Source organism: Lacerta agilis, chromosome 16, assembly GCF_009819535.1.
Source record: "Lacerta agilis isolate rLacAgi1 chromosome 16, rLacAgi1.pri, whole genome shotgun sequence".
Lineage (NCBI taxonomy): Eukaryota > Metazoa > Chordata > Lepidosauria > Squamata > Lacertidae > Lacerta > Lacerta agilis.
In genome coordinates, this window is record NC_046327.1 from 25,612,489 (window position 1) to 25,724,735 (window position 112,247).

The following is a 112,247-nucleotide window of genomic DNA, read 5'->3' on the forward strand; positions in this document are numbered from 1 at the left end:
CAAACTGTTGCTTGAGCAACACCAAAGTGACCTCCCCTGGGTGCAAGTCTGGGCAGTGTCGATGGAAGTCCTGGGCTGCCCCCCCTTCTTGGTCTCGCTGATGTGGTCCAAAGGAAAGCAGAGCAATACGTTTGGCACCAGCTTGGCTACAGGAGTTGCTGGAAGGAGGCTTAAAAGGCGCCATCCACTCTGGATTTGCGTATGGATTTGTCAGGAGTCCAGGTTCCCAGCTCGATAACACAGTAAGAGTAGGTAATTAAAAAGGGGAATTTATTGCAAAAACAAACAGATAGCTCCGGACGGCTCTGACAAAGCCTCCGGCATCATTACTCAAGATGACCCTTCTGAAAACTTTTTCCAGCCGCGACAGAAGAAATTGAACTTCCGACTCTTACGTCTCTTGTTTTGCTTCCTGTCTAACAGCCCTCCCATTCGCCGGCACTTAGGACTGAGTGGATCAGCTCCAACCTCTTCCTGGGAGCTTTGGCTATGTTCCCGCCTGCTCTCAGCTACTGCCTTAACAGCCGGTTCGTCAAGGTCAGGAAGAGCCGAAGTCTGCAGCTGCCGGCTCTCTCCTGTGTGACTAACATCTAAGCCTCTCTGTTCCTGGCTGCTTTCTGCAGTTGGCTGCAAATCTTCTCTTGGAGCTGGCTCATTCCTGACAGGTTTACTCCTTAGCCTTTTCTTCTCCTGAAGATGTCCTGCAAGGCAGCAGGGGTTTAGGATCAGAGCTTTCCTTCTCCTAGATGGGCTACCTTCCCAGGTGGATGAGCCCCACCTACCCCTCACTTCCCTCCGCAGCACATGCAGAAACCACCTTCTTGACCACTGGACCCACTATTGGTCTCATCTGCTCAATCCACCAGAACCTGTCTTTGCATGCAGGGGAAGTCCCTAACTCACCAGCTACCCTCACCTGGTTTAGCCAGCCAGTGAAAGCCATTCCTGGGATGTGGCTGCTGTCACATGCCGACAGCTTCTAGGAGCCACAGGTGAGAGCTGAGTGCAGGGTGGGGACCAAAGGTGGACAAACTGCCCCAGAAGGAGTGCATCATATCCCCCAGCAGAGGTACTACCCCACCCCAATACCCCACACACCTGTGGAGAGAGGGAAACATAATCACAGAGCAGAGACTTGTGGGGCCAAGCTATGGAAAATGGAGATTCAGCCACTTGGAAATGCAGCAAATACTCTGCCACCCACTCTGCATCCCAGGCTCTGTCCACACACCTTGACGTAGTCATAAGTGCAGTCCTCAGATGGCTCCAGATCGAACTGCCAGAAATTCAGCTTCACTCTGAAGCCCTTTGGCACAGAAATGTCCCAGGTACTGTCATTGTTGTTTGGGTACGGCTTGGGGTAATTGGGGGACCTGACCTCACCGAAGAGCTTCCTTGCGGTTGGCGTGGAACTGACAGCTCCAAAGATGAAAGCTCCTTGCAGAAGGAGGAGTCGGAGGAGTCGGGGGAGCCTGTAAACGCAACACACACATTTGAGAATGGAAGACATGACCAAAAAGAAAAGGAACTTGGTGCTGAAGACCCTCACATTCAGCACTATGAAAAATCTGCTTGTGTTGAAATGTTTTTGCATCTGCTTCTGATAGTCAGAGGATGGGCAAAGGAGCAAGGTTGTGATCTCAAATCATATTAAATATGTGAGTTAGCTACTATTCCTGATTTTGAGGTGTCACCAGGGATTCCCTGTGTAATTTTAAGCTTATTTGTGTAGCCTTAAGGGCTAAAAATTTGCTTTTAAAAAAATAGAATAAAAAATAGAAGCTTATATTTAGCAGTTCTGCACTTGTGCAGTAGTGATTATTGCACAATCACACTATAACACACCTCTTTATGTGAGCTAGAGATGGAACTGGGTCTTGAATCTTTGGGCACAATTATGGATGTGCTGGGAACTGATCAAATGCACTAAAAAGGGTCCTAATTTTTTTTCTAGATAAGGCATAAATCAGCACCCATTAAATGCGAGGTGGCTAGTCTTTGGCCAGTCTTTGGCCCTGCAGATGTTGTTGGTTTCCAGGTCCCATCAACCCTGGTCATTAACCACGCTGACTGGAGCACTATAGACCTGGATCCCTCAGAACTGGCATGACAGCAAGAGAGCATCATGAACTCGGTGGTCCTTGATGGCTACGCACATCTGTTCAGAGACCCTGCAACCAGTGAGGAATTGTTGCAGGCAGCGCTGAGGCCTAGCGAGGAGCCACAATCCTCTTGTGCAGTTCTTAGTTGTGCTTCCATTACTCCCAAGGCAGCAGCTTTTGATTTTGCTATTTCTCTGAGTATGTTCTAAGCACTGCTCTTTTAGACCTGAAGGCCTCAAACTTTCCAGAGAAGGGGCTGGGGGGGGGAGAGAATCACCAGCCATTCGCAAGAACTAAAGGCTTTGGGTCTATACACCCCTGCTTTGACTAGTGTAGTTGTGACTACAAAGGGTCTTGGAAGAAGCACCCTGTTGAGAGAAGAGAAGCATCTAAATGGAAGTGCCAGCCTCTTCAGGGGGCTGCTAGAGCAGACTGAGAAAATGTCAGGTTAGCTGTCAACCTTCCCTTTTTTGCGGGAAAAGCCAGTGTGGTGTAGTGGTTAAGAGTGGTAGACTTGTAATCTGGGGAACCGGGTTCGTGTCTCCGCTCCTCCACATGCAGCTGCTGGGTGAAAAGCGGGATATCAAATCCAAATCCAAACTCTATCAGTACTATAGTCTATAGTATAGTACTGATAGGGGAATTTCCCGCAAAAAAGGGGGAAGGTTGACAGCTATGGAGACATCTTTAGACTATACGTTGCACTCCCCTAAAGCTACCGGTAAATGCTGCTCTATAGGTCACTTCCCAGGGGGTTTCCAGTTGAGGTTAATACTGCAAATGGGCCATTCAGATATTGCAAAGGGGTTGTTGGCAATAGCTTGTTGTTGTTTCAAACCTTATTGAAATTTCTCCAGAAAGAGTAAATGGGGACTAAATGGGGACAAAATATAGGCTGGCATTTTGGTGCCAATGAAGTCGGGTGAACGCTGCAAAAAAATAATAATCTGCATGCACGAAGAGCACCCATCCCAGAACAAACACCCATCTGGCAGCAGCCCCAGACACCATACTTTGTCCATGCATTCAGCGTCATTTGATAATGGAGACACTGTAATATAGTCTTTGGGTGTTAGATTTGACCCCAGGCTTTGCCAGAGTAAAGCGATTCCTTTTGCTGCCGTTACCCATGCCACCCTCTCCCTTCGCGGCACAGTCAACACTCACATGCTTCCAGACTTGAGTTAAACTCTCTTCCTCCCTCCCGTTCTGGTGGTCTGTGCTTGGGAGCTGCAAACAGATTTCAACAAGCACTTAACCCTGTTAAACAGTGATTTGGGGAAGTTGGGGCAGACCTTGCTGAGAGGGAGGGAAGGGGGAGATAACTAGTTTCCAAAGTCAGTTGGGCAAGAGAGGTGGTTTCCTTTCTGCTGTATTCTGCTGCCCTCTGCTGTCCTCACAGAGGTGGAGTGATGGACAGAAGCTTTCACAATCAGAATCCAGAAGAGTAAAACACACAAACAGTTCAGTTGTGCATTAACTGCAAAGGTTGTGACCCTTGCAAAGCTCCAACCCACATCAGATGCAGGAGCAGACAGCCACAAGCAGCACTTCCAAAAAAACCAAAACACATCGCACATCCCCAGTGCCTTCTCCTCCAAAGGAAATCAAAGCATGGGGTGTGCTCCCCTGAAATGTCTCACTGCTTGGGGAAATGGGGAGCTTGGAAGAATAGAAGTAAGTAACATCCCTAGGACATGTCAACATGCAGTTTGCCAGTCCTTAGGTAAAAAAGGTAAAGGACCCCTGGACAGTTAAGTCCAGTCAAAGGCGACTATGGGGTTGTGGCGCTCATCTCACCTTTAGGCTGAGGGAGCCGGCGTTTGTCCACAGGCAGCTTTCCGGGTCATGTGGCCAGCATGACTAAACTGCTTCTGGCGCAACGGAACACCGTGACGGAAACCATAGTGCCATTTACCTTCCTGCCACAGCGGCACCTATTTATATACTTGCACTGGTGTGCTTTTGAACTGCTAGGTTGTCAGGAGCTGGGACAGAGCAACAGGAGCTCACCCTGTTACAGGGATTCGAACCGCTGACCTTCCAATCAGCAAGCCCAAGAGCCTCAGTCTTTTAGACCACAGCGCCACCCACGTCCCCAGTCCTTAACCCACTGCTCAAATACGAGGTGTACGAAGCTATCTTATACTGAGATAGGCTGCTGGCTCATCCTACCAAGAGTGAGAGCAGATCACCATACATTTAAAGCACACACACGACATACATCAAAAGCACATGACTACCCCCAAAGAATCCTGGGAACTGTAGTTTTTAAGGGTACTATGTATTGTAGGGGGAAACCATAGTTCCCTGTGTTCTTTGGGGGCCGTCATGCGCTTTGGATGCACTTTAAATATCTGCTGTGCGTCTGCCTTGATTCTAGTTGGCTGTGTCTCTTCAGAGGAAGCTTCCTTATATTGAGCCAGACCAGTGGCCCATGTGGTTCAGTGCAATCTACGCTGACTCGCAGTGTAGGATTCCAGACTATGGATAGTCCCAGTGATTGAACCTGGGGTATTCTGCATGCAAAGCAGATGCTCAGGGTGTGTAAACATGACAATTTAAATTATAAAATGTGCACTTACCTTTGCATAATTTATTTTATTTTGCCAAGTTTACTGTTTTGCTAGCCAACGGGAGGAAGGCAAGGAGTTACAGAAGGCACAAAACCCCCCACCCACCCACCCATCACAAATCACCAGACGTTCAGCCACTCCTCCTTCCTCTGACTTCTGAGGGTTCACCAAGAATTTTCCAGTATACTTTTCCAGCATACTGTATCTCCACAGACATTAAATCTAGCAACTTCCTTATTAACGGCTCCTCCAGTTCCTCTTTATTGCATATCCATCCTGATTACTTTGCACAAAGTTTACATGATGATTACATGGTCTCTGGTCTTTATTCAGCATTCAATCAGATTTGTTTGTGGGAAATTATATGACAATGAGCATGCGCACTTGATTTTCTTGCCAGGTGTCTATACTATCCACAGGGCCTCTTTTAAAGGACCCACCCTGTACACCTTCCTGTTTATCATTTGCTCATCACATGCATGCACATTTCCCTGTTACTTTCCTAACTGCAAAAAGTCAGTGGTCCTTTTTTTTTTTAGATTAGAATTGTTGCTTTGATCCACTTTAAAGTGCTTTAATCCACTTTAACTGAGCAACTCTATATTTCCAGTATGTGCACGAATCCCTTCCACTAAATAATGACAATCTGGAGGCACCCCCAGGATTTTGTACTGTTCCTGTTGCTAGAGGGGACTGGGGTGGGGAGGAACTAATCCTGCCTTACTAAACCCATAATTAATAAGACCACCTCCAGATTGTCACTCTTTTGCAGGGAGATTCCAGTTCCTACCAGAAATTAAAGTGGATTAAAGCACTCTGTCGCCCTAGCACAACAAATCCACTTTTAAAAAGAATCAGACTTAGGTCCCCTTCAGACAACCTGCAAAAAGTCTGTAGATATTTTTTAAGTGGATTTGTTGTGCTAGGGTGACAGAGCACTTTAATCCACTTTAATTGCACGGACCTAAAGTTCTGGTATGTGCTTGTATCTCTCCCACAAAACAGAGACAACCTGGAAGCATCCTAAAAATCAAAATGGAGATTCTCCAAAAGCTGAATTCTTTACTCAGGATAACCATGTTATCCTATTTTTTTCTGTGCTCTTGAAGAAGCCCGGCAAATGCACCATCTAGCTCAATCCACACTTTTTCTTGACCTGTATTTTGATTGTATTGTATTGTGTACCAATTAGTTTCCCCAGGTCTGAGAGCTTTTCCTGTTGCTCTGCAGCTCTGCCTTATGAAAACCTTACCCACTGAACTGAAGCTTGGCTAAGCAAAATCTCTCTGTGGGTTTTCTCTTTGTGGGGTTTCCATGAATCTTATCAGATCCAATTCAGCAGGTAAAATCAGATTTTTCACAAGGCACAGCCATAGAATGAGAAAAGCCCCTGTTCCCAAGGAAATTCACTGTTACACAACAATACCATATGATCAAAATATGGGTCAAGCCCTAAAAACCAGAACGTTGCTGTTATGTACTGAGTTGAATAGGATCCCAAATGCAGCAGTCTGATTGGTCCTAGAATATTAGGATCCAGAATGCAGCAGTCTGATTGGTCCGCAGGAGCCACCCAATCCAGCTCCAGGTGGAAGTGAATCCGCAGCCTGATTGGCATACAGGAGTATCCCGGAATTAGCCAATCACGTGGGGCCCATTGTGTAAATAATGTATATAAAGCAGATGTTTTTTGGGGGAACTTCTATTCCTCGCTACTATGAGCTGAATAAAGAACATGAAATCCACACTTGACTCCGAGTATATTTCAGTTGCTCCAGGGGTGTTCCTAGCCCCTTGCCTGCCTGGGGCGGGAAGCCAAGAGGCACCCCTGGGGGCGGGGGCATCGCGGCGCGTGCGTGCGTCATGACGTCATGATGCACGAACACGCTGCGACGCCCCGCCCCCGGGGGATGCTGGGCGGGGGCTTTGGGACTATCTGCAGCTCGCAGAGGCTCCCGAAGCGGCGGCCCGGCATCCCCGGGGGCGGGGCACCCCGACTCACTGGCAGCCCCTGCGGCTCCACCCCGGCAGTGCCGAAAATAGCCTAAAAAGAAGTTTTTTTAAAAAAAAAAAATTTAAGCCCAATGGGCGGGGCCACCACCCGATGTGTCACCCCCAGCAGGGGCGCTGCCCAGGGGCCCCCTCCCCCTTGACGCCCCTGAGTTGCTCTACTGGAAACCACAATGCTTAATTTTCTTCCTCTTTGTCCCTGCACCAGTCTCTGAGCTCTGAGTGTTCATCTGCATTAGGCTGAATTTTAGAGTTTCGTGGATAAAGTTAGTAACACTCAATATGGTTGCAGACGGTTCAATATCTATGCCCTCGCCCACGATACTATCAAGTTTATAACGCTTCTGAAAGGTAGGAGGGGTATGTGGGACTTGTGGGATGGAGAAGGGAAGAATGCGGGCAGGGGACCGGCTGGTGATATTTGGCAAACGGTGTGATCGAACATTTAGATCAAAATTGGGGGCAAAGGGGGAGGCAGAACTGCAGGAGTTTGGATGGGATGGCTAGAACGTCCCAAGCAGCTATTCAGACGAGAAACCATGGTAGGGTTAGTACCTCTTTTGCAAAGGGCCAACTTTAGAGCTGAAAAAGGAGTGCAGATCTGGAATGAAGCCCAATACATTCCCATTCATCACCAGCGCAATCTGCATGCAGATCAGCCTGCACACCTATAGTTGGGAAAGGCAGCAGGGGAGAGGAAATTTGCAAGAACTTGAACTGCTTCCAGACAGGAGCCACATATCACAACTACCGGTAGGTCACAAGGACCTGGTTTTCCTGTGCATACTTTTGGCCCATTAGCTCTCCCCACATTCCTGTTTCTTGGTTTCAGCCATGGATTTTCATTGTTACTTTTCTGCTTTGCCGCCCAAGCCGGTGAGCAGCGCTTAATGGTATGTATGGGGGAGGGGTTGCACCTCTCCCCATTCACTCCTCCTTTGCCATCAGGTGCCTTGGTCTGTTCTGGGCACGCACACAGGTATTTCTGTACCTGTGAACCTGCACTTTCAAAGAAAATCAAGCCAAGAAGTGCAGAAGAGAAAAGTTGCCATCCTTAACTATCATATTTCGCAGCATGCACCGTGGAGTCTTGTGTTTATTTGGAGGAAAGGGCTGCAATATCAGTTTTCATTAAATAATAACAAGAATATACCGAAGTATCGTGCAAGAGTGCCTAACTTGCATAAGACTTCGATAAAGAGGTCCTATGCAAAACTATTTTCTTTTTAAGCCCAGATGGCTCAGTTGGTTAGAGCATGGTGCTGATAACACCAAGGTTGCAGGTTTGATCCCCGTATGGGACAGCTGCATATTCCTGTGTTGAAGGAGGTTGGACTAGATCAGGGGTCAGCAAACTTTTTCAGCAGGGGGCCGGTCCACTGTCCTTCAGACCTTGTGGGGGGGCAGACTATATTTTGAAGAAAAAAATTAACGAATTCCTATGCCCCACAAATAACCCAGAGATGCATTTTAAATAAAAGCACACATTCTACTCATGTAAAAACACCAGACAGGCCACACAAATAACCCAGAGATGCATTTTAAATAAAAGGACACATTCTACTCATGTAAAAACACAGATTCCCGGACCGTCCGCGGGCTGGATTTAGAAGGCAGTTGGGCCGCATCCGGCCCCTGGGCCTTAGTTTGGGGACCCCTGGACTAGATGATCCCTAGGGTCCCTCCCAACTCTAAAAAAAATCATATGATTCGAAGCCCAATATATGTACCACCATTACAGTCTTAAAGATAATCCTTCATGTGTACAGCTTGGTGAGATGTTGAGAAAATAGTATCTCCCAGCTGAGTTGCTGGAATTCAAATGTGCCTTCTGCATGGGACAATCCTGGAAATAGGCACACGTATATTCAGGCCCTCGCAGAGCCAGGCAGAGGCCCAGGCCAGGTAGATAAAGTGTCCCCCCCTTTTTTTTACCCTGGGGATTTCAAGGCTTGAACCGTATCTGCATATAAAGACAAAATGGAAAATATAGATATACAATAGTGCTTTTTAAAAATACATAGGGAAAAGGATTGTTTTAAGTATTTACATTTAAATAATGGTGAGCGATTGTGTATATGCTGACCGAGGCCCCCTTTGGAGTCGGAGGCCCAGGCCAAGTGGCCCATATGACACCCCCCCCCCCTCTCTTTGGGCCTGCGTATATTGCACCTGATGAGGAGCAAATGGAAACAGTAGTGTGACAATAGAGACCCATCAAAACGTCACAGTGCATCACAATGCATGCAACAAACTGCACACATTCCACTTCCACCCCAAATTGCACAGACCAGTGTTTTTCAACCACTGTTCCACGGCACACTAGTGTGCCGCAAGATGTTGCCTGGTGTGCCGTGGGAAAAATTGAAAAATTACTTTATATATAGTCAATATAGGCACAGAGTTAATTTTTTTAACATTTTCTAATGGTGGTGTGCCTCGTGATTTTTTTCATGAAACAAGTGTGCCTTTGCCCAAAAAAGGTTGAAAAACACTGGCACAGACAATTGTCCTGTTATAAGAATTACCTGAAATGCCACTGCTTCATATGGAAGTCTGTGGCGATACGGAGACTCAATAGTTGATTCTAGGTTCAAAGCTCCGGTCGGGAAAAATGACAGAGACCAACAATGTTGATCAGGCAAAACAATACTGATCCTTTATTGAGACACAGAAAAAACTACAGCTGTAGGGTCCCTGCCTTCTAAGAAAAAGGAAAGGGCCCCGATAAATAGGAGACCCTAATATTTATACCCTCCTAATCCCATACAGTCCAATGGTGGCTGGAAGGTGTGAAAAACAAGGGTCTTACACGGAAATTGGATAGTTCATGGAAATAATGGGTGTCCTTTTCATGTGGAGGGGTGTCAAATGTTCTTCCCCTTATCTTCCTATGCGAGACAATAGCTGCTAGCTCATCAAAGGAGTAGATTGACAGCCCTGCTGAGAATTTCCTTCCTGAGGGGTGATAGGTGATATGAGGGGTGATAGGTGATAAATTCCTGAGGGGTGATTTGCAAATGGAATGAAGAGGAAGATGTTTGAAAGCTGTGCCAGTGGATCATGGCGTCGAAGAGGAGGATTCTGGGAACTGGTGAATCGGGCCTCATCTCCAGTCCAGTTACCCCTCTCTGTTCATGGCTAAAATGGTAAAACTGGACATGCCCTGGCATCGCCTTCCCCCCCTCGTAATTCTTATAACAGTGTCCCCTCTCTGAGGCAAGATTGTTGTGTAACAACCAATCATTGCCTCACACAATCCATGGTCACGTATTCTCCTTCCCCTAGGTGGTACATTGGAACAACTTCGGGAAGGGCGGGAGCTGGCTGGAGGGGCGCAAGGATAGGAGTGCGAGAGACGGGGTTGTGGAGCGCTGTCATGGAATGACTATTAACGCTATTTGCAAGCATAGCAGACATTGGATATTACGTAAAACAAACAAACAAAACACGTATTTTGTTACTAAATTACTCTGTGGTATTCTAGCACTTTGGGATAAATATTTTCTCAATAGTGGTCTTATGCTTACATTTAGTAGGAGGGTTCATTCAGTAACTGACAAATGAAGTTGTTTTGTTTTGTCTTTTTGTGTGTTCTCAGGTGTCATAGCTAACTGGTCTCCTTTGACCTTCAGCATTCCTCAGCAGCAACAATTCCTGGGGATCCCCGTAGGGCTTCCCTTTGACCATTTTTCGCCTTGCCATAGGTTTGGACAGGTTTGAACATGTCGTGAGGGAGATGTCCTTGCCATGACCTTTCTATGGGATGCATTATTATTATTTGGCATTGGTCTTGCACTCTAGGAGAGTTGCTCAGTTGTTGCAATGGAACCAGAAAGCTAATTGCAGCCTGAATACACTTGTCCAATGCAAGCGGAGTCCAATTAGAATTTACATATGCCCATGGTTCTCACTCTCCAAACCAATCTGTGAAAAACCATTCTAAAAAGGCAGTGGTCCAAATTAATAATTTAGCATATAAGGAACCATTCCTGCTAAATCAAAGCATAAACACCTTCATGTATCTGGGGTTTTGTTTTGATCTTGAAGTTTCTTCTTGACAAAATGACCTAAAACAATCTAAAATGTGTAGGGAAGGTTGGAATACCAGGTGGGACAAGGAAATGTGGTCATAAATTGGTCTAACGTAAATATTGGACTACGCAATAGCCTGATCTATTAGAAAACATAAAATGCATGAGAATCCTCCATTGGGGTGTAAGCAATATATACAAAGACACCATACAGTAAACATGACAACAATTACACACAAAAATTGGGTTTCCCCCTTTGTGGAATTTACATATACTGTCAGACATAATTCAATGTTTCTGCATAACATTACACAACATAAAACATAATAATTATATATCAGATGCATATCTTGTGCAATCGTGATCTTGAGACCATTCAGAGAGAAAATGTCCTTACAATTCAACTCCCCCCCCCTTCAGTCTTTTGGAGGTAGATAGCTGTTGCCATTCTGAAAACTCTGAAGTGTTTTGTTGTTGCAGGTAATAGTCTTGTGGTCCCAAGGAATTGGACTGAGGGGTTGCTTCTTTCTTGTCACCATTGGGTCTGTAGAAAGGATATCCTGTAAGTGGGCAGGGATTTTTTAGGACGTAAAGATACAGTTAGAAAAGGAAGGGGTAAAAGTCAAAAAAGAAAGGGAAATCTCCTTGAATCTTCTTGGGAAGCTGCAACCAATGAAATCTTAACACATTAAGCATTTTATTCATTTCAATATTATCATCACATTTCTATATAATTACTACTGTATTATCTGCTAAGTTTGTTTGGTTTTTTTCACTTAAGTTTATTATTATTATTACTATTATTTGTAAAAAATTACTCCACATGTTCAAAACAAAGGGTAGAAATGCAAAAAAGATAAAATCTAAAAGGGAACAAAATAAAAATTAGATTACCACTTAAACGGACTTGACACAAAGACATCAGATTTAGAAAAAAGAGTTATTATTAAATAATAGAAAGACATTATAAAGACCATACAGATTACTATAGTTAAGGATTCAAAGGTGAAGTAGATTAAGATGGAAAATGGTAAAATAATGGAAAAAGCTTAAAATTCGTCATCTGCTATCTGATAAGAGGGAACTTACACTCACAGATGGTACCTGACCCTGTTCAAATCAGTCAGAATAAATAAATATCAGCAATAAATTTTGGAGATGCAATAAATGAAGGAACCTTATTCCACATGTTATGGAGGAATCAAAATATATATAGGGGAAAAACCATGGACCTATGAGGAACCAAAAATAAATAAATGCTAAAATGCACAATTTCTAACAATGAGTATCTCAAATGGAACTAAAGAAAGTTATGCTTCACAGTCACAAAAATAGAGGGAAGTCAACTAATACCGCAGGGATTCAAACTATATAGCAGGGATTCAACTTCTCCTTATTTATTTTTTATTTTTTTTTGCTGTGGAAGAAAAGAGGGACAAAGAAAAGGGTTATACTGGATTAACATAGAGAGAATGCTTAGGGTGAAATGCAAAGAGATAAGTATTACATAGGAAGCATTTGACCAAAGGTGCAAATCAGTGGTAGACTGAAGAGAAGAGGTGCCCCCCATTCCTAAAATGCATTAATAAAAACTGTTATAGAATTCACTTAAATCCCCTCCTTTTCTCAAAAGAAAAGAAAAGAAAAGAAAAATAAGCTCCTGAGAGAGCACTCATTTTTACCTGTGAAAGAATTTGGCATGTTAGGATTTTAAAGCCCAATACTTACTTCTGTTCTTGTTCTTCAGGTGGCCCCTGGAGCAATCTCTCTGCAGGGCTAAGCTTTGTCAGTAGCCTCTGTGCATGTACAGAATTCATGATTTAGAAATCTATTGTACCATTTGAAGGAGTTGCATCCATTGGCTAAATACCTTGAATACAGGAAGGAAAGCGTGCGTAGATTTTTTTTTATTTTTTTTTTTAAAGAACAGGTTGGATTTTAAACAGAAACCCAGCAATTTCACACCCCTAACCAAACCCAGCAATGAATTGGTCAAATAAATTTTGGTTTTGTCAGTTCAAATCCATTTTCTAGGGTTTTGTTGTAAGACATTTTTCTGACAAATTTCCTGTTTCTCGCTGCTTAGGGAATGGGCTATATAATCTTAACCTTAAATATTTTGAACTTCAGCATTCAGACAAACCTAGTTAAGTTTGGTCAAATTAAATTCCTAATGAAGTCTCAGCACTAATCATGTTTACTGTACCAAATAAACATCTCATACCCCAGGCAAAATAAATTGGGAGCTATGCCTCCTTTATCTACAGGAAATTGGGGTGCAGGTTTCTATTCTCAATTGTACCATTTGCAGACAAAATTATTCTGCCCTTTATTTACAGGAGAAAATGGTCAAGGTTCATTGATTAGTCTACTTGAGTATGCGGGCTATCATTATTTTGTGTGCGCCCCCTCTGGTCATTTAGCAGAATACCTGCTCCCTTATATACGAGTAAAAATGGCCAGAGTCAGAATGAAAAATTCAAATATTCTCAGTGATTTTAGCCAAGGCAGACTAAATTCTCTGCCCCCTCATGTATGGGAAAATGGCTTTTCATTTACAGGGATGGTCAATGTTGTATGTGCTTAAACTTTAAATAATAGACAAAATGGTACAAACAAAAACAACAACAACACTCTATCCTGAACACTGAAAACCAATATTTCCAGCTTTCCTTGCCAGAAAGCAGACCTGGGCTGAATTTCAACCCATCACCACATCAGAATTAGAAAGTTACTCTCGAATGCTTGCAGACACATAGCCTTCCACATAGCTATAAAGTGGGAGTTTGAAAGGGACCCTGAGGTCATCTAGTCCAACCCCCTAAAATACAGGGTTCACAAGATTTGTATACCAGAGAGAGATGGTTTGAGTGAGGGTTTTTTCCTTAGACTAGAGATTGCAAGTTCTTAGAGAAATTTTTTAAGATACAACAGACGGTTTTCCTAAGATTTGATAGGGAGAGTCTTTTGCAGCAAATTAAGGATTAAAATAACCATACATAGGAAAGTGAGATGGGGGTACCTTTGGCAACCCCCCCTTTTTGCAGTCTCTTGTTAAAGGAAGCTTACTCAGGAGTAGATTTACCTGTTTGAGCACAGGAGAAGATGGGGAAGGAAAAGCTCAGACAGAACAAAGAGAACCTTTTTTTAAGGCTTAAGGCTGATGAAAATCAGACACTGCAATTTATCTTGTAAAATTTAAGACTTCTGCAGCAGGAAAAATTGTGTATTGAACACTGAGTTCACAAGTTCAAAGTTTTATATAAAAATTCAAAGTTACAAATCTCCCTTTTCTTCCTGCTCCTTTACTGCAGGAAAGGGGTAAGCTTACACACACACACACACACACACACCCCTTTTCCTCTGTGGAGAAAAATTGGCCTTCTGCAGCCTCTTTAAAAACAGCAAACATGCACACATAACTTCCTCTGACCCATTTCAATTCATCAGAATACCGGGTGGTGATTTTCACCATCTTTCGTGCAGAGCTTCACTAGTTTAGGCTTTTGGATTTCTTTTCCTTCCGAAAACGTCCAATTCTTGAGGACATATTTTAGCGGACTGTCAAGAGTTCAGACGAGAAATAAGCTCCTGTGGTGCTTCTTTCTCTCCTGAAGCCTGAAGTTTTGTCTCCTTAGACAAGGGTGCACCCATCTTAATTCACAAGGGGAACCTGTACAGTACTCTCAACTCTGGGGAACTGGGGTTTCCGGGGTTCTCTGGGGTTTCCGGGGTACCTGGGACAAGACCTTAAGGGAAGTGGACTGACTCCGACAAGGAAAGTGGACTGACTCCGATAGGAAAGTGGGTAGGAAAGATTTTCTACAAGTTTCTGCTACTGGGAAAATGGGGTTGGATAGCCTTTAGGGAAAGTGGACTGACTCCGACAAGGAAAGTGGACACACTCCGATGAGGACCTTTCTTTACCCTCCCCTCATTCACAATGTCACAGCAACCTCCCTGCCTCTTACAATCTAAGCTCAGTCTCTACTGAACGCTTGCAGTGCTGCAATGCCAGCTCGAGATGAGAGAATTTTAAAAGTAGGAAAGGAACGGGTGCCCTTGCGTTTCCGTTCTCATGGGTCATGCCCAATTAAGGTCTCCATGAGAAGGAGGGCGGCTGCACCCAAACAGATTTTGGGAAGAGGGTTCCCACAAGGCTCTCTTTCTGGGCAGACTCCGACGGAATTTGAGCCTTGGGGACAGATGGGGAAAAGTTTAAGAGAAAGGACCCTGCAAGCTCTCTATCTGGGCAGACTCCGACGGATTTCAAGCTTGCAGGTGGAAGAAGAAAGGAGAGAAGTGCGGTTGCTGTGACAGAAATTCCCACCCACGCAATCAGTTTCCCTCTGTACTCACTTCGCAGCGCGCTGTCTTCCTTTTCTCGTTTCCTGATGTAGGAACAAAGAGCTCAAAGGAGAAAAAGAAGACTACCAAAAATTCCCCAAGACGGCCGTTGGATCAAAATTGTTTTCCCTGGTTGGTCCCGCTAAGGATCCCAGTTAGGGCCAGGACTCCAGAGACAGTCCGGGAAGGAGAACCCCCTGCAAGAGGCTGGGTGCGCTTGGGCTCTCCAACCTCGGTGCCCTGAAAACCCCGGCTAACCGAGCCTCCTGGCTGGCAGAGCCAAATTGTTATAAGAATTACCTGAAATGCCACTGCTTCATATGGAAGTCTGTGGCGATACGGAGACTCAATAGTTGATTCTAGGTTCAAAGCTCCGGTCGGGAAAATGACAGAGACCAACAAGTTGATCAGGCAAAACAATACTGATCCTTTATTGAGACAAGAAAAAAAACTACAGCTGTAGGGTCCCTGCCTTCTAAGAAAAAGGAAAGGGCCCCGATAAATGGGAAACCCTAATATTTATACCCTCCTATTCCCATACAATCCAATGGTGGCTGGAAGGTGTGAAAAACAAGGGTCTTACACGGAAATTGGATAGTTCATGGAAATAATGGGTGTCCTTTTCATGTGGAGGGGTGTCAATGTTCTTCCCCTTATCTTCCTATGCGAGACAATAGCTGCTAGCTCATCAAAGGAGTAGATTGACAGCCCTGCTGAGAATTTCCTTCCTGAGGGGTGATAGGTGTGAGGGGTGATAGGTGATAAATTCCTGAGGGGTGATTTGCAAATGGAATGAAGAGGAAGATGTTTGAAAGCTGTGCCAGTGGATCATGGCGTCGAAGAGGAGGATTCTGGGAACTGGTGAATCGGGCCTCATCTCCAGTCCAGTTACCCCTCTCTGTTCATGGCAAAATGGTAAAACTGGACATGCCCTGGCATCGCCCCCCCTCGTAATTTATAACAGTGTTGTAATCTTATAACAGTCCAAACCAGCAGGGGTTATTTTTAGGGTTTTCCATGTTAAAGGGGAATCTGAATTAAATATGTTTTTTTTAAGTATTTCAATGATCATCAAGTGTGTGGGTGCTGTGAAACATGAACAATAAAAGCATCAGCTCCACAATCAACCCACCGGGGAGCCCCCTTGGTTCTTTCTCTGTAATACTACTCCTCGCAGGAATAAGAATTAAACATGCTGAGACGGCTTAACCCCCATTTCCGTAAACCATTCCCAATATTTCTGCTGCCACTCTGAGCGATGCTTTACAGGGCTGGGGGGGGGAACGGGACGCACCCTGCTTCACATTCTTAACTTGCTCTGCATCATCGCCATCCTGTGCTTTAAGATGAAAGAATGTCCTTGCTCCGTTTGAACTACACAGACATCGTTTTTTTGCTGAAGTTCTCCAGCAGAGCACTGTCCTTTGTTAACAATAGCTCCTCCCTTCTGCCTGGGATGCCAGAACTCTTATTCTGAAAAGGATCTCATTGCAACTTGAAGCTTCAGTCCCCCCCCCTTCCTATCCCCAACTCACTCACTGGCTAGGTCCTAGGCGCTAGGACATCCTCAAACAGAGTGTGGTTTTGGCAGGCAGAATCTGTCCGCATGACTTTCTGGTTTTTCCCCTGCAAAGAGATACAGTAACTAGACTTTCCTTCCTGAGCTTGTTCCTGCACTAACCATGGAGCAGAGCTGCCTCAACCAGGAATCTGTGGCCCTCAAGATGCTTTTGGGACGCATCGACCATCATCACCCACCCCTGCTGGTTGAGGCTGATGGCAGTTGGGGGGGGGTGTCCAACAACCTCAGAGAAGGCCACAGACTTTCTCATCCTTGTTTTAGGCTCATAAACTATAGCCATAGATAGCTCCCTTCCCAAGCCTTTTCCCCAGCTCAGCCATGAAGGGGACAGGGCGACTTTGGGTTACTTACATGTTTACGATTCTGGGGTTGCAGCGCTCATCTCACTTTATTGGCTGAGGGAGCCGGCGCACAACTTCCGGGTCATGTGGCCGGCATGACTAAGCCGCTTCTGGCAAACCAGAGCATGCACGGAAACGCCTTTTACCTTCCCACCGGAGCGGTACCTATTTATCTACTTGCACTTGACGTGCTTTCAAACTGCTAGGTTGGCAGGAGCAGGGACCGAGTAAAGGAGCTCACCCGTGGGGATTCGAACCGCCGACCTTCTGATCGGCAAGCCCTAGGCTCTGTGGTTTAACCCACAGCGCCACCCACCCTTCCTTACATGCTCCCTGGTAGCCTTGTCTATTTCATAGGGATGTTGGTGTGAGGATGGAGGGGAGGAAGGAAAATGCACATTGTTTCGCCATTTTGAGCTCCTTAGCAGGAAGACATTAATCATAAATTTGGTTTTGGCAAAGCTATGAAAAGATTTCTTTTTTTTAAAAAGAAACAAGTGTAGCAAATTATTGCGCTTGAACACTTCCTCTTTGATCTGAATACATCTGCTAAATTTAGATACCTACTTACTGCCGCAATACATCAGGGTGGGGAGTCACATTCCCTTCCGGGCAACATTTCAAGGCCCAAATGCCAGCATTGGGCAGGGCCAAGGCAACAAAGGTGAATTTTGCTTTTGTACCAGTGCTTGTTTTTCTAGAAAAAGAGGTGCTGGAGCTCACCATGAACTTCTCCCTTGTTCTGCAAGAATGGAAATGGAGTCTACCTGAAAGGTGCCGGAACTGAGCTCTGGTGAGCTGGCTGAAAAAAGCCTCACTTTGTAATCATCATCATCATCATTTCTTATTTTACCTCGCCCATCTGGCTGGGTTTCCCAGCCACTCTGGGCGGCTCCCAACAGATATTAAAAACATGATAAAACATCAAACATTAAAAACTTCCCTAAACAGGGCTGCCTTCAGATGTCTTCTAAAAGTCAGATAGTTGTTTATTTCCTTGACATCTGAAGGGAGCACTTCCACAAGGAGGGTGCCACTACTGAGAAGGCCCTCTGCCTGGTTCCCTGTAACCACACTCGCAGTGAGGGAACCGCCAGAAGGCCCTTGGAGCTGGACCTCAGTGTCCGGGCTGAACGATGGGGGTGGAGACGCTCCTTCAGGTATACTGGTCCAAGGCCGTTAGGTCTTTAAAGCAGTAGGCTAGCTTCTACACAGACTCACAGTAGGCCTGGGTGATGTATCGATACATCGTCCAGACCAGTTTGAGGGCCAGAGTGTGATGGTGTCTTCACCTGGGAATATATCACAGGTGGGGCTTGTCTGTGCCTTACCTTCCTTCTCCAGTTGCTGCCAGCTTCCTCCCTGTGCCAGGTACTGGCGGCAGGGGGAACAGTGGCAGTTTTACCCCAGGGCCTTGTGAGGCCAGGGCCGATGCTCCTTCCTTTTCATCATCGCGATGTATCACTATATCACGATGTTTAGGTGATGATACATCGCAATGTTGAAAAGCTTTATCACTGAGCCCTGCTCTGTCCATTGGCTTGGCAGGCGAGAGGCAATATCAGAGTTCAAAGCCAGCCAAAACGCTCAGAGACTTTTCCCCGAGGGCAAAGTCGGTCAGTGCAGGATGTGAACCCAAGGTATGGAGAGGACAGACTGGAAGGGGGAAGACGAACCTGCCTACGTATCTAAGTTATTCAGTAACAAAAGCCAGTGCAGGCAGCAGTTAACAAAAACACATGAACGCCAAGCCGTTGGTCATCTGTTATTTTAATCCAAAAGAGAAGGTTCAGGACAAGGAATGAAAAAATGATGGCTCGATTCTGGTCCCAGTTTGAGGCTCTAATGCCTGTTGCATCCAGAAGTTAGCGCTTGCTGCTAAGAATCATTTCACTTTCTGAAAAACCTGGACACAAACCACATCCTCTGCTGTCAAGCGCTAGGAGGAGAGAGAGAGAGAGAAAAGAAAAGGAAAAAAGAGTGAGGGAAGAGACACTCTAAGGCTGAGACCTTTGGAGCATTTTTCATTTGTGAAGCTTAAAACAGCTCATAACAGTAATGGAAAAACCCATTTCGGCTACCTGCACGTCCAATTTCTTTTGTGTTTTTTGTCCTGGATTGACAGCACTCAAGTCAAACATGACGCAAGCAGCGTGAGACAGCAAATTTAAATGTCGGACCACTGCTTGGGAGTGGGGAAGAAGAATAGCAAGGTTCCAGGGCCTGCTTCTGAAATTAAAATACAGCGATTACTTGCAGTTTAAGAGCAATTGTTGTGCTGACTTTTGAATACTTTAATGTCTGAAACAATAATCACATGCATCTTGGCATGCAGGAGGGGGAGAGAGGCTGCTCAAATGGAGCGTCTGCTTTAAGCATCTTTTGCGCAAACTCCGAGTGATAATCCATTGCTTGACCAGTGTTCTCTGTGTGGACATAGAAACATATCCTCTGGCAAAGGAGGGCCAATCTACCTCCTTTATGACACGATCCACAGGAAGCTCTCCTGCACAGAAGTACTGAAAGAAACTGAAATCCCTCACTGCACAGTAGTGGCAGCTCACATTCGTTTTTTTAATGGCATATATTCAAGAGAATCTCCTACAAGTTTACTTGTACACAACCCCCCCCTCTAATCAGTTCTGTATCCCACCCTTAATGGCAACTCATGAGCTACATGTTCCTAAGAACAGGAAGTTTTACTGCCTCGAATATATGGTTGCAAATTTTTCTGTAGTATAGGAAGAGCCCATTCAGAAGCACTTTAACAGCCTAGTGAAATTCGACCACCCCTTTTACTTGGAAGATGGGCAATTTGCTCTGCTTGGATCGCATTAATAGTTAATAGTTGCATGTCACCAAGGAAGATCAGCAAGCCAAAGTAAATCTGGCAATTGGAGGCTTTTTTGTAGAAAGCATTTCGGCGGATAAAATTGTAGACATGCAGTTCAAGCCATACATGTTGTGAGCGAATGAACACGCACTTCCATCATTAGTGCTGTGGCTTCGTTCTCCAAAGTTAATGTTATTCAGCTTATTTTTTAAAAAAACACTCTATTTAGCTTACATGCAATAATAAGCTAACAGCAACAAGAAAAGTGCTTTATGCCAGAACTGGCATTTTTTTATTTTATTATTATTGCATTGCATTGCACCATATCGTATGTATGCATCGTATCGTATCATATGTAGGCTTTAAGGTGCCACAACCCTTTTTGTATTTAGCAGATGTCTTCTGATTTCAAGCATCTCTCTGAACACTTTGAATAAATTCATTTTGTAGCCTAACTCTTGAGAACAAGGCAGATGTTTTTACTCCCTGTTAAATAATTTCACCTGTGCAACCTCTGGACCTGCGAGACACTCTCCATGATACAACAGGCATCTGCAGCTGAGCTTCCCCCCCCAAGCCTCTGGTACAGTTATCCAGCACAGATGGCGGCCGTCCCTTCATACTTGACATAGCAGAGGGTGATGGCAGTGGGAGATGCCGTGAATTAATGGACGGCACAGAATGACACGCCATGGACACCTTCTGTGAATCACTGCTTCACCCTCCCCTTAAAACAGCTTACCAGCATTGTTGCATGGGCGATTGTGTGGAGATCCTGCGCTGGCCATGCACAGAGCTTGTGAAAAACACTAAAGCCTTTTTTTTTTAAAAGAGTGTCATGCACAGAGGTGTGTTTTTGATTTAATCATTTCCCCTCCCTTACAGAAAGCCGCAGGAGCTGCGGTCAAATTTCAAGGAAGATGCAGGACAATGGGTGGCTCCCACTGAGCTCAGCCAAGTCAACTTTTGAACTCTTGGGAAAGGATGTTTTGTCAAGGGGCCGTTGCCTCCATAGATGACAGGCATAACTCATGGGGCCTCGCTTTGGCTTTTCAGGACCGGAGCTATAGAGAGAGAGAGAGAGGGCTGGCCCATGCAAGCTGCAGAAAACACCCAATTCCCTCCTCGCCTAAAGGCTTCCTCTGTGCTTGGGGCAAGCAAGCTTCCTCAGCAGGCTGCCCTTCCTCACCAGATGCAGCTGGTCCCCTTCTAGCCAGTGTCTCCAGCCTCGATTTTGTTTCTCTCCTCGCTGTTCACACACCAACTGATCTCCATCCCAGAAGACGGTTGTCTGAAAGGGAAGGGGGGGGCGAGAGAAAGAGGAGACAGCAATATCGTTAGCTAATAGAATACGCCTTCAGCTCTAGGGTGGTGTAGAGGAGGGGTAGGCAACCTGAGGCCCATGGGCACAAGTGGCCCACGGGGGTCATTTAACCGGCCCACAAGCTGCACCCGAACCGAGTCGCCCGCTCGGCAAGTCCCCGCGCTCTGCACTAGACCGGCACAGCACGGCGTGGGGACTCGGTTCTACGGTGCTGAAAATCGAGTCTGCGCATGCTCAGACGCTGAAAATCACATCTGCACAGATGCCAGAAATTGTGTCTGCGCAGACGCAGATGCCGGAAATTGCGGCCACCATGCGCACGTGCGATCCAGCCTACGGAGTGATCTCCGCTGGAGTGAACCGGCCCAGGTGAGGTAAACCTTGCTGAACGCTGGTGTACAGTATGTGACAGATCCACTTTACTATAAAAAACAACAACAGAGCCAGACAAATTAGATAGAAGTACAGCCGTACCTTGGTTCTTGAATGTAATCCATTCTGGGAGTCCGTTCAACTCCCAAAACGGTTTGAAAGCCAAGGCACAGCTTCCGATGGGCTGCAGCAGCTTCCTGCAGCCAATCAGAAGCCGCGGAAGCCCTGTTGGCCATTCCGTTTCCAAAAAACGTTTGCAAACTGGGACACTCACTTCGGGTTGTGATGTTCGGGAGCCGATTTGTTCAACAACTAAGGCATTCGACTACCAAGGTACAACTGATTGATTTGCAGACCAAAAGATCCCTGCAATGTCTCCTTCTGTCTGAACTCACTAGGGAGCCCCCAGTCTGCAGTGTGGGGATAATACTGAGATACCTTACAAGGTTGCTGTAAATTCAATAACAAAGGGATCTCAACACTCAAGAGCACTATAAATGTATGCTCAAATCTTACCAATGCCTATGGATTTTGCTTTCTGGAAAGGCCATTTGATCAAACAGGACACACACAAAAACAAAACAGGGTTGCTGTGGTCCTGAAATTGTGTAGAACCTACTGGAGAAAACAATATGTTCCACTTTTAAATCCTGATAGCTAGATTATAGGCACAGCTTCTAGACAGCCAGGAGTCTGGTGCTTTTATGGCCCAACTTGGAATCATTTCAGAATAAGTTCCTAAAGGCTATTTCAAGCATCCCAGGGTACCTTTGGTTTTTTTTTTATTATGAACTGAAATGGGAGATGGGAATCCAGTGGAGAGGAGACTACGCTAGCCTGTCTTTTGCTTTAAACCACCCTGGGAACTATTTCGACTGAATGATGGTATACAAATAGCCCCAAAGCAAACAAACAAACCACCATCCCTCTGATTACTGGTTAAAACTTATGCGTACGGCAGAAATAAACTTCCAAGGATATGACTTCCCAAAACCTTTGCATTTTTTTTTTTTTAAACCCAAGGCTGACCACTTGGTCTACGGCAATAATTCAGTTGCTTTAATTTTATGGCTTTTTCTAGATTGTTTTCCTGAATTTGATGTGTCGATTGTTAAAATGGAATTTAAGAAGAGGATCAGAGTTTCTCTGTTCAGTGTAATGTCTCTAACAGCAAATGTTAATGCGGCTCCCGGTACAAAATGATTAGGTTTCACCAGGGAGTTGAAATTTTATTACTTTAAATATACGGTAAGTTTATTGTTGTACCCAAACCTGCAGCAACAGTACCAATAAAACAATACGGGTCAAACATCCATCATTCAAGCGCAACATCCATGGTGTAAGAGAGAGGTTGCCAAAGACACCAACAAACTCAAATCCAGCTTGACTTCAAATTAAACTCCGAGTCACCACAACAATTTACAACAATTTTATCTAACTCCTTCTTCCTTCCCCGCTCCTTTTTTTTGCAGCCAGTACTTAGAGAGTCCGTGTGTTATGAAGCTATCATCGTCACTCAAAGAAAACCAGACAATTTCTGCCAGGGTGTGCCTGCTTGCTTGTGTGAACAAAGGTTTCAGAAAGTGATCTCTTGGGTCACAATATAAGCGGCAGGCTAACAGATTATGATGTCTTCCACCAGAGGATGACCACAAGTACAAAGTTTGTCCATGTACGGGGGACCTTGTTGTAGCAGCCACCCAAGACTGCAGTGGGCATCACTTGGAAACACAGCTCAATAAAGGCATTTCTTAAGGAAGCCGGTGAGTGTTTGGTCAGATAACTAGGTCTAAAATGCTCTGTTCTCAAGTGTGGATACCAAGGGGAAAATATGGTGTTTCTAATTAGTTTCAGGTCCCCTCTTGATTCGATTCAGAAGAGCCAATCCCTTAGTTGACATTCAAGGTCAAAGCATAGCTCATTTCTGGAAAATAACAATAATCTAAAACATCTTGACAAGTTCAAAAAGCTTTGTAAATGCTATTGTTACACTATGTGTTGCTTTCTGCTGTATTCTCTGTTTTATTGAACTTGTATGTAGCTATTTTACTGCATTTTGAATTAAAAGTAAAAAAAAAAATTTGACAAGCTGCTTTCCAGTGTTGCTTATCTCCTAATTCCATATAGCACAGAGCAGGAAAATGCTCAAAAGGCAGAGCAGCAATTTTTAAAATATACTTTAACTTTAACTTTTTCCTGACAGTGAGAGCTGTTTGGCAGTGGAATTTGCTACCAAGGAGTGTGGTGGAGTCTCCTTCTTTGGAGGTCTTTAAGCAGAGGCTTGACAGCCATCTGTCAGGAATGCTTTGATGGTGTTTCCTGCTTGGCAGGGGGTTGGACTGGATGGCCCTTGTGGTCTCTTCCAACTCTATGATTCTATGATTCTATGAGTGAGTTCGCTCTTGCCTTAATTATTGGCCACCCAGATTCTGTATGAAGAAGAGTTACTGATCCAAAACTTTAATGGAATTCAAACCAGAGCCCCAGATTTCAATGTCATAGAGTATTTGAGTAAGAAGTTTGCTACCAAATATCTTTCGGGCAGTTTCAATCAGCTTTCCACCCTTATCGTAACAGAACTTCATCAACGCCCCAATGCTTTTCTGTGCTTTGACTTTCACTGCCTCCATACGGCACTTCCAAGAGAGGATTTCAATAGAGTACACCCAAGTATCTGAATGAGCGAGTTTCAACACAATGGTGCTGATTCAACACCATCTATACCTTAGGACTGTGTCTGCCAAAGAAACACAACCCTACTGCTCACCTGAAAGGACCCAGCTATTGATTACAGGAAGTTCCACAAGGAGGGAGCTACTTTTGAGAAAGACTGTCCAGATGTGCACTACAGAAGTCTTCTCACATTGCTAAGATTTCAGTTAATGCCCTCTCTTTTGCGCTGGGTGGGCTGCATTGCAACTTTCTTCCTGTATAATTTTGCGGCAAGGAAGCAGTAAAAGACAGGAGAACTAAATAAATGTTGGCTATTCCAGGACAGTGACCATTGCTTGAAGTGTAAGAAAAAGAAGAGAGTTTGGATTTGATATCCCGCTTTATCACTACCCGAAGGAATCTCAAAGCGGCCAACATTCTCCTTTCCCTTCCTCCCCCACAACAAACACTCTGTGAGGTGAGTGGGGCTGAGAGACTTCAGAGAAGTGTGACTAGCCCAAGGTCACCCAGCAGCTGCATGTGGAGGAGTGGAGACGCGAACCCGGTTCACCAGATTACGAGTCTACCGCTCTTAACCACTACACCACACTGGCTCTCAAGTCAGCAATAAAAAAAATAAAATAGAAGCCAACAATTATTATTTTTCTTGCCAAGCTTTAAAAAAAATCAAAGTAAAATTGTAGTAAGGGGCTAGCCTTACTGGGGGGGGGGAATCAGACCATTGCTTCAGGCAGCAGCTTCTGGTGGAGGGAACTTTTGCTACCCCCAATATCAACCACATGCCTCCCTTTAAAAAAAAAATAGTTCTTAATCTATAGCAGTGGGGTGACTTTTAAAAAAACAACCACCACAAATCATCCCAACCCACAATGACAATACAGTGGTACCTTGGTTGTCGAACTTAATCCGTTCTGGGACTCCTGAAACCGTTTGAAAACCAAGGAGCGGCTTCTGATTGGCTGTAGGAGGTTCCTGCACTCAAGTGGAAGCTGCGTCGGAAGTTTGGCTTCCGAAAAACATTCGCAAACCGGAACACTCACTTCCAGGTTTGCGGCATTTGGGAGCCGATTTGTTTGGGAGTCAAGCCATTCGACAACCAAGGTACCACTGTATTCAGTCAGGGGACGGGCAATACATGATGATCTCCAGAAATGGAAGCGGTGACTGTGAGACGACCTGAAGCTGAGATATAACTGGTAGAGCGCTACCCCAGTAACTGATTCCAGAATGTATTATTGTTTTATTCAGGTGTGAAAACAACCAAGGCTGGTCTTAGGCAAAGAACTCTTGATATGAAATTCTCCCATTAACCCCACAGGTATCAAATGCCGTTTTTAGCCACTATTCCAAGGTCTGGAGGCAGTATACATTTAGTAATAAAAGCAAATTAATACAAAGTTCATTGACTGGCTTTGTCATAACCTCGTTAGACAAGCCACTCACTCTCAGACCCCCATCTGAGGATAACGTGGGCCTAGCTTCCAATGCCATTAAAATTACCAAAAAGAAAGCCAGCAACTCTGAATGCTTGACAAACCTTTCATTAGCATTCAAAAATTATTTCTACTATTATTACTACTACTTCCTCTGCCCATGGCCTTTATTTCCAAAACCTTTATTTGAGGCTGTGCGTTCATTTTATTTGCTGCGCTTAGCCATTGATGGAGTGTTTGTCTATCCCTCATTTGTAAAACGGAGTTCTCCTAAAAGGGTCTGAATGCTGAGCTCCTAATAAAAGCCACCTCGGAAAGAGAGGGAGACACTGAAAGATGTTTTTGTTCCAAACACATCCTTTTCCCAAAACCAGGCTGCTGGTGTATCAGAAGCACAGCCCCAGTGAAACCATGACTCACAAAGCTGAGAAGTGCCCACAAGAGGTCAACAAGTTTGTTTTGCTGCGTGTATGCAGAAGAGACAGGCCCCGTCAAGCATATGAGAGTGAACGAGAGGCCGCCGTTGTGCTACAAGTCGTGCAGGCTTAACATGGAGCCTAGTTTGGGCAAAAAATAAGTTTCAGTTGGCATAAGCAACTCACGTGAGTTCGGTTGTCTCCTTGCGTGAACAGTGCAACATGGGAGGAGACGTTACAAGTAGGCATTTCTGCACCCCCAACGCATGGAGATGAATATTACACCTTCTAATAATAACAACAACAACAACAACAACAACAACAACAACAACAACAACAACTCCCTTCTGTGTGAGTAGGCTGCTCTACTGACTAGTTTTTATTTGCACAAATGTGCTTCTTTCTGCTTGTCAGGTGAACAGAAAGTTTCACAACACTGCTGAGCAAGGCCGTCTTAAGCATATGCGGCGCTGTGGTGCAAAGATCCCTCAGCCTCCCCCCCCCCCTTTCCCAGAGTTGTCGACCTTTTCCCAAGCCTCTGTGGGGATTGCTCTCCTCCCGCAGAGGCTTGGGAAGGAAGCTGCATGCCCGCCAGCCATATAGTTGGCGGGGCGCAGCTTTCATCCTAAGCCTCTGCAGGGATCGCTCTCCTCCCGCGGAGGCTTGGGAAGCAAGCTGCACGCCCAACAGCCATATGGTTGACAGGGCACATTTGGCGGGCGGGCAGGGAAAGGGGAGGCCGCCGGCAAAGCCGCGCAGCTCCCCCACTCGCCGGGGCGCCCCTGAGAGGCCAGCGCCCTGGCACAACACGACAGAAAGCCCAATAGGAAAGACGGCTCTGCTGCTGAGCCAGTACAACCAGCAGCAGAGCAAGCCGGTTGGGCACCTGGGGCGGCACGTGTGTCCCAGGCCCAGGGACAGCCACCTGCAGGGTGGGGCAAGCTGGGGCAGGATGCTCCGCCAGGTGGACCATCTGGGGCAGCGTGGAGTCTGCGGGCGCCCACGCCACCGCATCACTCCCAGGAGAGATGCATGAATCATAGAATCATAGAATCATAGAGTTGGAAGAGACCACAAGGGCCATCCAGTCCAACCCCCGGGCGTGCTGCAGGCCCTGCAGTGAGTGCCGCCTGGCATTTTGTCACCCCCTCAGTGGTGACACCTGGGGTGGCCTGAACCCACCGCACCCCACTTCCTCCACCCCTGAGCACAACTCAAGGCCAAGAATCAATGTGTGTGAACCCATGTCGACATAACTCTCCTTTTGCAATCTCTCTCATGGATGGCCACCGAACGGGTCTGTTCCCGCAGTCCAACGGCTGGCAAGCTTCCGCTTCTTACCTGGCACTTGCGCCCATCCACTGGTCCCAAGTCCTCTTCAAACTCAACCCCAAGGTCAAAGTCCATGATATAATTCCGAAGCGAAGTCAACGTGCGGATGGTCATGTGGTCTCCGTTGTGGACGATCTCCTTATCCGGCTTCAGGAGGCAAACCAGTTTCCTTAGAGCGACATTGATGTCTAACATATGACAGTGTGAGAAAATAAGTTGGATAGGTCAGGGCAGTGCGTGAGCACATGCAACTGTGCATGTGGCAGGATAAGTACAGTCATACCTTGGTTCTTGAACAGAATGCATTCCAGGAGTCTGTTCGAAAACTAAGGTGCGGCTCCTGATTAATTTGGAAGCTGCGGAAGCTGTGCTGGATGTTCAGTTTCCGAAAGTGGTTGAAAAACCGGAACACTCACTTCCAGGTTTTGATCGTTCAGGAGCTGATTTGTTTGGGAGCCAAGGCATTTGAGATCCGAGAAACGACTGTAACAGCTTAGTATGCAGAAACGGCAATGGCCTTTCTTGTTACTTAGCCCTTGCTCTAGATAGTTCTCTAGTGTTTAAGCCACCTTGCCCAACCCTTAGTAAGGAAAGAATCATAGAATCATAGAACTGTAAAGTTGGAAGGGACCATGAGGGTCATCTAGTCCAACCCCCTGCAATGCAGGGATCTTTCGCCCAACGTGGGGCTTGAACCCATGACCCTGAGATTAAGAGTCTCATGCTCTACCGACTGAGCTATCAGGATAGACCCAAGAACACATCTGTCTCAGGCATTTATTTTGAAACTTACACCCTCGTCTTCTCTCCCCAGATGTAGCCAACGTAGTAAAATCAAGTAAAAGGCAATTAAATATAGCACTTTAAAAACCAATTATTTTAATATCTATGCATTCTTTCCCTCGCCAGCTTGCCTAGAAAATTGGACCCTGGCTAAGAAATTGAGCTACATCTCAGGAAGTCCTTATTTGAATCTCATTCATGCCATGAATGCACCCCCCTCATTTGCAATACAGTGGTTAATAATACAGACCTACCTTACAGACCTGTGGTAAGGATTGCCAAGTTGGTAGCCAACGCTAGACCCTTCAAAATTACCATATAAATCAGTGTTTTTCAACCTTTTTTGCGCAAAGGCACACTTGTTTCATGAAAAAAATCACGAGACACACCACCATTAGAAAATGTTAAAAAAAATTAACTCTGTGCCTATATTGACTATATATAAAGTAATTTTTCAATTTTTCCCACGGCACACCAGGCAACATCTCGCGGCACACTAGTGTGCCGTGGAACAGTGGTTGAAAAACACTGTTATAAATGCTAAGTTGCTTTGGTCTCAAATGCCAATATCTTGAAAAAGCATCACTGAAGCATAGTGGAAGAAGGGACCCCTGTCCTAACTCCAGAATGTGTGGCCCCAGCTGCAGGATCCCATGTGCAGCCACAAAGGCACTCTGCATATGCTCCAAGTTAATGTTTTTATATATGTTCCATATCTTCAAGTTAGGTGCTCATGGGGGTTTGGGAGGGAATATTAAGCACTGTATCAAATTCATTCTCAGAGTTTGTGGGGTTGGTGTGAAAGGGGGAATGAGTGTGTGAGAGAGAATAACAGAATCCCGGAATTATAGAGCTGGAAGGGACAACCCACGCACCCCCCGATCATCTAGTCCAACCGCTTACAATGCAAGGAGAGAGAGAGAGAGAGAGAGAGAGAGAGAGAGAGACTGGCGGAGGGTGAGAGGGACGCTTACCTAAGGCACGAAGGTAGTTGTCCATGTTGTCCTGGGAGACGAATCGGTAGTAGCCGGTGAGATTGGGAGGCATCAGAAGGCAGGAGCAGGAACGGAAGAGAGAAAGAACAACCGAGGGGGAAAGAGAGAGAAGAGCTCCAAGCGGCACGTGTGAACACGACAAGAGAGCAGACCCGGAGGAAAGAAAAGACTCTGCTTTTCGCCCCACGGAGCCGCCTGCTTACTTTGCCGGGTGATTTAAGCCGCCGGGTCTGTCTCTCTGCCTTCCTCGCTCGCTGGCCCTTTTCTGCCTCGGCTTATATAGCGCCGCTGTGCTCCCAAATCTCGCCGCCGTAAGAGTCGCTTCGCCCCGGCCCTCGGTAGGTGGGGGACGCAGCGGGGGAGGAGCCGGGAAGACGGCCTCCCTCCCACCCACTTTCTTCTTCTTCTTCTTCTTCTTCTTCTTCTTCTGATTAAGACTTTAAAAAAAAAAAACCAAAAAAAAAAAAAAACCACACAAAGCGCGGAAAGAAAAGAGAAAAAACTTTAAAGGGACAGCTTGTAACCTTGCGCTGCTCCAGTAATGATGGCCAATGACTATCAAGTTTCCAATGGCTTAAAACAGCCCTATAAAGAGGGCCAGCATCCTCGGGATCATCTCTCACCCACAGCCCTGCGGATCGGAGATCCTGCAAACTCCAGGAATCTGGTTTGCCCTAAAACAACTTATTTCTCTCCGGGCCACACTTTCAGAATACAAATTGGCTGGCGCCGTACCAACTTTTTATTGATAAAAAATACATTTGGAAACAAAAAGGAACAACTCCTAGCAATGCTTGATTCATGACCTAGAATGCAACTACTTTGTACTATGATCACAGGTTCATAAAGCAATGCAGCTACATAAGAACATGAACCGGTCTTAAAATATAATGATAAGCAAGCCTCTTAGATATGTAGCCTACATGAGAGGTGTGAGCTTACTTTTGCCAGGTGATCTCATTTATGCGAGGTCTGATTTGAAACAAACTCTCATTTCCTCATTGACACAAAGAAGCCTTTCCCTTTTCTGATGTTTCATATTTGTCAGAGTTGAAAATCCCTGGTCACAGCAATAAGTCGCGGAGAATATTGTAGAAGAATAGCTAATGCTTTTGAAGAGAGAGGGGTGTGGATACTGTTTTTTTTTTTTTTTTTAAACAAAACATTTTGATACTATACAATACTATACTGAAATGTTTAAATGTTTCTTTGATTGCCCTTGACTGGGCCCTAATGGTCAGGGGTACCTTTACCTTTACCTTAATATGTACACAGAGCATGGATTGCCTTTGTAACTTCTTCCTTTTGCCTCCTATGCCATGGAGAGTTCTCTCCCACCCAGCCCCCATTTGTCAGTCTGGCATGTTCTTCAGGCTCATTCACACATGCAAATTCAGTTGACTTGATGGCTGTATGTGTGAATGAGTCAGAATGCAGACTGTAACACCGCCATTTTCAATATTATGCAGTGACTTGGGGCTCATCTTGTACTTCCATTAATTCTCTGTTATCCATAGGACATTTTCCTTCAAATCATGGCCTGGGCATAGCCAGGATTTTTGTTGGGGGGGCAGGACTTTGTTAGGGGAGGCAGAACCGACATGATTGGTCAGTTAGTTAAGTATTTCTATAGTTTTACTTGATGGGGGGCTGCCCCCCTGGCTACGCCCATGTTCCCCACACTTCTCGTTAAATCTCAGTCCGAATTTTATCATGCCTCTGAAAAGGAGAGGGTTTGAGAGAATCTGGATTGTGAGAGGGGAAAGTGTGGGAAGGCAGTGATTTGGAGGAGACTGTCGCATGGAAAATGGAGAATTAATGGAGATGCAGGAAGCTCACTATCCACATTAAATGTCAGTGAGCCCTTGCTCACTCACTGTCATTCAAAACAAAATAAAAAAATAAAAAATTCCTTCCAGTAGCACCTTAGAGACCAACTAAGTTTGTTCTTGGTATGAGCTACCAAGAACAAACTTAGTTGGTCTCTAAGGTGCTACATCACCTTGCCGACAAAGGTCCGTATAGTTAAAGCTATGGTTTTCCCAGTAGTAATGTACAGAAGTGAGAACTGGACCATCAAGAAGGCTGATCGCCGAAGAATTGATGCTTTTGAATTATGGTGCTGGAGGAGACTCTTGAGAGTCCCATGGACTGCAAGAAGATCAAACCTATCCATTCTCAAAGAAATCAGCCCTGAGTGCTCACTAGAAGGACAGATCCTGAAGTTGAGGCTCCAGTACTTTGGCCACCTCATGAGAAGAGAAGACTCCCTAGAAAAGACCCTGATGTTGGGAAAGATGGAGGGCACAAGGAGAAGGGGACGACAGAGGATGAGATGGTTGGACAGTGTTCTCGAAGCGACTAACATGAGTTTGGCCAAACTACGAGAGGCAGTGAGGGATAGGCGTGCCTGGCGTGCTCTGGTCCATGGGGTCACGAAGAGTCGGACACGACTGAACGACTGAACAACAACAACAACAACAAGGTGCTACTGGAAGGAATTTTTTATTTTGTTTTGACTATGGCAGACCAACACATCTACCTACCTGTAACTGGAACTGTCATTCAAGTTATCATACATTGCAGGTGTATGAGCTGCTGTTCATCAGTGTTGAACTTTGGGCTCTCAAATTTCAGCAGCATCCTGTGCAATGCTAAAATTTGGCACCTCCTACTTCTCACACTCCATTCTACATCATTTTTGCGGCACCTCCTGGTGCAGTGCCGGCACCCAGTGTGGCTGAACCAGTTATGCTACCCTAAAACTGCCTCTACCTCAGAACACTATGCAATGTCTATGGTCTGATTCACACATATGTCCATCACTTTGTGATGGCAGATATCATAGGTGACCCTCATGGTCCGTTCCAACTCTACAATTCTGTGATCATATGTGGCAACTTTCATGTGTGAATGATCCACCAGAGATCAAATGCCAGGTAGGGGTTTACCGGTACATCTCACCTGATGACGTGGGTGGCACTGTGGTCTAAACCACTGAGCTTCTTGGGCTTGCCGATCAGAAGGTCGGCGGTTTGAATCCCTGCGATGGGGTGAGCTCCCATTGCTCCTGTCAACCTAGCAGTTCGAAAGCATGCCAGTGCAAGTAGATAAATAGGTATCGCTGTGGCGGGAAGGTAAATGGCATTTCTGTGCACTCTGGTTTCCGTCACGGTGTTCTGTTGCACCAGAAGTGGTTTAGTCATGCTGGCCACATGACCCGGAAAGCTGTCTGCGGACAAACGCTGGCTCCCTTGGCCTGAAAGCGAGATGAGCACCGCAACCCCATAATTGCCTTAGACTAGACTTAACTGTCCAGGGGTCCTTTACCTTTACCTTTTTATCTGATGGCACACCAGTGGCAGACCTACATTTTGGGGGGCCCTAAAGCTTGATTTGTTATGGGGGGTGCTTTGCAACAAGCAACGAGTTCTGGGTAACCACTGTTATCTTCTTCAATTGGGTTGCTCCATGACAGATCACCACATTTATTATAATTATTATTATTAACAACAACAACTATATCTCAGATTTTGATTAAAATTGCTGTACTGGATTATCTCACCTATCAAAGTTATTGGTGTGAACAAAAATTTGCTATGCCTTATAGTTTTTGAGTCGTGCAACTTGTATTGGGTCTACTAGCAGAGCCGTCTCATCCATTGAGGCTGGTGGCGCGGCGCACCAGGGCGCAATGGCCTGGAGGGCGCCTCCGCCCTCCAGCCCCGCTGGCAGCGCCTGCCGGCAGCGCCCTCTGACTCCCGGCAAGGGAGCTGGCCGGCCACGCCACGCCCTCTGGCTGCCCAGCAGAGCACAGGAGCTCTGCGCGCCCTTCCAGCGCTTCCGGGACGGGAGGCGAGGGCAGCCGGCTTGTGCTCCCGCGCGCAGCCGGGCAGCTCGCGTTCCGCGCGCAGCCGGCCGCCCGCCCGATGCAGCGCGAGCTGCCCAGCCGCGCCGCGCCGTCCAGCTGCGCGGGGAGCGCGAGCCGGCCGCCCTCGCCTCCCATCCCGGAAGCGCTGGAAGGGCGCGCAGAGCCCCGCGCCGCTCCAGCGCCACGCCCCTCATCCCCCGCTCGCCCACCCCCTTCCAAGGGGCGGCAAGCACGGGAGGGAGGCGGCGGAGAGGCGGCATGGGGGGGCGCCGGAGGGATAGCCGCGCCAGGGCGGCAGATCCCCTTAAGACGGCTCTGTCTACTAGACCCAATATTTTAAACCAATGTAGACTAAAGTAGTCACCCCTCTGAGATTAGGGTCCCTGAAGCTTAAGCTTCATCAGTTTCACAGTAGATCAGACCCTTTGCGTCACACGAAGCCAAAGAAGGTTTCTCTGGAGGCAGCTCATAATGTCACCCTACAGAAATCAAGTGCTATGTGACATTAAACTGTTTCAATACGCAGTGACTGCAGCTAGGATTTTGCTAGCACAAAGGTGGAAACAAGAAGAAATACCGACAAAAGAAGACTGGACAGTAAAACTGATGAAATATGCAGAACTGGATAAAATGACGGGAAGAATCCGGGAACAGCGGGACCAGAAATTCATCAAAGACTGGTTAAAGTTTACGAACTATTTGAAAAACAATTTACAGTTGAATACGCTAATAGGACTTCAAGAAGCTTTGTAGTTAATGTGTAGAAATATTATTGTAAGTATGGTAGTTAGAGTATGTATGAGATTTATGATAATGTAAGCAATGGTAGATTAAAGAAGTATAATATTAAGATATAATTCTGAAAGCCATGTGGAAGGTCTGAGGGAAGTCATGGCTATGTTAGCCAAAATTGGAAAATGTATGCGAATGTATATTTTATTTTTTGTAGTAATTTAGTATAAAACAATAAAAAATTATTTATATATATATAAAAAAAGAAATCAAGTGCTATGTGTTGGGCTGGTGAAAGATTGTACATGTGAACCAGCCCTGTATTCTATACAGCACCAAGCACATTTGCCAGCACTGAATGAATACAGTGCAGCCAATTTGCCTTTCAGGATGCCAAGATGCTCTGCCCCTACCCTAAATAAGTGTGGCAGAAACACAAGCAACTGTGTGAACCTCATCACGGGAAGACCAGGTGCTCTCCAGCCCAGGAATTGCCCTCCTTCTAATAGTGCCATGCCTCTGGCATACAGCTATAAGACTAACATCCTATATCAGTGGTTCTCAAACTTTTCATTCTGGGCCACACTTTCAGAATAAAAATTTGCTTGTGCCATACTAAATGCTTTTTAAAATAAGAAACATGTTGGTAAAGAAAAGAAACAACTTCTAGCAGTGCTTGATTTATAACATAGAACACAACTACTTTATAATATGATCATGGGACATTCAGAAAGTAAAAGCAATGCAGCTACGTAAGGACTTGAGTCATCCCCAAAATATAATTATGAACAAGGCTTTTCCATATGTAGCCTACTTTGAGTGTGTATACAGGTGAAACTCGAAAAATTAAAATATCGTGGAAAGTTTCATTTCTTTCAGTAATTCAACTTAAAAGGTGAAACTAATATGTGAGATAGACTCATGACATGCAAAGCGAGATATGTCAAGCCTTTATTTGTTTTAATTGTGAACCCCAAATTAACAATTTCAACTTTGGGGTTTTCATCAGCTGTACGCCATAATCATCACAATTATAACAAACAAAAGCTTGACATATCTCGCTTTGCATGTCATGAGTCTATCTCATATATATACTCCAGTAGCTAATGAAAATAATTGCTTACATAAATGGACTTTTCCAAGATATTCTAATTTTTCGAGTTTCACCTGTACAAACTCCATGAGAGGTGTGAGCTTGCTTTTGCCAGGTAATCTCATGTATATGAGATTCCCAGTAGCACCTTAGAGACCAACTGAGTTTGTTCTTGGTATGAGCTTTCGTGTGCATGCACACTTCTTCAGATACACTGAAACAGAAGTGCATGCACACGAAAGCTCATACCAAGAACAAACTCAGTTGGTCTCTAAGGTGCTACTGGAAAGAATTTTTTATTTTGTTTTGACTATGGCAGACCAACACGGCTACCCACCTGTATCATGTATATGAGGTCTGACCTGAGACAAACTCTCATCCTCATTCACACCAAGAAGTCTTTCCTTTTTCTGATGTTTCATATTTGTCAGGTTTTTAAAAAAAATATTTTTATTAAAGATTTTCTTGATTTACAACGGTAATGCAATGTCTCTCTCGTATTTTTCCATATAACATTTTTACAAATCGGTTGTTGTTATTTGTCAGAGTTGAAAATCCCTTTTTACAGCAATATGTTGTGGAGAACTGTAGAAGAATAGCCAGAGCACTTGAAGAGAGGTGTGGATGATGTTTCTGGTTGTAGGTCCAAGAAAAATTATTTTGGATGCTATTCTATACTACACAGAAATGTTTAAATGTTTCCTTGATTGTCCTTGCCACATTTGTCATTCTTTGAGAACCACTATCCTATATTCTTTTAAATGTCTTTGTGGTAGGAGGGGGTAATTGGTTTATTTTGTTCTTGTTTCTTGTCTTTATTATGCACTCGGTGTTTCTATCTAGTATTTTCAAGTTGTGAACCGCCCTGAGCTCTACAGATGAAGGGCGGCATACAAATTTAATAAATAACACAAGCTATTTGTAGGCCGCTTTCTCTCTCCGCAGCTCCTCCTCCATACCAACTATGTTGCGGAGAAACCGGGGAGAATGAGCTACGCTAAGACGCCCCAACTCGGCCAAAGTCCCCTCTAAAGTTCCCAGCCCAGCAGCCTCGACGGCCCACGGCGCGCGCGTGGGAACCCGCCTCCCTCATTCCCCAGAGGAGAAAAAAAAAAAAACCCCGGGAACCCTCGCCCCCCGCCCAACCTTGGTCCCCTCCCTCTCCTGCAGCACCTGGCTCCGGCGCCCCTCGCATTGGCTGCTAGCGCCCATCAATCAGCGTCGGGCGCTGCTGACATCATGCTGCAGTACAGGGGCTGGGCTGGCTGGGCTGGGCTGGGGCAGTGAAGGCAGCGCGAAGCAGCGGACGGGAGCTGCCCTTGTGTCTCCAGCCTGCGCTCGGTCCCCCGCGAAGCGAGCGCCTCCCCGACAGCCCGCGCCTGGAGCCGGGGCGGGGTGAGGTGGGGTGGGAGCAGACGCGAGGGCGAGGCGACCGCGAAGCCACCTCTGCGAGAGGCCGGAGCGCGCGTCCCGCTGGGGTCGTCGTCCAAGATGGGCAGGGGGCAGCCCCTCGCCGCGCTCAGCCTCGTCCTGCTCGTCCTCGCCTGCGCCCTCGGCAACAAAGGTGAGCGCGCGAGAGGGCGTGGGAGCGGGGAAGCTTCCTCGACGGCGGGCGAGCAAGTCCCAGGGCTCCCCAAGGAGGAGGAGAAGGAAGAGGGCAGGCAGGCAGGCAGGCGGGTGGGTGGGTGGGTGGTTTGCGCTCTCCGCCCGCGCCTCCCCGATTCCTAGACAGCCATCTGGTCCGTACCGGGGCGCGCAGCTGTTACACTGGCCTCCACTTTCCTCCGTCCATCCCGGGGGCTGCGGTGTGTGTGTGTGTGTGCAGGGAACAGAGCTGGGCACCAACTCCAGAGGCCTCCCACGCCGCCCTCTCGGGGCCCAGCCCAGCCAGCCATCGCCCCTTTGCCGCTGCTCGGCTCTCCGTCTTCCCACTGCTCGCTCCCCCTCGGCGGCTTCAAGTCCTTTCCTGCTGCACCCATTGTGTGCTCTCCTGGTTTATCTGCCACGCCACCCACCCACCTCCCTCCCTGCACTGTCCATTGGCACACGCCCAGCCCAATGTTTTCGAGCCCATCTCGATTCAAACGCGATGGGCTTCTTCTGTGGCTGTTTGCCCATCTCCCCGATGGATGCGCTCCTTCTTCTGCTTCTCTGTACGGCCCCCAAGCCAGCCTCCCATCTCTCTCCCGGGTCGCCTCTTCACAGCCTAGGTCCCTAGTTTGTTTCGCATGTCTGTCGGATTAATTATGGACGAAATCTATATCTATCTGAGGAGGGTTGGGGAGAGGGGGGAAGCTGCAAGAGCTAAACGGGGAGCTGCAGAACACGGTGCAACAGCTGCAGCATTCGAGGCACGGACCTTGGAAACACGCACACACACGCATCAGTGTGTGTGTGAGAAAGAGGGGAGAGGGTTACAAGATCCGTGGTCGTGGTGGCACCAGACAACACAAGAGAAAGTCTCCTTGGGGGGTAGAAAGGTGCGCAAAACTCAGGAAAGGGGAAAGGCAGAACCTACAACATTTGCGGGGTGGGATGAAGGAGATTCTTTGCCATCGCATGCAGCAGAGGAAGGATGGAGAGTGCGAAGGAGTCTTGGTTTCTGTTGGCCACTGCTCTCCTGCCTCAACCGTCTGTGTGTGGTGTGTGTGTGTGTGTGTGAAAGAGGAAGGTGGGGAGGGGGAGCTCTGCAGCAGCATTGGGATTCAGCGATGCCTGGTTGTTTTGCAGATCAAGTGGAATAGATATTCTTGCTCTCCCTGATACCCAATTCTGAGCACACGGATGCAGCCAATGGTGCCTGGCTTGGCCTCTTCATTGGAATTTCTCAGGGAGGTTCAGAATCTGCCCAAGTCCCCAATTGAAAAGGGGAAAGGGGGGGGGAAGCCTCTTCTGAAGAAATCACCACAGGCCTCTTCAAGTGGCAGACGGGAAAAGTAAGGATTTAATTCCTCTGCTAGCTTGCTGGTTACCCCAGCAACAGGGGTTCTTGCACAGCAGCAAATTCCTGTTTCCATTGGTGGGGTGGGCGGCAAGGGGCAATATGTGGGGACTCAGAATAGGGTGTGAGATTGGGAATGGGGTGTTTGCATTATAGGGTTTGCAGGATTGTGGCAAGTCACACAAGCAAGAAATAGCAGCATACTCAAGAAGGGGAAATAGTAGATGTTCTGCTGGGTCTTTTTTTTAATATGACAACCTTGAAATCAATTTGGTGAGATGAATATCCTACCTTGCAGACCCCCTGTGGCTTCCTTCCCCATTCTCCAAACCCCCAGTCATCTCTCCCCCCCCCCCCCGTATTCCATCCCAGGTTTTGCACATCTATTCTTCCTCAGAGTTTCAGGCTGCTGTTCCACTGGGGGACGAGAACAATAACCACCAATGCTCCATAGTCCCCAAAGGCAGCTTTTCTAGGCATTTTTTTCCAGTAGTGCCTTCTGGTATTGAATGTTAGACATGCATGAGAATATAAGTGCAAAAAACTGCCTTGCTGGATCAAGACCATCCAAGTCCAGCAATGGCGAACAGGATGCCTCTAGAGTCTATATTTATTTTCCACTGTTGGGAGTAGAGCCTAGTCAGCAACTCCCAAGCAGAGCATAGTGATGGCCTCTCTCTCCTCTCTCTCATGTTTTTTGCCCTCAGCATCTGGTACTCAAAGGCACACTCAAAGCTACTATCACCAGTGATGTGATAGACCTAACCTTAGCCTGCTGAATTTGTCCAATGCCATATGTACCAGCTCCTAGGGGCTGAGGCAGTCCCCTCCATGGTTGCTGTTTTTTGTTTGTATTTTGAGGCCAAGGCCCCCCCTCAGTGTTCAGAGGGTGTCCTTGTAATGTCCTGCACACGCAACATCAGGACATCGTGCCTGGCCCCCTCAATCAACTTGAGGAGATGGGACCTCTTTCCCAGGCTGTTGAAAAGCTGTCAAACATTGCTGTCCCAATACATTTTGCTGCCTGAGGCAGAGGACTATGTGGCTCTCCCCTCCTTTGGTTCCATGTAACAAAACTGGACAGGCAACTGAATCTTGTTTCAACACCGGTGATGCGGCAGCAGCATCTGCCATACCTGAGGGCAGCAGGCTGGCTTACTAGGTCTCTGGCACATAGAGATCTATCGTCCCAACACTTTGCTGGCATCCACCTCACCCCCTGCATCTGCTGCCTCTCTCTGCCTTACGGTAGGGCCGATCCTGTCATCAAAGCTAACGGCTGTTACCACACCACATCTTGTAACGAATTCTGTAAGGAAGGGTGTTCTTTTCTTGAACACACGGCAAATCGTGTTCACTAGAGCTCTCCAGTTCTGGTGTTATTATGACAGAGTGGATTTTCTTCTATCTATTTTTCTCTCCACCCTGCTCAGCATCCCTGGAATTGGCATGGATCCATAGGCTGGTTTTCACTTGCAGGCAGTGCCCCGTGGGAGACCCTCAGGAGATACGGAGCCATCAGTGGACTTGCATCTGGGCCACACTCAGGTCCTGGCTCCATTTGCATGGACTGCTTGCTCCACATGGCAGCTGTGTACATGTCTGCATCCCTTTTTGCGACTCTGGTGGTGCTTTTTTTGAGGTGCTGTTGGTCATTGCTCAAATGGTAACAGCTGTAGATACAGTGCCTGGCTTGGAGGTCACACAGATAGTTCTCTCACTAAGGATGGCCTTGATGCCTGGCATGAGGACTGGCCTAAGACGTTTTTGTTGGAAATCCGAATGGCATTCTCTTTCTTTCTTGATAAATTTTATTAGGGTTTATGAAGAAAAATGCAAAACTTAATATCAAATATGTATATATTTTTGTCCAAAACTAATATTGATCTAAATACAGGAGAAACACGTGAGAAAGAGAGAGAAAGAAAAGCAGGAAGAAGAGAGAGAAAGAGAGAGGAGAGAGAGAGATAAGAACAAGAAATAGACGAGATTAAAATAAAGAGAGAGAAATAAAGCTCCCCTAATAGCACCCGACTCCACTCTGCCAAGGGAAGTTCACCTTCATAAGTTTCTGCTTAGGCTGCAACACTCTTCATTTCAGGGAGTTTAACGCGAGAACGTATCACTGGATTGTTCCAACGGGTCAGGCATATCAGCCTCCCACTCTAGAAAAGAGGCAAAATTCTTTTTTTCCGGAATCAATGTCTCAAAATGGCATCCTTCTGAGGCACCCTTGTGGAAATCCTCAGCAAGCATCAATGGACTTAGGGCTGACCCGTGACCTTTCGCTGCCTGAGGCGAAGGACAAGACGATGCCCCTCCCTAGTCCAAATACAGAACCCAAGTGTCAGAGCAGCTGAATCTCATTTCAACACTGGCAAGAGAACTGTATTTTTCCACCACACCTTGGGGCAGTAGGCTAGCTTAGGGATGTGCTGGCCCTCCAGCATCTGCAGCCTGAGGTGGTTGCCACATTTTGTCTAATGGCAGGGCTGGCCCTGAATAAAAACCCAGAGTATTAGGGTCACCACTAATGCCAGTTTCACACCATAAGGATATGGGGTGGTTCACTGCAAGAACTGGGGAAATTCCCTAAGGGTAGATGCTTTTGAGACGTTGAGCTTGTCCATACTGGAAACAAAATGTGCACCCCTTCCCTTGTGTGTTCTGGACATTTCCACCTTTAATTCAGGTTTTTCCAATTGGGACTTTCAGGGATTGAAAAACACCCTGCATCAAATAGGGAAATGTCTGGACAACACTGGGATAGGAAGATATGTGTAGATGCCCCCACATCAGTGGAGAGACAGGCTGATGCAAATCCACAATTTTGCTCCGGTGTGAATCTGAATATTCTGAATATCTTCCTAAGGGCTTTAGCGTTGCTCAGTTGTGATGGACAGAGCCCTGTTGCCTCTGTGAGTGAGGGATGAGCTCAGTGAGCTGGGGTCGCAAACTAGGCCAATTGTGATCTAATCCCAGAGACCCAATTTTATCAGGGATTGGTTGGTGGGGAGGGAAGCGTGTAATTTATAGCAACTCTCCCTTTCTTTGCATTCTCTCTTCAACCCCCCCCCCAACCTCCCTCTTGTTTTCCCCTGCCCTGAGGTTGGTGTGATAAGATTATTTGCTATTTCTGGCCTGGTGACATTTTTCAGAGCCTCCTGCCGGCTGCTGCCTCAATGTCGAGTCTGGACCGGATCCAGCCAACAGGATTAGCGCTTTGGGCAACAAGGAGGGGCCAAGGGGAATATGGCACATGCCAGGGCAGAACAAGGGAATTGGGACGGGGTGGATGATGCATGGAGAAAGCTGAGCTGAGGCTATTTCAGGGGAGTGTCTTAAGGCCTCAGAGGCTCAGACGTGAATGATGAAAACCTGCTTTTCCTCCCTTGGGGTCTTAGGCATAACCCTTTAGTCCCAATTTCCATCGAAACAAGCTAAGGGCGACTGCATTTGCTCTCACCACCCTTCCCTCAATGTTACTCTCAACTTTCTTCTATCCTGTTGGTCTGCTGTTGAAACACAGGAGTTGTAAGCTCCTTGCGGGCAGGGACCTGACGGTCTGCGTATGAAATTATTGGTTGCATGTGAAATGTATTGATGGCACTGCTAGAATGACGGCGATGATTTGCGCCTGTTAGAGAGTTGTCGAAGGTTCTATTTTTAAGCTTCTTATTGTGTCAAAGCAAACAGATGGGTTTCGGGGTTTTTTTATAGATAGCTTTCCGTCGTTCCGCAGTCATTTTCTCTGAATTCAGGGCTAAAATTCCCAAGCTTCCACATCCTCAACCCATCAAATAAATGTCAAACCACGAGATTACGAGATTTCAGGATACTTTATTATTATTATTATTATTATTATATTATTATTATTACTATGTTACATCGTGAGATGCTTTGAGTAATGATCTTTCTGGGCAGAATGTTGTTGGTATTGCTGGTTTGTGTGCCTATATAGAAATAAAAGGATTAAACAAACAAAAAACATTGTCTATCTGCTGTGAAAGCTGGAGGAGATGCCTGGTCAAATATTGACAAATCATGATCAACTACCTCTAAAGCTTTTGACATTATGAGAACAATATAGAACCACCAGTAGGTTTGATACTGACATTAATAATCACTTTAACAAAAATTCCAAAAACGGAACCCTGCTTTTGTAAATAATGTTAACGTAAAAAATATCTATGCCGTGAATTATTTATTTTCATTGCATATTTTATTTTACCCTTGGCGCAAGGAACTCAGGGCAACATGCATAACTCTCCCCCAAGGTTTATCCTCACAACAACCCTGCGAAGTAGGTCAGGCCGAGAGTTCGTGATTGGCTCAGCTTCATCCTAGGGAGCTTCAAGGCCACTCAGCCCCTTCGGCAGTGGCCTTTATTATCCATCCATCTATCTATCTATCTATCTATCTATCATCACATTTATCTCCCACCTTTTCCCTCTAAGGAGCTCGAGGTACTGCACCTGGTTCTCCCCACAACAACCCTGTAAGTTAGGCTGAGAGGCAGTGACTGCCCCAAGATCACTCAATGATCTTCACGGCCGAGTGGGGATTTGAACCCTGGACTCCTAGGTCCTAGTTTGGCACTCTAGCCATTGATGAAATGTGTTCCCTGTTTGGAGAGACCCGCAGGCATGGCAGGCAGCCATTGGGGGAAGCTGTGCTATGCCTCTCAAGTTTGCCTCTGACTGCTGCAGGGCGAGGGGAACCTTGCTAACACATAGAATCATAGATTTGTAGAGTTGGAAGGGACCCTGAGGAACATCTAGTCCAACCCCCTGCATTGCAGGAATATGCAGCTATCCCCTAGGACTGAGGGTCAAACCTGCAACCTTTGGCATTATCAGCATCATGCTCTAACCATCTGAGCTATCTGTGCACTTGACACTATGATAAAATAAAAACAGCAAGGATCCAGACAGTGGCATTCTTGGAACATTTACCGGTAGCAATATTTGATCAGCCAACTGCTGGACGTGCCGACCTTAATCCAGAGTCCCTAAATCCAATTAAAGCTAGTTATATCTTCATTTGCAATTAATTTACACCCCGTTGCTTTTGGCGGAATGCTCATCCCAATCCCATCCTTGTTTCTCAGAAGTAAGTCGAACTGTTTCAGTGGAAACGTATACATTTAATATAGATGGGACTGCACTCATAGCCATTAATAACCTAAGCAGATTTTTTTATTTCTTTTTGTGGGGGGGGGGTATTGGGTTCCCCTCAATTCTTTTCTCTGTTCTTGTGAAAAGTAGAACTGTATCCTGAGGAAAAGGTACAAGGACTTGGGAAAATCTTTATTGGAAAAAATCCTGCATTAAGCTAGAAGTGTCCAGGGGACAAATTGATCGAGATAGCTTCTCTGCCATTTGGTCTCATCTTATTTTATATACAAAAGCTGTGGCTCAGGAACGGAGGGTATTACTACTACTACTACTACTACTAATAATAATAATATTGATTATTTGTACCCCGCCTATCTGGCTGGATTTCCCCAGGGGTATGTGACTGTCTGGATTTACTATAGTCCAGGGTTATTTTTTTATCTTTTTGAGATAAAAATTTGCAGTTGTTCTGATTTAGACTATGGAGACCTTTGTAATTATAGAGCACACATCCTGCTTTCCTGGTGCGTTTTATTGTAGACTCAGTAAATCATATAGCCAGTGCTTTTTTCTGCAGGGACGCAGGGATACACATACCCCTAAACATTTTGTGAATCTTTGTACTTTTGTCCATTTACTGTATTTATTTCCCCCGATTTGAACTATAAAAAGGTGGTGTTCTTGAGTCAAAATGAGAGTACCCCTAAACATTCTTTAAAAAAAAAAAAACACTGCATATAGCTGTATCCTATACTTGGCAATTGTGACAACTTGACCTTTTCTTAAAGAAAAAAAAAACACCACCTTCCTTTATTTCTTAAACCTGTTTGTTCTTATTAAAATTCAATAAAAAAAATTCGTTGGCAAAAATATAAATAAAAGAAAGGTACAAAGAGGATGCAAGGCTGCCAGCAAGGTGTGTGGGAAAACATGAACATGAACTCGTGCATATACCTGAATGGTTTTATTCCTGCTTACCACCCTTTTTACACTCCCGAATTTCCCCAGCCAACAAGCACAAGCCATGGATCGAGGCTGAATATCAGGGCATCGTCATGGAGAATGACAACACGGTCCTGCTGAACCCCCCACTCTTTGCTCTGGACAAAGATGCTCCGTTGCGCTACGCAGGTATGTGGTTGAGAGGAAGAAGTGTGGGAGGAAGGTACAAAAGGAGAATCATGGCATTCTTAGATAATGTTTCTGTGCAGCCTTAGCTGTAGTGAGAGACTTTGTGGTGGTAGTGCTGACTACACTGCATGAAGGCATCATAACTTGTAAGTCACTAGCATATGTTTGCTTTGAATTTATTTAATTGTAGTACTTTTTTTTAAGTGGATGTCAGTTATCCAAGTGTTTTTGTATTCACTGGTTGGATGGCGGAGGCAGGTTTATGAGAAACTGGATGTTAGGCTGCCAGTATATTTTTCATTAAATTTGTATAGAGCCAGACTGGGTGTGACTTTAAGATGGAGAGTCACCCTTACGTGGTTTCTTGTTTGTTTGTTAACTAAATAGCAGCTGCTGGAGGACCAGTTCCAGACTGGTATTGCACCTTGGGGAGAGAGGAGATTTAACCCTTTGTCCCCACTTAATAGCCTCATCTGGATTCCACTGCCTTTCCCCCACTCTGGTGGCTGTTAGTTAGTTTACCCAAACCTTACATGCATGCAAGAGCCAGTCATGTGTTTAACACAATGTCTGTCTTGACCCTAAAAGATCCAAACTGAAGGCTGGATCCAGACTAATTCTCTTTGTGCAGCAATTTATGCTCTCTCAATGCTTTCAAAGAGCTCGACTTTTGCGTGCAGAAGGAGTGCCCGAAGGGTAGCAGGAGAATCCTGCATATGGAGCAGCAAGTAGGGTGGTGAAAGGCAAATGAAGACAGGGATTTTGCCACCCATGTTTGCCAGACCTCAGGGTTTGATCCAAGGTTTCGTTTCAGGGGTTTAGCTTCATCTGCAAAATCTCTTGCAGAATGACCGACTCCGGGCTTTACTGCCTCCTCGGGCAGGCATTGCTTCTGAAATCTTAAGGTCCACCCACTAAGCCCACATTCACATCATGCATTTAAACCAGGCATAGGCAACCTCGGCCTCCAGATGTTTTGAGACTACAATTTACATCATCCCTGACCACTGGTCCTGTTAGCTAGGGATGATGGGAGTTGTAGTCCCAAAACATCTGGAGGGCCAAGTTTGCCTATGCCTGATTTAAACTGATATGATACCACTTCGAACAGTCGTGACTTCCCCCAAAGAGTGCTGGGAGCTCTTGGTGAGAATTGTTAGCATGACCATACAGTCTTCAGCAGGCTTCCTCAACCTCGGGCCTGCAGGTGTTTTTGGCCTACAACTCCCGTGATCCCTAGCTAGCAGGACCAGTGGTCAGGGATGGTGGGAATCGTAGTCTCAAAACATCTGGAGGGCCAAGGTTGAGGAAGCCTGGTCTTCAGGGTTGCTGTGAAGAGGGATTGGTTACTAAACCACTCTGAGATTTGTAGCTCAGGGGTTGGGGGAATAAGGGTCTCCCAACATAGAATTAGGGACGCGGGTGGCGCTGTGGGTTAAACCACTGAGCCTCGGGCTTGCCGATCGGAAAGTTGGTGGTTCTAATCCCCACGATGGGGTGAGCTCCCATTGCTCAGTCCCAGCTTCTGCCCACCTAGCAGTTCAAAAGCACGCAGTGCAAGTAGATAAATAGGTACCGCTCTGGTGGGAAGGTAAACGGCGTTTCCGTGCGCTGCTCTGGTTCACCAGAAGCGACTTAGTCATGCTGGCCACATGACCCAGAATCTGTAGGCCAGTAAAACAAGATGAGCGCCGCAACCCCAGAGTCGTCCGCGACTGGACCTAATGGTCAGGGGTCCCTTTACCTTTACCTAACATAGAATTGCAGAGTTGGAAGGGATCACAGTGTCTTTCAACCATTGCTACTGTGACCTTTCTTCTAGCAGATCAAGTTAAGCAGGTGACAGCAAAAACTCCAAAAATTTCATCAGGGGCAATTAGAATAAGATCTATTATTTGATTATTGTTGTAAAATTCAAGAATATATTTTTTGTATAGTTAAGTTTATCCCTCTATCTTCAGTTATTTTATTTTATTTTATTTTATTTTATTTTATTTTATTATTTTATTGTTATGGCTAGTGGCTAGTGTTAGAGGCAAATAAACATTCTTCTGATGATGTCCAACCCCCTGCCAGGAATCTTTTGCCCAATGTGGGGCTCAAACCCACGACCCTGAGATTAAGAATCTCCTGCTCTACCAACTGAACAGTCCCTGAGAGTTAAATGGTATATAAATTGTTTAGTTAAAATAATAATAAAATCAAAATTAAATTACACACATGGATAAGCATTGCGCATAATAGGTTTTCCGGCTATTACCAGCAAGAGCTTCTCTGCTGAGGAGCTTCTGTCCTCAGAGGAGCTGCTTCCCATGTGTCAGGCTGAGAAGGATCTGCAGTCCCAGCTGAGGCTAGACTGCAGGACCTGGCAGGAATTAGACAGAGTGTGCAGTGGAAGTCCAAAGCCAGAATCTCAGACGGTGCACTGTGGAAGCCAGAGACAAAAGTTTGATTAGCCAGCAGAACCTCAGTCAGATAAGCAGTCACCTGGGGTGTTGGATTGACAAGTGATCTGCATCCCACTGAGGGCTGAAACAGACTTCCAGGGAGAGGGAGGGAGTATGTTTCAGGTCCTATCTCCCCAGGACAGATATCTTCTCAGTCTGCACTGAGTTCCTGAGGAATGCCCTCTGGTAGGGCTGTGATCCTGCTGCCTTTGGAACAGATAAAGGCAGGATCCGCAGAAATGAGGGAGTTTCTGAGGAGGGATAAGTGGTGGATCTTGGTCACATATTTCAGTGCGACACCAAATTTTGGCACACACCGCCCAGTGTGACGGTGCTCTCCTAAATCCGCCTCTGCAGGGATTGTCAGGGTTAGGCAAAGAAACCTCTCTGGCAGTGGGAAATGGAGGGCACCCAGTGCCTTGGGGCTTCTTTCACTTTCTCATAGGTGAAGGTCTCTGGTAGAGGGACTGTGTCCTGTTATGATCCTGGCAGAGGGCCATAACCACAGTCCAGGAACAGTTCGGGCACATGGCAACCCAATCTGGGTAGGGAGCAGTGCCAGAATTATGGGAATGTGGGTGGTTCCTCCTCACAGGACGCCAAGTGGAGGGGGGGTCCAAAATGATGGTGGTGATAGTAATAATACCTACATTTATATGGGTAGATATATGGGTAAACTGTACTAAACAGAATGACTGTGAAAATAAATATTTAAAGGGGCACCAAATTTTGTCCTCGCTCAGGGCATCATATTACCAGAGTCCGCCCCTGTAGATACATGGCTTTCCAGTCTAGCCTACCAACGAATGAAACACCAACAGAAAAAAATTTCTTAGTGGTGTTGGGAGAAATGATGGCAATTGACTCCATACATTGCTAGATGTAGCAGCAGCTGCCCCATGGATGCCGTTTCAGATGGTTCCTGTTCGGCAGCCATTTTGTGTGAGGTGGGTCTTCGTGGCAGAATTCTGGAATGTGTTGAGTGACAGGTCTGGCCTAAGACGTTGTGATTGTCTGAGGCAGAAAAACCTGAGTGGTACTCTCCCAGCTCCACCGAGGGGAACCCCACAAAAAAAGCACTTCCCTTTATTTCAGTGGGTCTTGAATAGTAGAACTTCCTTTTAGATTCAGATCTCTTAGTTGTCCACTTGGCTGACCTTAATGGCATCCAGAACTTTCTGCTGTGGCAGCTGCCTCATGCCCATGTGGGGAGCATGTGCGGTGCAATGGAATGGTGGATGGTTGGCCACAGGAAAACAGAAATATTTGCCTCTGAGATAAGCTCTTTCTTCACATTCCCTTTGTCCTATTTCTGATTCATACTTCTGGCAAACCAGGTGAGATCTGTGGATTCCGGATCCATGGGGCAGGGGTGCCTTTTGAAGCCGTGATCCTGGACAAAGCAACAGGCGAAGGATTGATCCGGGCCAAAGAGCCGGTGGACTGCGAAGCTCACAAGGAGCACACCTTCACCATCCAGGCTTATGACTGTGGAGAAGGACCTGATGGCGCCAACACCAAGAAGTCCCACAAGTAAGACTGATTATTTGTTCGTTTTCCTTTTCATCTGGCAAGGTTTTTAGGCAGCTGTCGTATGGCATAGTGTCCTTAACTGAGCCCCTGCCCCACAGAAATACTGTTCATTTTTTGGAAATGTGAAATAATCTACGTCAGATGGCTGTGGGATGTTTGAAAGTATATAGTAGAGGCGATGTTTTTTGTTTTTGTTTTGAAAATAAATAAATAAATCTGGCATTACTTTGGTGGTCCTTTTGCTGAGTACCTTGGTATTCGAACAAATCGGCTCCCGAATGCTGCAAACCTGGAAGTGAGTGTTCCGATTTGCAAATGTTTTTTGAATGCCGAATGTCCTCCACAGCTTCCGCTTGAGTGCAGGAAGCTCCTGCAGCCAATCGGAAGGTGCGCCTTGGTTTTCGAATGGTTTTGGGAGTCAAACGGACTCCTGGAACAGATTAAGTTTGAGAACCAAGGTACCACTGTACATTTCATAAATACAGACACTGTAGGACACACCACGCAAGCTCTTGCAGGTTTCTTTGGGATTTTAACCACTGCCACTTTTTCTTGCCTTCTGCCTGGCAGCTACTGCCCAAGAGTCCTCTACCGAAAGGGGCAGTTTTAGAATTCCCTCTCTTTCCCATACTTTTATTTTTGTGGTCCATAGGAAGTCTCATATCTTCATTCTGAAGTGTAGTCTGTACTGTTGGGGACGCTCCTTGTCAGCAGCACCGAACTGTCCCAGGATTTAAATTGGAGCCACATATTACCACTAAAGCTGGGCTGTTACTGCCATCCCAGACCCTTTGCCAGGACCAATTAGCTGGTGAAGGCAGTCCAGCAGCCACTTGAAGTGAGGGAAGGGTGTTTATTTCTGTCAGAGAAAGACAGAAAAAGAAAGACGGCCATCCATTTCATGCCTACAGAGAAAACATCCCTTCTGTTGAAAATTCTTAGAACTGGACAACTTTTTGAAGCAGGATTTTTTTGGGGGTGGCAGTTTTAACGTTAAAGATGAGGGGGGCCCCGCCCCCCAAAAAGTCTTGCCATCACTTCAGAGTCAGGTCGCATTCTTGCAACAGAATGTCCTGTGGGGGAAAGGCTAATGGTCTTAATTCATTGTCATTCCTGTGGGTCATTCTGTCCCTGCAACACGGCTAGATAGTTGAGGGTAGCCAAGCTATTACTTTGAAGCAGCGGCAACACTTTTCTAAGAAGACTTTTCATCTTTAAAGGTTAGACTACCAACTTGGACATTCATAGATTTTTCCCTCATCCCAAAAGATTAATCCTCATAGAGGGAGTTCACCTCTGTGAAACCATTCAGCAGCAACTATCGCAACTCAGTCCTGGAAATAGCCATCATTGAGGTATATTGCCCAAAAAGAATGCCCCTGAGCAGTGCTTTTTTTCCTGGGAGGGGGGGACACACGCAGGGGTATGCATACCCCTAAACATTTTGTGAATCTTTGTACTTTCGTCCATTTACTGTATTTATTTCCCCCGATTTGAACTATAAAATGGTGGTTTCCTTGAGTCAAAATGAGAGTGCCCCTAAACATTTTTTTTTAGAAAAAAGCACTGCCCCTGAGCATATGAAGAGTACATTCACCTCACACTGAGCAACTACAGCCAGGTCTTCCATTTCCGAATGGAGGGGTTCAGCCTAAGACAGGCAGGTTTAAGGCCCAACATTTCTCTTCCTTAGAAAGGATCCCCTGACCTTTCTTCTTTGTTCAGGGCCACAGTGCACGTGCGGGTGAATGATGTCAACGAGTTCGCTCCCGTCTTTGTGGAGAACCTTTACCGTGTGGCGGTGACAGAAGGGAAGCTCTATGATCGCATCCTGCGCGTGGAAGCCATTGATGGCGATTGCTCCCCTCAGTACAGCCAGATCTGCTACTATGAGATCCTGACTCCCAACGTCCCCTTCCTGATTGACAATGATGGTGAGAACCTAAACAGGCCTCTGGTTGCTGAATTGCACCGGAAACTATGGAGCAATGCTGGTGCAGACTTCAAAACTGTACCACTGATAATTGTTTTGTGGGCAAACTAGATGATACTTGGAAACATGTAAAATGTTCCTCTGGGTGTGTCTGGATGATATATATATTTTTACTGAAAAGCAGCTGGGGGGGACTGCCAGTTTCAGGGGAGGAATGGCAAGGAGTATATATCCCACCCCCCACAAATTTGAAAACAACCTGGAGGTGGCAGTTATGTGAGGGAAAATGGCATGAACAATAAAGGTTAAACAGCCCTACCTCTGCTGCAGTTCTCACTTCTGAACACAACCTTTGATGCTGCTTTGCAGTTTAAAACAAATGGAGGTGACAGTTCAATATCTCCAGTGTATTGTCAAGTTTGGCACTTGCTTTTTTGCGAGATGGCAAATACAACTTCGTATCACCACGCTTTGAACAGCTATAGCTTGCCCCCAAAGAATCCTGGGAACCACAGTTTGTAAAGTTTGTGAGATTTAGGAGACCCCCTATTCCCCTCCCAGAACAATTTACAGAGTGGCTTAAAAATCAGTCCCTCTTCCCAGTGAATTCTGGGAATTTTAGCTCTGTAAGGGAAATAGAAGAGAAGACTCCCTAGAAAAGACCCTGATGTTGGGAAAGATGGAGGGCACAAGGAGAAGGGGACGACAGAGGATGAGATGGTTGGACAGTGTTCTCGAAGCGACTAGCATGAGCTTGGCCAAACTGCGGGAGGCAGTGAAGGATAGGCGTGCCTGGCGTGCTCTGGTCCATGGGGTCACGAAGAGTCGGACACGACTGAACGACTGAACAACAACAAGGGAAATAGGGGTCCTCTTACATTTTTACAAACTAGAGTTCCCAGGATTCTTTGGTGGAAGCAAGGCCTCTTTAAAGCGGTATGATACTGGTATACTATGATACTATGTATAGTGCTTAGGCACGTATGAATGCATCCACACATGCTTCAAGATCAACAAATACTATATTACAGGAACCAGATTGCCAGGTTGTGTGTGCGAATGTTAGCAGAGATTGCGCCTAGCTAGCTTAGCTCTTGCCACTTGTTCAGAAAGGCAAGTCATATCTGTGAGGATTGACGCTGATTCTAATACTTGCTTGCTACAGCCTAGCAATGGGAACAAAGGGATGTTTGGACCGTGTGTGTGCGTATTTGTTGTTCTTTGCTTCTCTAACTTCGAGGCCTTTCTATTTCTGGCAGGGAACATTGAGAACACTGAGAAACTGCAGTACAGTGGAGAGCGCCTCTATAAGTTCACAGTGACAGCCTACGACTGTGGCAAGAAACGCGCCTCTGATGATGCAGAGGTAGAAATCCAGGTGAAGCCCACCTGTAAACCCAGCTGGCAAGGTATGAAGCCTTTATTTCCATGGTGGCATATTTCTCCTCCTTCCTTCTGGTGACTCCACCAAGAGCAGCGTTCGAAACTCCCATTGTTCTAGGCACATTTTGTGATGGGGAATTTCATTAATGCGAGCAGTTTCTGAGCTCTGGGAGCAGTACTGCGCCTAAGATTTCAGATTAAGACCGCCACTGCTGGAATGAAAGGATGGCCTCTTTCTGCCTCCCCAGTTCCAGCCACTCTCTGAGGACTGGAGAAGGGACCCTCATAAGAATATTGGGGAGCAAGCAGGGGAAGTATGGCTTTGTTTTTTGCAGTCTTCAGATGAGGACTAGACCATGTGAAAAAATGAATATAAGATTCTAGCTGCAGTTTATTCATTTTCAGCTTTGTATTATTGTTGTAAAAAAGCACTTAGACATTCCATTGTGGTGCCCATAACCTAGGTTTAAGGCATAGCTGTTAACTTTCCCTTTTTTACGGGAAATTCCTTTATTCCAGCGCCGTTTCCCATTGCAAAAAAAGGGAAAGTTGACAGCTATGGCCGTTTCCCAATGCAAAAAAAACTACTTACAGAAAGAATATATATGTGAGATAGATACTGTAGATAGATAGAAAGTGTTGTAACATGGGGATCGTGATTCAGCAAGTGATTTCAGCTCTGACAGAGCAGGCAGGAGACAGCTTCTTCATGTAACACTCTTTATTCAGACAAACAAGACTGGGGAACTGAGGAGAGGGGTGCTACATTTATAGGGACAGTAGAGGATACATTTTGGAGGGAACAATCTCAAGCAATCACAAAGCTGCCTTTTGGTGGGAACCAATAAGACTGAGGATCCAAATGCAGCAACTTAAATGAACCAATAGTAACTGTTCCTTCTGGAACAGGAAGGCAGTTACTTTCCCCTAATGTGAATACAGACACTAATAATACAGATATGATAACCCTTGAATCAATACACAACAAAAAGATAGAGATAGATATTCAGGCTTTAGTCAGCCTAAGACAAGATCTGTTATTATGCTTGGGGAGCCTGTGTACTGTAATTGACAGTGTTGTTTCTTTATTTAAAATGTCCTTTAAAAGAATATTTCCTTAAAGGCAGGTTGGGATAGTAATACATTCCATAATTAAAATAGTTGGTGGATTGGTTTTCCATGTGGCTAGACCTCAGTAGCTGTCAGGGAGGCTGGGAGGTTTATCAAGTCTGTGCCAGTTACACCAGCCTGGCAATATTCTATATCCTGGTCCTGGCAATGTTTGGAGGGTGTTAATAAAGGCACAGTGTGTGGGGGGGGACACATACAGATCTGACCCATGGAGCATAATCTGTTGGGAAATGTATGGTCTTGATATTGATGACTGTACTTACTTTCTGTGTTGTAATCAGCCCATGGGCGGAATGCGAAGTGTAAACATAAAACAACACGATTTGCCCATTTAAAAACCTCCCCACAGGTTGGAATAAGAGGATAGAGTACACCCCGGGCACAGGCAGCCTTGCTCTTTTCCCTAACATCCACCTGGAGACCTGCGACGAGCCCCTGTGGAACATCCAGGCCACGGTGGAGCTGCAGACAAACCACGTGGCCAAAGGCTGCGATCGTGACAATTACTCCGAGAAGTCGCTGCGCAAACTCTGTGGTGCGTATTCCCTTATCGCAGTCGGTGGTGCTTGCAGGAGGAAGCAAACTAGGTTGTGTGTGGGTACAGATGGGTGGGAACTCCAAAGACCATGGGTCAGTTGCCTCACAATATTTTCTTCCAGCAAAACTGGGCGAGGAGTAGCTTTAGGAGCCCTTAGTCAGAAGCATTCGTACCATATAGCAAAATTAGGTGGCAGATTTTGGGCATCGTTAGGGCACATAGATCTGACCGTTGGGGCATAGATCGTGAGGTTGTCCTCCTCAAGGCCCATTGAGATCGACAGGAGCTGCACCAGAGCACTGTAGGGTTTGCATTGTGCCGTTCCTCAACATTTCATTGGAAATATTTCTAGTATATTGTGTCCCCTGCTTAATTAGCAGAAGCGGGGAGAGAGGCGCCTCGTGGATTTTCCATTATCAGGCAACAAAGTGTTTTTGGTCTAGCCTTGCCCTTAGCGAAGAACACCAGTCACCCGTTTTCAGATGGGCCTCCTCTGTTCTTATTTTCCTCTCTTGCCCCTGACAGGTGCTGCCACAGGTGAGGTAGACCTGCTCCCTGTTCCTGGACCCATGGCCAACTGGACGGCACGGCTCTCAGTCCATTACAGCCAGGACAGCAGCCTCATCTATTGGTTCAATGGCAGCCAGGCAACCCAGGTGCCCATGGGGAGTGGGACCGGTGCCCTTGAAGGCCTGAGCGACCATTTCACCTTGTCCCTGTGGATGAAACACGGTGTGACGCCAAGCAAGGGCAAGAGGGAGGAGGAGACGGTGATCTGCAGCACCATGCAAAGTGGTAAGAGCCGTTTCCTTCCCCGTGGCAAATATCGGAATAGTTGGGGAGGGAGCATCTCCTTTGCACGCAGAAGGTCCCAGGTTCATTTCATGGCAAGAAATCTCTGAAATATTGGAGAGCTGCTACCAGTCAATGCAGGCAATACTGAAGTGGATGGACCGGTGGCCTGACTCAGTATAAGGCAGCTTCCTATGTTCCTGTGAAATTCCCGTTTCCCGAGCCACTCATGTAGAGCTTAAGAAGAAAGGAGAGATTCCACTGAAAACAGTAGTTTCTGAGTTTATGTTCTTGCTGTAATGCTATAAGGCTGCAGTCCTCTTGCCTTTTGCTGCAGGGAGCCTTTTTGTTAATGTTATTTTTTTAAAAAAATAATATTAAAAAATGGTATACTGGAATTGTGCTGCAGTGGAATAGCACAGTTAACTATTAACAATAGTTTAAAAAAAAAAAAACCTGTAAAGTAAGGTATACCTTTGTCTATTTGTATTGGAGCTCAGTGAAAGATGCAAATTGTCTCCTGCCTAGACTCTTGGTTTGCTGAAAACGTTTTTTTTTCTTAAGAATATGTGAGACAGAGGTGGAGCTGAGGAATACTTCTAGAGACTTAGGGTAAAGGGCAAGTGCATATCAACACATTTTATTTTATTTTTTTAAAAACAACAACACCCTAAAGAAATCTAACCCCTGAGGGCCAGATCAGGACAAAATAGGGGCAGTGTTGTTGTTGTTTTTTTGCCAAGGACGGGTACCAGAACTGTCCCCAGTAACCAGGGCAGTTGGAGCATCTGAGAGAGCAGAATGATCTTAGGTGGATCAGGACAGACTGGCCATAACTGCTGATTCTGATGCCTCCTTCCCTATCCGCAGAGGATGGATACTCCCATTATTCCCTCGGTGTGCATGGCTGCCGCATAGCTTTCCTCTACTGGCCCCTGCTGGAGAGTGCAAGGCCTGTCAAGTTCCTCTGGAAACTGGAGCAGGTGAGGAAACAACCGCCATTTTTGTCGTTCTTCTCCAAACACAAACACACAGACAGACACTTGACGCTGTATGTCCCGATCTCTCCTTTTCCCTGCTCGCAGGTCTGCGATGACGAGTGGCACCACTATGCCCTTAACCTTGAGTTCCCTACCGTGACGCTTTACGTAGACGGCGTCTCCTACGACCCTGCGCTGATCCACGACAACGGCCTCATCCATCCCCCACGGCGTGAATCTTCCCTCATGATTGGAGCCTGCTGGGCCGGTGAGCACTTCCGAGTGACTGGAAAATAGGCAGAAGAAGTGGAGACTCAGTATTCTCGGGTTACTCAGAGAGGGATGCAAATTTTCAAAAACGTCGAAGTTTAAAATGGTTTGGGGGCAGGGAGCAGTCCACCCAGCTCCTCTGAGGAAAACCTAAAATAATGTGCCGTACTGACTTAGGCTGCAATGCTAAACTCCCAATGAAATGGCCTTCAAGTTTCTAGAAAGTGAGCTGGGAAGCCTTGGAAAGGCTTCATGGTTCCCTTTTCCAAATCTGCAGTTCCATCCCCTTCCTTTGATTGCGACAAGTCTCATATCCTATATTCCCCGAACTACAGATGGCGCCTCTGAGGTGTGACAATTTGGTTGCCTCATTCGCCAATGCAGGGCCAGCCCTGTCATGAGGCAAAGTGAGGCAGCAGCCTCAGGCAGGTGGTTTTGGATGTCATGAAAGGGCAGCAAAGAATTCATTTGCTTATTCACGTTTACTGGTAGAGAGAGTTCCAAGAAGCACTCAAGGGGCGACTCTTGTTCAACATTTTGAATTTCACTTCTGTTTTGCAGAGGAAAGAAACAAAGAAAAGGCCAAAGTGAATGAGAACTCCACGGATCTGGGGCAAGGTAGTTGACTTTCTCTGTCACCACGCATGGCTCTCCCCTCTCTTCATGCATGCCATTCCCTGTCCATGGACATTTCCGTTTTCCTCACCCCTCTGGGAAGAAAGTCTTGGCGCCTGGGTGACTTTGCCAACGTAGCTTCTTCTGGGCAAGATGATGTTTTAATCTCTGTGGTTTGTGAGAGGGCCTGAAGGTGGAACAAAACTGGCCTGCGAGAGGCTTTTTCTTTCCTTTTCCTAATTGTTATTATTTTTAACAAATGCAGTTCAAACAAACCAAACAATCTTAACTGATAAGTTGCATCAACGTGGTTAAATTTTTTTGGAGCAGAGGTCCAGCTCTGAGGGCCTTCTGGCGGTTCCCTCACTGTGAGAAGTGAAGCTACAGGGAACCAGGCAGAGGGCCTTCTCGGTAGTGGCGCCCTCCCTGTGGAACACCCTCCCATCAGATGTAAAGGAAATAAACAACTATCTGACTTTTAGAAGACATTTGTTTAGGGAAGTTTTTAATCTTTGATGTTCTTTTCGTATTTTTAATATTCTGTTGTGAGCCACCCAGAGTGGCTGGGGAAACCCAGCCAGATGGGTATGTATGTATATATGTATGTATAAATAAATAAATATTATTATTATTATTAGTGTGGGAAATTTCTCGTTCGAGGATCCCACTTTTTTGCCTTTTGCTACCACATTTCCTCAAACGGTCTTCGGGGCAATTTTTTCTCCTCACAAACTCTCTGAAACCACAAAGAGGAAACAAGGTCTGTCCCCTTTCCTCGCCACCCCCAACTCCTGCGCTGCAGTGTCCCTGTTTCTCAGCTGGCTGCGCATCCAAGACACTCACCCCCCCCACTCGCCTTCCTCCTCCTTTTGCCTCTCCTCCCACCTGCATCTTCCACCTCCTCCTCCTCCTCTGTGGTCCGTGTTCTCTTTCTCCCCCTTTCTCTCCATCTGTCTCTCACACCATCCCTCCTCCTGTATCCCCCTTAGGAGACCCTCTGCTGATTCACCACTACTTCCACGGTTACCTGGCTGGCTTCACTGCGCGCCCTGGCAGCCTTGAGAGCCGGGAGGTGATAGAGTGTCTCTATGCCTGTCGCGAAGGGCTAGACTACAGCGACTTTGACAGCCTTGGCAAAGGGATGAAGGTACACCCGGAAGCCGCCCCCCTTGCCCTCTGGTGGCATGACCTCCCTCCCTTCCTTCCCTCTGCTAGCACCTTGGCTTGGCTTCCTGCCTGCTCCTGCCTCCTGCAGAATCTCCTCGTGTTCTCCTGCGTCTGTGTGTCTCGGCCCACCAACCCGAGCCCTTGCCTCAAAGCCCAATGGCTTCCTCCTTCCCCTGCAGGTTCACGTCAACCCCTCCCAGTCTCTCCTCACCCTGGAGGGCGACGACGTGGAAACCTTCAACCATGCCATCCAGCACGTCGCCTACATGAACTCCCTGCGCTTCGCTACGCCAGGAGTCCGACCCCTGAAGCTCACCACGACTGTCAAGTGAGTGTCAAATCTTCAGCGGCATTATAACCTGCATCCTTCTGGGCCTGAGGAGTGAGCAGAGCCTTACTTTTTTTAGTTGTGGGCAGAAAGGTTCTGTTGCTCAGATTATTACAGCTTTACTTCTTTCTCCAGCTTCACCATTGTATATACAGTGGTTCCTTGGTTCTCTCTCTCTTTTTTTAATAGTAGTCTTTATTGGTTTTATTTACAGACATTAAAAAATATTTACAGTCTCATCAATACAAATAAAAAAAATAAGAAAAAGAAAAAGAAAACAAAGAAAAAGAAAAAGAAAAACACGAAAAGAAGGTTAAAATTGGTTTACATAACCACACTTTCCATTCACCAAAAGTTTTCTGCATCATTTCTCCTCTAACGCCTCCTGTCAATTTCGCCAGCTGCAAATAATCTAACATAAGCATCTGCCACTCTAAGATTGTTGGTACTGATTCATTTTTCCACTTTCTAGCCACAAGAATTCTAGCTGCTGTGACAGCATACATAAATAGCGTTCTCATTTCTTTTTTAATTTCTGGGGGTAAAATTCCTAACAGGAAAATCTCTGGGTTTTTTTTAAATGTAATTTTAAACAATTTCTTCAGTTCATTGTATATGTTATCCCAAAATTCCCCGATAATTACACACGTCCACCACATATGGTAGTAAGACCCCACAGCTTTTTGGCATCTCCAGCAATTTGGTGACCCTCCTTTATACATTTTTGATAGTTTCGAGGGGGTGTGGTACCACCTGTAAAGCATTTTCATGGTGTTTTTCCTTAGGGTATAACAGGCTGTAAATTTGACATCAGTCTTTCCCATTGATCCATATATATGTTATACCCGAAATCCTGGGCCCTTGGTTCTCAAAAGGCTTAGTGGTCGAACAAATCGGCTCCCGAACGTCGCAAACCCGGAAATAAGTGTTCCGGTTTGCAAACATTTTTCGGAAGCCAAACATCTGACGTGGCTTCCGCTAGAGAACAGGAAGGTCCTGCGGCCAATTGGAAGCAGCACCTTGGTTTTTGAATGGTTTTGGGATTCAAACGGACTCCCGGAACGGATTAAGTTGAAGAACCAAGGTACAGGGCCGGATTTAGGTTTGATGAGGCCCTAAGCTACTGAAGGTAATGGGGCTACTTATATGTCCAGCTGTCCGTTGTCAACAACAAATTGTCACTGTTTTTTGTGTTGAATGTATGCTACATGGTAGTTTATGGACCTAATAGGTATCTAAAGCCATTTGCACATATCAAATAGGAGCCTACACAATGCAAAACACTGTTGCTGTATGTAAAGGTAAAGGGACCCCTAACCATTAGGTCCAGTTGTGTCTGACTCTGGGGTTGCGGTGCTCATCTCGTATTACTGGCCGAGGGAGCTGGCGTACATGTGGCCAGCATGACAACGCCGCTTCTGGCGAACCAGAGCAGCGCACGGAAACGCCGTTTACCTTCCCGCTGGAGCTGTACCTATTTATCTACTTGCACTTTGACAACCCATCGCGGGGATTTGAACCGTTGACCTTCTGATCAGCAAGCCCTAGGCTCTGTGGTTTAACCCACAGCACCACCTGCATCCCTGTTGCTGTATGTATGTATTTATGTAGGTTTTATTTTATTAGTTTTTAATCTTATATTTTGGAAATGTACATCCAGGTTTTTTTCCCTTTAAATTTTTTTGGGGCCCCCAAGAGAGTGGGCCCTAAGCTATAGCTTTTTTAGCTTATATGTAAATCCGGCACTGCCAAGGTACCAAGTATTGGATTAGAGATGCAGAAGCAACTTCAGGTGGCGACAGGGTGCACAAGCTTTGAAGTTCCACAGACCCAGCAGAAGCGATGTGGCTTCGTTAAGGGTCTCATCTTACCTGTTTGGTATGTGTCGTTCCCCTTGCTGCTGCTTTTGCTTTTAACTCTGGATTGGTAGTTTGAGTGTTTATAAGAATCCTGCTTTGCTCTGCAGAAAAAGAGCAGGGAGGAATGGCACTTACTGGTTCATGTGAGCATGCTTTGTGGAAATGGGTAGCTCGCATTTAATTCCCCTGAAAGATAATGGTGGGATTTCCACAATAGGCTTGGATAGCTAGCAACATAATCAGAGGGTCTACCACGAAGGAGAGGTAGCTAGCCCCTTGTTCTCAAGCTGCTTTTATTTTCTGCACTTGTGTTTTTTACTCTTATTTGAGAGCCAGTGTGGTGTAGTGGTTAAGAGTGGTGGACTTGTAATCTGGGGAACCGGGTTCGTGTCTCCGCTCCTCCACATGCAGCTGCTGGGTGACCTTGGGCTAGTCACACTTCTCTGAAGTCTCTCAGCCCCACTCACCTCACAGAGTGTTTGTTGTGGGGGAGGAAGAGAAAGGAGAATGTTAGCCGCTTTGAGACTCGTCTTCGGGTAGTGAAAAGTGGGATATCAAATCCAAACTCTTCTTCTTCTTCTTCTTCTTCTTCTTCTTCTTCTTCTTCTTCTTCTTCTTCTTCTTATTTTACAACTATTTACAGTGGTTACCTCGGGTTATGTACTTAATTGGTTCCGGGTCACTGTACGTAACCCGAAAAGTACGTAACCCGAAAAATTCACTTCTACGCATGCGCAGACTGCGAAAACACATCTGCGCATGCGCAAATCGTGCACGCTTCGGGTTGCGCTTCCGGGTTAGCAGAGTTCGTAACCCGAAAAGTACGCAACCCGAAGCGTACGTAACCCGAGGTACGACTGTAATGGTATTGCTTTAAATACAAGCTGACCAGGACACTGATTACATGGAAGGATAGGTTATCCATTTTAAAATAAAAATAAAAATGTTTTCTTAGAAACAAAGGTGTCCCTTGGTGCTGAGGAACAAAAGGGAATCCTGCCTTCTTGCAGGCTGGGATCAAGGGGTGTTGCTTTCTCCTGTCTTCTATTAGATGCTTCAGCGAGGAATCCTGCGTCTCCATCCCGGATGTGGAGGGCTACGTGGTTGTGCTTCAGCCTGACGCTCCTCAGATCTCACTGAGCGGCAGTTCTCATTTTGCCCGGCCTGTCTCCGACTTCGAAGGTCCCGAGGGAGTCCCTCTCTTCCCTGACCTCCAAATTTCCTGCTCCATTTCACACCAGGTAGAGCCCAAGAAAGATGAGAGCTGGCATGGCACAGGTGAGCTGAGCGCTTCGGGAGAGATACTATAGCAGCGCAGGGGTGTTTGTGTGACAACCCAGGCAACAGAAGCAGAAAAAGCAGGCAGTTTTGCTAGAAGCAGAAAGTGCCATTAAAAAAAAACAAAAAAAACCAATCATCCTGGAAGGACATGGACTTCCCAGCCCAAGTAATATGAACAAAACCCTCTTGAGACCATTTAACATACTCTTTTTTTCCATTTATAATAATTATACTTCTCCAGCGTCTGAAATGCTAAACGCTATATAGAAAGAACACACACACACACACACACACACACAGAGTCATATAGCATAATTGTCATGTTGGTTCCTGGAAACTGTAGTTTGCATAGGCTGCTCGGAGATCCTTAAACTCATTCACAGAACTACAGTTCCCAGTGTTCCCTGGATATAGGAAATGGGGATTGCTATGGCATGGAAGGCCAGAAACAAAAAGAGGAGGCTGAGAAGGGGTAGGGAAGGGATGGAGAAGGGAGGAAAGATGAGGAGTAGGAGCACTTAGGATCTTCGGAAAAGAGGCATAGCTTTTGCGGGAAACTCCCTTATTCCAAGCCATTTCCCGCTGCTATCCCTTATTGTTGATATCCCTTAAATTTCCCTTATTTCCGGGAAGGAGAGTTGGAGTCCGGGGACTCCTTGGGTCCCTGCCTTTCTCAGCCCTGCCTGCCTGCCTGCCTGCCTACCTCACAGGACTGTTGTGGGGATTAAATGAGGACTAGGACCAGGGAGCTCCTTGGAGAAAAAGGTGGAATATAAATACCTAATAACAAATAGACAGACAGACAGATATATATAAAAAGAAGCTAAAATAGACGAATGTTTCTCGGCAACAGGTGCTCAGATTAAGCATTGCTTCCCCTAACTGGAGGCAGAGCAGAGCCAACCTGGCCAGAAGCCATCAGTGGTCCTCTCCTCCTGCATGAATTTGCCTAATCCTTTTCCAAAGCCATCCAAGTTGGTGGCCATCGCTGCTCCCTGTGGCAGGGAGTTCCAGAGGTTAACCATGTGCTGCGTGAATAAGTGCTTTCTTTTCTCTGCCCTGATTTCTCTTTCCTGGGAGCTCTTTCCTGGTGTAAATTTATTTGTAGCCTGTGGGGATTACCGCGGCGTGGATTGTCCCTGAGAACCGTAGACTGTCCCCGGGACAGGTGAGGGTGCTGATCCCTTATTTTCAAATCCGAAACTTGACAGCTATGAAAAGAGGTGAGGCGAAGTGCTAGTGTATTCCAAAAGCAGTAAGGACAAAGACAGAGGTAATTATTTCGGAGCACTTCTACTGTCTTTTGTCCAGACATATTTGTTCTACTCCAGGGTCGAGCCCTGAAAAAAGTGATTCTGCAAATGTGAAGTAGAACCAGGCTGTGCACAGTGCTGATTGGCGGCCCCCTGTGATGTCACCAAACTGCCCTCCTCCATTCCTGGGAGTTGTTTGGCACTTTTAATTTTTTTAAATGTCCTTTTATGTATGTGTGTCTATGCAAAGCTTTTAAACTTGGGAAGCCCACCTGAAGCATGGGCAGAGGGGGCTAGACCAGCAGCTAAGCAAGACCAACTGTACGGTTTCCTATTGCACATGTCTGCCATTTCATTTCTGAATCCAGGCTCCCCGTGGCAGAGAGACATGCTGTGAGGATAACTCTTTTTGCATTACATCTGCCTTTCCCCTAAAGAGCAAAGAGAGAGAAATGGAGCTGGGAGCAAGAGAATAGGAAGGAATCAAAGCTTCATCAGCTGCTTTAATGAGGTTGGGAGGCCTGTAAGGAGATGGAAGAGGAAAGAGAGAGGTAGATGGCAAAGATTGTGAAGAGATTTAAAATTAGGAGGTAATCAAGGGCAAAATAGGGAAGGGAAGCCACTGAGGACAGTGAAGGAGCAAGAAACTCGAATGGAGATTAAGCCAGACAGGGGAGAAAAAAATAATCAGTTTTGTATTTTTAAATTGCTTAGGTCAATTTGTTTTTATATCTCATTTCATCAGTATTTTTAATTTATATTTTATGCAAACAGCTTAGAGGTTTTGTTGATTAAGTGGTAACAGAAATGCAATGCAATGCAATGCAATGCAATGCAATGCAAAGAATAAAATATGCAGGCCGACTCTCTGTTCCCCTTTCTATACTGAATGGGTGCAAGCTGTTTGTTTTCAAGAAAGGTTAGAGAAGCAGAAAGGTAAGATGAGAAGCAGAGGGCCAGGCAGGAGAATGAGACCCTTTTTGTTTCTAGTGAGTGAAAGAAAATTATCCTATTCTCCCCAGTTCTTATCAGGATGGTAACTGGGGATGAGGGTGCAGAGAAAGGGGCGTGGTGTGAGGGCTCCCAGAGGGCATCTTCCTTGCCCCCCCTCCCGAAACCTATCAGCACCTCTGACCACTGCACGTGCTCATCTTTGCAATACAATTCTCCTGACCGAACCTATATTTTGATACAATCCGCTTAGCAGAGCCGCTTAAATGCATCTCTGGAGGCTCCTTGGGAGGAAAGGTGGAGTGTGGATGCAACAAATAAATGCAGTTCCCTCCCTTCTTTCGTAAGTCCAGAAGAGGGCAACCAAAATGGTCAAAGGCCTGGAAACAATGCCTTATGAGGAACGGCTTAGGGAGCTGGGTATGTTTAGCCTGGAGAAGAGAGGGTTAAGGAGTGATATGATAGCCATGTTCAAATATATAAAAGGATGTCATATAGAGGAGGGAGAAAGGTTGTTTTCTGCTGCTCCAGAGAAGCGGACACGGAGCAATGGATTCAAACTACAAGAAAGAAGATTCCACCTAAACATTAGGAAGAACTTCCTGACAGTGAGAGCTGTTCGGCAGTGGAATTTGCTACCAAGGAGTGTGGTGGAGTCTCCTTCTTTGGAGGTCTTTAAGCAGAGGCTTGACAGCCATCTGTCAGGAATGCTTTGATGGTGTTTCCTGCTTGGCAGGGGGTTGGACTGGATGGCCCTTGTGGTCTCTTCCAACTCTATGATTCTATGATTCTAAGTCTTCCCTGCCTTCTCTCTCTCTCGCAGTGGCAGATACGCGGATGTCGGACGAGATTGTTCACAATCTGGATGGTTGCGAGATATCCCTGGTCGGAGAAGACCTGGACCCTGAGAGAGAGTACCTGCTCTTAGATGGAGCCTCCCTGCAGCAGCGAGGCCTGGAGCTCATCAACACCTCTGCCTACCTCACCGTCACAGGTGTGCATCTTCCTTCTCTGGCCTCCACCATCTCCATCACAACACAGTCTGGAAATGCTGATGAGTCCCTGGGATGATAAAGCCCTGGTTACCCAATGGATAGCTTTCATATATCCCATATGCTGGGATAGCTCAGACGGTAGAGCATGGGACTCTTAATCTCAGGATCATGGGTTCGAGACCCGTGTTGGGCAAAATATTCCTATATTGCAGGGGGGTTGGACTGGATGACCCTCGTGGTCCATTCCAGCTCTACAAATCTATGATTCTGTTATTCATGTCCTCACAGCCAAACTACTGGTAGTGGTGTCAGTTCCGTTTGTTAAAGCCAGATCTGCCCCATTCATCTATAACATCCCCATCTTGCTGGCTGTGGATGATGGGACTTGTAGTCCAAAAAACAGCCGGAGACCCAAGTTTGGGAAACACTTATCTATAAAGAGGGTAGGTGTGTGTGTGTGTGTTGGATTTTAACGACAAATGAGTTGTGCAGTGGCATATGTGCACAGACCCCTCCTCCCACCTTTGCTCTATATCTCTATCCAGGTATTTCCGTCTCTTATCTAAGCCCCAGTACTGGAAGTGAGTTTGCTTATGGGGGGGAAGCAAGAAAAGCAGACTTCAGGGAAGTAAACTGCAACAGGGGTTGGGAGAGGGTTTAAACATGAAATTTATTAACCTCATGATTATATATATTTTAAAACTTCAAAGCAGCTTACAAAAAGATTCGAGCAATAAAATTATTAGTAAAAAAAAACAAACCCCACTAAAATTTAATAATATAAAATAAAACCAGCGGTAAACTAGAAACACATCCACATTCTCGGTATCTGGGTAGGCTAGAAGCCTGATAGGCTCTATCTTATTGGCAGCGGTGTGTGAAATGGAAGATTTAAATTGAAGAAGCAGTGGGGGGCAATGCTTAATCCTTCCCCACCCGTTATCTCCCCCAACTTCCGTGCTAAGGCTTTTTTTCCTGACCCTGAATTCCAGATGCTTATTTATGAGGTAAAGATGTATGGAACTGTGCAATGAGGAAAGGTGGAATGAAGGAGCAGACTGGAAAGGTAACTTGCGAGGAAGAATTTAAGCACTGTATATGCCCCCTTCTGCACTTTCGGCCACCCCTGTTTTGCAGTGATAAAGCAGGCCACTGGGTTTTGCATGGGAACTTCAGTTTATATTGCAAAGCCTGAGCTCAGTCAGCTTGGAATCTTTAACGCTCCCCTCCCACCCCTGACCTCTCCGCCTGGGTATCTCTCCCCATTTCTAGGTGTGGAGAGCATTGCTGTTTACGAGGAGATCCTTCGCCAAGTCTCCTATTGCATCCACCACGGCGCCGCCCTTTATGAGAGGAAGTTCCGCCTCTCTTGCACCGAGATGAACGGCCGTTACTCCAGCAACGAGTTCACCGTTGAGGTAAGCGCACCGCAAGGAAGTGCGCGGAATTCAAAACATCTGTGAATTGGGCTGCGGCTGAGGTGGGTGGCTACAGCCTGGAACCAAGAATCCCGACCGCGGGTTTCTCATTGCAGGTCAACGTCCTTCACAACATGAACAGAGCCGTTCACCCCAACCACATTATGAGCGCCCAGCAGTTCATGCATCGGGGACACCACCTGCCTCCAGAACTCTCCGGCCACAGCCTGGCTAGCCCCCACCGCAACTCCAGTACGTACCGATTGATGCGCTACTGTGAAGTGGCAGATTGACTGAGAAAACGGGAGTGAGAGAGGGTGGGACACTCAATTTCGGGGTCAAAGTTGATGAGGTCTGTGACTGGATCCCCCAGTGTATTTTACTTTAGTCCAGGTGTCAGGCTTCAGAGAATCCTATCCCTCCCACGGTGGGATGCCAAGAAGCAGATAAAGAAGAAGAGTTCTTACCAAGTAGTTTATTCAGTATTCACAGGAATGCGGTCTCTCTTAGATAGTCGCATTGCTCCAAGTAAAGTCCCACCCCCTCAGCCCCTCCTATTCTACGTCATCCCTGCGCCGGCTGGTCTGTGCTTTCTGCCTCTGAGCTGTTACTACTACTACTCTCAAGGCACACCTGGTCTTGGGAGAGTGGAGGTCAGGAATGCTTTTTAGAGACACTGAGTCTGCTAGCTGTCTCTCTTCCTGCTGCTCTCCCAGTATTTCCCAGCTTCTCCCCTCTGCAGCCTCTGAACTATGACCTTCTGCAAACCACTGTTCTAAATCTATACTGTTCTCCTCTTCTTTGGAAGGTGCACCATTCCTCCTCAGTCCAGCCCCTGACACCAGGTTTATTGAGTGGTGGGAAATGACAGCTGAATTGATCAGGGCTATTCTCTCATCTGAGAAAGGGCTAGAGAGGAGGAGATTCTTGTTCTCACTGTGAGGAAGAAGGGGAAGGATGCCAAAGAGCACAGCTGTTGCCAGAGAGCTCTTAGTTTCACCTTTCCATTACACTGATTTGGGTCAGTCCTAAGGAGAATACATTTCACGGACCTGGAGAGAGGTTGGGAGACCAGGCTTGCCCTGTAAAGTTGGGTTGCTCTGGTGCCAGGAGATTATTTTCACCAAAATCACCTGGTAAAGAGGCTCAGCTGTGAGCTTTCTTTTCCTGGTTGGAGCATGGCAGTTCTTGCTTATGCCTTCATAACCTCCAGGATTTAATTATTGCAATGCTGACTGACGTGCCCTTGAAGACTGGAGTTTGTGCAGAATCACAAGCAGGTAGAGGGCTGCTGCTGCAATCGGGTCGTTCTTCAGGACTTCCCAAAGGTATCTGGTTGGCCACTGTGAGAGCAGGACTCTGGACTGAATGATCTATCAGAATCCAGATAGATGTGACATTTGTAATTCATCAAGGCCACTCTAGAACTGCCCTCAACAGTGTTCAGTCCAATCACCTAAGTAATAAGACACATTTCAAAATTATGTTGCTTTAAAATACAGCAGTTAACCTACCTGGAAAAATGAGGGGGGCTGGGAAGGAGGTAGGCTAAATGCCATTATCTTAAGGTAGATTCTAGCACCAAGATGATGAATGGGCAGATACACACACAGTGGACAATTTAGATGAAAATCATACCTATCAATGAATCAAATACTGAGGCCACAAGGAAACTAAGCTCACCATGTGGCTGAAGGGACTGCCGCCATCCCTCTTTTGACAATACCTTGTTACTTCTCCCTTTGACTTGGGACAGCCAGATAGTCATTTTCTCAAGTGATGAGGCTGTAAGCTCAGTGCTGTCAGTGAGGTATCCAGGCACACTACCCAGGGCAGGGACTCCCAATATTCAAGACTTTTTACCTGTAAAGCCCTAAACGGCTTGTGTGCCTTTTCCTAAGCAGCTGATCTGTATTAAATAAGCTTGAGCTTCCAGGAAAGGGCAGGACACCAATGTATATTAAGTAGTACATGAAAGGAGAAATTGGAATACTAGCTGAAAAGAGCCAAGGCAAAGGCCTGGGGTGATAATAGGAATCTGTGGCAGGATATCTGTAGGCAGCAACTCTTGATGAGCGAAATGGAAGAACTGCCTTCCTGGGGCTCACATGGCCCAGCATTATGTCACCAGCAACAGCCACCCAGATGTTTCTTATAAGCAGGGCATTCAAAAGCAATAGCCCTCTCTTCACCCTTTGCCTCCCTGCAACCTCTATGCAGATATAATGTCTCTGAACCTGGAAGCTCCATTTACATAGAATCCTCTTAATGTGCTACTTTTCGACAGGCCTCTAAACCACTGGCCATCTCCACATCTTGGGAGAGGCAGGTTCTAGGGAGGGTCTCCCGTTGAAGTGTGGCGTATGCAGCTTCTGCAACGAAAAGCCTGCCCTCTGGAACCACATCCTACCTCCTCAGTGGGCAGCCACGAAACAAGCTGGCTTTATCCTCCCCCCTTCCTCTTTTCCCGCAGTGGTCCCCAGCGCTGCCACCATCATCATTGTGGTCTGCGTGGGCTTCCTGGCGCTCATGGTGATCCTGGGCGTCCTACGCATCCACTCCTTGCACAGGCGAGGGGGCGAGCGCGAGGGCACGGGCGAGTCTGCGGGGAGCCACGGAGGTGCCCAGGCCAAGGAGAGCGAGATGTTCTGGGACGACTCTGCCCTCACCATCATCGTCAACCCCATGGAGGTGAGTGGAGGGAAGGGAGATTGGGGAGGGAGCAGGGCAGGAAAGAGACTCCACTTCTGACACCAGTGTTGCAAGCTACACCAATCAGTGCCGAGCCGTGCACAAGATCCTAGGGGTCTGTGCTCCTTTGGAGAATTGAAGACGTGACAGAGGCTGTTGTAGCTTTAAGAAACATGATTTATTCATACATTTACACCTGAATCTAGATGGAGAGCAGGGACATAGTGTTGGGTGTAGCAGTGGTGCCGTGGCCCCGGGTGCACAATTTTTGAGGGGGCACAAACCAGGTGCACCCATGCAGATGACCGCAGAGAAGCCCATCCCAGTGCTCCTCTGCATCAGCCAAGGGCCACATTGGCCAGCCAGGCTCCCCCCTTGGTTCAATGGGGTCACTGCAGCGGGGAGGGCTGGGCTGGGCTGGGACCCCCCCCCCATGCCCAGCACATGCGCCTGCCCCAGGCAGTGACAACCAACACTACACCGTTGGGAGTCCAGATCTTACAGCACAGTCACCTCAAGAAGGTCTTGTTCCCCACAGCAGTGGAGTCCAAGGTGGGGCAAAACTAGGCTTTATTTCACCCGGGTCAAAGACCCAGTTTGGCATACACACCCCTCACATGCATTTGTGTACACACACACACAAACATAGGCTGGGAGTCTCAAGGGTGCCCCTCTGGAGGCTTCAACCAGGGCAAAAAAAAAAACCTGACTATCCTCCCCATTGCTATGGCTCTGCCCCAAAAAACAAAAAGAAGTATGTTTGTATCAGTTAAATGGGTTCCGGACACGCCTTAGATATAAATGACCCTATTGCTTTAAGAAACCACCCTCAGTCATGTATATAAACCATGAACCAGGAATTACCAGTAGCAGTCTTGATCATGTATCTGTAGATGCTTGTTGTAGGAGCCTTTGTGGCTTCATTCTTTCAAATGAATGAGTTTTGTTAGTTTTTTCCACACTGTTTAGGTTAGCTAACCTGAGTTCAATTTATATTAATGTTTTTGCAACCTTGAAAGCCTTTTTCATTTTCCTATAGTCTCTAGAATTAATTTCCCTCTGAGGAAACAGACTACATCCAGTGAAAAGGGGAAAAGAGCCGGCATCTCGTTAGGGTTCTCAGTTTGATTTATAAGTTATATATATTCTTGTTTAACTCGTCACATAGCTATTTAAGGGTACTCACCCTGAATTTTTTGAATTTGAGTCTAGTTTATTTATATCCTTATAGTATCTCCATCTCGTTTCAGGGATTGTCATGGCTGAGTTCTTTATACTTTTATGGCTCTGCCCAAGGCATCTCCCAGCCTGCCTTCAGCTAGCCAGCCAAAATCGTTCTGGCCTTTTCCCTGGCTATTCCAAGCCTTTTGCTCGATTGTCACGTCCTCCTCCTCTTTAGGGACACGGGTGGCGTGTGGTCTAAACCACTGAGCCTCTTGGGCTCGCTGATCAGAAGGTCGGCGGTTTGAGCTTCCGTTGCTTTGTCCCAGCTCCTGCTAACCTAGCAGCTCGAAAGCATGCCAGTGCAAGTAGATAAATAGGTACCGCTGCGACGGGAAGGTAAACGGTGTTTCTGTGTGCTCTGGTTTCTGTCACTGTATTTCATTGCGCCAGAAGCATGCTGGCCACATGACCCGGAAAGCTGCCTGTGGACAAACGCCGGCTGCCTCGGCCTCAAGCAAGATTGAGCGCCGCATCCCATAGTCGCCTTTGACTGGACTTAACCGTCCAGAGGTCCTTTACCCTTTTACCTTCTCTTTCTAGTCATACCAGAGCTGCCAGGAGAGGGCAGCAGAGGCTTCTGGGTCGACCATCCGAGAAGTAGCCGAAGAGGAGGAAGAGGAAAGCAGTGACTCTGAATCACCGGACAGCCCAGGCAGTGACGCGGCCAATGACCAGCGCATTGTGGGCAAGCATGATGCCCCTTGCCGCTACTAGAGGCATGTGATGGATGGGGGAGAGGAACGCCAGCGAGAGAGGGAGGTCCTGCTTATGTTTAGTAATTGGGGAGGGGGGGGCATGTGTCTGGCCTCGCCCTCCCTTTTCTCTTCCCGCCCCCCCGCCCCGCCCTGCATTCTCCAGACCTCTTGTATTTGCACAGCGGAGGCTGGCCCCCCAAGACATGACATTTTGGAGCATGAGGCAGAGAATCCAAGTGGCACCTTCCCTTCCCACGAATTAACACAGCACAATCCACCGGGAAGTTCTCCTGCGCAAGTGTCTTGAAAATGGAACAGAAGCTGTGCAAGAGAATCACGGTGGATTAATGGTGCCTCGTGCCTCAGATTCCGCCCCCCCCCATAAAATCTGGCTCTCGAGATGTCCGCTTGACCTTGCCCCAGCATAGGCCCACTGTTCTGCCTGCCGCCTTTCGATAGCAGCGCCCAGGGGGAGGAGCCTCTCTTCGACCAGGTCCTTGGCTCCTCCCACCTCTCCAGCCGCTTGCTTCAGCTCAAGTGGGGCAGAGCCCCCTAACTCTTGGGTCTCCAGCAGAGGACCCCCTTCACTCCAGAGAAGGGTAAACTGGATTGGCATGATAAAAGGGAGAGGAGCAGGAAGTGGGGACGCGGTAGCAAACCCAGGGGTACAACAGGACGCCCCAAGCTACTATATATATATATATATTGTATATTTTTTCAATGTTGTTGTTTGAGGTTCAATCTTGTTTTCTTGTTTGATGCAAAGAAACAAACAAACAAAAAAAGACCTGCAGCTTGTGTCGCTTTGTAAAATTGTCAATAATATTCCAATAACAAGTGAAGGAAAAATACATGATGTGAAGAAGAAAAATGGAGCAGATTTTGAAATAAAAAAGGATTTAAAAATGTGAGGTCTGGAATAATGCAAGTTCTTCCTTCAGTGAGATACGGCTTTCTTCTCTTAATAACTTCTCCGCCCCATGCAGGAATAACAAGAATAGAAAAGGGATAAAAGGCTGAGGGTCTTCCAATATCTCATTAGTAGAAAAGGATTTGGTTGCCCCAATGGTTGCTTCCTGCAATGGTTCAATAAGAGGGTCTCCCCATCCTCTGGGCTCCTAGACGAGTCTTAAGAATGTAGAAGAGTCTGGCACCAGATCCTAGTAAAGAGCAATCAGAGAATTGTGGCGTTGGGAGGGACCACCAGAGCCATCTAGTCCAACCCCCTGCAGTGCAGGAATCTTTTGCTTAGCTTGGTGCTCGAACCCACAACCCTGAAATTAAGAGAGTCTCATACTCTACCGAATGAACTGTGTTAACATTGGTTTTTTATTAATAAAATACTTTATTAAAAAACACAAAGAAACGTTAAATTAAAACATATAATAATTTCGGTTTGTCTGAGAATGTGTTGCATCCTTACTCCTATGCAACAAATGGAGTCAGAAGTCAATGAACCCCCCCATAAAGCTACGCACAGGAGGACACCAAATTCCACTTTCAGGCTGCTCTTCACCCCATCACAGCACAGCAGCCTCCTGCCCCCTTGAAAGATGCCCCATCCTAGATGCCTATGTTCTCTCCGTGACCCTCCTGTTAGGGAGGCAAGCTCTACAGTGGAATACATATGCAAGCAAGGCAATAGAGAGTAAGCCTGCCAGTGGTCCACAGCGAACCATTTCTCTTTACAGCAGGGACCACAACCCCCAGGGCTGTTTGACTATGTTGCTTACGTGAGCAGGGGGCGAGGAGCTGACCACGAACTTCCAAGGGCACAGCTGTCCTGCCTGCCTTCAAGAGCCAGCAAGTTGCCAGCAGCAAACTCAAAAGGGAGCCAACGTCAAAAGGGAAGGAAGGAAACATCAATGTCTTCGGCAAGAGTTGGAGGCTCAATGCAGGGCGTCACTGCCAGGGGAGTCCTCCCTTTGAGACTAACCGCTGATGCACCGCCCTGCTTCCTGGAGAGAATTCCCTGCTGCTTTTCTTTCATTTTACATGGCTTCCATACAAAACCCTCTGCCTTCCCGGCCAACTGGCAAGCCGGACTCGGGCCGCAGGGGAAGTAGAGCAGAACGCTTCCTCTGCACTGAATTGTACAACCAGCACACTGGAGCCTGTCCAGGCAGGGGCACTGGGGAAAAGCGTTTGCCAACCGAGCCGTCATACATTTCTGCATCGTTTCTCCCGCATGTAAAAATCTTGCACCTGTCCAACTGCATCTTCCGAGTGGTCCCTTGCCAGGCACCAGACGAGAGGCCCAGCACAGTTGAAGGCATCCTTCGGTTACCGAGGCTCGCAAACAAAAGATTACAGGCAGGCTACTAGCTTTCAAGCCTTTTCCCACGGCATTAAACCATGGAATGGGGAAATGTGATCGTTATCACGGTTTCACATTCCTAAAAGGCACTTGCCAACAATAGCCAATTCGCAGGGAGGGGAAGGCATCACATTTTTGTTGCCAAATGAATGATTAGTTCATAGGTGACCATGACGATCGCCGCGTTGGGGATCTGGCGGGTCAGGTGAGTCAGGAGCCCACGGTAAAGAGCGCCGGGGCCCTCTTCTCTGACCACAAGCTGCAGAGTTTGCACAAGGGAGCGGTAACGCGAGCCCTCTTCTCTCAGCCGCGTCCGGATGACCTCTGCAGGGAGCAGAAAGGAAAGAGAAGAGAGATTTGTTACCCAGTAGTCCTCTGGAGAAAGCTCCTCCAGTTCTGGCCAGACAGGTTTGGGGGGGGTGGGGGAGCCTGGAACACAGATCAGCTCACCGTGTGGGTAGGCAATACACGATGCACACGTTTTGGAAACTGCGGCTGCCGCCATCAGCCCAAGGAAGTCCTGGCTGCTTGGTGAGAAGATAGGAGTCGGAGTCAGGAACGACCGATGCTCTCTGATTTGCTGCTTCAGTGCCTCGTAAATAACAAAATGGATGATGGTTTCAGAGACCCCAGCGTAGGAGGCAGTGATCCCGCGGTAAAAGCCTCGCAGGCCCTCCGTGTGATAAATGCGCATGGCACATTGGAAGCCGCTGGTGCGTCGCTCGTCTTTGGCCCTGCAGAGAACAAAAAACAGTCGGGAACTGCTCAGCTCTACTCATTTAAAGCTCTAAACTGCATTAAAAATGAAATGTTGTGCCATGGCAGCTTGAATTCTGTGCCCAGAGAAACTGAATTCCGCAACCTGTACAAATCGCATAAATCAAGAGACGCTGTGCATGATTGTTGTTTTTTTATTTTGCATGCTTGATTTGGCTTCTAGTCACTGAGGGGGCAGGAGGATTATTACCCCACCTTCTAACCATGTGAAATCTGATCCAGAACTCGTTTGGCTACTGAGATGCACCCGGCATTGGGCATGCTTTTGCATATTCATTTGCAACGTCAAAGAGAGTAATGGGGGGGGGGAGACTCAGGTTCTTAGGCAGCGGAATTCTGTGCTCCGTGCCAGATTCTGAGCTTTGGTGGAATTGCAGCATACACCCAATCACCCTCCTGCCGTTATGTGCAAGTGGCTTGTCTTGTCTTGTCTTGTCTACCAGTCTTCCATTACAGTGGTGTCTCGCAAGACGAAATTAATTCGTTCCGCGAGTACTGTCGTATAGCGGAAATTTCGACTTGCGAAGCACGGTCAGAGGAAGCGCGGTTTGACCGGGGGGGGGGGGAAATCATGGCCATAGGAAACTTCGTCTTGCGAGTCACCCTTTCGTTAGCAAATGCCTTTCGTCTAGCGAGTTTTTCATCTAGCGAGGCATTTGTCTTGTGAGGTACCACTGTATGTCCGGAATCAAATTCTGCCAGGCCCGGTGCCTCAAAACAATGTTATGAACTGGTACACAGCCAGGATTTCCTTACCTGGCTTCCAGCTGCATTCTGGTCTTCACCAGCCAGATGGGGTTTGTCAAAGTGGAGGAAGTAACTCCTGGAGGAAGGAGAAGTCAAAGGTACCAAGGTGAAACTTGTGCTTTGTGGAAGACATTTGCAATTTGTAGGGACCTGTTCTGAGGTTCTCTGGCGTCTAATCCAAAGTTTTCATACCCAGCTGATCTCAATGGGATAAAATTGCAAGCTTAACTGTTTCATAGATGTCAGTGGCAGTTGTGCAAGAGCATAACTCAGACTGTGAGTTCTACCCATGGGTTTTAGCTTTAGCCCTGCCTTCCCCTTTGTCACTCGCCACCTCTGCCTGACCTCATTTCTTAGCATTTAAAGCAGAAAGAAGGAGGCAATGGGCTGCTTCAAACCTGAAACGTCCCCTTCACAGATGCAAGGAAGAAAATGCATTCACCCATACAGTGGTACCTCGGTTTTCGAGGTTCCGGAAGACCGTTTGAGTTCCGAAACGTCTGAAAACCAAAAACTCAGTACGGAAGCCTCAAAGCAGAAAACTCAATATGGAAGCTGCATTTCCGGTTCGACTTCTGAGGCACATTTGAAAACTGAAGCATTTACTTTTGGGTTTATGGCATTCGTAAACCAAAATGTTCGTCAATGGAGACGTTCGGAAACCGTGGTGCCACTGTGTTAGCAGGCATATATGAAGACTGTACGCATCCCTGCTTTGCCGCATATATACAACTGCTGCCAGCTGCAGCTTCCCAAAATGTGTAACCCCAGAATTTGAAGGTGTGCAGTTATGCCATGCATCTGAACTCCAGCTGGACACAGGCCTGTAACCTTTGGCTGAATGTTCATCTTAATCCTCAGGGCCTTGCCCCATGGTTATTAAAAGATAAACATCGCTCCTCTTGGAGCAAAGCCATAGAAAACAAGATGACGAGCATAGGTTTACATCCAGCTTACCTGTGTTCACATAGTTACAACACAGCAAGGGCATTAGTCAAGCAGAGGCTAATGGCTATCGAGAGGCAAAATGACTTAAGTAAAGTCCCTCTTTTTTTAACCCCAGAGGAGCGGAGATACAACTCCCAGCTAGGTATTTTACTCAGCTCGAGGTCCCATCCCACAGGAGGGCGTTCACACTGGCCCGAAATCATGTCCTGCCATCTGCCGTATTGGATGGGAGGTATAGGGGGGTTCCTTTGGGAGACAGACTCTGTCCATACGACTCCGGAGAAGTAGAGACTACAGACCACGTACTTCTCCGTTGCCGCTTTTATAGGGCTTTACGGAATGAACTTATCTCTCCGCTATTATGTGAGTCTCCTGGATGTCCCGAAGAACACTACGCCCATTGGCTCCTCTTGGATGCCAGCCCTAAGGTCACAGCTGCGGTGGCAAAGTTCTAAGCTTCGGTCCGCACAATTAGGTGGCTCCTGATCCTTCTTTTGATTTAAGTATTATAATAATCTGAATTGTTGATTTTTTAATTAATTTCTAAATTTATTCTTTTAAAGCAATAATTATTAATTTTAATGTACTTTAATTTTAATACGGCCAACCCCTTTTAGATCAAATCTCAGATCAATTTTAAATTGCATTTATTATTGATTCTGTATGTGTCTTTTTGTGTGTGTGTGTGTGCTGGTCGTTGACCGTAATAAAGGAATCTATCTCCAGCTGAAGTCGCTGCAGCACACCGGGTGGAGAAGGGTGCAGCAGTGGCAAGGTCGGCCACACTGCAAATGCGCCAGCAGTGTTGGATCTACCATGCCAACCATGCTGCTGCCACGCTCCTCTCCATCCAGCTGTGCTTGCAGTGATGTAACCAGGACGTCAGGTAAGCAGTGCAGCTCCGCCACGCTGTCTGCTGCTGCGTAGCACGCATGCACAAATGTGTATCTAGGAGCCTTTCTTTACTCCTTGCTGTGGTAAATCTTTTTCTTTCTTTTTAAAAGAACATTCTCTTCACTTTTCTTCAAAGCTCGGAACAGGTGAAACGACCCAAGGACCCTTGAACAGATGTGCATTTTACCTGCACAGGCTGCCGAAAGCATGTGAACCTTCTTAGACTCTGGCGCAAACACCGTGTTGAGCTTCTCCTTGGCGCCCGAATATGCAGCAAAATAAATGGCCCTGGAAAAGGAGAGGGGAAAGAATTGGGTCTTTTAAAGCTACTTAACCAACAGAAGCAACGACAAGCAATCTGCTCTAGATTCGCCCCGATAAGCTTGTGCTCTTGCCCAGATTCAGGGGGTTTAAAGGCTGAAAGCAGCTCTCGATTCCTTCTCATGTGAGTGTGACGTCTGTGGTGGCCAGAAATGCTCATTTGCATGCTTACCGTCTCTCCTCCGGTTTCTGCTCTGTACGAACAATGATCTGCTGTTTACAGGGAGAGCATCAAAAAGCCTCCAAATAATATTAAAAAACTAGGCAAATGCATGACTCAAGTACCCCATTGTTTGGTCACCCACCAGCAGACTGCACAACCCAAGGTCATGGGTCTCAGATGTGTCCCCCTTTAGCCCATATCGTGATATCAGTTTCATATTTTTTGACCTGGCAAGATAGACAGATTTATTGTTACGGTTCTCAACCAGCATGCACATATCCATAAAAAACAATCCAAAATACATGCTAAAATATGAACTATAAATATAAACCATAAGCTTTAAAATTTTTAGATTAAAAAAAAGATATCACTACTTTAAAAGGTGGGCTACAGCCGGTTATAGCACTGGTTCGTCTTTAGCTCTGTCCTGAAGCTGTGTGGCAATATATCGTGAATCATATATTGTGTGTGTGTGTGTTATGCAAAAATCACAATGCCGTAAAAACCGCGAAGCCACTCAATGCCTCTACATAGCTCCATCCTTGTTTCAGACATCGCAATATATCACGATGTTTAGCTGGTGCTCTTATCACGATGTTGAAAACCAGGTATCACCCAACCCTAGGAGGAGATTTCTGGACCCTTTTGAGGGTTGATTTCAACGAGAATCCCGGAGAAAATGCTGCCCTTGTAAACACAATTTTACCTGGAAGGCGCAACTCCGACTAGATTGGGCCCCAGGCCTCGGAAGAGGGAGCGGATTCCTTCTTTCTCTAGGATGGTTCTGTGAAAGGAGAGAACGAACAAGCAGGTCAGTTTCTGCCCTCTGCCTTGGGGGGTGGGGAGGAAAAGTTGTCGCTGCCACTGCAAGCGGAGGTACAAAACAAGGGAATCCCACCCAGGGGAACGTCACAAGGATCCCCCACAGCTATTCCTGCCTCGGCTACTCACCTCAAGAGCTGAAGAGCCCCTATGGAGGGCAGTCCGGGGCGGATCAATGCTCCGTTCACCCCTTGCACCTGCACTGCAGGAAGGCAAAGTGGCTTCACGGCCAGCGAGGAAGACTGCAGGCGGGTCTTCACCACCTCCAAAGGGCAGGTCAAGATGGCTCCAGCCGTGCCACTAAATCTGGGAAGAGGGAAGAGGAAATGCAGTGTCAGGGCAAGGTTCAGAGGCAGTGTTCAAAATTAGCCAGGCGCATTTTGCACCCGACCATCGGCCACTTGCAACCAAGTGAAGATGCCTGGGAATTCGGGAAAAGGGCAACAGAGATTTTAAGAAAGACGGGGAACCATTTATGTTATACCTACAGAAACAATGTAAAGATATGGACTCACTAGCAGGTTTTGACTAAACATTTACAATTAAAACAACAACAACAACAACAACAATTATAATGATGATGTGAAAATGAGAAGAGTATAATAATTTAAAGATCTTAAAATTAAAATATATCAAAACAAGCAGGAGAAGTTCATATGTACAGTATAAGAAAAACCAGAAGAGGAAGTTGAGGGAAGTCTTGGAGGGGAGGGGGAAATTTTGGAACTGTAATTTTGTTGTTATTTGATATGATATTTTGATGATTAAAATGTAAAACTTAATAAAAATTATTATTATTATTAAAGATGCCTGGGTGCCAGGATGGTGCATGACGTCTCCACCATGTGGAGGGCGCATGTCTGGTGATCATTGTATCTTGACTGTTTTCACGCACTTAATCCTGTAGAATTCTGCCCGTTTTAATCATTTATCTACACAATCAGAATGAATTTCAGGAACCAAATTGCTTTTTCTGCGCAGCCTGAGCAGGAGCAGCGAATGACATTATAGTTAATTGTTGCAGCTTGTCTTCAATTTACCCCACCCCACTTGCCCTGCTCACAGTCATGAAGACCATCCCTACATTATGAATGGTCTGTGTCGCCATGAAGAAAAAGAGGCAGAAATAGAAATATATATATGTGTGTGTGTGTGTGTGTGTGTGTGTGTGTGGACTGTCCCCGGATCCAGTGACTTCTCTTCTTTAAGCTCTCAATGTTCTTAACCTACCTCAAGGTTGTCATCTGAACTAAAACACCAAACCGGAACAATTTTACTCAATTAAACACACTAAAGTGCAGCGTGTATGTCAAAGCCTGGAGATACTTATGAACTAGTGGCACAACTAGTGGCACAACTCTGCCAATAATAGTGTCGTAGCGCCGTGCAAATACGCAAAAAGTGCTGCAGATAGTTCTCAACTGGACGCGCAAAGTCATATAAGAAGGAACGGTGGCAATAGCCATATGTAGAGGCAGGGGTCATACATGGTGGTTGTCTCAGACAGGCACCTCCTCACCGAAAATGGATCAGAAGACCTGTATTCCGGATGTTAATCAGGTTTTGCTACAGTTTTCTTCAGTTCATAATACTTTATACTCAACACGATACATCAACAATGTAAGTTCTTCACAGGCACAGGCTTTGGAGCAATCTTGCCCAAACGTTTTAACTGCAACCCTGGTTGAAGGAGCCCTTTGGCACCTAGCTTACACACCTGAGTTTCTAACTGTTCGGAGGCAAACAACAACAACAACAACACCCCTTGCCTACATGAAGAGGTCATTCTGCAGTCCTTCAAAGGCTCTTCGCAGCAGCAGTGTCCCCAAAGACTCATGAGAAGGCGCTTCATTTGTCTATTTATTAAGGTTTTCTTAACCTGCCCACGGACATCAGTGGCTGCATAAGCAAATTATGATTCAGGCATGCAGTCCAAATTCTAAATGCTATCCACAAGAATCACCAACGCTGTTTGAAATTTCGTTATCAGCGTGAAGAATCTGTGCCTCTCTAGTTAATGTACATTTTAAACTAGATCAGGAGCCCGGCAGATGAAAAGTGGGGACAATGTATGATCAGATAAAAACTGAAAAGCCCTCAGATAGGAATACTGGGAATCTAGATATTTTCAAATTGAGTTTGAAACGCTGCCTCTTTTGAAAGTCTTGCGCTCTCGAAGAAGGCCTTTGCTCTTTGAGTCATTGCCTTAAAGCTGTTTTGAGGCTTCGTGGGATATTATGGGAAGTTCTGTTTCTTTACCGGGGGAGGGGGGGGGAATCTCATATTTAGAAAATGAAAAAAAGAAATATCAGAGTGGAAGACAGATCTCATTATTAGAATGAAATTAACTGTAGATTTTGAGCCAACAGTTCTGATGCCCAACTAAGAGGATGGCAAGGCCTATGAGGATGTGGTGGTGTTTTCTAAAGCCCTGAGGAAAGCAGAAAATCTTCTGGGGAGAGGGGGTCATCATCCTAGCTCTGAGTTGCATCAAAATGGGCTGTATATTCACAGTAGAGTATAAATGCTTATAGTATTCTCTCAGTGCAGGAATATAACATATATGGTTGTACACTATAATTCTGTAATGAGGATCCAGAGGGGGCGGGGAGACATTTTCCAATCGATTTGCATGTTTGGGGAATGATTTGAGATTTTCCATTTCAAAGATAAGAGAGAGTTGGGACATATCAGGGATTATTATTATTATTATTATTATTATTATTATTATTATTATACCACCCTATACCCGCAGATAAGGACGCGGGTGGCACTGTGGTCTAAACCACTGAGCCTCTTGGGCTTGCCGATCAGAAGGTCGGCGGTTCAAATCCCCGTGACGGGGTGAGCTCCCGTTGTTCAGTCCCAGCTCCTGCCTACCTAGCAGTTTGAAAGCACGTCAAAGTGAAAGTAGATAAATAGGTACCACTCCGGCGGGAAGGTAAACGGCGTTTCCCTGCGCTGCTCTGGTTCGCCAGAAGCGGCTTACTCATGCTGGCCACATGACCCGGAAGCTGTCTGCGGACAAACGCCGGCTCCCTCGGCCTATAGAGCAAGATGGGCGCCGCAACCCCCGAGTCATCCGCGACTGGACCTAATGGTCAGGGGTACCTTTACTTTTATACCCGCAGATCTCAGGATGGTTCACAACATAAAATCACAATATAAAATTGCAAAATGCATAATAAACTGGAAACAAGAACAACCCAATAACCTCCTCCTCCCCCCCCACACACATTTTAAAAGGGCATTTGTCAGTAGGAATAGGCATCCTTTTTCCTCTTGAAGGCTGCGTTCCATTGGGGGTTAATCTATAGGGAGCAGTGGGGCTGCTGTGCTAGCTGTGTGCAGAGCCAGAGCCACAGAAACCGGCTCTGGATTAATTCATCCGGAATAAAGAAAGCTCGGCTTCCATTTCCACTGCAGCCACCTGAGATGAGAATTCCCAGCGTGAGGCTGGATTGCTCAGAAGCAATCTCTACTACGCTGGACGAGGTTACTCAAGCATACAAAAGGATCTGTTTCTTTTGCCGGGCTCCAAAGATCGCCCCGTGCCCCGTTGGCTGTGGCGACATGGGGAAGCCTCGCAGCGGAACAAAGCGTGTTGGGCAAGAAGCCGTGACGTTTGGGCCACCTCCTCCCCTGTGGACTTTGGAGCCCTGGGCAACCTCCGCTCACAGCAGGCGGGAGCCCAGATGTCAGTTTGCTAATCATTGGCAAATCTGAAGAGACTTCAGTGTGCTAATCATTGGCAAATCTGAAGGGTCTTTGTGTGACGCACTGCCAGAGCGTGGGGAGGAGAGGGAGAGTTGGAGGTGGCGGCGGGCAGCTGCCCCAATTTGGCCAGGACGTGCTTTACACTTTACGCAACCGGCCACCTTGCTAGCACAGCCCTTAACTGACAGCAGCAGCCTGTGGTTTTGGTTTGACATTAGCTGAGTGAGCGAATCCTGGCAAGGTGAGGGGTTCTCGATTTACTGCTCCACATCCATCAAGGGCATTCGCCTTGGCGAAGTTTGCACTGGGAAGCACAGCGAGCCCCCAAGTAGAATCATAGAGTTGGAAGGGACCACAAGGGCCATCCAGTCCAACCCCCTGCCAAGCAGGAAACACCATCAAAGCATTCCTGACAGATGGCTGCCAAGCCTCCGCTTAAAGACCTCCAAAGAAGGAGACTCCACCACACTCCTTGGCAGCAAATTCCACCGATGCAACGGAGTGATGCAACGGAGCGGCTGTGGGTGTGTTCAAAGCCATTGCACACATTTTTGACCCTGAACACAGGCTCCGCAGGGACCCCGTGGAACAATCCAGTTCTCCCACCTGGGTGCTTTTAACCTGATGGCCACACCTCACTCTTCACATGCTCAGGGGCTTGCTTTAAAATGTCGTTGTCGTGAAGAGTTTTTTGAAGCACTGCGGAATGACCTCTTTGTGTGGGCAAGGGCTGTTGTTGTTTGCCTCTGAATAACCGTCCTGAGGATAGCCTCCGAACAGTTAGAAACTGGGAGTCAGTGGCTGAGGTGAGATCACTAACCAGTAGCTGGATACCTTGAAACATCTGCCTATACATTCACGTTCTCACTAGCAGCAGAGAAGCTTGTTTCTGGCCTGCATCACTTCAGGCAGCAAGCAGGCGGAGCTGACACGACTGGATGCTCTTCCATACAAAAGCAACAATCCCTCTGCGCCAATAATTAGATTATCGGGATGATACATTTTCCCTGACATGCTTGCTTTCTGCTTGCGGGGATATTATTTTATTTTTAAAAAATCAAGGAGATCTCAACCTTGTGAACTCCCTACCTGCTTCTGGGCACAACCTGTCCAGAAACAGGTTTGCTATTTTGCTTGATTTTCGTGAGAACCAGGACTAGCACGTGTCCCCAATGCCGGAAACTCCAATCACCTCTTCCCCTCCCTCCTTTCTTTTATTTGCAAACCACCTGGAAACTCTGCTGAATATACAAATCTTTTAACTATAAGTACAGCATGTACACCACTTACAGTTCTTGCAAATAAATAAACGATAGCACAGCGAGGAAACGGTTGCCTCCAAAAGCAGGAAAATAACTAAGTACATTTTTTAAATGCACCATGGAAACTGTTTCCAATGGATACAGCAATTCCTGCAACAAGGCTGGCAGAAAGAAACCAATTATTTCTCCTTCCGTTCAGAGGGCTTATTTGCTGAGAGAAGACGAAACGTCTTTAGATGGCCTTTCCTGGCCCAACCCTGAGCCTCCCGTTCGCAGAATAGACAGATGATGATGATGAGAGAGACCTGGCCGCGAACCAAAGACCTAACCAACTGTGTCTGTCTTCTGCTCGGCTTACAGAGATGCTTCTCGCAAGCAAAGCCCCCTCTGCCGTCTCAAGGGATGTGTGCGTGCGCAGCTTGGGTTAGCAGAAGGGTAGCAGGTCAGAAAGGCTGGGTGTGAACAGCTGTTGGGCAGTTGGAAGGCTGGGCTAGGAATAACCTTCTGGAGTTGTTCTGAGGATGCCTTATGAAGGACAACTGTGTGTTCAGAGTAAGCAGCACAGCTGGTAGAGAAAAAGGAGTAGCCCAAACCCACTTGCTCCTGCTGTCCCTATTTGCCAGGCAGAACCCATTTTCTTGTACCTGGCTCCGGTAAGATGTTGTTCCCATTCCGCTTCAGAGGGATATTTTGGATATACTGTCAGGGTCTCGTTCCCTTTGTAGTGTGTTGCTCATGAATAACCACCGATACCTGCATTAACTATAACTATTTATTGTGCCTTAGCTATTTACAGCAAGAGCTCTGCAAAACATGGCTGCTCAGTCGGTATCAGTTTCCGGAACTGGGAGGCGTCTGTTCGCCCGCCAACACCACAGCCTTGGCGTTCTATTATGATGTCTGCGTCGCCTTCTTCCCCCTCTCTGCTGGTCCTCCTCCGGAACTGGCATCTCACCCTCCGCCCGTCTGTGGCTGACGGTGCTGGGTCTCTGTCCTTCCCTCTCAAGCCCTGGCACCTCCCTTTCCTCAGGAGATATCTCATGAAGGGGGCTAGGTGAGGATGAAGTGTCCATGGAGATTATTGGCTGCGGTTCCCTATAACACAGTGAACCCTCTTCCCTTGATGAGTCACTTTCTCTCCCCCCATCTCTGGGCTGTTGCCCTCTCTCCCCCTCCTCCTCATGAGGAGGCACTCTTTCCCTGACATATACCATTTAGAAGGTTGTGATAGTGTGTAGGGTCTGTGGAGACAAAGGGCCTGTGCTTTTCCTGAAGATATACCAGCTTCGAGTCTGCAGATTTCAACAGAAGTTCCACTACATTGGAAGAACGTGAGCTATGGCACTACACTACCTTGGCACTACCTTGGCAAAATTACCAAGGGTGCAGTTGTGGCACACAGGGTTTGAAATCAGCCAGGCGCATTTCAACCACTTGCAACCAAGTGAAGATGCCTGGGTGCCAGGATGGCACTTAAGAGGAGTGCCAACTTGGCCCCATGACTATGGGTGCCATGCAGCGTGCATGGCCCTGGCACTGAATTTTGTGGGTGCCTGACCCATTCAAGGGGGAATTTTGTGGGTTGCTGGGGCACCCAGGGAGTTGCCACCTATGGTACCTGAAATCTCCCAACATTTGGGGATCATTGGATCTGGATTGTTTTCACACACAAATACTCCATCCTGCAGAATTCTATCGGTTATATTTTATCTGCACAATCGGAATGAATTTCTGGAACCAAATTCCTTTTTTTCTGTGAAGCCTGAGCAGTCACGGTTAACAAAAAGAGGTTGGAATGGGCCAATATATATGTGGACTGTCGTTGGATCAAGCGACTTTTCTTCTTTAAGTTCTCAAACCTCTTCACCTAGCTCAAGGTTGCCATCTGAACCAAACGGATGAATCAATCAATCACAGTCAGTCCACCATTTGAAAAATGAAGACTTTAGAGCTGTCCTGGCCCAAAATGGCAACTAGACTTTCTGTTTTGGCGATTGCAACCTTGGTTTAAGGGGGCCATTTGGCGCCTAGCATATATAGGTATTTGAGTTTCTAACACTGAAGCACTGGGTGGGTTTCAAGGGGCTTCCTGGTGAGGGGATCCCTCCTCCTCCTCTTTTCCAGCAGGGCAGAGGAAAAGATGAAAGATTAAAATTTATCATTCACTATTAAATTGCCTCCCCTTACCAGCAACAGTGGCTAACCAGCTCTTTTCCCTTCAAAACAAAAGCAGCTGCGTTAAGCATGTTTTTAAAGAACTTAATGTGCAGTTTGACCCTGAATGTAGTCCATCTGCTGGGGGGAAAACAACCCAGCAGCACTATAGATACCCAGGTGTGAACACTACAGATTAAAGACATGCCCTCTTTTTACCCCCCCACCCCGAACTTCAATCATTTAACAACAAACAAAAGCATTGTGTGAAATTAGTCTTATTCAAACCAGTTGCAATAAAGCTGAAGAAGTGCAGGGTGTTTCAGGTTTTAGCACCTTGAGAAGAGAGTCCTTAAAGTGTTAAAGACAGGGAGTGATTTGATATGGATGAGAGGTGATGTGTTTCTGTAACAGCATAGAAATTGCTTCCCCCATTTTCTCACTGGAAGAAGACAGAAGTTCTTTAAAAACAAAGTTGTTCATTGAATTCACAGTTTTAGTGGATATATGAAACATAGTCTTGTTCTCCCATCTCACAGTGCAGGTTCCATCAGCAGAGTTGTCCCAGAAGCAAGAGCTTGCAGTATGAAGTCCAGCACCATTCTTTTGCATAATCACACACGTCACAACATATTTGAAAGGTTTCCCCGGCTTTGTGAGATAACTCAGAATTTGCTCTACAACACTTGTAGTCCATTGATTCACTTTGCTGTGCAGATACGCATTGCCACCTACTGTTCCTTCTATGGCCTCTTTTATAATGTTGCTTACTTCTTGCACAATAAACACAGTCTCCTCTGCAGACTGAAGCTCGTCCATCTTTTTCTTCCAAGACAGGCCCTCCTGAATACCCTTTTCAGAGGTAGATACCACTGCCTGGGTGTATTCATAAGAACACGGCCTCAGAGGAACAGCACAGTCAAACTCTCATAAACACAAAGGGGAACGGCAAGATATTACACGTTTTTCAGTTAATACAGTTGTATCAGTTAATACAACAAATAGCACCTGGCTTCCCAGAGGCTTCTGCCTCCACTTAATGGGGAGAACAGATGAAGGCAAGAACCAGAGAGCTTCCCCAGGGCTGAGTAGTCAACAACAGCAGCACCACATCAACAAACTAAAATCCTGCGCTCGGAACCAAGTTCTGTACTCAGAAAGCTGAACTCTGCGACTGACATAGCCCTGTTCAGGCATTTAAACACTCATAATCTCAACTGTGGGAGAAGTTGAGTCGAACCTGCTGGGTCCCACTCCTCCATCCTGTCACCAGGCCAAGCTCAGCAGACCTCTGTGACTGCCAGCCTCAATGAAGGATGGGTGCTGGATAATGTGAACAATTTTATGGGTACGGTAATAGATTGTTGTTGTTGTTCAGTCGTGTCCGACTCTTCGTGACCCCATGGACCAGAGCACGCCAGGCACGCCTATCTTTCACTGCCTCCCGCAGTTTGGCCAAACTCATGCCAGTCGCTTCGAGAACACTGTCCAACCATCTCGTCCTCTGTCGTCCCCTTCTCCTTGTGCCCTCCATCTTTCCCAACATCAGGGTCTTTTCCAGGGAGTCTTCTCTTCTCATGAGGTGGCCAAAGTACTGGAGCCTCAACTTCAGGATCTGTCCTTCTAGTGAGCACTCAGGGCCGATTTCCTTGAGAATGGATAAACCCCGTTATTAATGCAGTTGTTGGCATCCTTCTGTCTTGAGAGACAATGGAGTGTGCCTCCAGGGTGAAGCCGAAAAACTGCATTAGCAGCACTGAAGTGACCTCCCTGGGGCGCAAGACTGGGCAGTGCGCTTCTTGCTGATGGGAATATGTTTGGGACCAGCTTGGCTGGAGGAGTTCCCAGAGAGAGGTGTACCATTCAATGGTCTTAGGGACTCCACTCCAATGTTACCCCAGTTAACTTTGCTCCCTCCCTCTGATCCTGCTCGCTTAGGCTCCTTGTGTTATTGCACCCTCAGTTTATTTTTAAGAAGCTTGCACAGAGGAGCCAAATGTTGCTTTGCAGGTCCTCGAAGAGCGCAACTCGTGTGCTTGTTGTTTTTTTAATTAGTCTCTGCTGTATTTTAAAATATCACTTTTTTGTAAACCATATGCACTGACGGGTGGCTCTATAAATCATCAATTACGTGACTTAAAAACTTTTTTTTTTTTGCACAAATGTAAAATGCTTCCTGGAAAGCATGCATAGGGCTGTGTATTCAGGCAGGTCACTATTCCATTAGCCTCAGGTTCTCATCAGCATTACAGTAGTAGTAACACTGGTAACTGTTGTAAAGATGACTGAGATAATGTACAAACAGGCCACACTAAATGGGTGATACGATTCCCCACGTGGATAGGCTTGCAGATCATTTCATGCAGTCCTCGCACAACTGGAGGAATTCATACTGCGATGGCTCATGTGCCAGGAATAGAAGGTGACCACAAATGGGCCCAAGATAGCAAACGACGGTGAACCAAGGAAAGAAGCAGAGGCATCCGGCACCTCTGACATTTTCTGTTCCTTCTGGCACACAACCCTGACACATTCCTCCTACCCCATTCCTCCCACAATAAGGAGCGCTACTACACTGACTTCAAGATCACATGTGAGCCAGCCTCACTCCTTTGGAATCTGGGCACACCCCTGTCTTTTTGCTGGAAACACAGCTGGACAATTCAGTTGGCTGCAGCGTGGTGCAGGCAACGCCGAGGTTGCAGGTTCGATCCCCGTAAGGGTCAGTTGCATATTCCTGCATTACAGGGCGTTGGGACTGTTTGATCCTCGGGATCCCTCCCACCTCTATGGTTCTGCGAGACCAATATGGCTGGCAGCTGCCATTCCGGCACATTACCAGCCCTGCAACTCGAAATTTCTTCACCCACAATTACTATTACTACTGTAAACTTATATTTTCCAAAACAGACGTCTTGCAGAAAGGAAAAAAAAATCCAAACTATTAAAGCGAAATGTTTTCAGAACTTTACGACAACAACGAACTTGTATAAAACGGTGGCCCTCCAAGGTCAGTCGTGCGCCCCCTCTAAGGTCTGCGTCCTAGGCCTGGATCCACTTGCCCATGGGCACGCCGCGCGGCGGATCCGGCCCTGCCAGAGCGCGCCGCCGTCGCCGCCCGTTCCCCTCGGCAGCAAGTCCCGGGGAACCAACCCGATTACGAGCAGACGCACCTCGGACGCGCACCAGAAGCTCCCTCGTGGCTACTACTCACCCGCCGGCCATGAGGTGCAGCGCGGTGCTCCGACGGGGCATCCTTCCTCTGTGCCGCGCAACGCCGCCGCTCTCCCCGCTCCGCGCCTTCTCTTCCGTGCGCGCCGTCGAGAACCAGGCACGGCTCACTTGCCGATCGTTGCGCGCAGGCGATCCCGTGAGCGCTCCGAGGCGGGTGTCGCGTGCGGTGCGCCCTCCGGCTTCCGGCTGAGCCCGAGCAGCTCCGCCCTCGCATACGGCCACCCGAAACCCCACTCCGCCCTCTCTCCGCCGCTTGCCCCGCCTCCGATCGCAGCCGAATTGCTCCGGTTTCCCGAGGCCCTGGCTGGGTGTGAGACGCCCAGAGCTTGACTGGCTTCGGGAAAGTGCCAGGGGGGGACGCAGGTCTACTTGAAATGCCAGCCTCTCTGGCGCAACTGTGCAAACTATTCCCATTTTTTGGTACACCGCCCGGGAATCTTTTGCTGATGTACGTAACCAGCAAATCATTAGCTCTGCCTTTTTTTCTTTTTAAAACAGGGATTTTGCACACTAGCCAGACCTTCCACTTGTTGTCCCCATTTTTCAGAAGTCTTCCCCGTTTCTGATTTGATCCCGGAATGTCCCGCTTTAACTTAAGACGTCCTCTGCAAGCAGGAGGTGCAGCTGGTCTCCTCCCGCCCTGTTCCTGATGCAGATCTCCACTCAGCCCTTTTCCCATGGGAGTGAAGCTCCGTTTTGTGGTTCGCCTCAGATGCCAAGATGTCTTGGGCTCTGCTGAACATTATAGTGCTGGGATGGCTCAGCCCAGCCACTGAAGTGTGCATAAAGTGTCACATATTCAAGTGAAACTGCTCCTGAAGATGCAGAGGAATCTCTTTATTTGTTTCAGAAATACACTGTTGAGCAAGAGAAGTTGACTTAGCAGGTTGGTTAACTATTATTTTGGAATCTTTATTTTAAAAAAATAAAAAAAATTAAACACCCTGCCCTCTAGTGGCAGCTGGTCACATTCAAACTACACTGCAAAGAATGAGGGATGTCATAACAAAATATAAAATAAAAAAATAAATAAATCCTTCCAGTAGCACCTTACGAGACCAACTAAGTTTGAGCTTTCCTGCGCATGCACACTTCTTCAGATAGTGCTGGTCCATGGGGTCACGAAGAGTCCGACACGACTGAACGACTGAAGAACAACAACAACAAAGGTGCTACTGGAAGGATTTTTTTGATTTTATATTTTGTTTTGACTATGGCAAACCAACACGGCTAACTACCTGAGGGATGCCATGTTCGGAAACTACCAGCTGTCTGGCCTGGTAGAAATTATGAGAGGAAACCATCCATTAGAGTCTCCCTCCCTCCCCCAGTGAAGAGGGGCTAGAAATTAAAAAGAAGGCAGAAAGCCACAGGGAGGTAATTTCAGCAAGACACCTCTTCTGAATGAGATTTAATTATGAGTATAGAAAGTTATTGGCCCTGGTGTATGGCAATGCCAGATAACAGAGTGCTGTAGAAGCACCACTTTAGTTCCAGGCAAATGGCTTTAGATACCTATTGGGTCCATAAATTACCTTATAGTATATATTGAACACAAAAGACAGTGACAATTCGTTGTTGACAAAGGACGGCTGGACATATAAAGGGCCCCATTACCTTCAGTAGCTTAGGGCCTCATGGAACCTAAATGTGGCCGCTTGGAGAAGACGTTGGTTAGGGCATAAGCTTCCAGGGATTAGGCTCCCTTTGATCAGGTGCACACAGAAAAACCTGAAATGGAGCAAATAAGGTGTTGCAGGTGGGGCAGTGCACACACACACCCGCCCTCACTCTGGCTACTTTGTTGGTACAAAGCACTAAATGCTTAGTAAATACAGTATTATAGTGACTTCCCAGAAGCATCACTTCATCCTCACAACCACCCTGTGAGGTAGATTAGGCTGAGAGGCAGTCAAGTGTACATACCAGTATGCTAATAGTTTTCCCCACAAGCCCCCCTAGCTGCTGTGTTCTGCATTAGCTGCAGACCAATCTCCAAGACTTGAAGCTACCAGAGCATAGACAACTGGTCACATAACCCCAAAGAGGTTAAGACTAGCGCTTTCACTTGGGCCAAAATGGAGAAGCAGCCAAGCAGGTGAAAAATAACTGATGTCTTGGGATTGCCTCATCCAGTCCCAATTAAAAAGCTTGCTGCTCAGTCAGGGACCAACTAAAGTTTCTATTCCTGGACTGTTTTCAAAGGCAGTCCCACATATAGCATGTTCTTGGGAGAAGGCCAGGGCTCACGGATATACGGAATATCTAGGCTGTGCTGGGCAAGATTTATGTCTGCAGTTCTAGAGAACTGCTGCCAGTCAGAGCTGACGATACTGAGCTAGATTGACCAATGTTCTGACTCAGTACAAGGCTGTTTCTGATGTTCCGGTGCTGCAGTAATTGATAATAAAGGTTAGGAGCTCAAAGTTCTTCACATACGTAATCTTCAACAAAGTGGTACAATAGCACATTCAGGTATGCCAATATTATCTGGTGGATATATTTATAGGAAGGAGCTGAAAGAACGATGGGTTGCCATACCAGAAATTACCCTATCAGGGAGTGAAGTTGGATGAAATTGGAACCAGGCATTTTCCTGCTCATAGCTCACACCATTCCTCAGCTTCATCTGATGGCCCTCTAGTACTTATATAAAATCCCACTATTACACCACAACGTATTTGCACTAAAACAGCTTCATCCCAGAAGGCAGCCCTTTATGGGGAAGTTTTAAAACATGCTTTATTATGCTTCCATCACTGCAAAATGTGAGTTTACAGGGAACCAGGCAGAAGGCCTTCTTGGTGGTGGTGCCTGCCCTGTGGAACACTCTCCCATCAGATGTCAAGGAAATAAACAACTATCTGACTTTTAGAAGACATCTGAAGGCAGCCCTGTTTAAGGAAGTTTTAAATGTTTGATGTTTTATTCTGTTTTTAGTCTGTTGGGAGCTGCCCAGAGTGGCTGGGGAAACCCAGCCAAATGGGCGGGGTATAAATAATAATAAATATTATTAATTATTAATATTAATATATGTTGAAAGCCGCTCAGAGTGGCTGGGGCAACCCAGTCAGATGGGCAGGGTGTAAATAGGATGATGATGATGATGGAATAGGATGTCCCTATTTTCATCAGAGAAATGTTGGAAGCAACTGTACTCCAGAGCGGGCACTAATGTAAATAAGGGTCTTGCCATGTGACACAGGCCTGTATCATCTTAAGAGAAGTACATGCAAAGGTTGGTAACTTGAGTGGGTTGGTGGAGAAGCTTCCTTTTAGACCTCTTGAAAAGCCCCTTTTAAAAGAAGTGCTTCCCGGGGAGAACTGTGCCAGAGTGAGATGAGCAGATTCCCTCTTGCATTGCCCAAAGGACTGCAGGGCACCAGCCTGGGGAAGACCAGTAATTGGGACTAACTGTGAGACAGGGACCTCATTGTGAACCAAGGGGCCGGGAGATGCTCACAAAAGATCCAAAGGGGCTGCATTTCACTACCAACAGAAGAAAAGAACCAGGCATGTTAATCTGTTCTGGAGAACAAAGTACAACCTAGTCAGACTGAGCTAGAGGGAGAGGTGAAATCCAGTCAGCTAGAAATAAAGACTTTGCCAGATCAGCTGCTGGTACAAAATACGTAGGCAGATATAAAAAGTCCAGTGGTTAAAAACCAGGTCAGCCTAAGGTGTTTTGGCACTTGAGGCAAACCCCGAAATGGTGCACCCTCCCTGCCAGGGAAGAAGGGGTGAGTGAAGATCTACATCGGAACAAGACAGGAAGAAAGACTGATGCTGGGATCTGCTGCTCTTGAAGAAACTGGCCCTGGACAGAAGACTCAGCAAGGTCTAGCAAACCTGGGAACAGCCTGCTGAGCTAGAAAAAGAGCAAACTTTGTAAGCGTGGAAGAGTTAACTAGGGTTTCCCAAAGCTGGGTCTCCAGCTGTTTTAGCACTACAACTCCCATCATCCCTGACTGCTGGTCCTGCTAGCTAGGGATGATGGGGAGTTGTAGTCCAAAAGCAGCTGGAGACCCAAGTTTGGGAAACACTGAGTGAAACCTATAGTCCTTGGTCAGATTTATCTACAGAAGCCTATTTCATTCAATGAGAAACAAAATCTTTGGGAGGTCTATCAGACCCCATTTAATGCTCTATCTTGGAATGTTTGCTTATAGAGAAACAGAGAAGGGACATTTCCAGGTTTGCACTACTGAGGTGCTTCACCCCCACATTTTGCTGGGTTTGCACATAACAAAATATGTATTTTATCAAAGTAATTGTTGAACTGAAATACAATTGGAAATGTACATCCAGTTTTTTCCCCTTATAATTTTTTTGGGGGCCCCTCAAGAGAGTGGGGCCCTAAATTATAGCTTGCTTCGCTTTATACCTAAATCTGGCACTGGACAATCCAAGCCCCATCCTTGATTTTGCTGCAACCAACCCTGTCCCGAGGGGGCGCCCCAGGAGGAGAGGGCTTTTAAGAAAGGCCGATTTTTGCAAGCTCAGCGGGACTCGCTCCCAAGCAGCAAAGCTGAAACCACCTCCGAGGAAGGAGCATGCGCCGCTGGCGGAGCCCCTGTGGGCTTTCACTTCCGACGCCAAGCTCCCCCCCCCCGGAGTTGCGCCTGTGTCTTTAAGAGCTGGCTCCGCCCCCTCCCTGCTTCCTTTGCGAATGTTGCAAGATCCAGCCAGGGAGTTTGCAGGTCGGGGTTCCATTGGGCGGAGGAGGAGGAACCCCGCACCCGCCGACCACCTCCGGATCTGAGCACCTGGCCGAAACCCCCCCGCCCCTGCACCGAGTTAGGAACCCAGCCGAGGGAGGGGCTCCGCAGCCGGAGGGAGCGAGGCCTTGCAAAGCCTGGTGAGTTGTTTTGCTTCCATCCCCGAAGCTTGCGGGTGGGTGGTGGGGAGCCCGGCTGGGGCGGCGGCGTCGTAGTCCAGCTGGGAGGAGGCGGGAGGGTCCAGGCATCAAGCCCGCCCCACGCACGGCCTCCTGTGCAGACGTTGCTGAGATGCGTGGAAAGGGAGTGCCCGGGGGCTTGGCTTGGAATCCACTCCCCACCCCCAACTTCCCACCAGCCGTAGAGGACCTTCTTTTCCATGCCAGGCTCAGCCCTCGGGTTTTGCGGAGAGCACTTCTGAGCATGTGCAGAGTCGCAGAGACACATCATTAGGAGTCGGGAGAGGCCAGAGCCGAGCGTGGGAGTTGCCAGGGGTGAAACGTGAATAAAATATTGGGGGCCCCAGGTAAGCCCCGCCCCACATAATCGTCCACATGATGTAGTGCACGCACACCATGCCCATCAACTTTTTGGGGGGCTGGCTTTCCCCCTCAAATATTTTATTGGAGGGGCCCAAAGGGACCTCGGCCCTTCAGACTTGCCTCCTGTGAGGGCTGCCTTCTCCCATGCCTTCCCCCATGATGCGGGTGTGTTGATGCATTCGCGTGGTTACATTTTTAGGTGTGTGTGTGTGTGAAAACGTAGTCTGTGAAGGGGCTCCTGGACTTGTAGCTGGGATGGTTCAACCTTTGGTTGGACTTGGCACTCCTCGCGCTTTCATCTTGAGAGGCGGCTGCTGCAGCAGGTGGTGGTGGTTGGTTGCATAATTTGCAAGTGGCAATTATTCCGGATTACTTCTTAGGTGTGTGGGTGTGTTGCTCCAGCATACAAGGCAAGTGGGCAGAGGAATGTCCTGCCTCCCTTGCGCCCCGTCCACACCATACATTTGAAGCAGGATTGTGCCACTTCAAACAGCCATGGCTTCCCCTCAAAGAATCCTGGGAACTGTAGTTTAAGGGTCCTGGCTGTAGTTAGGAGACCCCTGTTCCCCTCACACAGCTATGGTTCCCAGAGTGTCTTAAAAGTCAATCCCTCCTCTGAGGGAACTTTGAGAGTTACAGCTCTGTCACACACTTCACAAACAGTTCCCATGATTATTGGGGGGGGGGGGGAGAAGCTGTGATGTGATCCCTCTTTAGATGTGCAGTGCAAATGGGGCCTCAGTTGTTGGCGATTTTTGTAAACCTGCCTTATCGGTTTACAAAAGCTTTTTGTATATTATTATTATTGTTATTATTATTAATTTAAGTTGTACCCCACTCATCTGATTGGGCGGCTTCCAACATATATAAAAACATTATAAAACATTACACATCAAAAGGCTTCCCTATACAGGGATGCCTTCAAAATAATAATAATTTGATATTTCAATTGAACAAAATAAAGCAGCAATAAATAAGTGAAGGAAAAGTTAGGCTCTTGCTATATACACAGACAATTTCAATTTCATATATGCTCATCTGCTATACAAGTACTGTTATTATCCTAAACATTTATGTTTAGTCACAGTACTATATATTGTATAAACGCATTCCAAATGTCCGTGCAGAGTCTACACCTATAAGCAATCTGTTTGTAAGCTGCAAGTGTATCTTCAGTCCGTTGAGTAATCTCTCCAGTGCATCAGTGTCGGAAACTTGCCTTGCCAGATTACCCTGGTGCAGGAGATGAATAACAATAGCCTTGTGACTCTACATGGTTTGCCATTGTTTCTCTTTTGGGCAGGTGAGGGCCGTGTGGCTGTGGCCTTCTCCTACCTCCCGCCATGGCAATGAGGGAGCTGGTGGAGCCGGAATGCGGAGGCTCCAATCCTCTGATGAAGCTGGCCAGCCACTTCACTCAGGACAAAGGCCTGCAACAGGAGGGGCTTCGGGGACCCCTGGCTTGGCCTCCCAATGCCCCCGTGCCTGAGGTGGTAAGTTTGGCAAAGCTGGAAAGGGAGGGGGGGAGTCGGAGGGTGGTACCGCTTTGGGGAGCAGGGAATTGTCTGTCTCTCTTCCATGGACACTCCTGTTAGTGTCTGTGTTTTCTTCTTTTTAAAAACAAAATAATCCCTCACTGGTTAATTCTAGGCCTTCTTATCTCCCCCCCCCCATCTCTGCCTATTTAAAAATGGATAATACCCATTTGCCCTGAAATTGTAAAAACAACAACAACAACATAGGGATAAAGAAAGCACAAATCCATTGGGGGACGCAATTCTTTAATCCTTTGCGATTTCTATTCTGCCATCGGGTAGCAATCTTTTTCTCTTCTGCAGGTGTCCAAACCTCTTGGAAGAGCCTCTGAAGATGAAGTAAGATGTCCCATGTTTCTTTGTTTGTTTGTTTTCCTCCTTCTCCGTGACCCACTCAATATTGTTTCCTTGCACACATGCTAGGGCTGGGCGATACCTGGTTTTCAACATCATGAAATATCACCAGCTAAACATCACATTATACCAATATGTTACTACAACATCTGGAGTAAGGATGGAGCTATGTAGAGGCATTGGCAAGCTTCGCGGTTTTCACTGCATCCTGATTTTTGCCAGTGCCTGCTCTTGTGATTCGCTGCCCCCCTGCATGAGCCGGGAGAGCTGAGCCAGGAGAGCTAACAGGGGCTGCAGGAATCGACAGACACATCTTTTCCCACATTGTGATTTTTGCATAGCACACACACACAAACACGTCATGATTTGAGATATATTGTCAGCTCAAAAATTATGAAATCGATAGCGCAATGTGGACTTCAAACCGGTTTTGGATGATACATCGCCCAGCCCTAACACACATCATGATCCACAATATAATTATGAAACAGATATAACAATATGGCCTTCAACTGGTTTTGGATGATAGATCAGCCGGCCATAACACATGCTCACGTTATGTTTTCTGGCAGCTGGTGGCAGAGTTCCTTCAAGAGCAGAATGGCCCCCTGCTGTCCCGTGCCCCACAAACATTCAAGATGGATGACCTGCTGGCCGAGATGCAGGAAATTGAGCAATCCAGCTTCCGGCAGGCTCCACAGAGAGGTAAGAGGGCTGGCCTGTGAGTCGTAGCATGAACAGAGACCAGCAAAATATTTCTTGGGTGAATGGCGGCGATGGCAGTGCCGTCCATCCATCCATTGTTGAGGGGGATGTGCCCCCCTAAGGAAGGGGATGTTGTTGGGAAGAAGGACAGGCAAGCCAATTCTGCTCCATTGGGACTTCTCTCATCCTTGTGGGCAGTAGGACGCTAGCACCTGAGCTAGCACCATTCTGACTCCCTCCGGCTTCCTCTTCTCAGCTCCAGGTGTGGCGGCCCTGGCTTTGTCGGAGAATTGGGCGCAAGAATTCCTTGGTGCTGCCGACAGTGCTGTGGACGTCTCAACGGATTACAATGAAGCCGATTGGTCCCAGGAATTCATTGCTGAGGTTACAGGTGGGACAGGTGTTGGTGAGGGGGTGGCAGCCCTGTTTAGGGAAGTTTTTAATGTTTGATGTTTTATCGTGTTTTTAATATTCTGTTGGGGGCCACCCAGAGTGGCTGGGGAAACCCAGCCTGATGGGTGGGGTATAAATATTATTATTATTATTATTATTATTATTATTATTATTATTATTATTATTTTATTTATTATCACCATCATTATTATTATATTTTATTGTTATTGTTATCATTATTATTAATTGCTATTTTTTATTATTTCTTCAAAGATCCTTTGTCTGTGTCTCCTGCCAAGTGGGCCGAAGAATATTTGGAGCAGTCGGAGGAGAAGTTGTGGCTGGGTGAATCGGAAGATCAGACCCTAGCTGATAAATGGTGAGTACCTCTGCTGCTACTTCCCGCAGTGATGTCAACGAGATATTGGGATTTGATCCACGCTGCAGCTCAAAGTAGCGCTCTGCCTGAGTTCTGAGTTGACAGGTCCATTTTCATGAAGCAGCTGGCTTCTGCAGCCCCAGGGGAAAGGTTTAAAATTACACCATGACAGAGAGGTCTTCAGTTTAATGTATTTTTTTTAAAGGCTTTTCGGATCAGCGACAGAGAGAGGGAGATTGTTATGCAGACAAAGAACCTTGAAGCTCTCTGGTTTGTTGTTGTTGTTTTCCATGTTGCCCTGCCATATTGAGTAGAATTATAGTGAACTGAACGGAGAAAGGTATTTAATAAGGGAGCTGCTTAGAAATGGCTGCTGTTGCCCATGTTTTGTTAACCTTTAGGTTGGAATACTGCAATGTTTTATATGTGGAGCTCTCCTTTGAAGGCTGCTCTGAAATCTCTGCTGGAGCAGAACATGACTGCTAGACAGTTGAATCACACTGGGAAAATGGAACAGAACCAGGGCTTAATCATTTCCCCCCAGGTTCATGGTGTATTCTGGGCATTACTGAAAACATAGGTGCTTAACTTTGAAAGCCCTTTATGACTTTGGAGCACCTTCTCCCTCTTAAGGAGGCCAAACACTTTGATAATTTTTAGAGGCTCCTTTCCCAGGGACAGCCATTTTGTGATATGGAAATCTCTCTCCAGAGAGGTTCTCCTGGCGCAATCTTGTCTTTTCACTTGAAGAAGGACTCTTCCCGCCCTCTGGCCTTGCCTTTCAATTCATTTGCCTTTTTGTTTCTGTTCCTAATTATGGCTTTAGTTTTTGTTGTTCTTGTAGGCTGTTTTCTGCCATTTTAATAGTCTTTCAAATGCTATTACTGAAATGGTTGTGTACTGATCGTTTTATAAACTGCATTGCAAACTGGAGGGTTGGGAGCTATGAAATAAACACACCAAAGGTTTATTTTTTGTGATGGTGCGCCAAACGCTTAAGTACATAGCACCTTCCTAGCTTGCTCCTGAACCACGTTTATTCTTTCTGATCATAGGTATGAGGAATACCAGCCTGAAGAAGACCTCAAGAAAACTGCCAACGAGTTTCTCGCAAAAGTGGATGACCCAAAACTGAATGACTCTGAGGTAAAAAAAGAGACTAGAGTTCTCTTCGTAGGGAACTGGGCACAGATGATATGAGTGCCTGACCACCAGAGTGCCTGCCCATCTGATTTCCCCAGCCACTCTTGGGCAGCTTCCAGCATATCTAAAAACATAATAAAAACACCAAGCGTTAAAAACCTCCCAATAAAGGGCTGCCTTCAGATGTCTTCTAAAAGTTGTCTCCTTGACATCCGAAGGGAGGGCGCCACTACCAAGAAGACCCCCTTCCTGGTTCCCTGTAACTTCGCTTCTTGCAATGAGGGAACCAGCAGAAGACCCTCGGAGGAGGCAATGTTTTGTTTCCTCCTCAAAATATTTATGTCTGTCTACACTCACGCATTCTTCTCCCCACACACCTCTCCTTTCTCTGCCTTCACTCCTTGAAAAATAGCAGTCTTGTTTTAAGAATTGGGATTTGGACGTTCCCTGATCTTCCTGCTGCCCATCCAGGGCAAAAGGTTGGCAGGAAGGGCTTTGAGGTAGGGTGGGAGTTGGGCCTAGACCTTCCAGCCTGGTGTTATTCTTGGAGTTTACTTTCAAGGAAATAAGAGTTTCTGATCCTGTTCAGCTGTTTTAAGCGGCTGCCACTCCTAGGTTCCTTTTTCCTCAGGGAAGCCGAATGTGTCTCATTTTTCCTTTCCTGCTGGCTCTGCTCATTCCGGACGGTCCAGGCTAGTTCAGATAGAAGAGGTTGTGCCGAGGGATGAATGGTGATGGTCTCTCTCTACCTGTGTCTCCTTTCTTCATGCAGTTCCTAAAGTTTGTCCGCCAGATTGGAGATGGGAGGGTGTCCATCGAGGCAAATCGGGTGACCATTACCCCCAGAAACCAGGATCAGGCAGAACAATGGGCAACTGAGTTTATACAGCAGCAGGTAGGACTCCCAACAGGTAGAGACCTGCTGCTCACAGGCTGTGTGCTTCTTTGCAACATGCTCTTGTGTGGCCAGTAACCAACGTGTTCAGTGTTGGGAGTAGAACTGGGGGCCAGGAGTGTCAACTTGCACAAAGAGCAGTGTGTATGTAGTCTAGGGGAAGAGAAGACCCACAGTGCAGACCTTCCAGTGATGATTCTGTCCTATAGGCCCTAACTTTTACACTACGTTGTGCCTGCCATATTGTTTGCCAAGAAATGGGACAGGGCTGCACCCTTTATCCATCTTTGAGGCGGGGGAAAAGTACCTTCTTGCTATGCTCTCTTTCTAGAACACATCCGAAGCCTGGGTAGATCAGTTTGCACACTCTGCAGACACGCTGGGCCTGGAGACCGAGTTTGAGGAAGCCAAGACTTCTGTGGAGGTAACGTAACCACCGGTGAGGGCAGGGCTCCCCTGGAGTGAGACTTCTGCTGCGTTTATTTGAGAGACCTGGTGGGTTTTCCTCACCTTCCTTTCCCCCTCTTCTTTAGTCAGATGTGGACTTCTGGGACAAGCTCCAGGCTGAGTGGGAGGAGATGGCCAAGCGAGATGCAGAGGCCCACCCTTGGCTAACAGACTACGAGGATCTTGCCAGCTCCACTTATGACAAGGTACTCCTGCAGAGGCTCTGCTTGGGGCCTTCTCCTTTCTCCCCACACCCTGCCTGCTCATCCCTATCAGTTGCTCAACTTCAGATTGTGAGCAAGGGGGTGCAGAATTCTCTGTGTGTTTAATTATACAGTGCCTAGAAACTACAATGCCCAGACCCTGCACTTGTCATCTGAGGCCCTTCTCTATGTCTCTCATCCCAGAGGCTCAGAGGGTGGCAACAAGAGAACTGGCCTTTTCTGTGGTGGCTCCCTGTCTGTGGAATGCTGTCCCCAGAGAGGCTTGCCTGGCACCATTATTATATGTCTTTAGGTGCTAGGCAAAGACATCCCTCTTTACCCAGGCCTATAGCTATTAAATAATCTATGGCCTGTGATAGACTATGACCTGTGATGATGACTATTTTGTTATTAGGCTGTCTGTCATTATACTTTTTACAGTGGAACCCCTGTTTTTGAACGTCTCAGCTGCCAAAAGTTTTGGATGCCGAAAACCCGGAAGTGAATGCTTCCATTTTTGAATGCGCCTTTGAAGTCAAATGGCTTCCGAGGCGCGTTTCTCATTTTTCTCCATTGAATTTGCCTACAGCCCTTTGATCCTCGGTTTTCGAATGTTTCGGAATCGAACGCTCTTCAGGAATGAATTACGTTCGAAAACCGAGGTTCCACTGTATTATGTTTTTATCATTGGTGTTCTGTAATGTCTTTTCAATGTTGCACACCACCCTAGGATCTTTTGATAAATGCAGTGTATAAATTGAATCAATAATAATAATAATAATAACAACAGCAACAACAACAACTTATGAAGTAACCTTCATAAATAAAATATAAAATGTAGGTACAAGCAACTCCCAACTTGTGCATGACAAACATGGTGCCGAGAACTCAGAAGTGGGGAGCACCCTGGGGAGGGTTTGTTGGGGGTGCTCAGCTGATGCACAGGGAAGCAGCTGCTGCTGCTGCGCTACCCCACACATCAGCTGTTAGGCAGGGAGGCTGAGCAGCAGCCTCAACAAAGTCCTGCTGCCCCTCCTGCTCATGAAGTAATCCTCCCTGGGAACCCAAAGAGAATGTTCTCTTTGGGCTCCGGGGAGGGTCTCCTTGCTATGTGATGAATGGTCTGTGTTCCTCTGCCGCAAGATCCACTTTAAAAGCAACAACAACAACTTTACTCTCCCTCCCTGGTAGGGATACCAGTTTGAAGAAGAGAACCCCGTGCGTGATCATCCCCAGGCCTTTGAGGAAGGGCTGAAGTGCCTGCAGGAGGGCGACCTCCCCAACGCCGTCTTGTACTTTGAAGCTGCTGTGCAGCAGAACCCGGATCACATGGAGGTGAGTGAAGGGAGGCAGAGCCAGGTCTCCTCTCCTTGGAATTAGGTCAGTCTGGGGAAGGATGCCCGGGGGGCGGGGGCGGTGTTGGCCCTTTGTCAAGACAAACTGGGTCAGTGCTCATTGCTTTGTTGCACTGTGCTAGCTGCTTAGTTGCATGGCTGTGGACGATGGGCTTCCCTTTCAGGGCGCTGAGAAGTTGGGCACTTTGGGGGAGAGGACGCAGAAAAGTTTCAAAAGTTGGGTACTCGCCCCTACTCTTCAGCACTGCTGGTAAGAGAAAACAGCCCTGACTCCTTGTCGTGTCTCCATTTCAGGCCTGGCAGTACCTGGGAACGACGCAAGCAGAGAATGAGCAGGAGCTATCAGCCATCAGTGCTCTCAGGCGGTGAGTAACCTGCCTGGCGTAGGAATGCCTTGAGGCTGTGCTTCTTTTTTTGGAATTGCAGAGGCAAAGTCCAGCATGACGCCTGAAACCAAATGGCTAGAGATGCTGGTGGTATACTGAAACTTTAAATCTCCTCCTTCCATGACCCGAGTCCTAGCGTTGATGTGAGAAAGGGGAACTCCATTCATAAAATTTATAAGCCTCTATGGAGAATAGCGCTGGATGATATATTGATATATCATACAAAACTCCATATAATGATACTAGTTTCATAACTTTTGACCTGGCGGTAGATTGCGAATCATGATATGTGTGTGTTTGTGTGTGTGCTATGCAAAAATCACAGTATGGGAAAAACTGAAGCCAGCCAATGTTTCCATCCTTATTTCAGACATTGTGATATATCTCAATGTTTAGCAAATGATATATCACAACGTTGAAAACCAGATATCACCCAGCGTTTCTGTTCACCTATATATAGTTCCATCCTTATTTAAAACCCTAACCCTTATTTAAAACATTATATCAGTGTATTGTGATGTTTAGCTGGTGATATATTGTGATGTTCTCCCTAGTAGAGAAACAGTCCCCCTTAAGCCTAATTTGGGGGGGGGGGGTTGGAAGCTGCTAGAAATTCTGGACTAATGGATGTGAGCACAGATGTTCCTTATCAGGCTCTCGAGGCCAGAACTAAGGAAAATGAATTGAGAATTCGTGATGTAAACAGGTGTTTGCTCCTTTAGGATGGGAGGGGTGAATGCCCATTTTCTTGAAGGCTGTACCAATTGGACATCCTGATCGGCTGCCTTGGGTTATGAGACCTGGGCCAGCATTCGCTTAAATTTGGGCTTTCGGCTATTGTGTAGTAGCTCTCATCGCAAAGGTTCCTGTCGTGATTCCAAATTGAAGTCTGCCCTGCTGCTCAACTTCCAGTATCTTGTGTGTTACTTAATCTTTAGCCCTCTTTGAAACCCTCTTTCTCCAACAAACCTTGTTTTTTTTAAATAAAGTTTTTTAATGTTTTTATGAAGAATTGCTTTTTGTTTGAGTTCCCGAACCTTGGCTGGACCCTAAGGACAGTGTAGTCACCACAGCCTCCTATTTGTCTTTCTTTGCTTTATAAACTAAAATATTTCAAGCCTTTTCCTGTAGGAAAGGTCCTCCCCCAAATTCTGATCATTTTAGTTGCCCTTCTCTGCATTTCTTTCCGCTCTATCATTAGCCCCTTGTTCTGAGATGGGGGAACCTGAACTGTATGCAGTACTCTTGAATGTAGCTGCACCATAGATTTATGCAAGGCCACTGCAGTTCTGTTCACTTTTGAGCCAGGAACACCAAACCCGTTGTGGAAAGCAAGCAGAACAAACAGGTTATGCAAGTACCGGTATCTGGTGTGAGACATCCTTTGAAAAATACAATATTATGGTCATAAATTTAATTTGGCATCAGGAGATGAGACAGTAGTTTGACACTGTGCTCAAACTGCAGGATAGTAGCAAAGGAAGGATGACAGCAGGAGAGAGGAAAGCAGAGCCAAAGCATGGCCAGGAAGCTGTGAAGAATTACATTTTTTCTTGGCGTGACTGATGGCAGCCCACAGAGTTCCCTCACAGTTCCTGAGCCTTTGGGACACACTCGCCACTCCTTATTTTAGCATGAAAACCTGAGAGTTAACAGGACGGAAAACACATGTTCGTGGCAGAGGTCTATGCTGCCCAGTTGCAAACCTCCTCGTGGGGGAGCTTTATTTTGTTATGAATTTCCAGGCTTAGGAGCTTTCTGCAGCCAGCACATTTGCAGTAGCTGCTGCAGATCTACCAGCTGGGGGGGTTTGCATTTCAGGAGGGAGCCTGGAACCTCCCAGCCAGCTGGGCTGCTTTTTTTGTTTGGTAAGAATGTTATGAGATGAGTAGAAACAAGAAACCTGCTCCTTCCCTCCTCCTCCTGAGGTTACAGTAATGATCCCCTTCAATTTTTTGACTTGCGTGCTTTGACCTCTTTCCCACAGGTGCCTGGAGTTGCAGCCCGGGAACCTCACGGCGCTCATGGCTTTGGCGGTCAGCTTCACCAACGAGTCGCTGCAGAAGCAGGCCTGCGAGACCCTGCGCGACTGGTTGCGCCACAAGCCAGCCTACGCTCACCTGATAGGGAAGGAGGAGGAGGAAGTGGGGAGCCCAGGCCCGAGCCTCGGGCCTTCCAAGCGCATCCTGGGCTCCCTTTTAACCGAGTGAGTGTGGGGTACGGTGGAAAGCGAGGGTGGAAGGGGACTGAGGAAATACAGATGGGGTTCCTGCACAGCGGGGGTGTGGCCCGGATGACCCTCAGGGCTCCCTTCCAGCTCTGCAATTCTGTGATTCGTTACCCTGTTGTATATCTCTCTGGGGCGCGGGTGGCGCTGTGGTCTAAACCACTGAGCCTCTTGGGCTTGCCGATCAGAAGGTCAGCGGTTCGAATCCCCAGAACAGTGTGAGCTCATGTTGATCTGTCCCAGCTCCTGCCAACCTAGCAGTTTGAAAGCACGCCAGTGCAAGTAGATAAATAGGTACCACTGCGACGGGAAGGTAAACGGCATTTTCGTGCGCTCTGGTTTCTGTCAGTTTTCCGTTGCGCCAGAAGCGGTTTAGTCATGCTGGTCACATGCCCCGGAAAAGCTGTCTGCGGACAAACACGGGCTCCCTCTGCCTGAAAGCGAGATGAGCGCCGCAACCGCATAGTCACCTTTGACTGGACTTAACTGTTCAGGGGTCCCTTACCTTTTTTTACCTGCACATCTCTCTGTCCTTTCTGCACGTGCCCCAGCTCGCTCTTTGTGGAAGTAAAGGAGCTCTTCTTGGCGGCTGTGCGTAGCAACACCTCTGCCGTGGACCCTGACGTGCAGTGTGGCCTGGGCGTTCTCTTCAACCTGAGCAGCGAGTATGAAAAGGCTGTGGACTGCTTCACTGCTGCGCTGAGTGCGCGGCCCAATGTAAGGCATGAGCGCAAGCGTGGCTGAGAAAAGTGTGAGGTTGGGGAGGTGGACTTACAGGGTGGGAATCCTGCGGCAGGGCTGCACCGCTCAGTTCGCGGGGGTGGGGATAGCCTGACCTGAATGCTCAACCAAATAAATGTTCCCACGTAGAAAATAGAGCACATCAGAGGCAAATGAGTTCGGACTTGGCCTTCTCTTGAACCCTGCTAAGTGTGGGGATGTTTATTTCATTTTCAGAATCAAAGCCCACAGTCTTTCCGTCAACTTTAAGGCAAAGGCAGGTTCATAAAGGTGAAGGCAGTTCTTAAAGAGTCCAGATTCTAGGCTGTCATGGGCTTTAAACCTTTACTACTACTACTACTACTAGTAGTACTAGTAGTACTAGTAGTAGTAGTAGTAGTAGTAGTAGTAGTAGTAGTAGTAGTAAACCTTTACTACTACTACTACTACTACTAGTAGTAGTAGTAGTAGTAATAGATTATTTGCATCCCACCCATCTGACTGGGTTGCCCCAGCCACTCTGGACGGCTTCCAACATATAAAAAAACATAATAAAACATTACACGTTAGAAAGCTTCCCTATACAGGGCTGCTTTCAGATGCCTTCTAAAAGTTGTATAGTTACTCATCTCCTTGACATCCGATGAGAGTGCATTCCACAGGCTGGGCACCACTACCAAGAAGGCCCTCTGCCTAGTTCCCTGTAGCTTTACTTACCATAATGAGGGAACCGCCAGAAGGCCCTCGGAGCTGGATCTCAGTGTTCGGGCTGAACAATGAAGGTAGAGACGCTCCTTCAGGTATACAGGGCCATGTCTGTTTAGGGCTCTAAAGCTCAGCACCAACACTTTTGAGTTGTGCTCAGAAAAGTACTGTTTTCTAAACAAAAACAGTTGGAATTGGACCTATAAATAACTGCAACGTGGGTACCAGCGAGCTTTTTAATATCATGGGGAACTTGAAGGATACAGGGGTAACCAGTGGGTGGGGTCTGGAAGCCTTTGGAAGCTGGGTGGGAATGTGCTGCTGTTGAACGAAGCATGTACTTACTCTCTGTGGAATAACTCATGGGTTTAATAAGGCTCTCTCTGGTCTCCTTGCAGGATCATCTCCTCTGGAACAAGCTAGGGGCTACTTTGGCCAATGGAAACCGGAGTGAAGAAGCTGTGGCAGCCTACAGGCATGCCTTGGAACTGCAGCCTGGCTACATCCGCTCCCGCTACAATCTTGGCATCAGCTGCATCAACCTAGGTGCCCACAGGTGAGCGGCTTAGGGGTTGGCAAAGAGGGACAAGGAAAGGTCGGGCTGCCTCTGCCCCCAAAGCTATTGACCAAATTCTGGGTCCAGTTCTTGAGATCGGGTGAAAACGGCACCATTCTGATGGTAGTTTCGTGGCTCTTCTTGAGAATGATTCGCTAGTCTTTCGGAATGCGGACGGAGCCCAGGCAGTTGTCAGCTGTGCTTTTCTGCATGTCACGGAAAGTCTGAAATCATTCCCAAGAGCCGTGGAAGCTAACCAGAAACTGCTGGGGGTGGGGGTGGGGGCTGTATTCCAAGAGGGAGCCTGGAGTCCTCCCCACCAGCTGCGCTGCTTTTTGCAAGCGGTAGTGTTCTGAGGTGAGGAGAGACTAGAAGCCTGCCACCAGGCCATTACCAGGTCAAAATGGTCACCTTCGCTCACCCTTGGTGTTCCTTGTTTGAATGCTTAAACTTAGGAAGGAGCTCTCTGTACCTTTTTATAGGTCGTATCAATCCTTTAAACTAGAAACACTGCGGATATGTCTTTGTTTTGGAGCCTGGTCTGTGGGTTCAACAGGAGGGGACTTAAGCAGCTGTGGACCTTCAGTCCCAGCAACTGCTTCAAGGGGGCAAGACCTGTTGGAGATGAGCTGCAGTGCTCATTAGGCCCGACACTCCTGTGTTGACCATGTTCTTGCTATTGAAAGAGCCAATGTGGTGTAGTGGTTAAGAGTGGTAGACTCGTAATCTGGGGAACCGGGTTCGCTTCCCCGCTCCTCCACATGCAGCTGCTGGGTGACCTTGGGCTAGTCACACTTCTCTGAAGTCTCTCAGCCCCACTCACCTCACAGAGTGTTTGTTGGGGAGGAAGGGAAAGGAGAATGTTAGCCGCTTTGAGACTCCTTCGGGTAGTGATAAAGCGGGATATCAAATCCAAACTCTTCTTCTTAACTCCCAACTTGCGTGGTGTGGTTTACTGCTGGCTTGTTCCTGACGCCATGCCTAACGATTGGGGCGCGTTTTCCTCCACGTGCCCTTCTCTCTGCTTCCATTTGTCACCTGCTCTCTTGCTGTCTTAAAACAGGGAGGCTGTGGAGCACTTCCTGGAGGCCTTGCACATGCAACAGAAGAGCCGGGGGCCCCGAGGCCAGCAGGGGGCCATGTCTGACAACATCTGGAGCACCCTCCGTATGGCGCTCTCAATGCTGGGCCAGAGTGACCTTTACGGGGCGGCTGACGCCCGGGACCTTCCAACACTGCTACAAGCTTTTGGTATTCAGCAGTGACTCTTCGATGGGCTCCCCTGCGAGTGCAGGGTGAGCCCTCGCCAGCGCTGATCTCCCTTGCCCACAACTCCCCATCTGCCCGGCACATGCACACCTCATTCAGGCAGCTTCCTCTCCCCCCCCCCCCGCCAAATCTCACTTCCCACCCCCATGTTTCAGAGAACTACATGTCAAGGCATTTTCAGTTGTCTTTGGTCCAGGGCTGTTCAGACACTCGTGGTTTTATCTTGGACCTGCCACTGTAGAATTGTAGCCTGTGTTCAGCAGCAGCTAGCTGGCTTGCGTGCCTCCCTTAACATCTTCTGGGGTTGCTTTCTCTCCAGTGAAGCAAATCCCCTTGAGCAGGAAAAATGTTTATACTTTCCCCTGCACTTCATCTGTGCGCTGAAACTGCACCTCTGTGTAGTGTCTTTGGCACATCGTTTTACATGATCATTCTACTTAAGAGTCTTTTTTTTCGAAAGGGGTGAGTGTGAATCCTGGTGTGGAATTCTGGGCTCTCGCCTTCAAAAAGGTGCTGCTAACTTTTAAGGTACGACGCAAAACGATCGGACATATCTCACTGAGCACCAGCATAGCGTATTTTCTACAGTGTTCTGTTTTGTCCCAACCCGCCCGGGGGAAGAAGGGAGTGAAGGAATAAGCTCTCCAGTGTGATACTGACAAAACCAAGGATGTACATCGGGGGGCGGGGGCAGCGGCAGAAATGGGGTTTAACTGATGCACTTCAAAAGATCAGGGCAGGACCTATGTCTTAATTATCCTTCTGCCACTTAGCTCTTTTGTAAAGTAAAAGGGGGGACTGGTTATCTCTGTGCATATGATTCTCCCCTTCTGTGTAATTGGGCCCTTTAATTATAAATATCTGTATATGATTTTTGTTGGGAAATGTTTTTAAATTGTAAAATATTTTGTATAGTAGAAGGGAAAAAGAATTAAACCTGCCAAATGAAGCTGCCTGCTTTTCATTCTTGTGCATGAAAGCATTCCATTGTTGGAGCCTCTGCATTCCTTTCCCCCTTATCCTTCATGTGTGCATCTATTTGATACTCCCTTTTTCATTCAGAAGTCCTACTCTGCAGAATAAACCTTAAATAACTAGGCTGCTGATTTCCCCCTCAGCTGTTTAGTTTCTAAATCTCAACGGATGAGGAGATTTTGTCTTCATTTGTAGAGCAGAGCAGCAGCGTTGTCTGTGCCTCCTCTCATTTTGCTAAATTACATTTGTAACGAGGTGCCAACTTGCAAAGGGATCTCTAGTGACCTGTCACAGATGCTTTAGTTGAGATTCCTGCATTGTAGGCGGTTGGACTAGATGACCTTTGGGGGTACTTTCCAGCTCTATAATTCTATGCACTCGCTAAGCTTTGTCTTTATATGGGGTTAGCTTAATTTCTTCCAGCTAAACGTACCTGCTCTTTCACTGGGCCTGCTTTAAGCACCCCTTAAGATTGCATTTCTCTAACTTTATATATTAAGTTCTAACCAGCTCAATTTAACAGGTTGCAGCTGCATATGGGACTCCCTTTCTTTTAAGAGTTTTACTGTCTAGAAACGTCCTAGACAAAAAGCCTGTTCTCCAAGAATGAGCAAGTGCCTAACTTTCGTTGTGTCAAAGCAAGCAATATTCCATACTTTCCCCCAGTGAATTCCCCTGCCGCTTTTGTTACAAAGGGGAAATGGGTTTGTTGCAGAAGACCCTCCAAATCAACTTCACTTGTGTAACCTGAATTTGCCAGTATGCAATTGGATCCTACCTGAAAATAACAGCAGTCTGGAAGGGTCTACAGCAGGGGTTGTCAACCTGGTCCCTACCGCCCACTAGTGGGCGTTTCAGGATTCTAGGTGGGCGGTAGGGGGTTCTACGGCACAAGCTGAATCCTCCTTCCATCGAGCACTAGTGGACGGTAAGGCAATTTTACCATCAAGAAAAATGCATTAGATTAGTGGGTGGTACGTATATAAAAAGGTTGACTAACCCTGGATGCGGGTGGCGCTGTGGTCTAAACCAGAGCCTAGGGCTTGCCAATCAGAAGGTTGGCAGTTCAAATCCCCGTGACGGGGTGAGCTCCCGTTGTTCAGTCCCTGCTCCTGCCAACCTAGCAGTTCGAAAGCACGTCAGAGTGCAAGTAGATAAATAGGTACCACTCCGGCGGGAAGATAAACAGTGTTTCCGTGTGCTGCTCTGGTACACCAGAAGCGGCTTACGTCATGCTGCCACATGACCCGGAAGCTGTAGGCCAGTAAAGCGAGATGAGTGCCACAACCCCAGAGTCGTCCGCGACTGGACTTATCAGTCAGAGGTCCCTTTACCTTTACCCCTGATCTACAGCGTCTGCCAGCAAAAGCTACCAATCGGCAAATCCTCGGTTCAGATGTGGTTTCTGCCCTGGAGAAGCCACTATTTTCCTTGCTGAAGCCCCACTGCATAGAACATGATGGGAGTTGTAGTCCAAAAACAGCTGGAGACCCAAGTTAGGGAAATCCTGCCCTGCAGGAATGGTTTTAAGGATTAGTGAGATAACATGTGAAGTGCATTGAACACTCAGAGCTAAGTACTGTAAGTGCTAAGTATGTTTAAAGGGTTTCCCTTAAAATGGAATAAAATAACCTTAAATTGAAAAATTAAGAACACTTGTAAAATCTTTCCACAATGCCTTCACAACAGATGCTCAATATTCCGTAATGAATGTTCTTACTGAATTGTTCCTGTAGCTTTATGGTCCTGTCTAGGATTAATTTTAGCATCTACCAGTTCTTGTTTTTTGACTGAGCAAGTGTGAATGACTCTATTCTGAATGAGAATACCCAGCAAACACCGACACACAAAACCCCAAGTGGGCTTGTGACGCTGGGAAAGGCCTCTTTTTACCCTCAGCGCCAAGAAGACAAGACATTATCAGCTGAAAACAGACTTTACTTGCAGCTGCAAAGTACAAAAGGCAACTGTACTCCTTTTGAGTTGAAGACAAAACGCTCAGCCACACATTATAAATATTACAATGCACTAACAAATGTTAAAATAACTGTAGTGTACAAGGATAGAGTTAAGACTCCAGCGAAGCTTTCTGTATTCTATTAAAGCTGGCAGGCCCGACGTCGTGAGGCAGATGCTGAGGCTTCAGAACACTGGCCTCTCTTTAAAAAAGAAATGAAAAGTAATCCATTTTTATGGCCTGGTGCTCCAAAGCAAAGTGGCATTTGAGGCCACTGAAATTGTCTTGGCCAGCAGTTCTCTTTGGAGGACCAGGCCGTGTCCTGCTGCAGAATCCTAGGAAGTCTGAAGGAGGCCTCTACCAAGGTGATGGCTTCTCTTCAGAAACCACATTCTCTTGGACCGACCTAGAGATGCTATGAAGTGGGATCTCTGCCTTGCAGAATCTTTCTCTTAACATTTTTGTCCCTTTGGGAAGTGTCACTATTAATACCCACTGTCCATGTACAGGAGGGCTTTGAAAATGGAGGCTTTGAAATTTTAGAGCAAAGGTTATTAGGGGAATTGGGTCGTCATCCCCTCAACTACTGAATTTTATAAAAAAAAATAGTGTGTGGGGAACTTGCTAAAGATTTTTTTTTTTTGTCCCCCTGGCACTCAAGAGGCACACAAAGAAATTGAATGACAGTTGCGACAAGGCTAGGCAAAAGTACTTCTTAAAGGTAAAGGGACCCCTGACCATTAGGTCCAGTCGCGGACGACTCTGGGGCTGCGGCGCTCATCTCGCTTTACTGGCCGAGGGAGCCGGCGTACAACTTCCGGGTCATGTGGCCAGCATGACTAAGCCACTTCTGGCGAAACCAGAGCAGCGCACGGAAACACCGTTTACCTTCCCGCCGGAGCGGTACCTATTTATCTACTTGAACTTTGTGCTTTCGATGTGGTGGTGACCAGTGCCAGAGATGGCTCTAAAAGGGTATTGGATGCATTCATGGGAGGACTGCTGGGTCCGTGATGTCTGCATGGACCATCATGGTCCAGAGACAAGTCTGTCGCTGAATACCAGTTGTTGGATGGATGTTGTCTTCATGCACAGATCATGTGAGCTTCATAGAAGCATTTGAGCTGGCAAGTGTTAGGAACAGGATTGCACCTAAATGGACCTCTGGTCTGCTGTAGCAGGTTCTTCTCATCTTTTTAATCACTAAATGGTAATTCAATGGGATGTAAGCTGCATTGGAAAGACAAGGCCTACTTCTGAGCAGACATGCATCAGGTTGCACTGTGAGGCAACAACTGGTTTTTCAACTTTTTTTTTTTTTGATTGTTTGAATGGAAAATTAAATTAGCCATAGTCGTGATTTATTAAGACATACTTTGTTAAAATATGCTGGCTAGCTAGTCCTTAATGGCTGTTAAAAAGAAAATCTCACTAATTTGGTAAGGAGTTGTTGTGAAAGTGCAGCGAACAAGGATGCAGAGACAGATAGAAGCTTCTCAAGCTTTTGGTTCAATGCTTGTAGGACGCAAAAAGAACAAGTATTTTGCCAAAGAAGAGGCCCTTTATGCTGAACTCAGAGCTCAGCTCTTGTTCCACACACTTCAACCTGAAATGTGGACTAGCAAGGACAGAGGGTGTGTGTGTGTGTGTATTCTGGATATTCTGGATGCCCATTCTTTCCCATTCGAAACTACAATCTGGGTGCACCCTTAGGCTACTTCCATGTGTACAAGGCAAACAGCATGCGATATGCCATTAGGAAGATATGCCTTTAATCTGCTTTTTCCACAAAGTACCGGTAAGTGAGTACATCCCCCATGCCTACGGTATATGTGTTAAGCCTTGCATGGGATGAAAGTCATGCAACTCAGCCTATATTCACTGCAGGGTGTCAGAAGCAAAATAAGATGATTAAGCTTCATGCTGAATGCATGTTGTATGACCACTTCACCATGAGTTGAACTCCGGCTGCATTCATACAACCCACTTCAAAACAACATCAACACTGTTGAGCTGGCTTTGACCTACTGCTGTCTCCTTTATTGCTACTGTACCAAGGCAGGGTGATTCCACAATCCACACTCTGGGGATTAAAGGCAAGGAAGTTGTCTAAGCCATGCAGGAGAGAGTGCTGCTGACTTGCACTTCTCTTGCATCAGAAGAAAGCCATGCTCAGAGTTCAGTACTAGCACTTGTGGGTAGATATCCTGCAAACTGGTTGATGGATCTGATGCAAATGGTTGTTGCTGTTTTTTTTTTTTTTTTTTTTTTACAAAAGCCAGAATATTTTCCTGCCCAGCTTGTATATATATATATACAAACAAGTGAAGCAACCTCAGAAATGATAGTCCACTGAGGTTCCTGAAACATAAAGTATAAACTCCTTTCCAGTGTATGTGTAACAGTGCGCACTGTCAGGGCCCTTCTAGCACAAAACTACCCTTAAAACGCCAGTGAAGAATTATTAGGATTAAATATAAGAGGCCAGGCTCAATGCCATGACTTTCTTTAACCTCAATATGAGGAGTAAGATCTACGGCTAAAATACAAGAGACTCTTGCTGAGCAGGAAAGTCTACTTTTTTTTAAAGAAAACCTTTGACAATGCTGCCATTACATGTCACATTCTTGAGTATGACTACTTGGTGCTAACATTTTCACAATGCAGTGAATGTTGTGTTCTCTGGACTCAAATAGTAGAGAATAAAATACAGGTATGTAGAGCTACGCACTTTCCTTCGCATCGCTCAGTGGACATTCAACACCTGCTCTTTTATTCCATTTCTTACATATGCAACACTTTCTAGGTTGGTGATGACATGATGCGTTTCTCAAGTTTTGTGCATGCTGTGTAGGATTATATGATGTGGTTCAACTGCAAGTACTTGGGGGGGGGGAAGAGCTGTTTGATAAGCTGCAAACTTTTGGAAAGTATTCAGTCATAAATTCCTTAGTTTTCTCTCTTAGGGGCAGGCCCAATATTACTTATGGATGCATTCTCTACTTACAGGAGTCAGCTGTTAGTATGAATAGCTCATAGGTCTTGACTGTCACAACAACCTCTGCTATCTGTAAGATACATTTTGGAACTCCAGCAGTTGCAGAAGTTGGGGTGACAGAGTTCTTGGCATTTCATTCTATCCTTAGCAAAAGCATTAGTCACACCTACCACTGGCTAGTCACTTTAATTCTTCCTAAAGAACAAAGCCGGGGACATGCCTATTTTGTGCTAGTTTGCTGTTATTTAAGGCTCCCATTCATACATTTCCTTGGAGAAGCATTTTGAAGTACCATGGGCTGTCATCTGCTTTCTGCAATAGAGTCTAGCTTTCCAGGTATTTAATCTCCAAAAATGATCCTCGGTGCCCTGGGGCATGGTTATTATTCCCTGAACGTTTTGTCTGTCTGTTATAAATATTGTTTTAACTTGCTAGACACATGACTTGGGGAAACCTCAGGTAATTAATGACAGTATGCTTCTGCAGCCATGAAAAGTTCAACGAGGCCTCCTTGGGGTTGTGACTCCTCACTTTTCAGAGCCTTTTCTTTTAGACCATCTTCTTCCTTTAATGCATAGTTGTTAGCCCAGTTATGCCTGCAAATGTATTGGGTTACTCCCCAAAACAGCCATGGGTTTGACAGAAGTTAACACAGTACAGTGCAAATGGCAGAGCAGAACTAACCAATGAGGCAGTTATGGGTGCACAAGAACCCAAAAAAGGATCCCTGACACCTGTTGATATTAGACTTGAAAGAAGCATTCTGTTGCAGCCAACTGAAAAGACTGCTCTGTGTGTCACTGGGGGGGCGGGCGCCCACAATGATTTATCTGGTTTGCAAATGTGCCCAAGAGGATCGGTGACCCCTGCTGTAATTAAACGCCAGCCATTTGCAGCACAGAAGCCA

General features: G+C 46.7%; 5 protein-coding genes across 7 annotated transcripts in view; 2 read left to right on the forward strand and 3 right to left on the reverse strand.

The window, feature by feature from the left end:
* Positions 1 to 3,387, reverse strand: part of C1R (complement C1r) — a 17,954-nt gene extending 14,567 nt beyond the window's left edge. The window contains 2 exon segments of the mRNA XM_033173349.1: positions 1,232 to 1,472; positions 3,270 to 3,387. Of these exon segments, the coding sequence (XP_033029240.1) occupies positions 1,232 to 1,472; positions 3,270 to 3,271 (243 nt within the window). The 5' untranslated portion in view covers positions 3,272 to 3,387.
* A 15,358-nt stretch (positions 3,388 to 18,745) lies between these two features.
* RBP5 (retinol binding protein 5) lies at positions 18,746 to 29,368 on the reverse strand. The gene is made up of 4 exons (XM_033173595.1): positions 29,133 to 29,368; positions 27,385 to 27,563; positions 21,015 to 21,116; positions 18,746 to 18,931 (listed from the first exon to the last, which is right to left on the reverse strand). Exons 1-4 carry the CDS (start codon positions 29,203 to 29,205, stop codon positions 18,878 to 18,880), a joined length of 408 nt encoding a protein of 135 aa, XP_033029486.1. The 5' UTR covers positions 29,206 to 29,368; the 3' UTR covers positions 18,746 to 18,877.
* Positions 29,369 to 36,252: 6,884 nt separating this feature from the next.
* CLSTN3 (calsyntenin 3) lies at positions 36,253 to 70,431 on the forward strand. Its single transcript, XM_033173099.1, has 18 exons — positions 36,253 to 36,413; positions 43,916 to 44,038; positions 47,823 to 48,018; positions 49,744 to 49,952; positions 51,211 to 51,360; positions 52,815 to 53,000; positions 53,529 to 53,798; positions 54,666 to 54,778; positions 54,881 to 55,043; positions 55,607 to 55,663; positions 56,650 to 56,807; positions 57,007 to 57,155; positions 60,066 to 60,292; positions 63,323 to 63,493; positions 64,767 to 64,912; positions 65,029 to 65,164; positions 67,386 to 67,603; positions 69,368 to 70,431. The coding sequence occupies exons 1-18, from the start codon at positions 36,341 to 36,343 to the stop codon at positions 69,539 to 69,541; spliced, it is 2,919 nt and encodes a 972-aa protein (XP_033028990.1). The 5' UTR covers positions 36,253 to 36,340; the 3' UTR covers positions 69,542 to 70,431.
* Positions 70,432 to 71,689: 1,258 nt separating this feature from the next.
* LOC117060977 (solute carrier family 25 member 36-A-like) lies at positions 71,690 to 87,133 on the reverse strand. Its single transcript, XM_033173606.1, has 7 exons — positions 86,859 to 87,133; positions 76,641 to 76,817; positions 76,396 to 76,473; positions 75,393 to 75,493; positions 73,373 to 73,439; positions 72,290 to 72,573; positions 71,690 to 72,163 (listed from the first exon to the last, which is right to left on the reverse strand). Exons 1-7 carry the CDS (start codon positions 86,897 to 86,899, stop codon positions 71,967 to 71,969), a joined length of 945 nt encoding a protein of 314 aa, XP_033029497.1. The 5' UTR covers positions 86,900 to 87,133; the 3' UTR covers positions 71,690 to 71,966.
* Positions 87,134 to 91,637: 4,504 nt separating this feature from the next.
* On the forward strand, positions 91,638 to 106,098 carry PEX5 (peroxisomal biogenesis factor 5). Of its 3 annotated transcripts, XM_033173160.1 has the most exons (16): positions 91,638 to 91,736; positions 93,442 to 93,631; positions 93,977 to 94,012; positions 94,600 to 94,732; positions 94,989 to 95,123; positions 95,399 to 95,504; positions 96,560 to 96,650; positions 97,420 to 97,542; positions 97,874 to 97,966; positions 98,076 to 98,195; positions 99,384 to 99,527; positions 99,842 to 99,912; positions 101,921 to 102,139; positions 102,712 to 102,877; positions 103,984 to 104,141; positions 105,205 to 106,098. In XM_033173160.1, the coding sequence occupies exons 2-16, from the start codon at positions 93,482 to 93,484 to the stop codon at positions 105,404 to 105,406; spliced, it is 1,947 nt and encodes a 648-aa protein (XP_033029051.1). In that variant the 5' UTR covers positions 91,638 to 91,736; positions 93,442 to 93,481; the 3' UTR covers positions 105,407 to 106,098. The 3 variants fall into 3 exon arrangements, with proteins under 3 accessions (XP_033029051.1, XP_033029053.1, XP_033029052.1); XM_033173162.1 differs by lacking the exon at positions 97,420 to 97,542; XM_033173161.1 differs by lacking the exon at positions 93,977 to 94,012.
* The last annotated feature ends 6,149 nt before the right edge of the window (positions 106,099 to 112,247 follow it).

Coding starts and splice junctions, on each gene's coding strand:
- RBP5 (XM_033173595.1), bottom strand. CDS start 29,205: ATGCCTCCCAATCTCACCGGCTACTACCGATTCGTCTCCCAGGACAAC. Junction 21,117..27,384: donor TGGATGGGCGCAAGTGCCAG/GTAAGAAGCGGA, acceptor CTTCCCTTTCAG/ACAACCGTCTTCTGGGATGG. Junction 18,932..21,014: donor AAGGGGACCAGCTGCATCTG/GTGAGGAAGGGC, acceptor CTCTCCTCCTAG/CGCTTGACAGCAGAGGATGT.
- CLSTN3 (XM_033173099.1), top strand. CDS start 36,341: ATGGGCAGGGGGCAGCCCCTCGCCGCGCTCAGCCTCGTCCTGCTCGTC. Junction 49,953..51,210: donor CTTCCTGATTGACAATGATG/GTGAGAACCTAA, acceptor TATTTCTGGCAG/GGAACATTGAGAACACTGAG. Junction 53,799..54,665: donor CTGCAGCACCATGCAAAGTG/GTAAGAGCCGTT, acceptor CCCTATCCGCAG/AGGATGGATACTCCCATTAT.
- LOC117060977 (XM_033173606.1), bottom strand. CDS start 86,899: ATGCCCCGTCGGAGCACCGCGCTGCACCTCATGGCCGGCGG. Junction 72,574..73,372: donor AGAATGCAGCTGGAAGCCAG/GTAAGGAAATCC, acceptor TGTTCTCTGCAG/GGCCAAAGACGAGCGACGCA. Junction 72,164..72,289: donor GTGTATTGCCTACCCACACG/GTGAGCTGATCT, acceptor TGCTCCCTGCAG/AGGTCATCCGGACGCGGCTG.
- PEX5 (XM_033173160.1), top strand. CDS start 93,482: ATGGCAATGAGGGAGCTGGTGGAGCCGGAATGCGGAGGCTCCAATCCT. Junction 94,733..94,988: donor CCGGCAGGCTCCACAGAGAG/GTAAGAGGGCTG, acceptor TCCTCTTCTCAG/CTCCAGGTGTGGCGGCCCTG. Junction 102,878..103,983: donor CGCTGAGTGCGCGGCCCAAT/GTAAGGCATGAG, acceptor GTCTCCTTGCAG/GATCATCTCCTCTGGAACAA.